This window comes from Aristolochia californica, unplaced genomic scaffold (assembly GCF_029961685.1).
Source record: "Aristolochia californica isolate CCGP_79_NKW_82.1479 unplaced genomic scaffold, dmAriCali1.0.hap1 SCAF_7, whole genome shotgun sequence".
Taxonomy (NCBI): domain Eukaryota; kingdom Viridiplantae; phylum Streptophyta; class Magnoliopsida; order Piperales; family Aristolochiaceae; genus Aristolochia; species Aristolochia californica.
This window is the reverse complement of record NW_027182268.1, coordinates 19,939,001-20,083,179: the sequence shown is the minus strand read 5'-3', so window position 1 is coordinate 20,083,179 and position 144,179 is coordinate 19,939,001.

Below are 144,179 nucleotides of genomic sequence, written 5' to 3'. Positions count from 1 at the left end.
TGCATATCCATTTTTAAAACATGTGTAGAAAAAATCTCCTTCATGTAAAATTCCAAGCTTAATAGGGTTGGACCAATGGAATTTCCCAAACTCTGATAACAAAACTTTTTTGTTCATTTGTGGTGTGTGAATAGATATTTTTTATTTACATTAGTTATTATTTTAAATATTTTCCACACATCAACTATAAAAATTTTATTTTGTTGTGATCTTTTTTGCCTTTTTTGTTTACGGAATGAAGGGGAAGAGAAAACTCAAAGTTCTTATTTAAGAAAAAAGCGTACATCTAAAATGGAAATGCACAATGCACAAATTTAGAGAGAGATATTTCCAAAGAGTGTATGTATGTTTTAGGGATTGTATGCACTTTTTTTGTTTTTATATCTAAGGTTTTGCAATCGTCGGCAAATGGGGGTGGCGGGCGATTTTTAACTGAGTGTTGACTTCAAATCCATAAGTCATTTCTTACAAAAATATAGCCCGTTACGCATGACAAATCACTTTACAATCATCTAAGATTGTTAGCTCAACTTTTTGAATATGTGCAAAATAATGGCTTGTTTGACTCGGGCAAATATCCCACCGCACGTTCACTTGAGAATTTAATGAGCGTTTGTTATTCTCTTTAAAAGCTTTGGATCCATAGGTTATTTGAATCTTTAACATGTTTCTGGCATGCATATCCATTTTTAAAACATGTGTAGAAAAAATCTCCTTCATGTAAAATTCCAAGATATTAGTTTTGGACTAGTGGAATTTCTCAAACTTGGATAACAAAATTTTTGTGTTCATTTGTGGTGTGTGAATTAATTTTCTTCATTTACTTTTTTTTTGTTTTAAACTTTTTCCGTACATCAACTATGAAATTTTCATTTTGCTATGATCTATTTGCCATTTTTGTTTACGGGATGAAGGGAGAGCGAAAAACTCGAAGTTTTGATTTAAGAAAAATGTGTACATCTAAAACGGAAATACACAATGCACATATGTTGAGAGAGATAATTCCAAAGAGTGTCTATAATTTTAAGGGATTGTAAGCACCTTTTCGTTTTTATATCTCAGGTTTTGCAATTGTTGGGAAAAATAGGTTGCGGAGGATTTTTAACTGAGTGTTGAATTGCAATCCATTAGTCATTTCATACAAAAATATAGCCCGTTACGCATGATAAATCACATTACAATCATCTATGATTAATTACGCCAGCCTCTTCCAAATGGGCAAAATAATGGCATGTTTGACTAGGGTAAATATCCCACGCCAAGTTCACTTGAGAATTTAATGAGCGTTTGTTATTCTCTTTAAATGCTTTGCATCCATAGCTCATTTGCATCTTTAACTTGTTTCAAACAAGCATATCCATTTTTAAAACATGTGTGGAAGAAATCTCTTTCTTGCAAAATTCCAAGCTTTTAGGGTTAAACAAGTGGAATTTCCCAAAATTAGATAACAAAACTTTTGTGTTCATTTGTGTTGGGTGAATAAATTTTCTTTATTCATATTTATTATTGTTTTAAATTTTTTCCATACATCAACTATAAAATTTTCATTTTGTTGTAAGCTTTTTGCCTTGTTTGTTTTCGGGAAGAAGGGAGAGCAAAATGTCAAAGTTTTGATTTAAGAAAAAAGTGTACATCCAAAATGGAAAATCACAATGCACAATTGTAGTGAGAGATAATTCCAAAGAGTGTCTGTATATTTTGGGGATTGTAAGCTCTTTTTACTTTTTATATCTCAGGTTTTGCAATCGTCGGGAAAAATTGGTGGCAGTGGATTTTTAACTGAGTGTTGAATTGCAATCCATAAGTCCTATCATACAAAAATATAGCCCGTTACGCTTGATAAATCACATTACAATCCTCTATGATTAATTATGTCAGCTTTTTGCAAATGGGCAAAATAATGGCATGTTTGACTCGTGTAAATATCCCACCGCAAGTTCACTTGAGAATTTAATGAGCGTTTGTTATTCTCTTTAAAAGCTTTGGATCCATAGGTCATTTGAATCTTTAACATGTTTCAAGCATGCATATCCATTTTTAAAACATGTGTAGAAAAAATCTCCTTCTTGTAAAATTCCAAGCTTAATAGGGTTGGACTAATGGAATTTCCCAAACTTGGATAACAAAACTTTTGTGTTCATTTGAGGTGTGTGAATAGATATTTTATATTTACATTAGTTATTATTTTAAATATTTTCCACACATCAACTATAAAATTTTTATTTTGTTGTGATCTTGTTTGCCTTTTTTGTTTACGGGATGAAGGGGGAGCGAAAACTCAAAGTTCTGATTCAAGAAAAAAGTGTACATCTAAAATTGAAAAGCACAATGCACAAATGTAGAGAGAGAAATTTCTAAAGAGTGTCTGTATGTTTTAGGGATCGTATGCACTTTTTTCGTTTTTATATCTAAGGTTTTGCAATCGTCGGGAAATGGGGGAGGCTGGCGATTTTTAACTGAGTGTTGACTTCAAATCCATAAGTCATTTCTTACAAAAATATAGCCCGTTACGCATGACAAATCACTTTACAATCATCTATGATTGTTAGCTCAACGTTTAGAATATGGGCAAAATAATTGCTTGTTTGACTCTGACAAATATCCCACCGCACGTTCACTTGAGAATTTAATGAGCGTTTGTTATTCTATTGAAAAGCTTCAGATCCATAGGTCATTTGAATCTTTAACATGTTTCTGGCATGCATATCCATTTTTAAAACATGTGTAGAAAAATCTTCTTCATGTAAAGTTCCAAGATATTAGTTTTGGACTAGTGGAATTTCCCAAACTTGGATAACAAAAATTTTGTGTTCATTTGTGGTGTGTGAATAAATTTTCTTGATTTAACTTTTTCATTGTTTTAAACTTTTCCCGTACATCAACTATGAAATTTTTATTTTGCTGTGATCTGTTTGCCTTTTTTGTTTACGGGATGAAGGGAGAGCGAAAAACTCGAAGTTTTGATTTAAGAAAAATGTGTACATCTAAAACGGAAATGCACAATGCACATATGTAGAAAGAGATAATTCCAAAGAGTGTCTGTAATTTTTAGGGATTGTAAGCACCTTTTCGTTTTTTTATCTCAAGTTTTGCGATCGTCGGGAAAAATGGGTTGCGGAGGATTTTTAACTGAGTATTGAATTGCAATCCATAAGTCATTTCATACAAAAATATACCCCGTTACGCATGATAAATCACATTACAATCATGTATGATTAATTATGTCAGCTTTTTGTAAATGGGTAAAATAATGGCATGTTTGACTCGGGTAAATATCCCACCGCAAGTTCACTTGAGAATTTAATGAGCGTTTGTTATTCTCTTTAAAAGCTTTGCATCCATAGCTCATTTGGATCTTTAACATGTTTCAAACATGAATATCCATTTTTAAAACATGTGTGGATGAAGTCTCTTTCTTGCAAAATTCCAAAGCTATTAGGGTTAAACTAGTGTAATTTCCCAAAATTGGATAACAAAATTTTTGTGTTCATTTGTGTTGGGTGAATAAATTTTCTTTATTTATATTTGTTATTGTTTTAAATTTTTTCCATACATCAACTATGAAATTTTCATTTTGTTGTAAGCTTTTTGCCTTGTTTGTTTTCGGGATGAAGGGAGAGCGAAGAGTCAAAGTTTTGATTTAAGAAAAAAGTGAACATCCAAAATGGAAAAGAAAATTGCACAATTGTTGGGAGAGAAATTTCCAAAGAGTGTCTGTAATTTTTAGGGATTGTAAGCTCTTTTTTGTTTTTGTATATCATGTTTCGCAATCGTCGGGAAAAATTGGTGGCAGAGGATTTTTAACTGAGTGTTGAATTGCAATCAATAAGAAATTTTTACACAAAAATATAGCCCGTTACGCATGATAAATCACTTTAAAATCATCTATGATTGTTTGATTAAATTTTTGAAAATGGGCAAAATAATGACTTGTTAGACTCGGGCAAATATCCCACCGCAAGTTCACTTGAGAATTTAATGAGCGTTTGTTATTCTCTTTAAAAGATTTCGAACCATAGGTCATTTGAATTTTTAGCATGTCTCAAGAATGCATATCAATTTTTAAAACATGTGTAGAAAAAATCTCCTTCATGTAAAATTCCAAGCTTAATAGGGTTGGACAAATGGAATTTCCCAAACTTGGATAACAAAACTTTTTTGTTCATTTGTGGTGTGTGAATAGATATTTTTTATTTACATTAGTTATTATTTTAAATATTTTCCACACATCAACTATAAAAGTTTTATTTTGTTGTGATCTTTTTTGCCTTTTTTGTTTACGAAATGAAGGGGGAGCGAAAACTCAAAGTTCTTATTTAAGAAAAAAGCGTACATCTAAAATGGAAATGCACAACGCACAAATGTAGAGAGAGATATTTCCAAAGAGTGTCTGTATGTTTTAGGGATCGTATGCAATTATTTTGTTTTTATATCTAAGGTTTTGCAATCGTCGGGAAACGGAGGAGGCGGGCGATTTTTAACTGAGTGTTGACTTCAAATCCATAAGTTATTTCTTACAAAAATATAGCCCGTTACGCATGGCAAATTACTTTACAATCATCTAAGAATGTTAGCGCAACTTTTTGAATATGGGCAAAATAATGGCTTGTTTGACTCGGGAAAATATCCAACCGCACGTTCACTTGAGAATTTAATGAGCGTTTATTATTCTCTTTAAAAGCTTTGGATCCATAGGTCATTTGAATCTTTAACATGTTTCAAGCATGCATATCCATTTTTAAAACATGTGTAGAAAAAATCTCTTTCATGTAAAATTCCAAGCTTAATAGGGTTGGACTAATGGAATTTCCGAAACTTGGATAACAAAACTTTTGTGTTCATTTGTGGTGTGTGAATAGATATTTTTTATTTACATTAGTTATTATTTTAAATATTTTCCACACATCAACTATAAATTTTTTATTTTGTTGTGATCGCTTTTGCCTTTTTTGTTTATGGGATGAAGGGGGAGCGAAAAGTCTTTGTTCTGATTAAAGAAAAAAGTGTACATCTAAAATGGAAATGCACAATGCACAAATGTAGAGAGAGATATTTCCAAAGAGTGTCTGTATGTTTTAGGGATCGTATGCACTTTTTTTGTTTTTATATCTAAGGTTTTGCAATCGTCGGGAAACGGGGGAGGCGGGTGATTTTTAACTGAGTGTTGACTTCAAATCCATAAGTCATTTCTTACAAAAATATAGCCCGTTACGCATGACAAATCACTTTACAATCATCGTTAATTGTTAGCTCAACTTTTTGAATATGGGAAAAATAATGGCTTGTTTGACTCGGGCAAATATCCCACCGCACGTTCACTTGAGAATTTAATGAGCGTTTGTTATTCTCTTTAAAAGCTTTGGATCCATAGGTCATTTGAATCTTTAACATGTTTCTGGCATGCATATCCATTTTTAAAACATGTGTAGAAAAAATCTCCTTCATGTAAAATTCCAAGATATTAGTTTTGGACTAGTGGAATTTCCCAAACTTGGATAACAAAACTTTTGTGTTCATTTGTGGTGTGTTAATAAAATTTTTTCATTTACTTCTTTTATTGTTTTCAACTTTTTCCGTACATCAACTCTGAAATTTTCATTTTGATGTGACCTATTTGCCTTTTTAGTTTACGGGATGAAGGGAGAGCGAAAAACTCGAAGTTTTGATTTAATAAAAATGAGTACTTCTAAAATGGAAATGCACAATGAACATATGTAGAGAGAGATAATTCCAAAGAGTGTCTGTAATTTTTAGGGATTGTAAGTACCTTTTCGTTTTGATATCTCAGGTTTTGCAATCGTCAGGAAAAACGGGTTGCGGAGGATTTTTAACTGAGTGTTGAATTGCAATCCATAAGTCATTTCATAGAAAAATATAGTCCGTTATGCATGATACATCACATTACAATCATCTATGATTAATTATGACAGCTTTTTACAAATGGGCAAAATAATGGAATGTTTGACTCAGGTAAATATCCCACGCCAAGTTCACTTGAGAATTTAATGAGCGTTTGTGATTCTCTTTAAAAGTTTTGCATCCATAGCTTATTTGCATCTTTAACATGTTTACAACCTGCATATCCATTTTTAAAACATGTGTGGACGAAATCTCTTTCTTGCAAAATTCCAAGCTTTTTGGGTTAAACTAGTGGAATTTGTAAAAAATGGATAACAAAACTTTTGTATTCTTTTGTGTTGGGTGAATAAATTTTCTTAATTTATATTTGGTATTGTTTTAAATTTTTTCCATAAATCAACTATAAAATTTTCTTTTTGTTGTAAGTTTTTTGCCTTGCTTGTTTTCGGGATGAAGGCAGAGCGAAAAGCAAAGTTTTGATTTAAGAAAAGAGTGTACATCTAAAATGGAAAAGCACAATGCACAATTGTAGGGAGAGATAATTCCAAAGAGTGTCTATAATTTTTAGGGATTGTAAGCTCTTTTTAGTTTTTATATCTCAGGTTTTGCAATCGTCGGGAAAATTTGGTGGCAGACGATTTTTAACTGAGTGTTGAATTGCAATCCATTAGTCATTTCATACAAAAATATAGCCCGTTACGCATGATAAATCACTTTACAATCATCTATGATTGTTAGATCAAATTTTTTAAAATGGGCAATATAATGAGTTGTTAGACTCGGGTAAATATCCCACTGCACGTTCACTTGAGAATTTAATGAGCGTTTGTTATTCTCTTTAAAAGCTTTGGATCCATAGGTCAATTGAATCTTTAACATGTTTCAAGCATGAATATCCATTTTTAAAACATGTGTAGAAAAAATCTCCTTCATGTAAAATTCCAAGATATTAGTTTTGGACTTGTGGAATTTCCCAAACTTGGATAACAAAACTTTTGTGTTCATTTGTGGTGTGTCAACTATGAAAGTTTTCATTTAATTTTTTTATTGTTTTAAACTTTCTCCGTACATCAACTATGAAATTTTCATTTTGCTGTGATGTATTTGCCGTGTTTGTTTACAGAATGAAGGGAGAGCGAAAAACTCGAAGTTTTGATTTAAGAAAAAAGTGTACATCTAAAATGGAAATACACAATGCACATATGTAGAGAGAGATAATTCCAAAGAGTGTTTGTAATTTTTAGGGATTGTAAGCACCTTTTCGTTTTTATATCTCAGGTTTTGCATTCGTCGGGAAAAATGGGTTGCGGAGGATTTTTAACTGAGTGTTGAATTGCAATCCATAAGTCATTTCATACAAAAATATAGCCCATTACGCATGATAAATCACATTACAATCATCTATGATTAATTATGTTAGCTTTTTCAAATGGGCAAAATAATGGCATGTTTGACTCGGGTAAATATCCCACGCCAAGTTCACTTGAGAATTTAATGAGCGTTTGTTATTCTTTTTAAAAGATTTGCATCCATAGCTCATTTGCATCTTTAACATGTTTCAAACATGCATATCCATTTTTAAAACTTGTGTGGACGAAATCTCTTTCTTGCAAAATTCCAAGCTTTTTGGGTTAAACTAGTGGAATTTGCAAAAAATGGATAACAAAACTTTTGTGTTCATTTGTGTTGGGTGAATAAATTTTCTTAATTTATATTTGGTATTGTTTTAATTTTTTTCCATAAATCAACTATAAAATTTTCTTTTTGTTGTAAGTTTTTTTCCTTGCTTGTTTTTGGGATGAAGGCAGAGCGAAAAGTCAAAGTTTTGATTTAAGAAAAGAGTGTACATCTAAAATGGAAAAGCACAATGTACAATTGTAGGGAGAGATAATTCCAAAGAGTGTCTATAATTTTTAGGGATTGTAAGCTCTTTTTAGTTTTTATATCTTAGGTTTTGCAATCGTCGGGAAAATTTGGTGGCAGACGATTTTTAACTGAGTGTTGAATTGCAATCCATAAGTCATTTCATACAAAAATATAGCCCGTTACGCATGATAAATCACTTTACAATCATCTATGATTGTTACATCAAATTTTTGAAAATGGGCAATATAATGAGTTGTTAGACTCGGGTAAATATCCCACCGCACGTTCACTTGAGAATTTAATGAGCGTTTGTTATTCTCTTTAAAAGCTTTGGATCCATAGGTCAATTGAATCTTTAACATGTTTCAAGCATGAATATCCATTTTTAAAACATGTGTAGAAAAAATCTCCTTCATGTAAAATTCCAAGCTTAATAGGGTTGGACTAATGGAATTTCCCAAACTTGGATAACAAAACTTTTGTGTTCATTTGTGGTGTGTGAATAGATATTTTTTTTTATATTAGTTATTATTTTAAATATTTTCCACACATCAACTATAAAATTTTTATTTTGTTGTGATCTTTTTTGCCTTTTTTCTTAACGGGATGAAGGGGGAGCGAAAACTCAAAGTTCTTATTTAAGAAAAAAGTGTACATCTAAAATGGAAATGCACAATGCACAAATGTAAAGAGAGATATTTCCAAAGAGTGTCTGTATGTTTTAGGGATCGTTTGCACTTTTTTATTTTTATATCTAAGGTTTTGCAATCGTCGGGAAACGGGGGAGGCGGGCGATTTTTAACTGAGTGTTGACTTCAAATCCATAAGTCATTTCTTACAAAAATATAGCCCGTTACGCATGACAAATCACTTTACAATCATTTATGATTGTTAGCTCAACTTTCTGAATATGGGCAAAATAATGGCTCGTTTGACTCGGGCAAATATCCCACAGCACGTTCGCTTGAGAATTTAATGAGCGTTTTTTTTTTTCTCTTTAAAAACTTTGGATCCATAGGTCATTTGAATGTTTAACATGTTTCTTCCATGCATATCCATTTTTAAAACATGTGTAGAAAAAAACTCCTTCATGTAAAATTCCAAGATCTTAGTTTTGGACTAGTGGAATTTCCCAAACTTGGATAACAAAACTTTTGTGTTCATTTGTGGTGTGTGAATAAATTTTCTTCATTTACTTTTTTTATTGTTTTAAACTTTTTCCATACATCAACTATGAAATTTTCATTTTGCTGTGATCTATTTGCCTTTTTTGTTTATGGGTTGGAGGGAGAGCGAAAAACTCAAAATTTTGATTTAAGAAAAATGTGTACATCTAAAACGGAAATGCACAATGCACATATGTAGAGAGAGATAATTCCAAAGAGTGTCTGTAATTTTTTGGGATTGTAAGCACCTTTTCGTTTTTATATCTCAGGTTTTGCAATCGTCGGGAAAAATGGGTTGTGGAGGATTTTTAACTGACTGTTGAATTGCAATCCATAAGTCATTTCATACAAAAATATAGCCCGTTACACATGACAAATCACATTACAATCATCTATGATTAATTATGTCAACTTTTTGCAAATGGGCAAAATAATGGCAAGTTTGACTCTGGTAAATATCCCACCGCAAGTTCACTTCAGAATTTAATGAGCGTTCGTTATTCTCTTTAAAAGCTTTGCATCCATAGATCATTTGCATCTTTAACTTGTTTCAAACATGCATATCCATTTTTAAAACATGTGTGGATGAAATCTCTTTCTTGCAAAAATCCAAGCAATTTGGGTTAAACTAGTGGAATTTCTCAAAATTGGATAACAAAACATTTGTCTTCATTTGTGTTGGGTGCATAAATTTTCTTTATTTATATTTGTTATTGTTTTAAATTTTTTCCAAACATCAACTATAAAATTTTCATTTTGTTGTAAGCTTTTTGGTTTATTTTTTTTAGAGATGAAGGGAGAGCGAAAACTCAAAGTTTTGATTTAAGAAAAGAGTACATCTAAAATGGAAAAGCACAATGCACAATTGTAGGGAGAGATAATTCCAAAGAGTGTCTGTAATTTTTTGGGATTGTAAGCTCTTTTTAGTTTTTATATCTCAAATTTTGTAATCGTCGGGAAAAATTGGTGGCAGAGGATTTTTAACTGAGTGTTGAATTGCAATCCATAAGTCATTTCATACAAAAATACAGCCCGTTACGCTTGATAAATCACTTTACAATCATCTATGATTGTTAGATAATATTTTTGAAAATGGGCAAAATAATGACTTGTTAGACAGGGGTAAATATCCCACCGCACGTTCACTTGAGAATTTAATGTGTGTTAGTTATTCTCTTTAAAAGCTTTGGATCCATAGGTCATTTGAATCTTCAACATGTTTCAAGCATGCATATCCATTTTTAAAACATGTGTAGAAAAATCCTCCTTCATGTAAAATTCCACGCTTAATAGGGTTGGACTAATGGAATTTGCCAAACACAGACAACAAAACTTTTGTGTTCATTTGTGGTGTGTGAATAGATATTTTCTATTTACATTAGTTATTATTTTAAATATTTTTCACACATCAACTATAAATTTTTTATTTTGTTGTGATCTTTTTTGCCTTTTTTGTTTACGGGATGAAGGGGGAGCGAAAACTCAAAGTTCTGATTTAAGAAAAAAGTGTCCATCTAAAATGGAAATGCACAACGCACAAATGTAGAGAGAGATAATTCCAAAGAGTGTCTATATGTTTTAGGGATCGTATGCACTTTTTCGTTTTTATATCTAAGGTTTTGCAATCGTCGGGAAACAGGGGAGGCGGGCAATTTTTAACTGAGTGTTGACTTCAAATCCATAAGTCATTTCTTACAAAAGTATGGCCCGTTACGCATGACAAATCACTTTACAATCATCTATGATTGTTAGCTCAACTTTTTGAAAATGGGAAAAATAATGGCTTGTTTGACTCAGGCAAATATCCCACTGCACGTGCACTTAAGAATTTAATGAGCGTTTGTTATTCTCTTTAAAATCTTTAGATCCAATAAGTCATTTGAATCTTTAACATGTTTCTGGCATGCATATCCATTTTTAAAACATGTGTAGAAAAAATCTCCTTCATGGAAAATTCCAAGATATTAGTTTTGGACCAGAGGAATTTCCCAAACATGGATAACAAAACTTTTGTGTTTATTTGTGGTGTGTGAATAAATTTTCTTCATTTACTTTTTATATTTTTTTAAACTTTTTCCGTACATCAACTAGGAAATTTTCATTTAGTTGTGATCTTTTTGCCTTTTTTGTTTACGGGATGAAGGGAGAGCGAAAAACTCAAAGTTTTGATTAATGAAAAATGTATACATCAAAAACGGAAATGCACAATGCACATATGTAGAGAGAGATAATTCCAAAAAGTGACTGTAATTTTTGGGGATTGTAAACACCTTTTCATTTTTATATCTCAAGTTTTGCAATCGTCGGGAAAAATGGGTTGCGAAGGATTTTTAACTGAGTGTTGAATTGCAATCCATAAGTCATTTCATACAAAAATATTGCCCGTTACGCATGATAAATCACATTACAAACATCTATGATTAATTATGTCACCTTTTTGCAAATGGGCAAAATAATGGCATGTTTGACTCGGGTAAATATCCCATCGCAAGTTCACTTGAGAATTTAATGAGCGTTTGTTATTCTCTTTAAAAGCTTTGCATCCATATCTCATTTGAATCTTTAACAAGTTTCGAACATGCATATCCATTTTTAAAACATATGTGGATGAAATCTCATTCTTGGATAATTCCAAGCTATTAGGGTTAAACTAGTGGAATTTCCCTAAATCTGTTAACAAAAATTTTGTGTTCATTTGTGTTGGGTGAATAAATTTTCTTTATTTATATTTTTTATTGTTTTAAATTTTTTCCATACATCAACTATAAAATTTTCATTTTGTTGTAAACTTTTTGCCTTGTTTGTTTTCAGGATGAAGGGAGAGCGAAAAGTCAAAGTTTTGATTTAAGAAAAAAGTGTACATCTAAATTGGAAAAGCACAATGCACAATTGTAGGGAGAGAAAATTCCAAAGAGTGTCTGTAATTTTTAGGGATTGTAAGCTCTTTTTAGTTTTTATATCTGACATTTTGCAATCGTCGGGAAAAATTGGTGGCATAGGATTTTTAACTGAGTGTTGAATTGCAATCCATAAGTAATTTCATACAAAAATATAGCCCATTATGCATGATAAATCACATTACAATCATCTATGATTAATTATGTCAGCTTTTTGCAAATGGGCAAAATAATGGCATGTTTGACTCGGGTAAATATCCCACCGCAAGTTCACCTAAGAATTTAATGAGCGATTGTTACTCTCTTTAAAATCTTTGCATCCATAGCTCATTTGAATCTTTAACGTTTCAAACATGCATATCTATTTTTAAAACATGTGTGGATGAAATCTCTTTCTTGCAAAATTCCGAGCTATTAGGGTTAAACTAGTGGAATTTCCTAACATTGGATAACAAAACTTTTGTGTTCATTTGCGTTGGGTGAATAAATTTTCTTTATTTATATTTTTTATTGTTTTAAATTTTTTCCATACATCAACTATAAAATTTTCATTTTGTTGTAAGCTTTTTGCCTTGTTTGTTTTCGGGATGAAGGGAGAGCGAAAAGTCAAAGTTTTGATTTAAGAAAAAAGTGTTAATCTAAAATGGAAAAGCACAATGCACAATTGTAGGGAGAGATAATTCCAAAGAGTGTCTGTAATTTTTAGGGATTGTAAGCTCTTTTTAGTTTTTATATCTCAGGGTTAGCAATCATTGGGAAAAATAGGTGGCAGAGGATTTTTAACTGTGTGTTGAATTGCAATCCATAAGTCATTTCATACAAAAAATAGCCCGTTACGCATGGTAAATCACATTACAATCATCTATGATTAATTATGTCAGCTTTTTGCAAATGGGCAAAATAATGGCATGTTTGACTCCGGTAAATATCCCATCGCAAGTTCACTTGAGAATTTAATGAGCGTTTGTTATTCTCTTTACAAGCTTTGCATCCATAGCTCATTTGAATCTTTAACATGTTTCAAACATGCATATCCATTTTTAAAACATGTGTGAATGAAATCTCTTTGTTGCAAAATTCCAAGCCAATAGGGTTAAACTAGTGGAATTTCCAAAAATTGGATAACAAAACTTTTGTGTTCATTTGTGTTGGGTGAATAATTTTTTTTTATTTATATTTGTTATTGTTTTATATTTTTTCCATACATCAACTATAAAATTTTCATTTTGTTGTAAACTTTTTGCCTTGTTTGTTTTCGGGATGAAGGGAGAGCGAAAAACTCGAAGTTTTGATTAAAGAAAAATGCGTAGATCAAAATTGAAAAGCACAATGCACAATTGTAGGGAGAGATAATTCCAAAGAGTGTTTGTAATTTTTAGGGATTGTAAGCACCTTTTCCTTTTTATATCTCAGGTTTTGCAATCATCGAAAAAAATGGGTTGCAGAGGATTTTTAACTGAGTGTTGAATTGCAATCCATAAGTCATTTCATACAAAAATATAGCCCGTTACGCATGATAAATCACATTAAAATCATTTATGATTAATTATGTCAGCTTTTTGCAAATGGGCAAAATAATGGCATGGTTGACTCGGGTAATTATCCCACCACAAGTTCAGTTGAGAATTTAATGAGCGTTTTTTATTCTCTTCAAAAGCTTTGCATCCATAGCTCTTTTGCATCTTTAACATGTTTCAAACATGCATATCCATTTTTAAAACATGTGTAGAAAAAATCTCCTTCATGTAAAATTCAAAGCTTAATCGGATTGGACTAATAGAATTTCCCAAACTTGGATAACAAAACTTTTGTGTTCATTTGTGGTATGTGAATAGATATATTTTATTTACATTAGTTATTATTTGAAATATTTTCCACACATCAACTATAAAATTTTTATTTTGTTGTGATCTTTTTTGCCTTTTTTTTTACACGATGAACGGGGAGCGAAAACTAAATGTTCTGATTTAAGAAAAAAGTGTACATCTAAAATGGAAATGCACAATGCACAAATGTAGAGAGAGATATTTCCAAAGAGTGTCTGTATGTTTTAGAGATCGTATGCACTCTTTCGTTTTTATATCTAAGGTTTGGTGATCGTCGGGAAACGGGGGAAGCGGGCGATTTTTAACTGAGTGTTGAATTGCAATCCATAAGTCATTTCACACCAAAATATAGCCCGTTACGCATGACAAATCACTTTACAATGTTCTGTGATTGTTAGCTCAACTTTTTGAATATGGGCAAAATAATGGCTTGTTTGACTCGGGCAAATATCCCACCGCACATTCACTTGAGAATTTAAAGCGCGTTTGTTATTCTCTTTAAAGGCTTTGGTTCCATAGGTCATTTGGATCTTTAACATGTTTCTGGCACGCATATCCATTTTTAAAACATGTGTAGAAAAAATCCCCTTCATGTAAAATTCCAAGCTTAATGGGGTTGGACTAATGGAATTTCCCAAACTTGGATAACAAAACTTTTGAGTTCATTTGTGGTGTGTGAATAGATATTTTTTATTTGCATTAGTTATTATTTTAAATATTTTCCACACATCAACTATAAAAATTTTATTTTGTTGTGATCTTTTTTGCCTTTTTAATTTACAGGATGAAGGGGGAGCGAAAAAGTCAAAGTTCTGATTTAAGAAAAAAGTGTACATCAAAATGGAAATGCACAATGTAAAAATGTAGAGAGAGATATTTCCAAAGAGTGTCTGTATGTTTTAGGGATCGTATGCACTTTTTTCGTTTTTATATCTAAGGTTTTGCAATCATCAGGAAACGAAGGAGGCGGGCGATTTTTAGCTGAGTGTTGACTTCAAATCCATAAGTTATTTCTTAAAAAAATATAGCCCGTTACGCATGACAAATCACTTTACAATCATCGATGATTGTTAGCTCAACTTTTTGAATATGGGCAAAATAATGGCTTGTTTGACTCGGGCAAATATCCCACTGCACGTTTACTTGAGAATTAAAATAGCGTTTGTTATTCTTTTTAAAAGCTTTGGATCCATAGGTCATTTGAATTTTTAACATGTTTCTGTCATGCATATCCATTTTTAAAACATGTGTAGAAAAAATCTCCTTCATGTAAAATTCCAAGATATTAGTTTTGGACTAGTGGAATTTCCCAAACTTGGATAACAAAACTTTTGTGTTCATTTGTGGTGTGTTAATAAATTTTCTTCATTTAATTTTTTTATTGTCTTAAACTTTTTCCGTACATCAACTCGAAGTTTTGATTTAAGAAAAATGTGTACATCTAGAACGGAAATGCACAATGCACATATGTAGAGAGAGATAATTCCAAAGAGTGTCTGTAATTTTTCGGGATTGTAAACACCTTTTCATTTTTATATCTCAGGTTTTGTAATCGTTGGGAAAATTGGGTTGCGGAGGACTTTTAACTGAGTGTTGAATTGCAATCCATAAGTCATTTCATACAACAATATAGCCCGGTATGCATGAGAAATCACATTACAGTCATCTATGATTAATTATTTCAGCTTTTTGCAAATGGGCAAAATAATGGCATGTTTGACTCGGGTAAATATCCCACCGCAAATTCACTTGAGAATTTAATGAGCGTTTTTTATTCTCTTTAAAATATTTGCATCCATAGATCATTTTCATCTTTAACATGTTTCAAACATGCATATCCATTTTTTAAACATGTGTGGACGAAATCTCTTTCTTGCAAAATTCCAAGCTATTAGGGTTAAACTAGTAGAATTTCCCAAAATTGGATAACAAAACTTTTGTGTTCATTTGTGTTGTGTGAATAAACTTTTTTTATTTATATCTGTTATTTTTTTAAATTTCTTCCATACATCAACTATAAAATTTTCTTTTTGTTGTAAGATTTTTGCCTTGTTTGGTTTCGGCATGAAGGGAGAGCGAAAAGTCAAAGTTTTTATTTAAGAAAGAAAGTGTACATCTAAAATGGAAAAGCACAATGCACAATTGTAGGGAGAGATAATTCCAAAGAGTGTCTGTAATTTTTAGGGATTGTAAGCTCTTTTTAGTTTTTATAACTCAGGTTTTGCAATCGTCGGGAAAAATTGGTGGCAGAGGATTTTTATCTGAGTGTTGAATTGCAATCCATAAGTCATTTCATACAAAAATATAGCCCGTTACACGTGCTAAATCACTTTACAATCATCTATTATTGTTAGACCAAATTTTTGAAAATAGGCAAAATAAATGACATGTTAGACTCGGGTAAATATCCCACCGCACGTTCACTTGAGAATTTAATGAGCGTTTGTTATTCTCTTTAAAAGCTTTGGATCCATAGGTCATTTGAATCTTTAACATGTTTCAAGCATGCATATCCAATTTTAAAACATGTGTAAAAAAAATCTCCTTCATGTAACATTCCAAGCTTAATAGGGTGGGACTAATGGAATTTCCCAAACTTGGATAACAAAATTTATTTGTTCATTTGTGGTGTGTGAATAGATATTTTTTATTTACATTAGTCATTATTTTAAATATTTTCCACACATCAACTATAAAATTTTTATTTTGTTGTGATCTTTTCCGCCTTTTTTGTTTACGAGATGAAGGGGGACCGAAAACTCAAAGTTCTAATTTAAGAAAAAAGTGTACATCTAAAATGGAAATACATAATGCACAAATGTAGAGAGAGATATTTCCAAAGAGTGTTTGTTTGTTTTAGGGATCGTATGCACTTTTTTGTTTTTATATCTAAGGTTTTGCATTCGTCGGGAAACGGGGAAGGCGGGCGATTTTTAACTGAGTGTTGACTTCACATCCATAAGTTATTTCTTACAAAAATATAGCCCGTTACGCCTGACAAATCACTTTACAATCATCTATGATTGTTAGCTCAACTTTTTGAATATGGGCAAAACAATGGCTTTTTGACTCGGACAAATATCCCACCGCACGTTCACTTGAGAATTTAATGAGCGTTTGTTATTCTCTTTAAAAGCTTTGGATCCATAGGTCATTTGAATCTTTAACATGTTTCTGGCATGCATATCCATTTTTAAAACATGTCTAGAAAAAATCTCCTTCATGTAAATTCCAAGATATTAGTTTTGGACTAGTGGAATTTCCCAAACTCGGATAAAAAAACTTTTGTGTTCATTTGTGGTGTGTGAATAAATTTTCTTCATTTACTTTTTTTATTGTTTTAAACTTTTTCCTTACATCAACTATGAAATTTTCATTTTGCTGTGATCTATTTGCCTTTTTTGTTTACGGGATGAAGGGAGAGCGAAAAACTCAAAGTTTGGATTAATGAAAAATGTGTACATAAAAAACGGAAATGCACAATGCACATATGTAGAGAGAGATAATTCCAAAGAGTGTCAGTAATTTTTGGGGATTGTAAGCACCTTTTCATTTTTATATCTCAGGTTTTGTAATCGTCGGGAAAAATGGGTTGCGAAGGATTTTTAACTGTGTGTTGAATTGCAATCCATATGTCTTTTCATACAAAAAAATAGCCCGTTAAGCATGATAAATTACATTACAATCATCTATGATTAATTATGTCAGCTTTTTGCAAATGGGCAAAATAATGGCATGTTTGACTCGGCTAAATATCCCACCACAAGTTCACTTGAGAATTTAATGAGCATTTGTTATTCTCTTTAAAAGCTTTGTATCCATAGCTCATTTGCATCTTTAACATGTTTTAAAAATGCATATCCATTTTTAAAACATGTATGGACGAAATCCCTTTCTTGCAAAATTCCAAGCTATTAGGGTTAAACTGGTGAAATTTCCAGAAATTGGATAACAAAAATTTTGTGTTCATTTGTGTTGGGTGAATAAATTTCCATTATTTATATTTGTTATTGTTTTAAATTTTTTCCATACATCAACTATAAAATTTTCATTTTGTTGTAAGTTTTTTCCCTTGTTTGTTTTCGGGATGAAGAGAGAGCGAAAAGCCAAAGTTTTGATTTAAGAAAAAAGTGTACATCTAAAATGGAAAAGCACAATGTACAATTGTAGGGAGAGATAATTCCAAAGAGTGTCTGTAATTTTTAGGGATTGTAACCTCTTTTTACGTTTTATATCTCAGGTTTTGCAATCGTCGGGAAACGGGGGAGGCGGGCGATTTTTAAGTAAGTGTTGACTTCAAATCCATAAGTCATTTCTTGCAAAAATATAGCCCGTTACGCATGACAAATCACTTTACAATCATCTACGATTGTTAGCTCAACTTTTTGAATATGGGCAAAGTAATGGCTTGTTTGACTCGGCAAATATCCCACCGCACGTTTACTTGAGAATTTAATGAGCGTTTGTTATTCTCTTTAAAAACTTTGGATCCATAGGTCATTTGAATCTTTAACATGTTTCTGGCATGCATATCCATTTTTAAAACATGTGTAGAAAAAACCTCCTTCATGTAAAATTCAGAGATATTAGTTTTGGACTAGTGGAATTTCCCAAACTTGGATAACAAAACTTTTGTGTTCATTTGTGGTGTGTGAATAAATTTTCTTCCTTTACTTTTTTTTTTGTTTTAAACTTTTTCCGTACATCAACTATGAAATTTTTATTTTGCTGTGATCTATTTACCTTTTTTGTTTACGGGATGACGGGAGAGCGAAAAACTCGAAGTTTTGGTTTAAGAAAAATGTGTACATGTAAAATGGAAATGCACAATGCACATACGTAGAGAGAGATAATTCCAAAGAGTGTCTGTAATTTTTAGCGATTGTAAGCACCTTTTCGTTTTTATATCTCAGGTTTTGCAATTGTCGGGAAAAATAGGTTGCGGATGATTTTTAACTGAGTGTTGAATTGCAATCCATAAGTCATTCCATACAAAAATATAGCCCATTATGCATGATAAATCTCATTACAATCATCTATGATTAATTATGTGAGCTTTTTGAAAATGGGCAAAATAATGGCATGTTTGACTCGGGTAAATATCCCACCGCAAGTTCACTTGAGAATTAATGAGCGTTTGTTATTCTCTTTAAAAGCTTTGCATCCATAGCTCATTTACATCTATCACATGTTTCCAGCATGCATATCGTTTTTTAAAACAAGTATGGACGAAATTACTTTCTCGCAAAATTCCAAGCTATTAGGGTTAAACTAGTGGAATTTCCCAAAATTGGTTAACAAAACTTTTGTGTTCATTTGTGTTGGGTGAATAAATTTTCTTTATTTATATTTTTTATTGTTTTAAATTTTTTCCATACATCAACTATAAAATTTTCATTTTGTTGTAAGCTTTTTGCCTTGTTTGTTTTCGGGATGAAGGGAGAGCGAAAAGTCAAAGTTTTGATTTAAGAAAAAAGTGTACATCTAAAATGGAAAAGCACAATGCACAATTTTAGGGAGAGATAATTCCAAAGAGAGTCTATAATTTTTAGGGATTGTAAGCTCTTTTTAGTTTTTATATCTCAGGTTTTACAATCATCGGGAAAAATTGGTGGCAGAGGATTTTTAACTGAGTGTTGAATTGCAATCCATAAGTCATTTCATACAAAAATATAGCCCGTTACGCATGATAAATCACTTTAAAATCATCTATGATTGTTAGATCAAATTTTTGAAAATGGGCAAAATAATGACTTGTTAGACTTGGGTAAATATCCCACCGCACGTTCACTTGAGAATTTAATGAGCGTTTGTTATTCTCTTCAAAAGCTTAGGATCCATAGGTCATTTGAATCTTTAACATGTTTCAAGCTTGCATATCCATTTTTAAAACATGTGTAGATAAAATCTCCTTCATGTAAAATTCCAAGCTTAATAGGGTTGCACTAATGGAATTTCCCAAACTTGGATAACAAAACATTTGTGTTCGTTGGTGGTGTGTGAATAGATATTTTTTATTTGCATTAGTTATTATTTTAAATATTTTCAAAACATCAACTACAAAATTATTATTTTGTTGTGATCTTTTTTGCCTTTTTTGTTTACGGGATGAAGGGGGAGCGAAAACTCAAAGTTCTGATTTAAGAAAAAAGGGTACATCTAAAATGGAAATGCACAACGCACAAATGTAGAGAGAGATATTTCCAAAGAGTGTCTGTATGTTTTAGGGATCGTATGCACTCTTTCGTTTCTATATCTAAGGTTATGCAATCGTCGGGAAACGGGGGAGGCGGGCGATTTTTAACTGAGTGTTGACTTCAAATCCACAAGTCATTTCTTACAAAAATATTGCCCATTACACATGACAAATCACTTTGCAATCATCTATGATTGTTAGCTCAACTTTTTGAATATGGGCAAAATAATGGCTTTTTGACTCGGGCAAATATCCTACCGCACGTTCACTTGATAATTTAATGAGTGTTATTTATTCTCTTTAAAACCTTTGGATTCATAGGTCATTTGAATCTTTAACATGTTTCTGGCATGCATATCCATTTTTAAAACATGTGTAGAAAAAATCTCCTTCATGTAAAATTCCAAGATATTAGTTTTGGACTAGTGGAATTTCCCAAACTTGGATAACAAAACTTTTGTTTTCATTTGTGGTGTGTGAATAAATTTTCTACGTTTACTTTTTTTATTGTTTTAAACTTTTTGCGTACATCAACTGTGAAATTTTCATTTTGCTGTGATCTATTTGCCTTTTTTGTTTACGGGAAGAAGGGAGCGCGAAAAACTCGAAGTTTTGATTTAAGAAAAATGTGTACATCTAAAACGGAAATGCACAATGCACATACGTAGAGAGGGATAATTCCAAAGAGTGTATGTAATTTTTAGGGATTGTAAGCACCGTTTCATTTTTATATCTCAGGTTTTGCAATCATCGGGAAAAATGGGTTGCGGAGGATTTTTAACTGAGTGTTGAATTGCAATCCATAAGTCATATCATACAAAAATATAGCCCGTTACGCATGATAAATCACATTACAATCATCTATGATTAATTATGTGAGCTTTTTGGAAATGGGCAAAATAATGGCATGTTTGACTCGGGTAAATATCCCAGCGCAAGTTCATCTGAGAATTTAATGAACGTTTGTTATTCTCTTTAAAAGCTTTGCATCCATAGCTCATTTGCATCTTTAACATCTTTCACACATGCATATCCATTTTTAAAACATGTGTGGACGAAATCTCTTTCTTGCAAAATTCCAAGCTATTAGGGTTAAACTAGTGGAATTTCCCAAAATTGGATAACAAAACTTTTGTGTTAATTTGTGTTGGGTGAATAAATTTTCTTTATTTATATTTGTTATTGTTTTAAATTTTTTCCATACATCAACTATAAAATTTTCATTTTGTTGTAAGCTTTTTGCCTTGTTTGTTTTCAGGATGATGGGAGAGCGAAAAGTCAAAGTTTTGATTTAAGAAAAAAGTGTACATCTAAAATGGAAAAGCACAATGCACAATTTTAGGGAGAGATAATTCCAAAGAGTGTCTGTAATTTTTAGGGATTGTAAGCTCTTTTTAGTTTTTAGATCTCAGGTTTTGCAATCGTCGGGAAAAATTGGTGGCAGAGGATTTTTAACTGAGTGTTGAATTGCAATCCATAAGTCATTTCATACAAAAATATAGCCCGTTACGCATGATAAATCACTTTAAAGTCATCTATGATTGTTAGATCAAATTTTTGAAAATGGGCAAAATAATGACTTGTTAGACTTGGGTAAATATCCCACCTCACGTTCACTTGAGAATTTAATGAGCATTTGTTATTCTCTTTAAAAGCTTAGGATCCATAGGTCATTTGAATCTTTAACATGTTTCAAACTTGCATATCCATTTTTAAAACATGTGTAGAAAAAATCTCCTTCATGTAAAATTCCAAGCTTAAGAGGGTTGGACTAATGGAATTTCCCAAACTTGGATAACAAAACTTTTGTGTTCATTTGTGGTGTTTGAATAGATATTTTTTATTTACGTTAGTTATTATTTTAAATATTTTCCACACATCAAATATAAAATTTTTATTTTGTTGTGATCTTTTTTGCCTTTTTTGTTTACGGGATGAAGGGGGAGCGAAAACTCAAAGTTCTGATTTAAGAAAAAAGTGTACATCTAAAATGGAAATGCACAATGCACAAATGTAGAGAGAGATATTTCCAAAGAGTGTTTGTATGTTTTAAGGATCGTATGCACTTTTTCGTTTTTATATCTAAGGTTTTGCAATCGTAGGGAAACGGGGGAGGTGGGCGATTTTTATCTGAGTGTTGACTTCAAATCCATAAGTCATTTCTTACAAAAATATAGCCTGTTACGCATGACAAATCACTTTACCTATGATTGTTAGCTCAACTTTTTGAATATGGGTCAAATTATGGCTTGTTTGACTCGGGCAAATATCCCACCGCACGTTCACTTGAGAATTTAATGAGCGATTGTTATTCTCTTTAAAAACTTTGGATCCATAGGTCATTTGAATCTTTAACATGTTTCTGGTACGCATATCCATTTTTAAAACATGTGTAGAAAAAATCTCCTTCATGTAAAATTCCATGATATTAGTTTTGGAATAGTGGAATTTCCCAAACTTGGATAACAAAACTTTTGTGTTCATTTGTGGTGTGTGAATAAATTTTCCTCATTTACTTTTTTTATTGTTTTAAACTTTTTCCGTACATCAGCTATGAAATTTTCATTTTGTTGTGATCTATTTGCCTTTCTTGTTTACGGAATGTAGGGAGAGCGAAAAAATCGAAGTTTTGATTTAAGAAAAATGTGTACATCTAAAATGGAAATGCACAATACACATATGTAGAGAGGGATAATTCCAAAGAGTGTATGTAATTTTTAGGGATTGTAAGCACCTTTTCGTTTTTATATCTCAGGTTTTGCAATCGTCTGCAAAAATGGGTTGCGGAGGATTTTTAACTGAGTGTTGAATTGCAATCCATAAGTCATTTCGTACAAAAATATAGCCCGTTACGCATGATGAATCACATTACAATCATCTATGAATAATTATGTCAGCTTTTTGCAAATGGGCAAAATAATGGCATGTTTGACTCGGGTAAATATCCCATTGCAAGTTCACTTGAGAATTTAATGAGCGTTTGTTATTCTGTTTAAAAGCTTTGCATCCATAGCTCATTTGCATCTTTAACATTTTTCACACATGCATATCCATTTTTAAAACATGTGTGGACGAAATCTCTTTCTTGCAAAATTCCAAGCTATTAGGGTTAAACTAGTGGAATTTCCCAAAATCTGATAACAAAACTTTTGTGTTCATTTGTGTTGGGTGAATAAATTTTCTTTATTTATATTTGTTATTGTTTTATGTTTTTTCCATACATCAACTAAAAAATTTTTGTTTTGTTGTATGGGCTTTTTGCCTTGTTTGTTTTCAGAATGAAGGGAGAGCGAAAAGTCAAAGTTTTGATTTAAGAAAAAAGTGTACTTCTAAAACGGAAAAGCACAATGCACAATTGTAGGGTGAGATAATTCCAATGAGTGTCTGTAATTTTTAGGGATTGTAAGCTCTTTTTAGTTTTTATATCTGAGGTTTTGCAATCGTCGGGAAAAAATTGTGGCAGAGGATTTTTAACTGAGTGTTGAATTGCAATCTATAAGTCATTTCATACAAAAATGTAGCCCGTTACGCATGATAAATCACTTTACAATCATCTATGATTGTTAGATCAAATTTTTGAAAATGGGCAAAATAACGACTTATTAGGCTCGGGTAAATATCTCACCACACGTTCACTTGAGAATTTAATGAGCATTTTTTATTCTCTTTAAAAGCATTGGATCCATAGGTCATTTGAATCTTTAACATGTTTCAAGCATGCATACCATTTTTAAAACATGTGTAGAAAAAATCTCCTTCATGTAAAATTCCAAGCTTAATAGGGTTGGAGTAATGGAATTTCCCAAACTTGGGTAACAAAACTTTTGTGTTCAATTGTGGTGTGCGAATAGATATTTTTTCTTTAAATTAGTTATTATTTTAAATATTTTCCACACATCAACTATAAAATTTTTATTTTGTTGTGATCTTTTTTGCCTTTTTGTTTACGGGATGAAGGGGGAGCGAAAACTCAAAGTTCTGATTTAAAAAAAAAGTGTACATCTAAAATGGAATGCACAATCAACAAATGTAGAGAGGGATATTTCCAAAGAGTGTCTGTATGTTTAAGGGATCGTTTGCACTTTTTCGTTTTTATATCTAAGGTTTTGCAATCGTCGGGAAACGGGGGAGGTGGGCGATTTTTAACTGAGTGTTGACTTCAAATCCATAAGTCAGTTCTTAAAAAAATATTGCCCGTTACCCATGACAAATCACTTTGCAATCATCTTTGATTGTTAGCTCAACTTTTTGAATATGGGCTAAATAATGTCTTGTTTGACTCGGGCAAATATCCCACCGCACGTTCACTCTAGAATTTAATGAGCTTTTGTTATTCTCTTTAAAAGCTTTGGATCCATAGGTCATTTGAATCTTTAACATGTTTCTGGCATGCATATCCATTTTTAAAACATGTCTAGAAAAAATCTCCTTCATGTAAAATTCCAAGATATTAGTTTTGGACTAGTGGAATTTCCCAAACTTGGATAACAAAACTTTTGTGTTCATTTGTGGTGTGTGAATAAATTTTCTTCATTTACTTTTTTTATTGTTTTAAAATTTTTCCGTACTTCAACTATGAAATTTTTATTTTGCTGTGATCTATTTGCCTTTTTTGTTTACGGGATGAAGGGAGAGCGAAAAACTCGAAGTTTTGATTTAATAAAAATGTGTACATCCAAAATGGAAATGCACAATGCACATATGTAGAGAGAGATAATTCCAAAGTGTGTTTGTAATTTTTATCACAGGTTTTGCAATCGTCGGGAAAAATGGGTTGTGAAAGATTTTTAACTGAGTGTTGAATTTCAATCCATAATTCATTTCATACATAAATATAGCCCGTTACGCATGATAAATCACATTACAATCATCTATGATTAATTATGTCAGCTTTTTGCATATGGGCAAAATAATGGCATGTTTGACTCGGGTAAATATCCCACCGCAAGTTCACTTGCGAATTTATTGAGCGTTTGTTATTCTCTTTAAAATTTTTGCATCTATAGCTCATTTGCATCTTTAACATGTTTCAAACATGCATATCCATTTTTAAAACATGTATGGACGAAATCTCTTTCTTGCAAAATTCCAAGCTATTAGGGTTAAACTGGTGGAATTTCTCAAAATTGGATAACAAAACATTTGTGTTCATTTGTGTTGGGTGAATAAATTTCCTTTATTTATATTTGTTATTGGTTTAAATTTTTTCCATGCTTCAACTATAAAATTTTCTTTTTGTTGTAAGTTTTTTGCCTTGTTTGTTTTCGGGATGAAGGGAGAGCGAAAAGCCAAAGTTTTGATTTAAGAAAAAAGTATACATCTAAAATGGAAAAGCACAATGCACAATTGTAGGGAGAGATAATACCAAAGAGTGTCTGTAATTTTTAGGGATTGTAAGCTCTTTTTAGTTTTTATATCTCAGGTTTTGCAATCGTCGGGAAACGGGGGAGGCGGGCGATTATTAACTAAGTGTTGACTTCAAATCCATAAGTCACTTCGATTTTTATAAGTCATTACTTTTTTAATTTATTAAACTTTTTCCATACATCAACTATGAAATTTTCCTTTCGTTGTGATCTATTTGCCTTTTTTGTTTACGGGATGAAGAGAGAGCGAAAAACTCGAAGTTTTGATTGAAGAAAAATGTGTACATCTAAAACGGAAATGCACAATGCACATATGTAGAGAGAGATAATTCCAAAGTGTGTCTATAATTTTTAGGGATTGTCAGCACCTTTTCGTTTTTATATCTCAGTTTTTCCAATCGTCAGGAAAAATGGGTTGCAGAGGATTTTTAACTGAGTGTTGAATTGCAATTCATAAGTCATTTCATACAAAAATATAGCCCGTTACGCATGATAAATTACATTACAATCATCTATGATTAATTATGTCACCTTTTTGCAAATGGGCAAAATAATGGCATGTTTGACTCGGGTAAATATCCCGCCGCAAGTTCAGTTGAGAATTTAATGAGCGTTTGTTATTCTCTTTAAAAGTTTTGCATCCATAACTCATTTGCATCTTTAACATGTTTCAAACATGCATATCCATTTTTAAAACTCGTGTGGAAATGCATATCCATCAACTATAAAATTTTTATTTTGTTGTCATCTCTTTTGCCTTTTTTTTTACGGATGAAGGGGGAGTGAAAACTTAAAGTTCTGATTTAAGAAAAAAGTGTACATCTAAAATGGAAATGCACAATGCACAAATGTAGAGAGAGATATTTCCAAAGGGTGTGTGTATGTTTTAGGGATCGTATGCACTTTTTTGTTTTTATATCGAAGGTTTTGCAATCGTCGGGAAACGGGGGAGCTGGGCGATTTTTAACTGAGTGTTGACTTCAAATCCATAAGTCATTTCTCACAAAAATATACCTCGTTACGCATAACAAATCATTTTACAATCACCTATGATTGTTAGCTCAACTTTTTGAATATGGGCAAAATTATGGCTTGTTTGACTCGGGCAAATATCCCACTGCACGTTCACTTGACAATTGAATGAGCGATTGTTATTCTCTTTAAAATATTTTGATCCATAGGTCATTTGAATCTTTAACATGTTTCTGGCATGCATATCCATTTTTAAAACATGTGTTGAAAAAATCTCATTCACGTAAAATTCCAAGATATTAGTTTTGGACTAGTGGAATTTCCCAAACTTGGATAACAAAACTTTTGTGTTCATTTGTGGTGTGTGAATAAATTTTCTTCAATTACTTTATTTTTTGTTTTAAACTTTTTCTGTACATCAATATTAAAATTTTCATTTTGGTGTGATCCATTTGCCTTTTTTGTTTACGGGATGAAGGGAGAGCGAAAAACTCGAGGTTTTGATTTAAGAAAAATGTGTACATCTAAAATGGAAATGCACAATGCACATATGTAGAGAGGGATAATTCCAAAGAGTGTCTGTAAATTTTAGGGATTGTAAGCACCTTTTCGTTTTTATATCTCAGGTTTTGCAATCGTCGGGAAAAATGGGATGCGGAGGATTTTTAACTAAGTGGTGAATTGCAATCCATAAGTGGTTTCTTAAAAAAATATAGCCCATTACGCATGATAAATCACATTACAATCATCTATGATTAATTATATCAGCATTTTGCAAATGGGCAAAATAATGGCATGTTTCACTCGGGCAAATATCCCACTGCAAGTTCACTTGAGAATTTAAAGAGCGTTTGTTATTTTCTTTAAAAGCTTTGAATCCATAGCTCATTTGCATCTTTAACATGTTTCAAACATGCATATCCATTTTTAAAACATGTGTGGACGAAATCTCTTTCTTGCAAAATTTCAAGCTATTAGGGTTAAACTAGTGGAATTTCCCAAAATTGGATAAAAAAACTTTTGTGTTCATTTGTGTTGGGTGAATAAATTTTCTTTATTTATATTTTTTATTGTTTAAAATTTTTTCCATACATCAACTATAAAATTTTCATTTTGTTGTAACCTTTTTGACTGGTTTGTTTTCGGGATGAAGGGAGAGCGAAAAGTCAAAGTTTTGATTTAAGAAAAAAGTGTTCATCTAAAATGGAAAATCACAATGCACAATTGTAGGGAGAGATAATTCCAAAGAGTGACTGTAGTTTTTAGGGATTGTAAGCTCTTTTTAGTTTTTATATCTCAGGTTTTGCAATCGTCGGGAAAAATTGGTTGCAGAGGATTTTTAACTGAGTGTTGAATTGCAACCCATAAGTCATTTCATACAAAAATATAGCCCGTTACGCATGATAAATCACTTTACAATCATCAATGATTGTTAGATCAAATTTTTGAAAATGGGCAAATTAATGACTTGTTAGACTCGGGTAAATATCCCACCGCACGTTCACTTGAGAATTTAATTAGCGTTTGTTATTCTCTTTAAAATCTTTGGATCCATAGGTCGCTTGAATCTTTGACATGTTTCACGCATGCATATTCATTTTTAAAACATGTGTAGAAAAAATCTCCTTCATGTAAAATTCCAAGCTTAATAGGGTTGGACTAATGGAATTTCCCAAACTTGGATAACAAAACTTTTGTGTTCATTTGTGGTGAGTGAATAGATATTTTTTAATTATATTAGTTATTATTTTAAATATTTTCCACACATCAACTATAAATTTTTTATTTTGTTGTGATCTTTTTTGCCTATTTTTTTACGGGATGAAGGTGGAGCGAAAACTCAAAGTTCTGATTTAAGAAAAAAGTGTACATCTAAAATGGAAATGCACAATGAAAAAATGTAGAGAGTGATATTTCGAAAGAGTGTCTGTATGTTTTTGGGATCGTATGCACTTTTTCGTTTTTATATCTAAGGTTTTGCAATCGTCGGGAAACGGGGCAGGCGGGCGATTTTTAACTGAGTGTTGATTTCAAATCCATAAGTCATTTCTTACAAAAATATAGCCCGTTACGCTTAACAAATCACTTTACAATCATCTATGATTGTTATCTCAACTTTTTGAATATGGGAAAAATAATGGCTTGTGTGACACGGGCAAATATCCCACCGCACGTTCACTTGAGAATATAATGCGTTTGTTATTCTCTTTAAAAGCTTTGGATCCATAGGTCATTTGAATCTTTAACATGTTTCTGGCATGCATATACATTTTTAAAACATGTGTAGAAAAAATCTCCTTCATGTCAAATTCCAAGATATTTGTTTTGGACTAGTGGAATTTCCCAAACTTGGATAACAAAACTTTTGTGTTCATTTGTGGTGTGTGAATAAATTTTGTTCATTTTTTTTATTGTTTTAAACTTTTTCGGTTCATCAACTATGAAATTATAATTTTGCTGTGATCTATTTGCCTTTTTTGTTTACGGGATGAAGGGATAGCAAAAAACTCTAAGTTTTGATTTAAGAAAAATGTGTACATCTAAAACGGAAATGCACAGTGCACATATATAGAGAGGGATAATTCCAAAGAGTGTATGTAATTTTTATGGATTCTAAGCACCTTTTCGATTTTATATCTCAGGTTTTACAATCGTCGGGAAAAATGGGTAGCAGAGGATTTTTAACTGAGTGTTGAATTGCAATCCATAAGTCATTTCATACAAAAATATAGACCATTACGCATGATAAATCACATTACAATCATCTATGATTAATTATGTCAGCTTTTTGAAAATGGGCAAAATAATGGCATGTTTGACACGGGTAAATATCCCACCACATGTTCACTTGAGAATTTAAAGAGCGTTTGTAATTCTCTTTAAAAGCTTTGCATCCATAGCTCATTTGAATCTTTAACATGTTTCAAACATGCATATCCATTTTTAAAATATGTGTGGACGAAATCTCTTTCTTGCAAAATTCCATGCTATTAGGGTGAAACTAGTGGAATTTCCGAAAATTGGATAACAAAAATTTTGTGTTCATTTGTGTTGGGTGAATAAATTTTCTTTATTTATATTTGTTATTGTTTTAAATTTTTTCCATACATAGACTATAAAGTTTTCATTTTTTAGTAAGCCTATTGCCTTGTTTGTTTTCGGGATGAAGGGAGAGTGAAAAGTCGATGTTTTAATTTAAGAAAAAACTGTACATCTAAAATGGAAAAGTACAATGCACAATTGTAGGGAGAGATAATTCGAAAGAGTGTCTGTAATTTTTAGGGATTGTAAGCTCTTTTTAGTTTTTATATCTCAGGTTTTGCAATCGTCGGGAAAAATTGGTGGCAGAGGATTTATAACTGAGTGTTGAATTGCAATCCAAAAGTCATGTCATACAAAAATATAGCCCGTTACACATGATAAATCACTTTACAATCATTTATGATTGTTAGTTCAAATTTTTGAAAATGGGCAAAAAAATGACTTGTTAGACTCGGGTAAATATCCCACCGCACGTTCACTTGAGAATTTAATGGGCGTTTGTTATTCTCGTTAAAAGCTTTTGATCCATAGGTCATTTGAATCTTTAACATATTTCAAGCATGCATATCCATTTTTAAAACATGTGTAGAAAAAATCTCCTTCATGTAAAATTCCAAGCTTAATTGGGTTGGACAAATGGAATTTCCCAAACTTGGATAACAAAACTTTTGTGTTCTTTTGTGGTGTGTGTATAGATATTTTTTATTTATATTATTTTTTATTTTAAATATTTTCCACACATCAACTATAATTTTTTTTTTTTGTTGTGATCTTTTTTGCCTTTTTTGTTTACGGGATGAAGGGGGAGCGAAAACTCAAAGTTCTGATTTAAGAAAAAAGTGTACATCTAAAATGGAAATGCACAATGCAAAAATGTAGAGAGAGATATTTCCAAAGAGTGTCTGTATGTTTTAGGGATCGTATGCACTTTTTAGTTTTTATATCAAAGGTTTTGCAATCGTCGGGAAACGGGGTAGGCGGGCGATGTTTAACTGAGTGTTGACTACAAATCCATAAGTCATTTCTTACAAAAATATAGCCCGTTACGCATGACAAATCACTTTACAATCGTTTATGATTGTTAGCTGAAATTTTTGAATATCGGCAAAATAATGGCTTGTTTGACTCGGGCAAATATCCCACTGCACGTTCACTTGAGAATTTAATGAGCGTTTGTTATTCTCTTGAAAAGCTTTGGATCCATAGGTCATATGAATCTTTAACATGTTTCTGGCATGCATATCCATTTTTAAAACATGTGTAGAAAAAATCTCCTTCATGTAAAATTCCAAGATTTTAGTTTTGGACTAGTAGAATTTCCCAAACTTGGATAACCAAACTTTTGTGTTCATTTGTGGTGTGTGAATAAATTTTCTTCATTTACTTTTTTTATTGTTTTAAACTTTTTCCGTACATCAACTATGAAATTTTCATTTTGCTGTGATCTATTTGCCTTTCTTGTTTACGGGAAGAAGGGAGAGCGAAAAACTCAAACTTTTGATTTAAGAAAAATGTGTACATATAAAACGGAAATGCACAATGCACATATGTAGAGAGGGATAATTCCAAAGAGTGTCTGTAATTTTTAGGGATTGTAAGCACCTTTTTGTTTTTATATCTCAGGTTTTGCAATCGTCGAGAAAAACGGGTTGCAGAGGATTTTTAACTCAGTGTTGAATTGCAATCCATAAGTCTTTTCATTCAAAAATATAAAAGCTTTGCATCCATAGCTCATTTGCATCTTTAACAAGTTTCAAACATGCATATCCATTTTTAAAACATGGGTGGATGAAATCTCTCTCTTGCAAAATTCCAAGCTATTAGGGTTAAACTAGTGGAATTTCCCAAAATTGGATAACAAAACTTTTGTGTTCATTTATGTTGGGTGAATAAATTTTCTTTATTTATATTTGTTATTGTTTTAAATTTTTTCCATACATCAACCATAAAATTTTCATTTTGTTGTAAGTTTGTTGCCTTGTTTTTTTTTCGGGATGAAGGGAGAGCGAAAAGTCAAAGTTTTGATTTAACAAAAAAGTGTACATCTAAAACGGAAAAGCACAATGCACAATTGTAGTGAGAGATAATTCCAAATAGTGTCTGAATATTTTAGGGATTGTAAGCTCTTTTTAGTTTTTATATCTCAGGTTTTACAATCGTCGGGAAAAATTGGTGGCAATGGATTTTTAACTGAGTGTTGAATTGCAAACCATAAGTCATTTCATAAAAAAATATAGACCGTTAAGCATGATAAATCACTTTACAATCATCTATGTTTGTTAGATCAAATTTTTGAAAATGGGCAAAATAATGACTTGTTAGACTCGGGTAAATATCCCACCGCACATTCACTTGAGAATTTAATGAGCGTTTGTTATTCTCTTTAAAAGCTTTGGATCCATAGGTCATTTGAATCTTTAACATGTTTCAAGCATGCATATCCATTTTTAAAACTTGTGTAGAAAAAATCTCCTTCATGTAAAATTCCAAGCTTAATTGGGTTGGACTAATGGAATTTCGCAAACTTGGATAACAAAACATTTGTGTTCATTTGTGGTCTGAGAATAGATATTTTTTATTTACATTAGTTATTATTTTAAATATTTTCCACACATCAACTATAAAAGTTTTAATTTGTTGTGATCTTTTTTGCCATTTTTATTTACGGATGAAGGGGGAGCGAAAACTCAAAGTTCTGATATATGAAAAATGTGTACATCTAAAATGGAAATGCACAATGCACAAATTTAGAGAGAGATATTTCCAAAGAGTGTCTGTATGTTTTAGGGATCGTATGCACTTTTTAGTTTTTATATCTAAGGTTTTGCAATCGTCGGGAAACAAGGGAGGCGGGCGATTTTTAACTGAGTGTTGACTTCAAATCCATAAGTCATTTCTTACAAAAATATAGCCCGTTACGCATGACAAATCACTTTACAATCGTTTATGATTGTTAGCTGAACTTTTTGAATATTGGCAAAATAATGGCTTGTTTGACTCGGGCAAATATCCCACCGCACGTTCACTTGAGAATTTAATGAACGTTTGTTATTCTCTTTAAAAGCTTTATATCCATAAGTCATTTGAATCTTTAACACGTTTCTGGCATGCTTATCCATTTTTAATACATGTGTAGAAAAAATCTCCTTCATGTAAAATTCCAAGATATTAGTTTTGGACTAGTGGAATTTCCCAAAATTGGATAACAAAACTTTTGGGTTCATTTGTTGTGTGTGAATAAATTTTCTTCATTTACTTTTTTTATTGTTTTAAAATTTTTTCGTACATCAACTATGAAATTTTCATTTTGCTGTGATCTATTTGCCTTTTTTGCTTACGGGATGAAGGGAGATCGAAAAACTCGAAGTTTTGATTTAAGAAAAATGTGTACATATAAAACGGAAATGCACAATGCACATATGTAGAGAGGGATAATTCCAAAGAGTTTCTGTAATTTTTAGGGATTGTAAGCACCTTTTTGTTTTTATATCTCAGGTTTTGCAATCGTCGAGAAAAACGGGTTGCAGAGGATTTTTAACTGAGTGTTGAATTGAAATCCATAAGTCTTTTCATTCAAAAATATAACCCCTTACGCATGATAAATCACATTACAATCATCTATGATTAATTATGTCAGCTTTTTGCATATGGGCAAAATAATGGCTTATTTGACTCGGGTAAATATCCCACCGCAAGTTCACTTGAGAATTTAAAGAGCGTTTGTTATTCTCTTTAAAAGCTTTGCATCCATAGCTCCTTTGCATCTTTAACATGTTTCAAACATGCATATCCATCTTTAAAACATGTGTGGATGAAATCTCTTTCTTGGAAAATTCCAAGCTATTAGGGTTAAACTAGTGGAATTTCCCAAAATTGGATAACAAAACTTTATTGTTCATTTGTGTTGGGTGAATAAATTTTCTTTATTTATATTTTTTATTGGTTTATATTTTTTCCATACATATAAAATTTTCATTTTGTTATACGCTTTTTGCCTTGCTTATTTTCGAGATGAAGCGAGAGCGAAAAGTGAAAGTTTTGATTTATGAAAAAAGTGTATATCGAAAATGGAAAAGCACAACGCAAAATTGCAAGGAGAGATAATTCCGAAGAGTGTCTGTAATTTTTAGGGATTGTAAGCTCTTTTTAGTTTTTATATCTCAGGTTTTGAAATCGTCGGGAAAAATTGGTGGCAGGGGATTTTTAACTGAGTGTTGAATTGCAATCCATAAGTCATTTCATACAAAAATAGAGCCCGTTACGCATGAAAAATCACTTTACAATCATCTATGATTAATTATGTCAACTTTTTGCAAATGGGCAAAATAATGGCATGTTTGACTCGGGTAAATATCCCACCGCAAGTTCACTTGAGAATTTAATGAGCGATTGTTATTCTCTTTAAAAGCTTTGAATCCATAGCTCATTTGCATCTTTAACATGTTTCAAAGATGCATATCCATTTTTAAAACATGTGTGGATGAAATCTCTTTCTTGCAAAATTCCAAGCTATTAGGGTTAAACTAGTGGAATTTCCCTAAATTAGATAACAACACTTTTGTATTCATTTGTGTTGGGTGAATAAATTTTCAATATTTATTTATTTTATTGTTTTAAATTTTTTTCGTACATCAACTATAAAATTTTCATTTTGTTGTAAGCTTTTTGCCTTGTTTGTTTTCGGGATGATGGGAGAGTGAAAAGTCACAGTTTTGATTTAAGAAAAAAGTGTACATCTAAAATGGAAAAGCACAATGCACAATTGTAGGGAGAGATAATTCCAAAGAGTGTCTGTAATTTTTAGGGCTTGTAAGCTCTTTTTAGTTTTTATATCTCAGGTTTTGCAATCGTCGGGAAAAATTGGTGGCAGAGGATTTTTAACTGAGTGTTAAATTGCAATCCATAAGTCATTTCATACAAAAATATAGCCCATTACGCCTGATAAATCACTTTAGAATCATCTATGATTGTTAGATCAAATTTTTGAAAATGGGCAAAATAATGACTTGTTAGACTTGGGTAAATATCCCACCACACGTTCACTTGAGAATTTAATGAGTGTTTGTTATTCTCTTTAAAATCTTTGGATCCATAGGTCATTTGAATCTTTAACATGTTTCAAGCATGCATATCCATTTTTAAAACATGTGTAGAAAAAATGTCCTTCATGTAAAATTCCAAGCTTAATAGGTTTGGACAAATGGAATTTCCCAAACTTCGATAACAAAACTTTTGTGTTCATTTGTGGTGTGTGAATAGATATTTTTTATTTACATTAGTTATTATTTTAAATATTTTCCACACATCAACTATAAATTTTTTATTTTGTAGTGATCTTTTTTGCCTTTTTTGTTTACGGGATGAAGGGGGGAGCGAAAACTCAAAGTTCTGATTTATGAACAAAGTGTACATCTAAAATGGAAATGTACAATGCACAAATGTAGAGAGAGATATTTCCAAAGAGTGTCTATATGTTTTAGAGATCGTATGCACACTTTCGTTTTGATATCTAAGGTTTTGCAATCGTCGGGAAACGGGGGAGGCGGGCGATTTTTAACTGAGTGTTGACTTCAAATCCATAAGTCATTTCTAACAAAAATATAGCCCGTTACGCATGACAAATCACTTTACCATCATCTATGATTGTTAGCTCAACTTTTTGAATATGGGCAAAATAATGGCTTGTTTGACTCGGGCAAATATCCCACCGCACGTTCACTTGAGAATTTAATGAGCATTTTTTATTCTCTTTAAAAGATTGGATCCATAGGTCATTTGAATCTTTAACATGTTTCTGGCATGCATATACATTTTTAAAACATGTGTAGAAAAAATCTCCTTCATGTAAAATTCACAGATATTAGTTTTGGACTAGTGGAATTTCCCAAACTTGGATAACAAAAGTTTTGTGTTCATTTGTGGTGTGTGAATAAATTTTCTTCATTTACTTTTTATATTGTTTTAAAATTTTTCCGTATATCAACTGTGAAATTTTCATTTTTCTGTGATCTATTAGCCTTTTTTGTTTACGGGATGCAGGGAGAGCGAAAAACTCGAAGTTTTGATTTAAGAAAAATGTGTACATCTAAAACGGAAATGCACAATGCACATATGTAGAGAGAGATAATTCCAAAGAGTGTCTATAATTTTTAGGGATTGTAAGCACCTTTTCGTGTTTATATCTCAGGTTTTGGAATCGTCGGGAAAAATGGGTTGCGGAGGATTTTTAAATGAGTGTTGAATTGCAATCAATAAGTCATTTCATACAAAAATATAGCCCGTTACGCATGATAAATCACATTACAATCATCTATGATTAATTTTGTTAGCTTTTTGCAAATGGGCAAAATAATTGCGTGTTTGACTCGGGAAAATATCCCACCGCAAGTTCACTTGAGAATTTAATGAGCGTTTGTTATTCTCTTTAAAAGCTTTCCATCCATTGCTCATTTGCATCTTTTACCTGTTTCAAAAATGCCTATCCATTTTTAAAACATGTGAGTATGAAATCTCTTTCTTGCAGAATTCCAAGCTATTGGGTTAAACTAGTGGAATTTCCAAAAATTGGATAACAAAACAATTGTGTTCATTTGTGTTGGGTGAATAAATTTTATTTATTTATATTTTTTATTGTTTTAAATTTTTTCCGTACATCAACTATAAAATTTTCATTTTGTTGTAAGCTTTTTGCCTTGTTTGTTTTCGGGATGAAGGGAGAGCGAAAAGTTAACGTTTTGATTTAAGAAAAAAGTGTACATCTAAAATGGAAAAACACAATGCACAATTTTTGGGAGAGATAATTCCAAAGAGTGTCTGTAATTTTTAGGGATATTAAGCCCTTTTTAGTTTTTATATCTCAGGTTTTGTAATCGTCGGGAAAAATTGGTGGCAGAGGATTTTTAACTGAGTGTTGAATTGCAATCTATACGTTATTTCATACAAAAAAATATCTCATTACGCATGACAAATCACTTTACAATCATCTATGATTGTTAGATCAAATTTTTGAAAATGGGCAAAATAAGGACTTGTTAGACTCGGGTAAATATCCCATCGCACGTTCACTTGGGAATTTAATGAGCGTTTATTATTCACTTTAAAAGCTTTGGATCCATAGGTCTTTTGAATCTTTAACATGTTTCAAGCATGCATATCCATTTTTAAAACATGTGTAGAAAAAATCTCCTTCATTTAAAATTCCAAGCTTAATAGGGTTGGACTAATGGAATTTCCCAAACTTGTATAACAAAAATTTTGTGTTCATTTGTGGTGTGTGAATAGATATTTTTTATTTACATTAGTTATTATTTGAAATATTTTCCACACATCAACTATAAAACTTTTATTTTGTTGTGATCTTTTTTGCCTTTTTTGTTTACGGGATTAAGGGGGAGCGAAAACTCAAAGTTCTGATTTGAGAAAAAAGTGTACATCTAAAAAGGAAATGCACAATGGACAAATGTAGAGAGAGATATTTCTGAAGACTGTCTGTATGTTTTAGGGATCATATGCACTTTTTCATTTTTATATCTAAGGTTTTCCAATTGTCGGGAAACGGGGGAGGCGGGCGATTTTTAACTGGGTGTTGACTTCAAATCCATAAGTCATTTCTTACAAAAAATATAGCCCGTTACGCATGACAAATCACTTTAAAATCACCTATGATTGTTAGCTCAACTTTTTGATTATGGGCAAAATAATGGCTTGTTTGACTCGGGCAAATATCCCACCGCACGTTCACTTGAGAATTTAATGAACGTTTTTTATTCTCTTTAAAAGCTTGGATCCATAGGTCATTTCAATCTATAACATGTTTCTCGCATGAATATCCATTTTTAAAATATTTGTAGAAAAAATCTCCTTCATGTAAAATTCACAGATATTAGTTTTGGACTAGTATTTTTCTCAAACTTGGATAACAAAACTTTTGTGTTCATTTGTGGTGTGTGAATAAATTTTCTTCATTTACTTTTTAAATTGTTTTAAACTTTTTCCATACATCAACTATGAAATTTACATTTTGCTGTGATCTATTAGCCTTTTTTGTTTACGGGATAAAGGGAGAGCGAAAAACTCGAAGTTTTGATTTAAGAAAAATGTGTACATCTAAAATGGAAATGCACAATGCACATACGTAGAGAGAGATAATTCCAAAGAGTGTGTATAATTTTTAGGGATTGTAAGCACCTTTTCGTTTTTATATCTCAGGTTTTCCAATCGTCGGGAAAAATGGGTTGCGGAGGATTTTTAACTGAGTGTTGAATTGCAATCCATAAGTCATTTCATACAAAAATATAGCCCGTTACGCATGATAAATCACATTACAATAATCTATGATGAATTATGTCAGCTTTTTGCAAATGGGCAAAATAATGGCATGTTTGACTCGGGAAAATATCCCACCGCAAGTTCACTTGACAATTTAATGAGCATTTGTTATTCTCTTTAAAAGCTTTCCATCCATTGCTCATTTGCATCTTTTACATGTTTCAAACATGCATATCCATTTTTAAAACATGTGTGGATGAAATCTCTTTCTTGCAAAATTCCAAGCTATTAAGGTTAAACTAGTGGAATTTCCCAAAATTGGAAAACAAAAATTTTGTGTTCATTTGTGTTGGGTGAATAAATATTCTTTATTTATATTTTTTATTGGTTTATATTTTTTCCATACATATAAAATTTTCATTTTGTTATAGGCTTTTGCCTTGTTTGTTTTAGGGATGAAGGGAGAGCGAAAAGTGAAAGTTTTGATTTAAGAAAAAAGTGTACATCTAAAATGGAAAAGCACAACGCAAAATTGCAGGGAGAGATAATTCCAAAGAGTTTCTGTAATTTTTAGGGATTGAAAGCTCTTTTTAGTTTTTATATCTCAGGTTTTGCAATCGTCGGGAAAAATTGGTGGCAGGGGATTTTTAACTGAGTGTTGAATTGCAATCCATATGTCATTTCATAAAAAAATAGAGCCCGTTACGCATGATAAATCACTTTACAATCATCTATGATTAATTATGCCAGCTTTTTGCAAATGGGCAAAATAATGGCATGTTTGACTCGGGTAAATATCCCACCGCAAGTTCACTTGAGAATTTAATGAGCGATTGTTATTCTCTTTAAAAGCTTTGAATCCATAGCTCATTTGTATCTTTAACAAGTTTCAAAGATGCATATCCATTTTTAAAACAAGTGTGGATGAAATCTCTTTCTTGCAAAATTCCAAGCTATTAGGGTTAAACTAGTGGAATTTCCTTAAATTGGATAACAAAACTTTTGTGTTCATTTGTGTTGGGTGAATAAATTTTCATTATTAATTTTTGTATTTGTTTTAAATTTTTTTCGTACATCAACTATAAAATTTTCATTTTGTTGTAAGATTTTTGCCTTGTTTGTTTTCGGGTTGAAGGGAGAGCGAAAAGTCAAAGTTTTGATTTAAGAAAAAAGGGTACATCTAAAATGGAAAAGCACAATGCACAATTGTGGGAAGGGATAATTCCAAAGAGTGTCTATAATTTTTAGGGTTTGTAAGCTCTTTTTAGTTTTTATATCTCAGGTTTTGCAATCGTCGGGAAAAATTGGTGGCAGAGGATTTTTAACTTAGTGTTGAATTGCAATCCATAAGTCATTTCATACAAAAATATAGCCCGTTACGCCTGACAAATCACTTTACAATCATCTATGATTGTTAGATCAAATTTTTGAAAATGGGCACAATAATGACTTGTTCGACTCGGGTAAATATCCCACCGCACGTTCACTTGAGAATTTAATGAGCGTTTGTTTTTCTCTTTAAAAGCTTTGGATCCATAGGTCATTTGAATCTTTAACTTGTTTCAAGCATGCATATCAATTTTTAAAACATGTGTAGAAAAAATCTCCTTTATGTAAAATTCCAAGCTTAATAGGGTTGGACAAATGGAATTTCCCAAACTTGGATAACAAAACTTTTGTGTTCAATTGTGGTGTGTGAATATATATATTTTTTTTATATTAGTTATTATTTTAAATATTTTCCACACATCAACTATAAAATTTTTATTTTTTAGTGATCTTTTTTGCCTTTTTTGTTTACGGGATGAAGGGGGGAGCGAAAACTCAAAGTTCTGATTTAAGAAAAAAGTGTACATCTAAAATGGAAATGCACATTGCAAAAATGTAGAGAGAGATATTTCCAAAGAGTGTCTGTATGTTTTAGAGACCCTATGCACACTTTCGTTTTGATATCTAATGTTTTGCAATCGTCGGGAAACAGGGGAGGCGGGCGATTTTTAACTGAGTGTTGACTTCAAATCCATAAGTCATTTCTTACAAAAATATAGCCCGTTACGCATGACAAATCACTTTACAATCATCTATGATTGTTAGCTCAACTTTTTGAATATGAGTAAAATAATGGCTTGTTTGACTCGGGCAAATATCCCACCGCACGTTCACTTGAGAATTTAATGAGCGTTTTTTAATCTCTTTAAAAGCTTTGATCCATAGGTTATTTGAATCTTTAACATGTTTCTAGAATGCATATCCATTTTTAAAACATGTGTAGAAAAAATCTCCTTCATGTAAAATTCACAGATATTAGTTTTGGACTAGTTGAATTTCCCAAATTTGGACAACAAAACTTTTGTGTTCATTTTGTGGTGTGTGAATAAATTTTCTTTATTTACTTTTATTTGTTTTAAACTTTTTCCGTACGTCAATTACTTTTTCCATACATCAATTTTCTGTGATCTATTAGCCTTTTTTGTTTACGGGATGAAGGGAGAGCGAAAAACTCGAAGTTTATATTTAAGAAAAATTTGTACAATGTAGAGAGAGATAATTCCAAAGAGTGTCCGTAATTTTTAGGGATTGTAAGCACCTTTTCGTTTTTATATCTCAGGATTTGCAATCGTCGGGAAAAATGGGTTGCGGAGGATTTTTAACTGAGTGTTGAATTGGAATCCATAAGTCATTTCATAAAAAAATATAGCCCGTTACACATGATAAATCACATTACAATCATCTATGATTAATTATGTTAGTTTTTTGCAAATGGGAAAAATAATGGCATGTTTGACACGGGAAAATATCCCACCGCAAGTTCACTTGAGAATTTAATTAGCATTTGTTATTCTCTTTAAAAGCTTTCCATCCATTGCTCATTTGCATCTTTTACATGTTTCAAAAATGCATATCCATTTTTAAAACATGTGTGGATGAAATCTCTTTCTTGCAAAATTCCAAGCTATTGGGGTTAAACTAGTGGAATTTCCAAAAATTGGATAACAAAACATTTGTGTTCATTTGTGTTGGGTGAATACATTTTCTTTATTTGTATATTTTATTGTTTTAAATTTTTTCCGTACATCAACTATAAAATTTTCATTTTGTTGTAAGCTTTTTGCCTTGTTTGTTTTCGGGATGAAGGGAGAGCGAAAAGTCAACGTTTTCATTTAAGAAAAAAGTGTACATCTAAAATGGAAAAACACAATGCACAATTGTGGCGAGAGATAATTCCAAAGAGTGTCTGTAATTTTTAGGCATATTAAGCCCTTTTTAGTTTTTATATCTCAGGTTTTGCTATCGTCGGGAAAAATTGGTGGCAGAGGATTTTTAACCGAGTGTTGAATTGCAATCCATAGGTCATTTCATACAAAAAAAATAGCCCGTTACGCATGATAAATCACTTTGCAATCATCTATGATTGTTATATCAAATTTTTGAAAATGGGCAAAATAAGGACTTGTTAGACTCGGGTAAATATCCCACCGCACGTTCACTTGGGAATTGAATGAGCGTTTGTTATTCACTTTAAAAGCTTTGGATCCATAGGTCTTTTGAATCTTTAACATGTTTCAAACATGCACATCCATTTTTAAAACATGTGTAGAAAAAATCTCCTTCATGTAAAATTCCAAGCTTAATAGGGTTGGACTAATGGAATTTCCCAAACTTGGATAACAAAATATTTGTGTTCATTTGTGGTGTGTGAATAGATATTTTTTATTTACATTAGTTATTATTTGAAATATTTTCCAGACATCAACTGTAAAATTTTTATTTCGTTGTGATCTTTTTTGCATTTTTTGTTTATGGGATTAAGGGGGAGCGAAAACTCAAAGTTCTGATTTAAGAAAAGAGTGTACATCTAAAATGGAAATGCATAATGGAAAAATGTAGAGAGAGATATTTTCGAAGACTGTCTGTATGTTTTAGGGATCGTACGCACTTTTTTGTTTTTACATCTATGGTTTTCCAATTGTCGGGAAACGGGGGAGGCGGGCGATTTTTAACTGGGTGTTGACTTCAAATCCATAACTCATTTCTTCCAAAAATATAGCCCGTTACGCATGAAAAATCACTTTACAATCACCTATGATTGTTAGCTCAACTTTTTGAATATGGGCAAAATAATGGCTTGTTTGACTTGGGCAAATATCCCACCGCACGTTCACTTGAGAATTTAATGAGCGTTTGTTATTCTCTTTAAAAGCTTGGATCCATAGGTCATTTGAATCTTTAACATGTTTCTGGCATGCATTTCCATTTTTAAAACATGTGTAAAAAAAATCTCCTTCATGTAAAATTCACAGATATTAGTTTTGGACTAGTGAAATTTCCCAAACTTGCATAAAAAAAATTTTGTGTTCATTTGTGGTGTGTAAATAAATTTTCTTCATTTACTTTTTATATTGTTTTAAACTTTTTCCATAGATCAACTATGAAATTTTCATTTTGCTGTGATCTATTAGCCTTTTTTGTTTACGGGATGAAGGGAGATCGAAAAACTCGAAGTTTTGATTTAAGAAAAATGTGTACATCTAAAAAGGAAATGCACAATGCACATATGTAGAGAGATAATTCCAAAGAGTGTCTGTAATTTTTAGGGATTGTAAGCACCTTTTCATTTTTATATCTCAGGTTTTGCAATCGTCGGGAAAAATGGGTTGCAGAGGATTTTTAACTGAGTGTTGAATTGCAATCCATAAGTCATTTCATACAAAAATATAGCCAGTTACACATGATAAATCACATTACAATCATCAATAATTAATTATGTCGACTTTTTGAAAATGGGCAAAATAATGGCATGTTTGACTCGGGAAAATATCCCACCGCAAATTCACTTGAGAATTTAATGAGCGTTTGTTATTCTCTTTAAAAGCTTTCCATCCATTGCTCATTTTCTTCTTTTACATGTTTCAATCATGCATATCCATTTTTAAAACATGTGTGGATGAAATCTTTTTCTTGCAAAATTCAAAGCTATTAGGGTTAAACTAATGGAATTTCCCAAAATTGGATAACAAAACTTTTGTGTTCATTTGTGTTGGGTGAATAAATTTTCTTTATTTATATTTGTTATTGTTTTAAATTTTTTCCGTACATCAACTATAAAATTTTCATTTTGTTGTAAGCTTTTTGCCTTGTTTGTTTTCGGGATGAAGGGAGAGCGAAAAGTCAAAGTTTTTATTTAAGAAAAAAGTGTACATCTACAATGGAAGAACACAATGCACAATTGCAGGGAGAGATAATTCGAAATAGTGTCTGTAATTTTTAGGGATTGTAAGCTCCTTTTAGTTTTTATATCTCAGGTTTTGCAATCGTCGGGAAAAATAGTGGCAGAGGATATTTAGGTGAGTGTTGAATTGCAATCCATAATTCATTTCATACAAAAATATAGCCCGTTACGCCTGATAAATCACTTGACAATCATCTATGATTGTTAGATCAAATTTTTGAAAATGGGCAAAATAATGACTTGTTAGACTCTAAATATTCCACCGCACGTTCACTTGAGAATTTAATGAGCGTTTGTTATTCTCTTTAAAAGCTTTGGATCCATAGGTCTTTTGAAACTTTAACATGTTTTAAGCACACATATCCGTTTTTAAAACATGTGTAGATAAAATCCCCTTCATGTAAAATTCCAAGCTTAATAGGGTTGGACTAATGGAATTTCCCAAACTTGGATAACAAAAATTTTGTGTTCATTTGTGGTGTGTGAATAGTTATTTTTTATTTACATTAGTTATTATTTTAAATATTTTCCACACATAGACTATAAAATTTTTATTTTGTAGTGATCTTTTTAGCCTTTTTTGTTTACAGGATGAAGGGGGGAGTGAAAACTCAAAGTTCTGATTTAAGAAAAAAGTGTACATCTAAAATGGAAATGCACAATGCACAAATGTAGAGAGAGATATTTCCAAAGAGTGTTTGTATGTTTTAGAGATCGTATGCACACTTTCATTTTTATATCTAAGGTTTTGCAATCGTCGGGAAACGGGGGAAGCAGGCGATTTTTAACTGAGTGTTGACTTCAAATCGATAAGTCATTTCTTACAAAAATATAGCCCGTTACGTATGACAAAACACTTTACAATCATCTATGATTGTTAGCTCAACTTTTTGAACATGGGCAAAATAATGGCTTGTTTGACTCGGGCAAATATCCCACCGCACGTTCACTTGAGAATTTAATGAGCGTTTTTTATTCTCTTTAAAAGCTTGGATCCATAGGTTATTTGAATCTTTAACATGTTTCTGGCATGCATATCCATTTTTAAAACATGTGTAGAAAAAGTCTCCTTCATGTAAAATTCTAAGATATTAGTTTTGGACTAGTGGAATTTCCCAAACTTGAATAACAAAACTTTTGTGTTCATTTGTGGTGTGTGAATAAATTTTCTTCATTTAATTTTTATTTTGTTTTAAACTTTTTCCGTATATCAACTGTGAAATTTTCATTTTGCTGTGATCTATTAGCCTTTTTTGTTTACGGGATGAAGGGAGAGCGAAAAACTCGAAGTTTTGATTTAAGAAAAATGTGTACATCTAAAATGGAAATGCACAATGCACAAATGTAGAGAGAGATAATTTAAAAGAGTGTCTGTAATTTTTTGGGATTGTAAGCACCTTTTCGTTTTTATATCTCAGGTTTTGCGATCGTCGGGAAAAATGGGTTGTAGAGGATTTTTAACTGAGTGTTGAATTGCAATCCATAAGTAATTTCAAACAAACATATAGCCCGTTACACATGATAAATCACATTACAGTCATCTATGATTAATTATGTCAGCTTTTTGCAAATGGGCAAAATAATGGCATGTTTGACTCGGGAAAATATCCCACCGCAAGTTCACTTGAGAATTTAATGAGCGTTTGTTATTCTCTTTAAAACCTTTCTATCCATTGCTCATTTGCATCTTTTACATGTTTCAAACATGCATATCCATTTTTAAAACATTTGTGGATGAAATCTCTTTCTTGCAAAATTCAAAGCTATTAGGGTTAAACTAGTGGAATTTCCCAAAATTGGATAACAAAACTTTTGTGTTCATTTGTGTTGGGTGAATAAATTTTCTTTATTTATAATTGTTATTGTTTTAAATTTTTTCCGTACATCAACTATAAAATTTTCATTTTGTTGTAAGCTTTTTGCCTTGTTTGTTTTCGGGATGAAGGGAGAGCGAAAAGTCAAAGTTTTGATTTAAGAAAAAAGTGTACTTCTACAATGGAAAAACACAATGCACAATTGTAGGGAGAGATAATTCCAAAAAGTGTCTCTAATTTTTAGGGATTGTAAGCCCTTTTTAGTTTTTATATCTCAGGTTTTGCAATCGTCGGGAAAAATTGGTGGCAGAGGATTTTTAACTGAGTGTTGAATTACAATCCATAAGTCATTTCATACAAAAAAATAGCCCGTTACGCATGATAAATCACTTTACAATCATCTATGATTGTTAGATCAAATTTTTGAAAATGGGCAAAATAATGACTTGTTAGACTTGGGTAAATATCCCACCGCATGTTCACTTGGGTATTTAATGAGCGTTTGTTATTCTCTTTAAAAGCATTGGATCCATAGGTCATTTGAATCTTTAACATGTTTCAAGCAAGCATATCCATTTTTAAAACATGTGTAGAAAAAATCTCCTTCATGAAAAATTCCAAGCTTAATAGGGTTGGACAAATGGAATTTCCCAAACTTGGATAACAAAACTTTTGTGTTCATTTGTGGTGTGTGAAGAGATATTTTTTATTTACATTAGTTATTAACTTAAATATTTTCCGCACATCAACTATAAAATTTTTATTTTGTTGTGATCTTTTTTGCCTTTTTTATTTACGGGATTAAGGGGGAGCGAAAACCCAAAGTTCTGATTTAAGAAAAAAGTGTACATCTAAAATGGAAATGCACAATGCACAAATGTAGAGAGAGATATTTCCGAAGAGTGTCTGTATGTTTTAGGGATCGTACGCACTTTTTAGTTTTTATATCTAAGGTTTTCCAATCGTCGGGAAACGGCAGAGGCGGGCGATTTTTAACTGAGTGTTGACTTCAAATCCATAAGTCATTTCTTACAAAAATATAGCCCGTTACGCATGACAAATCACTTTACAATCACCTGCGATTGTTAGATCAACTTTTTGAAAATGGGCAAAATAATGGCTGGTTTGACTCGGGCAAATATCCCACCGCACGTTCACTTGAGAATTTAATGAGCGTTTGTTATTCTCTTTAAAAGCTTTGGATCCATAGGTCATTTGAATCTTTAACATGTTTCAAGCATGCATATCCATTTTTAAAACATGTGTAGAAAAAATCTCCTTCATGTAAAATTCCAAGCTTAATAGGGTTGGACTAATGGAATTTCCCAAACTTGGATAACAAAACTTTTGTGTTCATTTGTGGTGTGTGAATAGATATTTTTTATTTACATTAGTTATTATTTTAAATATTTTCCGCACATCAACTATAAAATTTTTATTTTGTTGTGATCTTTTTTACCTTTTTTGTTTACGTGATGAAGGGGAAGCGAAAACTCAAAGTTCTGATTGAAGAAAAAAGTGTACATCTAAAATGGAAATGCACAATGCATAAATGTAGAGAGAGATATTTCCAAAGAGAGTCAGTATGTTTAAGAGATCGTATGACTTTTTCGTTTTTATATCTAAGGTTTTGTAATCGTCTGGAAACGGGGGAGGCGGGCGATTTTTAACTGAGTGTTGACTTCAAATCCATAAGTCAATTCTTACAAAAATATAGCCCGTTACGCATGATAAATCACTTTACAATCATCTATGATTGTTAGCTCAATGTTTTGAATATGGGCAAAATAATGGCTTGTTTGACTCGGGCAAATATCCCACCGCACGTTCACTTGAGAATTTAATGAGCGTTTATTATTCTCTTTCAAAGCTTTGGATCCATACGTCTTTTGAATCTTTAGCATGCTTCTGGCATGCATATCCATTTTTAAAACATGTGTAGAAAAAATCTCCTTCATGTAAAATTCCAAGAGATTAGTTTTGTGTTCATTTGTGGTGTCTGAATAAATTTTCTTCATTTACTTTTTTTATTGTTTCAAAATTTTTCCGTACATCAACTACAAAATTTTCATTTTGTTGTGATCTATTTGCCTTTTTTATTTACAGGATGAAGGGAGAGCGAAAAACTCGAAGTTTTGATTTATGAAAACTGTATACATCTAAAACGGAAATGCACAATGCACATATGTAGAGAGAGATAATTCCAAAGAGTGTCTGTAATTTTTAGGGATTGTAAGCACCTTTTCGTTTTTGTATCTCAGGTTTTGCAATCGTCAGGAAAAATGGGTTGTGGAGGATTTTTAACTGAGTGTTGAATTGCAATCCATAAGTCATTTCAAACAAAAATATAGCCCGTTACGCATGATAAATCACTTTACAATCATCTATGATTGTTAGATCAAATTTTTGAAATGGACAAAATAATGACTTGTTAGACTCTGGTAAATATCCCACAACACTTTCACTTGAGAATTTAATGAGCGCTTGTTATTTCTTTAAAAGCTTTGGATCCATAGGTCATTTGAATCTTTAACATGTTTCAAGCATGCATATCCATTTTTAAAACATGTGTAGTAAAAATCTCCTTCATGTAAAATTCAAAGCTTAATAGGGTTGGACTAATGGAATTTCCCAAACTTGGATAACAAAATTTTTGTGTTCATTTGTGGTGTGTGAATAGATATTTTTTATTTACATTAGGTATTATTTTAAATATTTTAAACACATCAACTATAAAATTTTTATTTTGTTGTGATCTTTTTTGCCTCTTTTGTTTATGGGATGAAGGGGGAGCGAAAACTCAAAGTTCAGATTTAAGAAAAAGGTGTACATCTAAAATGGAAATGCACAATGCACAAATGTAGAGAGAGATATTTCCAAAGAGTGTCTGTATGTTTTAGGGATCGTAGGCACTTTTTTTGTTTTTATATCTATGGTTTTGCAATCGTCGGGAAACGGGGGAGGCGGGCGATTTTTAACAGAGTGTTTACTTCAAATCCATAAGTCATTTCTTACAAAAATAAAGCCCGTTACGCATGACAAATCACTTTAGAATCATCTATGATTGTTGAATTTGGGCAAAATAATGGCTTGTTTGACTCGGACAAATATCCCATCGCACGTTCACTTGAGAATTTAATGAGCGTTTGTTATTCTCTTTAAAAGCTTCGGATCCATAGGTCATTTGAATCTTTAACATGTTTCTAGCATGCATATCCATTTTTAAAACATGTGTAAAAAAAATCTCCTTCAGGTAAAATTCCAAGATATTTGTTTTGGACTAGTGGAATTTCGCAAACTTGGATAACAAAACTTTTGTGTTCATTTGTGGTGTGTGAATAAATTTTCTTCATTTACTTTTTTTATTGTTTTAAACTTTTTTGGTACATCTACTGTGAAATTTTCATTTTGCAGTGATCTATTTGCCTTTTTTGTTTACGAGATGAAGGGACTGCGAAAAACTCGAAGTTTTGATTTAACAAAAATGTGTACATCTACGACGGAAATGCACAATGCACATATGTAGAGAGAGATAATTCCAAAGAGTGTCTAGAATTTTTAGGCATTGTAAGCACCTTTTTGTTTTTATATCTCAGGTTTTGCAATCGTTGGGGAAAATGGGTTGCGGAGGATTTTTAAATGAGTGTTGAATTGCAATCCATAAGTCATTTCTTAAAAAAATATAGCCCGTTACGCATGATAAATCACATTACAATCATCTATCATTAATTATGTCAGCTTTTCGCAAATGGGCAAAATAATGGCATGTTTGACTCGGGTAAATATCCCACTGCAAGTTCACTTGAGAATTTAATGCGTGTTTGTTATTCTCTTTAAAAGCTTTGCATCACTAGCTCATTTGCGTCTTTAACATGTTTCAAACAAGCATATCCATTTTTAAAACATGTGTGGATGAAATCTCTTTCTTGCAAAATTCCAAGCTATTAGGGTTAAACTAGTGGAATTTCCCAAAATTGGCTAACAAAACTTTTGTGTTCATTTGTGGTGGGTGACTAAATTTTTTTTATTTATATTTTTTATTGTTTTAAAATTTTTCCATACATCAATTATAAAATTTTCATTTTGTTGTAAGTTTTTTGCCTTGTTTGTTTTCGGGATGAAGGGAGAGCGAAAAACTCAAAGTTTTGATTTAAGAAAAATGTGTACATCTAAAATGGTAATGCACAATGCACATATGTAGAGAGAGATAATTCCGAAGAGTGTCTGTAATTTTTATGGATTGTAAGCACCTTTTCATTTTTATATCTCAGGTTTTGCAAACGTCAGGAAAAATGGGTTGCGGAGGATTTTTAACTGAGTGTTGAATTACAATCCATTAGTCATTTCATACAAAAATATAGCGCGTTACGCATGATAAATCACTTTACAATCATCTATGATTGTTAGATCAAATTTTTGAAAATAGGCAAAATAATGACTTGTTAGACTCAGGTAAATATCCCACCGCACGTGCACTTGAGAATTTAAAGAGCGTTTGTTATTCTCTTTAAAAGGTTTGGATGCATCGGTCATTTGAATCTTTAACATGTTTCAAGCATGCATATCCATTTTTAAAACATGTGGAGAAAAAATCTCCTTCATGTAAAATTCCAAGCTTAATAGGGTTGGACTAATGGAATTTCCCAAACTTGGATAACAAAACTTTTGGGTTCATTTGTGGTGAGTGAATAGATATTTTTTATTTACATGAGTTATTATTTTAAATATTTTCCACACATCAACTATAAAATTTTTATTTTGTTGTGATCTTTTTTGCCTTTTTTGTTTACTGGATGAAGGGGGGAGCGAAAACTCAAAGTTCTGATTTAAGAAAAATGTGTACATCTAAAATTGAAATGCACAATGCACAAATGTAGAGAGAGATTTTTCCAAAGAGTGTCTATATGTTTTAGGGATCCTATGCACTTTTTTCGTTTTTTTATCTAAGGTTTTGCAATCGTCGGGAAACGGGGGAGGCGGGCGATTTTTAACTGAGTGTTGACTTCAAATCCATAAGTCATTTCTTACAAAAATATAGCCCATTACGCATGACAAATCACTTTACAATCATCTATGATTGTTAGCTCAACTTTTGAATATGGGCAAAATAATGGCTTGTTTGACTCGGGCAAATATCCCACAGCACGTTCACTTGAGAATTTAATGAGCGTTTGTTATTCTCTTTAAAAGCTTTGGATCCATAGGTCATTTGAATCTTTAACATGTTTTTGGCATGCGTATCCATTTTTAAAACAGGTGTAGAAAAAATCTCCTTCATGTAAAATTCCATGATATTAGTTTTGGACTAGTGGAATTTCCCAAACTTGGATAACAAAACTTTTGTGTTCATTTGTGGTGTGTGAATAGATATTATTTATTTACATTAGTTATTATTTTAAATATTTTAAACACATCAACTATAAAATTTTTATTTTGTTGTGATCTTTTTGGCCTTATTTGTTTACGGGATGAAGGGGGAGCGAAAACTCAAAGTTTTGATTTAAGAAAAATGTGTACATCTAAGACGGAAATGCACAATGCACATATGTAGAGAGAGATAATTCCAAAGAGTGTCTAGAATTTTTAGGCATTGTAAGGACCTTTTTGTTTTTATATCTCAGGTTTTGTTATCGTTGGGGAAAATGGGTTGCGGAGGATTTTTAAATGAGTGTTGAATTGCAATGCATAAGTCATTTCTTAAAAAAATATAGCCCGTTACGCATGATAAATCACATTACAATCATCTATAATTAATTATGTCAGCTTTTCGCAAATGGGCAAAATAATGGCATGTTTGACTCGGGTAAATATCCCACTGCAAGTTCACTTGAGAATTTAATGCGCGTTTGTTATTCTCTTTAAAAGCTTTGCATCACTAGCTCATTTGCGTCTTTAACATGTTTCAAACAAGCATATCCATTTTTAAAACATGTGTGGATGAAATCTCTTTCTTGCAAAATTCCAAGCTATTAGGGTTAAACTAGTGGAATTTCCCAAAATTGGCTAACAAAACTTTTGTGTTCATTTGTGGTGGGTGACTAAATTTTTTTTATTTATATTTTTTATTGTTTTAAATTTTTTCCATACATCAACTATGAAATTTTCATTTTGCTGTGATCAATTTGCCTTTTTTGTTTTCGGGATGAAGGGAGAGCCAAAAACTTAAAGTTTTGATTTAAGAAAAATGTGTACATCTAAAACGGTAATGCACAATGCACATATGTAGAGAGAGATAATTCCGAAGAGTGTCTGTAATTTTTATGGATTGTAAGCACCTTTTCATTTTTATATCTCAGATTTTGCAAACGTCAGGAAAAATGGGTTGCGGAGGATTTTTAACTGAGTGTTGAATTGCAATCCATTAGTCATTTCATACAAAAATATAGCGCGTTACGCATGATAAATCACTTTACAATCATCTATGATTGTTAGATCAAATTTTTGAAAATGGACAAAATAATGACTTGTTAGACTCAGGTAAATATCCCACCGCACGTTCACTTGAGAATTTAAAGAGCGTTTGTTATTCTCTTTAAAAGGTTTGGATGCATCGGTCATTTGAATCTTTAACATGTTTCAAGCATGCATATCCATTTTTAAAACATGTGTAGAAAAAATCTCCTTCATGTAAAATTCCAAGCTTAATAGGGTTGGACTAATGGAATTTCCCAAACTTGGATAACAAAACTTTTGGGTTCATTTGTGGTGAGTGAATAGATATTTTTTATTTACATGAGTTATTATTTTAAATATTTTCCACACATCAACTATAAAATTTTTATTTTGTTGTGATCTTTTTTGCCTTTTTTGTTTACTGGATGAAGGGGGGAGCGAAACTCAAAGTTCTGATTTAAGAAAAATGTGTACATCTAAAATGGAAATGCACAATGCACAAATGTAGAGAGAGATTTTTCCAAAGAGTGTCTGTATGTTTTAGGGATCTTATGCACTTTTTTCGTTTTTTTATCTAAGGTTTTGCAATCGTCGGGAAACGGGGGAGGCGGGCGATTTTTAACTGAGTGTTGACTTCAAATCCATAAGTCATTTCTTACAAAAATATAGCCCATTACGCATGACAAATCACTTTACAATCATCTATGATTGTTAGCTCAACTTTTTGAATATGGGCAAAATAATGGCTTGTTTGACTCGGGCAATTATCCCATAGCACGTTCACTTGAGAATTTAATGAGCGTTTGTTATTCTCTTTAAAAGCTTTGGATCCATAGGTCATTTGAATCTTTAACATGTTTTTGGCATGCATATCCATTTTTAAAACAAGTGTAGAAAAAATCTCCTTCATGTAAAATTCCATGATATTAGTTTTGGACTAGTGGAATTTCCCAAACTTGGATAACAAACCTTTCTTGTTGATTTGTGGTGTGTGAATAAATTTTCTTCATTTACTTTTTTTATTGTTTTAAACTTTTTCCGTACATCAACTATGAAATTTTCATTTTGCTGTGATCTATTTGCCTTTTTTGTTTACGGGATGAAGGGAGAGCGAAAGACGCGAAGTTTGGATTTAAGAAAAATGTGTACATCTAAGACGGAAATTCACAATGCACATATGTAGAGAGAGATAATTCCTAAGAGTGTCTATAATTTTTAGGGATTGTAAGCACCTTTTTGTTTTTATATCTCAGGTTTTGATATCGTCGGGAAAAATGGGTTGTGGAGGATTTTTAACTGAGTGTTCAATTGCAGATCATAAGTCATTTCATACAAAAATATAGTCCGTTACGCATGATAAATCTCATTACAATCATCTATGATAAATTATGTCAGCTTTATGCAAATGGGCAAAACAATGGAATGTTTGACTCGGGTAAATATCCCACCGCAAGTTCACTTGAGAATTTAATGAGCGTTGGTTATTCTCTTTAAAAGCTTTGCATCCATAGCTCATTTGTGTCTTTAACATGTTTCAAACATGCATATCCATTTTTAAAACATGTGTGGATGAAATCTCTTCCTTGCAAATTTCCAAGCTATTAGGGTTAAACTAGTGGATTTTCCCAAAATTGGATAACAAAAATTTTGTGTTTATTTTTTTTGGGTGAATAAATTTTATTTATTTATATTTGTTATTATTTTAAATTTTTTCCATACATCAACTATAAAATTTTCATTTTGTTGTAAGTTTTTTGCCTTGTTTGTTTTTGGGATGAAGGGAGAGCGAAAAGTCAAACTTTTGATTTAAGAAAAGTGTGTACATCTAAAATGGAAATTGACAATGCACAATTGTAGGGAGAGATAATTCCAAAGAGTGTCTGTAATTTTTAGGGATTGTAATCTCTTTTTTGTTTTTATATCTTAGGTTTTGCAATCGTCGGGCAAAATTGGTGGCATAGGATTTTTAACTGAGTGTTGAATTGCAATCCATAAGTCATTTCATACAAAAATATAATCCGTTACGCATGATAAATCACTTTACAATCATCTATGATTGTTAGATCAAATTTTTGAAAATGGGCAAAATAATGACTTGTTAGACTCGGGTAAATATCCCACCGCACGTTCACTTGAGAATTTAATGAGCGTTTGTTATTCTCTTTAACAGCTTTGGATCCATAGGTCATTTGAATCTTTAACATGTTTCAAGCTTGCATATACATTTATAAAACCTGTGTAGAAAAAATCTCCTTCATGTAAAATTCCAAGCTTAATAGGGTTGGACTAATGGAATTTCCCAAACTTGGATAACAAAAATTTTGTGTTCATTTGTTGTGTGTGAATAGATATTTTTTATTTACATTAGTTATTATTTTAAATATTTTCCACACATCAAATATAAAATTTTTATTTTGTTGTGATCTTTTTTGCCTTTTTTGTTTACCGGATGAAGGGGGGAGCGAAAACTCAAAGTTCTGATTTAAGAAAAAAGTGTACATCTAAAATGGAAATGCACAATGTGCAAATGTAGAGAGAGATATTTCCAAAGAGTATCTGTATGTTTTAGGGATCGTATGCACTTTTTTCGTTTCTATATCTAAGGTTTTGCGATCGTCAGGAAACGGGGGAGGCGGGCGATTTTTAACTGAGTGTTGACTTCAAATCCATAAGTCATTTCTTACAAAAATATAGCCCGTTACGCATGAAAAATCACTTTACAATCATCTATGATTGTTAGCTCAACTTTTTGAATCTGGGAAAAATAATGGCTTGTTTGACTCGGGCAAATATCCCACAGCACGTTCACTTGAGAATTTAATGAGCGTTTGTTATTCTCTTTAAAAGCTTTGGATCCATAGGTCATTTGAATCTTTAACATGTTTTTGGCATGCATATCCATTTTTAAAACATGTGTAGAAAAAATCTCCTTCATGTAAAATTCCAAGACATTAGTTTTGGACTAGTGGAATTTCCCAAACTTGGAAAACAAAACTTTTGTGTTCATTTGTGGTGTGTGAATAAATTTTTTTCATTTACCTTTTTTAATTTTTTAAAACTTTTTACGTACATCAACTATGAAATTTTCATTTAGCTATGATCTATTTGCCTTTTTTGTTTACGGGATGAAGGGAGAGCGAAAGACTCGAAGTTTTGATTTAAGAAAAATGTTTACATCTAAAACGGAAATGCACAATGCACATATGTAGAGAGAGATAATTCCAAAGAGTGTCTGGAATTTTTAGGGATTGTAAGCACCTTTTTGTTTTTATATCTCAGGTTTTGCAATCGTCGGGAAAAATGAGTTGCGGAGGATTTTTAACTGAGTGTTGAATTGCAATCCATAAGTCATTTCATACATAAATATTGCCCGTTACGCATGATAAATCACATTAAAATAATCTATGATTAATTATGGCAACTTTTTGCAAATGGGCAAATTAATGGCATGTTTGACTCGGGTAAATATCCCACCGCAAGTTCACCTGAGAATTTAATGAGCGTTTTTTATTCTCTTTAAAAGCTTTGCATCCATAGCTCATTTGCATCTTGAACATGTTTCAAACATGCATATCCATTTTTAAAACATGTGTGGACGAAATCTCTTTCTAGCAAAATTCCAAGATATTAGGGTTAAACTAGTGGAATTTTGAAAAATTGGATAAGAAAACTTTTGTGTTCATTTGTGTTGGGTGAATAAATTTTATTTATTTATTTATTTTATTGTTTTCGGGATGAAAGGGATATTTACCCGCTCATTAATTTCTCAAGTGAACTTGAGGTGGGATATTTACCCGAGTCTAACAAGTGATTATTTTGCCCATTTTCAAAAATTTGATCTAACAATCATAGATGATTGTAAAGTGATTTATCATGCATAACGGGCTATATTTTTGTATGAATTGAGTTATGGATTGCAATTCAACATTCAGTTAAAAATCCTCTGCCACCAATTTTTCCCGACGATTGCAAAACCTGAGATATAAAAACTAAAAAGAGCTTACAATGCCTAAAAATTACAGACACTCTTTGGAATTATCTCTCCCTACAATTGTACATTTTGCTTTTCCATTTTAGATGTATACTCTTTTCTTAAATCAAAACATTGACTTTTCGCTCTCCCTTCATCCCGAAAACAAACAACGCAAAAAGCTTACAACAAAATAAAAATTTTATAGTTGATGAATGGAAAAAATTTAAAATAATAAAAAATTTAAATAAAGAAAATTTATTCACCAAACACTAATGAACAGAAAAGTTTTGTTATCCAGTTTTTGGAAATTCCACTAGTTTAACCCCAATAGCTTGGAATTTTGCAAGAAAGAGATTTCATCCACACATGTTTTAAAAATTGATATGCATGTTTGAAACATGTTAAAGTTGCAAATGAGCTATGGATGCAAAGCTTTTAAAGAGAATAACAAACCCTCATTAAATTCTCAAGTGAACTTGCTGTGGGATATTTACCCAAGTCAAACATGCAATTATTTTGCCCATTTGCAAAAAGCTGACATAATTAATAATAGACGATTGTAAAGTGATTTATCATGCGTATCGGGCTATATTTTTGTATGAAAAAACTTATGGATTGCAATTCAACACTTAGTTAAAAATCCTCCGCAGCCTATTTTCTCGACGATTGCAAAACCTGAGATATAAAAACGAAAAGGTGCTTACAATCCCTAAAAATTACAGAGACTCTTTGGAATTATTTCTCCCTACAATTGTGCATTGTGCTTTTCCATTTTAGATGTACACTTTTTTCTTAATTCAAAACTTTGACTTTTCGCTCTTCCTTCATCCCAAAAACAAACAAGGCAAAAAGCTTACAACAAAATGAAAATTTTATAGTTGATGTATGGAAAAAATTAAAACAATAACAAATATAAATAAAGAAAACTTATTCACCCAACACAAATGAACACAAAAGGTTTGTTATCCAATTTTGGGAAATTCCACATGTTTAACCCTAATAGATTGGAATTTTGAAAGAAAGAGATTTCATCCACACATGTTTTAAAAATGGATATGCATGTTTGAAACAATTTAAAGATGCAAATGAGCTATGGATGCAAAGCTTTTAAAGAGAATAACAAACGCTCATTAAATTCTCAAGTGAACTTGCGGTCGGATATTTACCTGAGTCAAACATGCCATTATTTTGCCTATTTGCAAAAAGCTGACATAATTAATCATAGATAATTGTAATGTGATTTATCATACGTAACGGGCTATATTTTTGTATGAAATGACTTATGGATTGCCATTCAACACACGGTTAATAATCCTCCGCAACCCATTTTTCCCGCCGATTGCAAAACCTGAGATATAAAAACGTAAAGGGGCTTACAATCCCTTAAAATTATGGACACACTTTGGAATTATCTCTTTCTACATATGTGCATTGTGCATTTCCGTTTTAGATGTACTCATTTTTCTTAAATCAAAACATCGAATTTTTCGCTCTCCCTTCATCCCGTAAACAGAAAAAGCAAATAGATCATAGCAAAATGAAAATTTCATAGTTGATGTTCGGAAAAAGTTTAAAACAATAAAAAAAGTAAATGAAGAAAATTTATTCACACACCACAATTGAACACAAAAGTTTTGTTATCCAAGTTTGGGAAATTCCACTAGTCCAAAACTAATATCTTGGAATTTTACATGAAGGAGATATTTTCCACACATGTTTTAAAATTGGATATGCATGCCAGAAACATGTTAAAGATTCAAATGACCTCTGGATCCAAAGCTTTTAAAGAGAATAACAAACGCTCATTAAATTTTCATGTGTAGTGATATTTGCCCGAGTCAAACAAGCCGTTATTTTGCCCATATTCAAAACGTTGAGCTAACAATCATAGATGATTGTAAAGTGATTTGTCATGCGTAACGGGCTATATTTTTGTAAGAAATGACTTATGGATTTGAAGTCCACACTCAGTTAAAAATCGCCCACCTTCCCCGTTTCCCGACGATTGCAAAAACTTAGATATAAAAACGAAAGAAGTGCATACGATCCCTAAAACATACAGACACTCTTTGGAAATATCCCTCTCTACATTTGTGCATTGTGTATTTCCATTTTAGATGTACACTTTTTTCTTAAATCAGAACTTTGACTTTTCGCTTCCCCTTCATCCCGTAAACAAAAAAGGCAAAAAAGATCACAACAAAATAAAATTTTTATAGTTGATGTGTGGAAAATATTTAAAATAATACTAATGTAATAAAAACTATCTATTCACACACCACAAATGAACATAAAAGTTTTGTTATCCAAGTTTGGGAAATTCCATTAGTCCAACCCTATTAAGCTTGGAATTTTACACGAAGGAGATTTTTTCTACTCATGTTTTAATAATGGATATGCATGCTTGAAACATGTTAAAGATTCAAATGACCTATGGATCCAAAGCTTTTAAAGAGAATAACAAACGCTCGTTAAATTCTCAAGTGAACATGCAGTGGGATATTTACCCGAGTCTAAAAAGTCATTATTTTGCCCATTTTCAAAAATTTGATCTAACAAGCATAGACGATTGTAATGTGATTTATCATGCGTAACGGGCTATATTTTTGTATAAAACGACTTATGGATTGCAATTCAACACTCAGTTAAAAATTCTCTGCAACCCATTTTTCCTGACGATTGCAAAACCTGAGATATAAAAACGAAAAGCTGCTTACAATCCCTAAAAATTGCAGACACTCTTTGGAATTATCTCTCCCTACAATTGTGCATTGTGCTTTTCCATTTTAGATGTACACTCTTTTCTTAAATCAAAACTTTTGACTTTTCTCTCTCCTTTCATCCTGAAAACAAACAAGGCAAAAACCTTACAACAAAATGAAAATTTTATAGTTTATGTATGGAAAAAATTTAAAACAATAACAAATATAAATAAAAAAAATTTATTCACCCAACAAAAATGAACACAAAAGTTTTGTTATCCAATTTTGGGAAATTCCACTAGTTTAACCCTAATAGCTTGGAATTTTGCAAGAAAGAGATTTCATCCACACATGTTTTAAAAATGGATATGCATGTTTGAAACATGTTAAAGATGCAAATGAGCTATGGATGCAAAGATTTTAAAGAGAATAACAAACGCTCACTAAATTCTCAAGTGAACTTGCGGTGGGATATTTACCCGAGTCAAACATGCCATTATTTTGCCCATTTGCAAAAAACTGACATAATTAATCATAGATGATTGTAATGTGATTTATCATGCGTAACGGGCTATATTTTTGTATGAAATGACTTATCGATTGCAATTCAACACTCAGTTAAACATCCTCCGCAACCCATTTTTCCCGACGATTGCAAAACCTGAGATATAAAAACGAAAAGGTGCTTACAATCCCTAAAAATTATAGATACTCTTTGGAATTATCTCTCTCAACATATGTGCATTGTGCATATTCATTTTAAATGTACACATTTTTCTTAAATCAAAACTTCGAGTTTTTCGCTTTCCCTTCATCCCGTAAACAAAAAAGGCAAATAGATCACAGCAAAAGGAAAATTTCATAGTTGATGTACGGAAAAAGTTTAAAACAATAAAAAAAGTAAATGAAGAAAATTTATTCACACACCAGAAATGAACACAAAAGTTTTGTTATCCAAATTTGGGAAATTCCACTAGTCCAAAACTAATATCTTCGAATTTTACATGAAGGAGATTTTTTCTACACATGTTTTAAAAATGGATATGCATGCCAGAAACATGTTAAAGATTCAAATGACCAATGGATCCAAAGCTTTTAAAGAGAATAACAAACGCTCATTAAATTCTCAAGTGAACATGCGGTGGGATATTTGCCCGAGTCAAACAAGGCATTATTTTGCCCATATTCAAAAAGTTGAGCAAACAATCATAGATGATTGTAAAGTGATTTGTCATGCGTAACGGGCTATATTTTTGTATGAAATGACTTATGGATTTGAAGTCAACACTCAGTTAAAAATCGCCCGTCTCCCCTGTTTCCCGACGATTGCAAAACCTGAGATATAATCCCTGAAAAAAGTGCATACTATCCCTAAAACATACAGACACTCTTTGGAAATATCACTCTCTACATTTGTGCATTGTGCATTTCTATTTTAGATGTACACTTTTTTCTTCAATCAGAACTTTGAGTTTTCTGTCCCCCCTTCATCCCGTAAACAAAAAAGGCAAAAAAGATCACAGCGAAATAAAAATTTTATAGTTGATGTGTGGAAAATATTTAAAATAATAACTAATGTAAATAAAAAATATCTATTCACACACCACAAATGAACACAAAAGTTTTGTTATCCAAGTTTGGGAAATTCCATTAGTCCAACTCTATTAAGCTTGGAATTTTACATGAAGGAGATTTTTTCAACACATGTTTTAAAAATGGGTATGCATGTTTGAAACATGCTAAAGATTCAAATGACCTATGGATCCAAAACTTTTAAAGAGAGTAACAAAAGCTCATTATATTCTCAACTGAACGTGCGGTGGGATATTTACCCTAGTCTAACAAGTCATTATTTTGCCCATTTTCAAAAATTTGATCTAACAATCATAGATGATTGTAAAGTGATTTATCATGCGTAACGGGCTATATTTTTGTATGAAATGACTTAAGGATCGCAATTCAACACTCAGTTAAAAATCCTCTGCCACCAATTTTTCCCGACTGCAAAACCTGAGATATAAAAACTTAAAAGAGCTTACAATCCCTAAAAATTACAGACACTCTTTGGAATTATCTCTTCCTAAAATTGTGCATTGTGCTTTTCCATTTTAGATGTACACTTTTTTCTTAAATCAAAACTTTGACTTTTCGCTCTCCCTTCATCCCGAAAACAAATAAGGCAAAAAGCTTACAACAAAATGAAAATTTTATAGTTGATGTATGGAAAAAATTTAAAATAATAAATAATATAAATAAAGAAAATTTATTCACCCAACACAAATGAACACAAAAGTTTTGTTATCCAATTTTGGGAAATTCCACTAGTTTAACTCTAATAGCTTGAAATTTTGCATGAAAGTGATTTCATCCAAACATGTTTTAAAAACTGATATGCATGTTTGAAACATGTTAAAGATGCATATGAGCTATGGATGCAAAGCATTTATAGAGAATAACAAACTCTCATTAAATTCTCAAGTGAATTTGAGGTGGGATATTTACCCGAGTCAAACATGCCATTATTTTGCCCATTTGCAAAAAGCTGACATAATTAATCATAGATGATTGTAATGTGATTTATCATGTGTAACAGCCTATATTTTTGTATGAAATGACTTATGGATTGCAATTCAACCCTCAGTTAAAAATCCTCCGCAACCCATTTTTCCCGACGATTGCAAAACCTAAGATATGAAAACGAAAAGGTGCTTACAATCCCTAAAAATTACAAACACTCTTTGGAATTATCCCTCTCTACATATGTGCATTGTGCATTTCCGTTTAAGATGTACACATTTTTCTGAAATAAAAATTCGAGTTTTTCGCTCTCCCTTCATCCCGAAAACAAAAAAGGCAAATAGATCACAGCAAAATGAAAATTTCATAGTTGATGTACGGAAAAGGTTTAAAACAATAAAAAAATTAAAAGAAGAAAATTTATTCACACACCACAAATGAACACAAAAGTTTTGTTATCCAAGTTTTGGAAATTCAACTAGTCCAAAACTAATATCTTGGAATTTTACATGAAGGAGATTTTTTCTACACATGTTTAAAAAATGGATATGCATGCAAGAAACATGTTAAAGATTCAAATCACCTATGGATCCAAAGCTTTTAAAGAGAATAAAAAATGCTCACTAAATTCTCAAGTGAACTTGCGGTGGGATATTTACCTGTGTCAAACATGCCATTATTTTGCCCATTTGCAAAAAGCTGACATAATTAATCATAGGTGATTGTAATGTGATTTATCATGCATAACGGGCTATATTTTTGTATGAAATGACTTATGGATTGCAATTCAACACTCAGTTAAAAATCATGCGCAACCCATTTTTCCCAACGATTGCAAAACCTGAGATATAAAAACGAAAAGGTGCTTACAATCCCTAAAAATTACAGACATTCTTTGGAATTATCTCTCAACATATGTGCATTGTGAATTTCCGTTTTAGATGGACGTATTTTTCTTAAATGGAAACTTCGAGTTTTTCGCTCTCCCTTCATCCCGTAAACAAAAAAGAAAAATAGATCACAGCAAAATGAAAATTTCACAGTTGATGTACGGAAGAAGTATAAAACAATAAAAAAAGTAAATGAAGAAAATTTATTCACACACCACAAATGAACACAAAAGTTTTGTTATCCAAGTTTGGGAATTACCACAAGTCCAAAACTAATATCTTGGAATTTTACATGAAGGAGATTTTTTCTACACATGTTTTAAAAATGGATATGCATGCCAACAAAATGTTAAAGATTCAAATGACCTATGGATCCAAAGCATTTAAAGAGAATAACAAATGCTCATTAAATTCTCAAGTGAACGTGCGGTGGGATATTTGCCCGAGTCAAACAAGCCATTATTTTGCCCATATTCAAAAAGTTGAGCTAACAATCATAGGTGATTGTAAAGTGATTTGTCATGCGTAACGGGCTATATTTTTGTATGAAATGACTTATGGATTTGAAGTCAACACTCAGTTAAAAATCCCCCGCCTCCCCCGTTTCCCGACGATTGGAAAACGTTAGATAAAAAAACGAAAAAGTGCATACGATCCCTAAAACATACAAACACTCTTTGGAAATATCTCTCTCTACATTTTTTCATTATGCATTCCCATTTTAGATGCACACTTTTTTCTTAAATCAGAAGTTTGAGTTTTTGCTCCCCCTTCATCCAGTAAACAAAAAAGGCAAAAAAGATCACAACAAAATAAAAATTTAATAGTTGATGTGTGGAAAATATTTAAAATATAACTAATCTAAATAAAAAATATCTATTCTCACACCACAAATGAAGACAAAATTTTTGTTATCCAAGTTTGGGAAATTCCATGAGTCCAACCCTATTAAGCTTGGAATTTTACATGAAGGAGATTTTTTCTACACATATTTTAAAAATGGATATGCATTCATGAAACATGTTAAAGGTTCAAATGACCAATGGATCCAAAGCTTTTAGAGAGAATAACAAACGCTCATTAAATTCTCAAGTGAACGTGTGGTGGGATATTTACCCGAGTCTAACAAGTCATTATTTTGCCCATTTTCAAAAATTTGATCTAACAATCATAGATGATTGTAAAGTGATTTATCATGCGTAACGGGCTATATTTTTGTATGAAATGACTTGTGGATTGCAATTCAACACTCAGTTAATAGTCCTCTGCCACCAATTATTCCCGACGATTGCAAAACCTGAGATATAAAAACTAAAAAGAGCTTACAATCCCTAAAAAATACAGACACTCTTCGGAATTATCTCCCGCTACAATTGTGCATTGTGCTTTTCCATTTTAGATGTACACTTTTTTATTAAATCAAAACTTTAAATTTTCCCTCTCCTTTCATCCCGAAAACAAACAAGGCAAAAAGCTTACAACAAAATGAAATTTTTATAGTTGATGTATGGAAAAAATTTAAAACAATAACAAATATAAATAAAGAAAATTTATTCACCCAACACAAATGAACACAAAAGTTTTGTTATCCAATTTTTGGAAATTCCACTGGTTTAACCCTAATTGCTTGGAATTTTGAAAGAAAGAGATTTTGATCCACACATGTTTTAAAAATGGATATGCATGTTTGAAATATGTTAAAGACGCAAATGAGCTATGGATGCAAAGCTTTTAAAGAGAAAAACAAATGCTCATTAAATTCTCAACTGAAATTGCGGTGGGATATTTACCCGAGTCTAACAAGTCATTATTTTGCCCATTTTCAAAAATTTGATCTAACAATCATAGATGATTGTAATGTGATTTATCATGCGTAATGGGCTATATTTTTGTATGAAATGACTTGTGGATTGCAATTCAACACTCAGTTAAAAATCCTTTGCCACCAATTTTTCCCGACGATTGCAAAACCTGAGATATAAAAACTAAAAAGAGCTTACAATCCCTAAAAATTACAGACACTCTTCGGAGTTATCTCCCCCTACAATTGTGCATTGTGCTTTTCCATTTTAGATGGACACTATTTTCTTAAATCAAAACTTTAACTTTTCGCTCTCCTTTCATCCCGAAAACAAACAAGGCAAAAAGCTTACAACAAAATGAAATTTTTATAGTTGATGTATGGAAAAATTTAAAACAATAACAAATCTAAATAAAAAAAATTTATTCACCCAACACATATGAACACAAAAGTTTTGTTATCCAAGTTTTGGAAATTCCATTAGTCCATCCCTATTAAGCTTGGAATTTTTCATGAAGGAGATTTTTTCTACACATGTTTTAAAAATGGATATGCATGCTTGAAACATGTTAAAGATTCAAATGACCTATGGATCCAAAGCTTTGAAGCGAATAAAAAATGCTCATTAAATTCTCAAGAGAATGTGTGGTGGGATATTTACCCGAGTCTAACAAGTCATTATGTTGCCCATTTTCAAAAATTAGACATAATTAATCCTAGATGATTGTAATGTGATTTATCATGCGTAACGGGCTATATTTTTGTATGAAATGACTTATGGATTGCAATTCAACACTCAGTTAAAAATTCCCCGGAACCCATTTTTCCCGATGATTGCAAAACCTGAGAAATAAAAAAGAAAAGGTGCTTACAATCCCTAAAAATTACAGACACTCTTTGGAATTATCTCTCTCTACATATGTGCATTGCGCATTTCCGTTTTAGATCTACGCATTTTTCTTAAATCAAAACTTTGAGTTTTTCGCTCTCCCTTCATCCCGTAAACAAAAAAGGCAAATAGATCACAGCAAAATGAAAATTTCATAGTTGATGTACGGAAAAAGTTTAAAACAATAAAAAAATTAAATTAAGAAAATTTATTCACACACCACAAATGAACACAAAAGTTTTGTTATCCAAGTTTGGGAAATTCCACTAGTCCAAAACTAATATCTTGGAATTTTACTTGAAGGAGATTCTTTCTACATATTGTTTAAAATTGGATATGCATGCCAGAAACATGTTAAAGATTCAAATGACCTATGGATCCAAAGCTTTTAAAGAGAATAACGAACGCTCATTAAATTCTCAAGTGCACGTGCGGTGGGATATTTGCCCGGGTCAAACAAGCCATTATTTTGCCCATATTCAAAATGTTGAGCTAACAATCATAGATGATTGTAAGGTGATTAGTCATGCGTAACAGGCAATATTTTTGTAAGAAATGACTTATGGATTTGAAGTCAACACTCAGTTAAAGATCGCCCGCCTCCCCCGTTTCCCGACGATTGCAAAACCTTAGATATAAAAATGAAAGAGTGCATCCAATCCCTAAAACACACACACACTCTTTGGAAATATCTCTCTCTACATTTGTGCATTGTGGATTTCCATTTTAGATGTACACTTTTTTCTTAAATCAAAACTTTGACTTTTCGCTCTCCCTTCATCCCGAAAATAAACAAGGCAAAAAGCTTACAACAAAATGAAAATGTTATAGTTGATGTATGGAAAAAATTTAAAACAATAAAAAATGTAAATAAAGAAAATTTATTCACCCAACAAAAATGAACACAAAAGTTTTGTTATCCAATTTTTGGAAATTCCACTAGTTTAACCCTAATAGCTAGGAATTTTACAAGAAAGAGATTTCATCCACACATGTTTTAAAATGGATATGCATTTTTGAAACATGTTAAAGATGCAAATGAGCTATGGATGCAACACTTTTAAAGAGAATAACAAACGCTCATTAAATTCTCAAGTGAACTTGCGGTGGGATATTTACCCGAGTCAACCATGCCATTATTTTGCCCATTTCCAAAAAGCTGACATAATTAATCATAGATGATTGTAATGTGATTTATCAAGCGTAACGGGCTATATTTTTGTATGAAATGACTTATGGATTTAAATTCAACACTCAGTTAAAAATCCTCCACAACCCATTTTCCCGACGATTGCATAACCCGAGATATAAAAACGAAAAGGTGCTTACAATCCCCAAAAATTAAAGACACTCTTTGGAATAATCTCTCTCTACATATGTGCATTGTGCATTTCCGTTTTAGATGTACACATTTTTCTTAACTCAAAACGTCGAGTTTTTCGCTCTCCCTTCATCACGTAAAAGTAAATGAAGAAAATTTATTCACACACCACAAATGAACACAAAAGTTTTGTTATCCAAGTTTGGGAAATTCCACTAGTCCAAAACATTTATCTTGGCATTATACATGAAGGAGATTTTTTCTACACATGTTTTAAAAATTGATATGCATGCAAGAAACATGTTAAAGATTCAAATGACCTATGGATCCAAAGCTTTTAAATAGAATAACAAATGCTCATTAAATTTTTAAGTGAACGTGCGGCGAGATATTTGCCGGAGTCAAACAAGCCATTATTTTGCCCATATTCAAAAACTTGAGCTAAAAATCATAGGTGATTGTAAAGTGATTTGTCTTCAGTAACGGGCTATATTTTGGTAAGAAATGACTTATGGATTTGAAGTCAACACTCAGTTAAAAATCGCCCTCATCCCCCATTTCTCGACGATTGCAAAACCTTAGATATAAAAACGAAAGTGTGCATACGATCCCTAAAAGATACAGACACTCTTTGGAAATATCTCTCTCTACATTTGTGCATTGTGCATTTCCATTTTAGATGTACACTTTTTTCTTAAATCAGAACTTTGAGTTTTCGCTCCCCCTTCATCCCGTAAACAAAAAAGGCAAAAAAGATTACAACAAAATAAAAAAATTTATAGTTGATCTTAGGAAAATATTTAAAATAATAATTAATGTAAATAAAAAATATCTATCCACACACCACAAATGAACACAAAATTTTTGTTTTCCAAGTTTGGGAAATTCCATTAGTCCAACACTATTAAGCTTGGAATTTTACATGAAGGAGATTTTTTCTACACATGTTTTAAAAATGGATATGCATGCTTGAAACATGTTAAAGATTCAAATGACCTATGGATCCAAAGAATTTAAAGAGAACAACAAACGCTCCTAAAATTCTCAAGTGAACGTGCGGTGGGATATTTACTCGAGTCTAACAAATCATTATTTTGGCCATTTTCAAAAATTTGACATAATTAATCATAGATGATTGTAATGTGATTTATCATGCGTAACGGGATATATTTTGGTATGAAATGACTTATGGATTGCAATTCAACACTCAGTTAAAAATCCTCCGCAACTCATTTTTCCCGACGATAGCTAAACCAGAGATATAAAAACGAAAAGGTGCTTAGAATCCCTAAAAAATACAGACACTCTTTGGAATTATCTCTCTCTACATATGTGCCGTGTGAATTTCCGTTTTAGATGTACACTTTTTTCTTAAATCAAAACTTCGATTTTTTCACTCTCCCTTCATCCCGTAAACAAAAAAGGCAAATAGATCACAGCAAAATGAAAATTTCATAGTTGATGTACGAAAAAAGTTTAAAACAATAAAAAAAGTAAATGAAGAAAATTTATTGACACACCACAAATGAACACAAAAGTTTTGTTATCCAAGTTTGGGAAATTCCACTAGTCCAAAACTAATATCTTGGAATTTTACATGAAGGAGACTTTTTCTACACATGTTTTAAAATTGGATATGCATGCCAGAAACATGTTGAAGATTCAAATGACCTATGGATCCAAAGCTTTTAAAGAGAATAACAAACGCTCATTAAATTCTCAAGTGAACGTGCGATGGGATATTTGCCCGAGTCAAACAAGCCATTAGTTTGCCCATATTCAAAAAGTTGAGCTAACAATCATAGATGACTGTAAAGTGATTTGTCATGCGTAACGGGCTATATTTTTGTAAGAAATGACTTTTGGATTTGAAGTCAACACTTAGTTAAAAATCGCCCGCCTCCCCCGTTTCCCGACGATTGCAAAACCTTAGATATAAAAACGAAAGAGTGCATACGATCCCTAAAACATACAGACACTCTTTTGAAATCTCTCTCTCTACATTTGTGCATTGTGCATTTCGATTTTAAATGTACACTTTTTTCTTAAATCAGAACTTTGAGTTTTCGCTCCCCCTTCATCCCATAAACAAAAAAGGCAAAAAAGATCACAACAAAATAAACATTTTATAGTTGATGCGTGGAAAATATTTAAAATAATAAATAATGTAAATAAAAAATATCTATACACACACCACAAATGAACCCAAAAGTTTTGTTATCCAAGTTTGGGAAATTCCATTAGTCCAACCTTATTAAGCTTGGAATTTTACATGAAGGAGATTTTTTCGGCACATGTTTTAAAAATGGAGATGCATGCTTGAAACATGTTAAATATTCAAATGACCTATGGATCCAAAGCTTTTGAAGAGAATAACAAACACTCATTAAATTCTCAAGTGAACGTGCGGTGGTTATTTACCCTAGTCTAAGAGGTCATTATTTTGCCCATTTTAAAAAATTTGATATAACAATCATAGATGATTGTAAAGTGATTTATCATGCGTAACGGACTATATTTTTGTATGAAATGACTTATGGATTGCAATTCCACACTCAGTTAAAAATCCTCTGCCACCAATTTTTCCCGAGGATTGCAAAACCTGAGATATAAAAACTAAAAAGAGCTTACAATCCCTAAAAATTACAGACACTCTTTGGAATTATCTCTCCCTAAAATTGTGCACTGTTCTTTTCCATTTTAGATTGACACTTTTTTCTTAAATCAAAACTTTGACTTTTCGCTCTCCCGTCATCCCGAAAAAAAACAAGGCAAAAAGCTTACAACAAAATGAAAAATTTATAGTTGATGTATGGAAAAAATTTAAAACAATAACAAATATAAATAAAGAAAATTTATTCACCCAACACATATGAACACAAAAGTTTTGTTATCCAATTTTGGCAAATTCCACTTGTTTAACCCTAATAGCTTGGAATTTTGCAAGAAAGAGATTTCATCCACACATGTTGTAAAAATGGATATGCATGTTTGAAACATGTTAAGGATGAAAATGAGCTATGGATGCAAAGCTTTTAAATAGAATAACAAACGCTCATTAAATTCTCAAGTGAACTTGCGGTGGGATATTTACCCGAGTCAAACATGCCATTATTTTGCCCATTTGCAAAAAGCTGACATAATTAATCATAGATGATTGTAATGTGATTTATCATGCGTAACGGGCTATATTTTTGTATGAAATGACTTATGGATTACAATTCAACACTCAGTTGAAAATCCTCCGCAGCCCATTTTTCTCGATGATTGCAAAACCTGAGATATAAAAACGAAAAGGTGCTTACAATCCTTAAAAATTAAAGACACTCTTCGCAATTATCTCTCTCTACATATGTGCATTGCGCATTTCCATTTTAGATGTACATGTTTTTCTTAAATCAAAACTTTAACTTTTTCCTTCTCCCTTCATCCCGTAAGCAAAAAAGGCAAATAGATCACAGCAAAATGAAAATTTCATAGTTGATGTACGGAAAAAGTTTTAAACAATAAAAAAATTAAATGAAGAAAATTTATTCACACGCCACAAATGATCACAAAAGTTTTGTTATCCATGTTTGGGAAATTCCACTAGTCCAAATCTAATATCTTGGAATTTTATATGAAGGAGATTTTTTCTACACATGTTTTAAAAATGGATATGCGTGCCAGAAACATGTTAAAGATTCAAATGACCTATGGATCCAAAACTTTTAAAGAGAATAACAAACGCTCAATAAATTCTCAAGTGAATGTGCGGTGGGATATTTGCCCGAGTCAAACAAGCCATTATTTTTCCCACATTCAAAACGTTGAGCTAAGAATCATAGATGGTTGTAAAGTGATTTGTCATGCTTAACGGGCTATATTTATGTAAGAAATGACTTATGGATTTGAAGTTAACACTCAGTTAAAAATCGCCAACCTCCGCCGTTTCCCGATGATTGCAAAACCTTAGATATTAAAACAAAAAAGTGCACATGATCCCTAAAACATACAAACACTCTTTTTAAATCTCTCTCTCTACATTTGTGCATTGTGCATTTCGATTTTAGATGTACACTTTTTTCTTAAATCAGAACTTTGAGTTTTCGCTCCCGCTTCATCCCGTAAACAAAAAAGGCAAAAAAGATCACAACAAAATAAAAATTTTATATTTGATGTGTGGAAAATATTTAAAATAATAACTAATGTAAATAAAAAATATCTATTCACACACCACAAATGAACTCAAAAGTTTTGTTCTCCAAGTTTGGGAAATTCCATTAGTCCAACACTATTAAGCGTGGAATTTTACATGAAGGAGTTTTTTTCTACACATGTTTTAAAAATGAATATGCATGCGTGAAACATGTTAAAGATTCAAATGACCTATGGATCCAAAGCTTTTAAAAAGAATAACAAACGCTCATTAAATTCTCAAGTGAACGTGCGGTGGGATATTTACCTGAGTCTAACAAGTCATTATTTTTCCCATTTTCGAAAGTTTGATCTAACAATCATAGATGATTTTAAAGTGATTTATCATGCGTAACGGGCTATATTTTTTTATGTAATGACTTATGGATTGCAATTCAACACTCAGTTAAAAATACTCAGCCACCAATTTTACCCGACCACTGCAAAACCTGAGATATAAGAACTAAAAAGAGCTTACAATCCCTAAAAATTATAGACACTGTTTGAAATTAACTGTCCCTACAATTGTGCAATGTGCTTTTCCATTTTAGATGTACACTTTTTTCTTAAATCAAAATGGTCTTTTCGCTCTTCCTTCATCTCGAAAAAAAACAAGGCAAAAAGCTTACAACAAAATGAAAATTTTAGAGTTGATGTATGGAAAAAAATTTAAAAAATAACAAATATAAATAAAGAAAATTTATTCACCCAACACAAATGAACACAAAAGTTTTGTTATCCAATTTTGGGAAATTCCACTAATTTAACCCTAATCGCCTGGAATTTTGCAAGAAAGAGATTTCGTCCACACATGTTTTAAAAATGGATATGAATGTTTGAAACATGTTAAAGATGCAAATGAGCTATGGATGCAAAGCTTTTAAAGAGAATAACAAACGCTCCTTAAATTCTCAAGTGAACTTGCGGTGGGATATTTACCCGAGTCAAACATGCCATTATTTTGCCCATTTGTAAAAAGCTGACATAATTAATCATAGATGATTGTAATGCGATTTATCATGCGTAACGGGCTATATTTTTGTATGAAATGACTTCTGGATTGCAATTGAACACTCAGTTAAAAATCCTCCGCAACCCATTTTTCCCGACGATTGCAAAACCTGAGATATAAAAACGAAAAAGGTGCTTACAATCCCTAAAAGTTATAGACACTCTTTGGAATTATCTCTCAGTACATATGTGCATTGTGCATTTCTGTTTTAGATGTACACATTTTTATTAAATCAAAACTTCGAGTTTTTCGCTCTCCCTTCTTCCCGTAAACAAAAAAGGCAAATAGATCACAGCAAAATGAAAATTTCATAGTTGATGAACGGAAAAATTTAAAACAATAAAAAAAATTAAATGAAAAAAAATTATTCACACACCACAAATGAACACAAAAGTTTTGTTATCCAAGTTTGGGAAATTCCACTAGTCCAAAACTAATATCTTGGAATTTTATATGAAGGAGATTTTTCCTACACATGTTTTAAAAATCGATATGCATGCCAGAAACATGTTAAAAATTCAAATGACCTAAGGATCCAAAGCTTTTAAAGAGAATAACAAACGCTCATTAAATTCTCAAGTGAACATGCGGTGGGATATTTGCCCGAGTCAAACAAGCCATTATTTTGCCCATTTTCAAAAAGTTGAGTTAACAATCATTGGTGATTGTAAAGTGATTTGTCATGCGTAACGGGCTATATTTTTTTAAGAAATGAATTATGGATTTGAAGTCAATACTCAGTTAAAAATCGCCGCCTCCCCCGTTTCCCGACGATTGCAAAACCTTAGATATAAAAATGAAAGAGTGCATACGATCCCTAAAACATACAGACACTCTTTGGAAATATCTCTCTCTACATTTGTGTATTGTGCATTTCCATTTTAGATGTACACTTTTTTCTTCAATCAGAACTTTGAGTTTTCGCTCCCCCTTCATCCCGTAAACAAAAAAGGCAAAAAAGATGACAACAAAATTAAATTTTTATAGTTGATATGTGGAAAATATTTAAAATAATAACTAATGTAACTAAAAAATATCTATTCACACACCACAAATGAACACAAAAGTTTTGTTATCCAAGTTTGGGAAATTCCACTAGTCCAAAACTAATATCTTGGAATTTAGCATAAAGGTGATTTTTGCTACACATGTTTTAAAAATCGATATGCATGCCAGAAACATGTTAAAGATTCAAATGTCCTATGCATCCAATGGTTTTAAAAAGAATAACAAACGCTTATTAAATTCTCAAGTGAACGTGCGGTGGGATATTTGCCCGGGTCAAACAAGCCATTATTTTGCCCATATTCAAAAAGTTGAGCTAACAATTATAGATGATTGTAAAGTGATTTGTCATGCGTAACGGGCTATATTTTTTTAAGAAATGAATTATGGATTTGAAGTCAATACTCAGTTAAAAATCGCCCGCCTCCCCCGTTTCCTGACAATTGCAAAACGTTAGATATAAAAATGAAAGAGTGCATACGATCCCTAAAACATACAGACACTCTTTGGAAATATCTCTCTCTACATTTGTGCATTGTGCATTTCCATTTTAGATGTACACTTTTTTCTTAAATCAGAACTTTGAGTTTTTGCTCCCCCTTCATCCCATAAACAAAAAAGGCAAAAAAGATGACAACAAAATTAAATTTTTATAGTTGATGTGTGGAAAATATTTAAAATAATAACTAATGTAACTAAAAAATATCTATTCACCCACCACAAATGAACACAAAAGTTTTGTTATCCAAGTTTGGGAAATTCCACTAGTCCAACCCTATTAAGCTTGGAATTTTACATGGAGGAGATTTTTTCTACACATGTTTTAAAAATGGATATGCATGCCAGAAACATGTTAAAGATTCTAATGACCTATGGATCCAATGCTTTTAAAGAGAATAACAAACGCTCATTAAATTCTCAAGTAAACGTGCGGTGGGATATTTGCCAGAGTCAAACAAGCCATTATTTTGCCCATATTCAAAATATTGAGCTAACAATCATAGATGATTGTAAAGTGATTGGTCATGCGTAACGGGCTATGTTTTTTGTAAGAAATGACTTATGGATTTGAAGTCAACACTCAGTTAGAAATCGCCCGCCTCCCCCGGTTCTCCACGATTGCAAAACCTTAGATATAAAAAAACAAAAGTGCATACGATTCCTAAAACATACAGACACTCTTTGGAAATCTCTCTCTCTACATTTGTTCATTGTGCATTTCCATTTTAGATGAACACTTTTTTCTTAAATCAGAACTTTGAGTTTTCGCTCCCCCTTCATCCCGTAAAAAAAAAAAAAGGCAAAAAAGATCACAACAAAATAAAAATTTTATAGTTGATGTGTGGAAAATATTTAAAATAATAACTAATGTAAATAAAAAATATCTATTGACACACCACAAATGAACACAAAAGTTTTGTTATCCAAGTTTGGGAAATTCCATTAGTCCAACCCTATTAAGCTTGGAATTTTACATCTAGGAGATTTTTTCTACACATGTTTTAAAAATGGATATGCATGCTTGAAACAAGTTAAAAATTGAAATGACCTATGGATCGAAAGCTTTTAAAGCGAATAACAAACGCTCATTAAATTCTCAAGTGAACATGAGTGGGATATTTACCCGAGTCTAACAACTCATTATTTTGCCCATTTTCAAAAATTTGATCTAACAATCATTCATGATTGTAAAGTGATTGATCATGCGTAACGGGCTATATTTTTGTATGAAATGACTTATGTATTGCAATTCAACACTCAGTTAAAAGTCCTATGCCACCAATTTTTCCCGACGATTGCAAAACCTGAGATATAAAATCTAAAAAGAGCTTACAATCCCTAAAAAATACAGACACTCTTTGGAATTATCTGTCCCTACAATTGTGCATTGTGCTTTTCTATTTTACATGTACACTTTTTTCTTAAATCAAATTTTTGACTTTTCGCTCTCCCTTCATCCCGAAAACAAACAAGGCAAAAAGCTTACAACAAAATGAAAGTTTTATAGTTGATGTATGGAAAAAATTTAAAACAATAAAAAATAAAATTAAAGAAAATTTATTCACCCAACACAAATGTACACAAAAGTTTAGTTATCCAATTTTGGGAAATTCCACTAGTTTAACACTAATAGCTTAGAATTTTGCAAGAAAGAGATTTCGTCCACACATGTTTTAAAAAGGGATATGCATGTTTGAAACATGTTAAAGATTCAAATGAGCTATGGATGCAAAACTTTTATAGAGAATAACAAACACTCATTAAATTCTCAAGTGAACTTGCGGTGGGATATTTACCCGAGTCAAACAAGCCTTTATTTTGCCCATTTGCAAAAAGCTGAAATAATTAATCATAGATGATTGTAATTTGATTTATCATGCGTAACAGGCTATATTTTTGTATGAAATGTCTTATGGATTGCAATTCAACACTCAGTTAAAAATCCTCCGCAGCCCATTTTTCCCGACGATTGCAAAACCTGAAATATAAAAACGAAAAGGTGCTTACAATCCCGAAAAATTACAAACACTCTTTGGAATTATCTCTCTCTACATATGTGCATTGTGCATTTCCGTTTTTGATGTACACATTTTTCTTAAATCAAAACTCCGTGTTTTGCGCCCTCCCTTCATCCCGTAAACAAAAAAGGCAAATAGATCACAGCAAAACGAAAATTTCATAGTTGATGTACGGAAAAAGTTTAAAACAATAAAAAAAGTAAATGAAGAAAATTTATTCACACACCACAAATGAACACAAAAGTTTTGTTATCCAAGTTTGGGAAATTCTACTAGTTCAAAACTAATATCTTGAAATTTTACATGAAGGAGATTTTTTCTACACATGTTTTAAAAAATGATATGCATGCCAGAAATATGTTAAAGATTCAAATGACCTATGGATCCAAAACTTTTAAAGAGAATAACGAACGCTCATTAAATTCTCAAGTGAACGTGCGGTGGGATATTTGCCCGAGTCAAACAAGCCATTATTTTGCCCATATTCAAAACGTTGAGCTAACAATCATATATGATTGTAAAGTCATTTGTCATGCGTAACGGGCTATATTTTTGTAAGAAATGACTTATGGATTTGAAGTCAACACTCAGTTAAAAATCGCCCGCATCCCTGTTTCCCGACGATTGCATAACCTTAAATATTAAAATGAAAACGTGCATACGAACCCTAAAACATACAGACAATCTTTGGAAATCTCTCTATCTACATTTGTGCATTGTGCATTTCCATTTTAGATGTACACTTTTTTCTTAAATCAGAACTTTGAGTTTTCGCTCCCCCTTCATCCAGTAAACAAAAAAGGCAAAAAAGATCAGAACAAAATAAAATGTTTATAGTTGATGTGTGGAAAATATTAAAAATAATAACTAATGTAAATAAAAAATAGCTATTCACACACCACAAATGAACACAAAAGTTTTGTTATCCAAGTTTGGGAAATTCCATTAGTCCAACCCTATTAAGCTTGGAATTTTACATGAAGGAGATTTTTTCTACACATGTTTTAAAATTGGATATGCATGCTTGAAACATGTTAAAAATTCAAATGACCTATGGATCCAAAGCTTTTAAAGAGAATAACAAACGCTCATTAAATTCTCAAGTGAACGTGCGGTGGGATATTTACCGGAGTCTAACAAGTCGTTATTTTACCCATTTTCAAAAATTTGATCTAACAATCATAGATGATTGCAAAGTGATTTATCATGCGTAACGGGCTATATTTTTGTATGAAATGACTTATGGATTGCAATTCAACACTCTGTTAAAAATCCTCTGCCACCAATTTTTCCCGACGATTGCAAAACTTGAGATATAAAATCTAAAAAGAGCTTACAATCCCTAAAAATTATAGACACACTTTGGAATTATCTTTCCCTGCAATTGTTCATTGTGCTTTTCCATTTTAGATGTACACTTTTTTCTTAAATCAAAACTTTGACTTTTCGCTCTCCCTTCATCCCGAAAACAAACAAGGCAAAAAGATTACAACAAAATAAAAATTTTATAGTTGTATGTATGGAAAAAATTTAAAACAATAACAAATATAAATAAAGATAATTTATTCACCCAACACCAATGAACACAAGAGTTTTGTTATCCAATTTTGGGAAATTCCACTAGTTTAACCCTAATAGCTTGGAGTTTTGCAAGAAAGAGATTTCGTCCACATATGTTTTAAAAATGGATATGCATGTTTGAAACATGTTCAAGACGAAAATGAGTTATGGATGCAAAGCTTATAAAGAGAATAACAAACGCTCATTGAATTCTCAAGTGAACTTGCAGTGGGATATTTACTCGAGTCAAACATGCTATTATTTTGCCCATTTGCAAAAAGCTGACATAATTAATCATAGATTATTGTAATCTGATTTATCATGCGTAACAGGCTATATTTTTGTATGAAATGACTTATGGATTGCAATTCAACACTCGGTTAAAAATCCTCCGCAACCCATTTTTCCCGATGATTGCAAAACCTGAGATATAAAAACGAAAAGGTGCTTACAATCATTAAATATTACAGAGACTCTTTGGAATTATCTCTCTCTAAATATGTGCATTGTGCATCTCCGTTTTAGATGTACACATTTTTCTTAAATCAAAACTTTGAGTTTTTCTCTCTCCCTTCATCCCGTAAACAAAAAAGGCAAATAGATCACAGCAAAATGAAAATTTCATAGTTGATGTACGGAAAAAGTTTAAAAAAATAAAAAAAGTAAATGAAGAAAATTTATTCACACACCACAAATGAACACAAAAGTTTTGTTATCCAAGTTTGAGAAATTCCACTAGTCCAAAACTATTATCTTGGAATTTTACATGAAGGAGATTTTTTCTACACATGTTTAAAAATGGATATGCATGCCAGAAACATGTTAAAGATTCAAATGACCTATGGATCCGAAGCTTTTAAAGAGAATAACAAACGCTCATTAAATTCTCAAGTGAACGTGCGGTGGGATATTTGCCAGAGTCAAACAAGTCATTATTTTGCCCATATTCAAAACGTTGAGCTAACAATTATAGATGATTGTAAAGTGATTTGTCATGCGTGACGGGCTATATTTTTCTAAGAAATGACTTATGGATTTGAAGTCAACACTTAGTTAAAAATCGCCCGCCTCCCCCGTTTCCCGACGATTGCAAAACCTTAGATATAAAAACGAAAAAAGAGCATACGATCTCTCAAACATACTGACTCTGTTTGGAAATATCTGTCTCTACATTTATGCATTGTGCATTTCCATTTTAGATGTACACTTTTTTCTTAAATCAGAACTTTCAGTTTTCGCTCCCCCTTCATCCCGTAAACAAAAAAGGAAAAAAGATCACAACAAAATAAAAATTTTATAGTTGATGTGTGGAAAATATTTAAAATAATAACTAATGTAAATAAAAAATATCTATTGACACACCACAAATGAACACAAAAGTTTTGTTATCCAAGTAGTGGAAATTCCATTAGTCCAACCCTATTAAGCTCGGAATTTTACACAAAGGAGATTTTTTCTACACATGTTTTAAAAATGGATATGCATGCTTGAAACATGTTAAATATTCAAATGACCTATGGATCCAAAGCTTTTAAAGAGAATAACAAACGCTCATTTAATTCTCAAGTGAATGTGTGGCGAGTCTAACAAGTCATTATTTTTCCCATTTTCAAAAATTCGATCTAACAATCATAGATGATTGTGAAGTGATTTATCATGCGTAACGGGCTATATTTTTGTATGAAATGACTTATGGATTGGAATTCAACACTCAGTTAAAAATCCTCTGCCACCAATTTTTCCCGACGATTTCAAAACCTGAGATATAAAAACTACAAAGATCTTACAATCCCTAAAAATTACAGCCACTCTTTGGGATTATCTCTCCCTTCAATTGTGCATTGTGCTTTTCCATTTTAGATGTACCTTGTTTTCTTAAATCAAACGTTTGACTTTTTTCTCTCCCTTCATCCCTAAAACAAACAAGGCAAAAAGCTTACAACAAAATGAAAATTTTATAGTTGATGTATGGAAAAACTTTAAAACAATAACAAATATAAATGAATAAAATTTATTCACCCAAAAAAAATGAACACAAAAGTTTTGTTATCCAATTTTGGGAAATTCCACTAGTTTAACCCTAATAGCTTGGAATTTTGCAAGAAAGAGATTTCGTCCACACATGTTTTAAAAATGGATATGCATGTTTGAAACATGTTAAGATGCAAATGAACTATGGATGCAAAGCTTTTAATGAGAATAACAAACGCTCATTAAATTCTCAAGTGAACTTGGCGTAGGATATTTACCCGAGTCAAACATGCCATTATTTTGCCCATTTGCAAAAGGCTGACATAATTAATCATAGATGATTGTAATGTGATTTGTCATGCGTAACGGGCTATATTTTTGTATGAAATGACTTATGGATTGCAATTCAACACTCAGTTAAAAATCCTTCGCAACCCATTTTCCCCGACGATTGCAAAACCTGAGATATAAAAACGAAAAGGTGCTTACAATCCCTAAAAATTACAGACACTCTTTGGAATTATCTCTCTCTACATATGTGCATTGTGCATTTCTGTTTTAGGTGTACACATTTTTCTTAAATCAAAACTTTGAGTTTTTCGCTCTCCCTTCATCCAGTAAACAAAAAAGCCAAATAGATCACAGCAAAATGAAAATTTCAAAGTTGATGTACGGAAAAAGTTTATAACTATAAAAACAGTAAATGAAGAAAATTTATTCACAAACCACAAATGAACACAAAAGTTTTGTTATCCAAGTTTGGGAAATTCCACTAGTCCAAAACTAATATCTTGGAATTTTACATGATGGAGATTTTTTCTACACATGTTTTAAAAATGGATATCCATGCCAGAAACATGTTAAAGATTCAAATGACCTATGGATCCAAAGCTTTTAAAGAGAATAACAAACTCTCATTAAATTATCAAGTGAACGTGCGGTGGGATATTTGCACGAGTCAAACAAGCAATTATTTTGCCCATATTCAAAAAGTTGAGCTAACAATCATAGGTGATTGTAAAGTGATTGTCATGCGTAACGGGGTATATTTTTTTTTGTAACAAATGACTTATGGATTTGAAGTCAACACTCAATTAAAAATCGCCCGCCTCCTCCGTTTCCCGACGATTGCAAAACCTTAGATATAAAAATGAAAGAGTGCATACGATCCCAAAAACATACAGACACACTTTGGAAATATCTCTCTCTATATTTGTGCATTGTGCATTTCCATTTTAGATGTACACTTTTTTCTTTCATCTGAACTTTGAGTTTTCGCTCCCCCCTTCATCCCGTAAACAAAAAAAGCAAAAAAGATCACAACAAAATAAAAAATTTGTAATTGATGTGTGGAAAATATTTAAAATAATAACTAATGTAAATAAAAAATATCTATTCACACACCACAAATGAACACAAAATTTTGTTATCCAAGTTTGGGAAATTCCATTAGTCCAACCCTATTAAGCTTGGAATTTTACATGAAGGAGATTTTTTCTACACATGTTTTAAAAATGGATATGCATGCTTGAAACATGTTCAAGATTCAAATGACCTATGGATCCAAAGCTTTTAAAGAGAATAACAAACGCTCATTAAATTCTCAAGTGAACGTGCGGTGGGATATTTAACCGAGTCTAATAAGTCATTATTTTGCCCATTTTCAAAAATTTGATCTAACGATTATAGACGATTGTAAAGTGATTTATCATGCGTAACAAGCTATATTTTTGTATGAAATGACTTATGGATTGCAATTCAACACTCAGTTAAAAATCCTCTACCACCAATTTTTCCCGACGATTGCAAAACCTGAGATATAAAAACTAAAAAGAGCTTACAATCCCTAAAAATTATAGACACTCTTTGGAATTATCTCTCCCTACAATTGTGCATTGTGCTTTTCCACTTTAGATGAACACTTTTTTCTTAAATCAAAACTTTGACTTTTCGCTCTCCCTTCATCCCTAATACAAACAAGGCAAAAAGCTTACAACAAAATGAAAATTTTATTGTTGAAGTATGGAAAAAATTTAAAACAATAACAAATATAAGTTAATAAAATTTATTCACCCAACACAAATTAACACAAAAGTTTTGTTATCCAATTTTGGGAAATTCCACTAGTTTAACTCTAATAGCTTGGAATTTTGCAAGAAAGAGATTTCATCCACACATGTTTTAAAAATGGATATGCATGTTTGAAACATGTTAAAGATGCAAATGAAATATGGATGCAAAGCTTTTAAAGAGAATAACAAATGCTCATTAAATTCTCAAGTGAACTTGCGGTGGGATATTTACCCGAGTCAAACATGCCATTATTTTGCCCATTTGCAAAAAGCTGACATAATTATACCTAGATGATTTAATGTGATTTATCATGCGTAACGGGCTATATTTTTGTATGAAATGACTTATGGATTCCAATTCAACACTCAGTTAAAAATTCTCCGCAACCCATTTTTCCTGACGATTGCAAAACCTAAGATATAAAAACGAAAAGGTGCATACAATCCCTAAAATTTACAGACACTCTTTGGAATTATCTCTATCTACATATGTGCATTGTGCATTTTCCTTTTAGATGTACACATTTTTCTTAAATCAAAACTTCGAGTTTTTCGCACTCCCTTCATCCCGTAAACAAAAAAAGCAAATAGATAACAACAAAATGAAAATTTCATAGTTGATGTACCAAAAAAGTTTAAAACTATAAAAAAAGTAAATGAAGAAAATTTATTCACACACCACAAATGAACACAAAAGTTTTGTTATCCAAGTTTGGGAAATTCCACTAGTCCAAAACTAATATCTTGGAATTTTACATGATAGAGATTTTTTCTACACATGTTTTAAAAATGGATATGCATGCCAGAAACATGTTAAAGATTCAAATGACCTATGGATCCAAAGCTTTTAAAGAGAATAACAAACGCTCATTAAATTCTCAAGTGAACGTGCGGTGGGATATTTGCCCGAGTCAAACAAACCATTATTTTGCCCATATTCAAAACGTTGAGCTAAGACTCATAGATGATTGTAAAGTGATTTGTCATGCGTAACGGGATATATTTTTCTAAGAAATGACTTCTGGATTTGAAGTCAACACTCAGTTAAAAATCGCCCGCCTCCTCCGTTTCCCGACGATTGCAAAACCTTAGTTATAAAAACGAAAAAGTGCATATGATCCCTAAAACATACAAACACTCTTTGGAAATATCTCTCTCTACATTTGTGCATTGTGCATTTCATTTTTAGATGTACACTTTTTTCTTAAATCAGAACTTTGAGTTTTCGCTCCCCCTTGATCCCGTAAAAAAAAAAGGCAAAAAAGATCGCAACAAAATAAAAATTTTATAGTTGATGTATGGAAAATATTTAAAATAAAAACTAATGTAAATAAAAAATATCTATTCACACACCACAAATGAACACAAAAGTTTTGTAATCCAAGTTTGGGAAATTCCATTAGTCCAACCCTATTAAGCTTGGAAAATATTTAAAATAAAAACTAATGTAAATAAAAAATATCTATTCACACACCACAAATGAACACAAAAGTTTTGTAATCCAAGTTTGGGAAATTCCATTAGTCGAACCCTATTAAGCTTCGAATTTTACATGAAGGAGATTTTTTCTACACATGTTTTAAAAATGGATATGCATGCTTGAAACATGTTGAAGACTCAAATGACCTATGGATCCAAAGCTTTTAAAGAGAATAACAAACGCTCATTAAATTCTCAAGTGAACGTGCGGTGGGATATTTACTCGAGTCTAACAAGTGATTATTTTGCCTATTTTCAAAAATTTCATCTAACACTCATAGATGATTGAAAGTGATTTATCATGTGTAACGGGCTATATTTTTGTATGAAATGACTTATGGATTGCAATTCAACACTTAGTCAAAAATCCTCTGCCACCAATTTTTCCCGACGATTGCAAAACCTGAGATATAAAAATCAAAAAGAGCTTACAATCCCTAAAAATTACAGCCACTCTTTGGAACTCTCTCTCCCTACAATTGTGCAGTGTGCTTTTCCATTTTCGATGTACACTTTTTTCTAAAATCAAGACTTTGACTTTTCGCTCTCCCTTCATCCCGAAAACAAACAAGGCGAAAAGCTTACAACAAAATGCAAATTTTATAGTTGAAGTATGGAAAAAATTTTAAACAATAACAAATATAAATAATAAATATTTATTCACCCATCACAAATGAACAAAAAAGTTTTGTTATCCAATTTTTGGAAATTCCACTAGTTTAACCCATATAGCTTGGAATTTTGCAAGAAAGAGATTTCATCCACACAAGTTTTAAAAATGGATATGCATGTTTGAAACATGTTAAAGATGAAAATGAGCTATGGATGCAAAGAATTTAAAGAGAAAAACAAACACTCATTAAATTCTCAAGTGAACAAGCGGTGGGATATTTACCCAAGTCAAACATGCCATTATTTTGCCCATTTCTTAAAAGCTGCGATAATTAATCATAGATGATTTTAATGTGATTTATCATGCGTAACGGGCTATATTTTTGTATGAAATGACTTATGGATTGCAATTCAACACTCAGTTAAAAATCCACTGCAACCCATTTTTCCCGACGATTGCGAAACCTGAGATATAAAAACGAAAAGGTGCTTACAGACACTCTTTGGAATTATATCGCTCTAGATATGTGCATTGTGCATTTCCGTTTTGGATGTACGCATTTTTCTTAAATCAAAACTTTGAGTTTTTCGCTCTCCCTTCATCCCGTAAACAAAAAAGGCAAATAGATCACAGCAAAATGAAAATTTCATAGTTGATGGACGGAAAAAGTTCAAAATATTAAAAAAGAAAATGAAGAAAATTTATTCACAGACCACAAATGAACACAAAAGTTTTGTTATCCAACTTTGGGAAATTCCATTAGTCCAACCCTATTAAGCTTGGAATTTTACATGAAGGAGATTTTTTCTACACATGTTTTAAAAATGGATATGCATGCTTGAAATTTTTTCAAGATTCAAATGGCCTACGGATCCAAAGCTTTTAAAGAGAATAACAAACGCTCATTAAATTCTCAAGTGAACGTGCGGTGGGATATTTACCCGAGTCTAACAAGTCATTATTTTGGCCATTTTCAAAAATTTAATCTAACAATCATAGATGATTGTAAAGTGATTTATCATGCGTAATGGGCTACATTTTTGTATTAAATGACTTATGGATTGCAATTCAACACTCAGTTAAAAATCCTCTACCACCAATTTTTCACGACGATTGCAAAACTTGAGATATAAAAATTAAAAGAGCTTACAATCCCTAAAAATTACAGACACTCTGTCGAATTATCTCTCCCTAAAATTGTGCATTGTGCTTTTCCATTTGAGATGTACACTTTTTTCTTAAATCAAAACTTTGTCTTTTCGCTCTCCCTTCATCCAGAAAATAAACAAGGCAAAAAGCTTACAACAAAATGAAAATTTTTTAGCTGATGTATGGATAAAATTTAAAAAAATAACAAATATAAAAAAAGAAAATTTATTCACCCAACACAAATGAACACAAAAGTTTTGTTATCCAATTTTGAGAAATTCCACTAGTTTAACCCTTATAGCTTGGAATTTTGCAACAAAGAGATTTCATCCACACATGTTTTAAAAATGGATATGCATGTTTGAAACATGTTAAGGATGCAAATGAGCTATGGATGCAAAGCTTTTAAAGAGAATAACAAATGCTCATTAAATTCTCAAGTGAACTAGCGGTGGGATATTTACCCGAATCAAACATGCCATTATTTTGCCCATTTGCAAAAAGCTGACATAATTAAGCGTAGATGATTGTAATGTGATTTATCATGTGTAACGGGCTATATTTTTGTACAAAATGACTTATGTATTGCAATTCAACCCTCAGTTAAAAATCCTCCCCAACCCATTTTTCCCGACGATTGCAAAACCTGAGATATAAAAACAAAAGGCGCTTACAATCTCTAAAAATTACAGACAATCTTTGGAATTATCTCTCTTTACATATGTGCATTGTGCACTTCCGTTTTAAAAGTACACAATTTTCTTAAATCAAAACTTCGAGTTTTTCGCTCTCCCTTCATCCCGTAAACAAAAAAGGCAAATAGAATACAGCAAAATGAAAATTTCATAGTTGATGTACGGAAAAAGTTTAAAACAATAAAAAAAGTAAATGAAGAAAATTTATTCACACACCACAAATGAACACAAAAGTTTTGTTATCCAAGTTTGGGAAATTCCACTAGTCCAAAACTAATATCTTGGAATTTTACATGAAGGAGATTTTTTCTACACATGTTTTAAAAATGGATATGCATGCCAGAAACATGTTAAAGATTCAAATGATCTATGGATCCAAAGCTTTTAAAGAGAATAACAAACGCTCATTAAATTCTCAAGTGAATGTGCGGTGGGATATTTGCCCGAGTCAAACAAGCCATTATTTTGCCCATATTCAAAAAGTTGAGCTAACAATCATAGATGATTGTAAATTGATTTGTCATGCGTAATGGGCTATATTTTTTTTAAGAAATTACTTATGGATTTGAAGTCAACACTCAGTTAAAAATCGCCCGCCTCCTCCGTTTCCCGACGATTGCAAAACCTTAGTTATAAAAACGAAAAAGTGCATATGATCCCTAAAACATACAGACACTCTTTGGAAATATCTCTCTCTACATTTGTGCATTGTGCGTTTCATTTTTAGATGTACACTTTTTTCTTAAATCAGAACTTGAGTTTTCGCTCCCCCTTGATCCCGTAAACAAAAAAGGCAAAAAAGATCGCAACAAAATAAAAATTTTATAGTTGATGTATGGAAAATATTTAAAATAAAAACTAATGTAAATAAAAAATATCTATTCACACACCACAAATGAACACAAAAGTTTTGTAATCCAAGTTTGGGAAATTCCATTAGTCCAACCCTATTAAGCTTGGAAAATATTTAAAATAAAAACTAATGTAAATAAAAAATATCTATTCACACACCACAAATGAACACAAAAGTTTTGTAATCCAAGTTTGGGAAATTCCATTAGTCGAACCCTATTAAGCTTCGAATTTTACATGAAGGAGATTTTTTCTACACATGTTTTAAAAATGGATATGCATGCTTGAAACATGTTGAAGACTCAAATGACCTATGGATCCAAAGCTTTTAAAGAGAATAACAAACGCTCATTAAATTCTCAAGTGAACGTGCGGTGGGATATTTACTCGAGTCTAACAAGTAATTATTTTGCCTATTTTCAAAAATTTCATCTAACACTCATAGATGATTGAAAGTGATTTATCATGCGTAACGGGCTATATTTTTGTATGAAATGACTTATGGATTGCAATTCAACACTTAGTCAAAAATCCTCTGCCACCAATTTTTCCCGACGATTGCAAAACCTGAGATATAAAAATCAAAAAGAGCTTACAATCCCGAAAAATTACAGCCACTCTTTGGAACTCTCTCTCCCTACAATTGTGCAGTGTGCTTTTCCATTTTCGATGTACACTTTTTTCTAAAATCAAGACTTTGACTTTTCGCTCTCCCTTCATCCCGAAAACAAACAAGGCGAAAAGCTTACAACAAAATGAAAATTTTATAGTTGAAATATGGAAAAAATTTTAAACAATAACAAATATAAATAATAAATATTTATTCACCCATCACAAATGAACACAAAAGTTTTGCTATCCAATTTTTGGAAATTCCACTAGTTTAACCCAAATAGCTTGGAATTTTGCAAGAAAGAGATTTCATCCACACAAGTTTTAAAAATGGATATGCATGTTTGAAACATGTTAAAGATGAAAATGGGCTATGGATGCAAAGCATTTAAAGAGAAAAACAAACACTCATTAAATTCTCAAGTGAACAAGCGGTGGGATATTTACCCAAGTCAAACATGCCATTATTTTGCCCATTTCTTAAAAGCTGCGATAATTAATCATAGATGATTTTAATGTGATTTATCATGCGTAACGGGCTATATTTTTGTATGAAATGACTTATGGATTGCAATTCAACACTCAGTTAAAAATCCACTGCAACCCATTTTTCCCGACGATTGCGAAACCTGAGATATAAAAACGAAAAGGTGCTTACAATCCCTAAAAATTACAGACACTCTTTGGAATTATATCGCTCTAGATATGTGCATTGTGCATTTCCGTTTTGGATGTACGCATTTTTCTTAAATCAAAACTTCGAGTTTTTCGCTCTCCCTTCTTCCCGTAAACAAAAAAGGCAAATAGATCACAGCAAAATGAAAATTTCATAGTTGATGGACGGAAAAAGTTCAAAATATTAAAAAAGAAAATGAAGAAAATTTATTCACACACCACAAATGAACACAAAAGTTTTGTTATCCAACTTTGGGAAATTCCATTAGTCCAACCCTATTAAGCTTGGAATTTTACATGAAGGAGATTTTTTCTACACATGTTTTAAAAATGGATATGCATGCTTGAAATTTTTTCAAGATTCAAATGGCCTACGGATCCAAAGCTTTTAAAGAGAATAACAAACGCTCATTAAATTCTCAAGTGAACGTGCGGTGGGATATTTACCCGAGTCTAACAAGTCATTATTTTGGCCATTTTCAAAAATTTAATCTAACAATCATAGATGATTGTAAAGTGATTTATCATGCGTAACGGGCTATATTTTTGTATGAAATGACTTATGGATTGCAATTCAACACTCAGTTAAAAATCCTCTACCACCAATTTTTCACGACGATTGCAAAACTTGAGATATAAAAATTAAAAGAGCTTACAATCCCTAAAAATTACAGACACTCTGTCGAATTATCTCTCCCTAAAATTGTGCATTGTGCTTTTCCATTTGAGATGTACACTTTTTTCTTAAATCAAAACTTTGTCTTTTCGCTCTCCCTTCATCCAGAAAATAAACAAGGCAAAAAGCTTACAACAAAATGAAACTTTTTTAGCTGATGTATGGATAAAATTTAAAAAAATAACAAATATAAAAAAAGAAAATTTATTCACCCAACACAAATGAACACAAAAGTTTTGTTATCCAATTTTGAGAAATTCCACTAGTTTAACCCTTATAGCTTGGAATTTTGCAACAAAGAGATTTCATCCACACATGTTTTAAAAATGGATATGCATGTTTGAAACATGTTAAGGATGCAAATGAGCTATGGATGCAAAGCTTTTAAAGAGAATAACAAATGCTCATTAAATTCTCAAGTGAACTAGCGGTAGGATATTTACCCGAATCAAACATGCCATTATTTTGCCCATTTGCAAAAAGCTGACATAATTAAGCGTAGATGATTGTAATGTGATTTATCATGCGTAATGGGCTATATTTTTGTACAAAATGACTTATGTATTGCAATTCAACACTCAGTTAAAAATCCTCCCCAACCCATTTTTCCCGACGATTGCAAAACCTGAGCTATAAAAACAAAAGGCGCTTACAATCTCTAAAAATTACAGATAATCTTTGGAATTATCTCTCTTTACATATGTGCATTGTACATTTCCGTTTTAAATGTACACAATTTTCTTAAATCAAAACTTCGAGGTTTTCGCTCTCCCTTCATCCCGTAAACAAAAAAGGCAAATAGAATACAGCAAAATGAAAATTTCATAGTTGATGTACGGAAAAAGTTTAAAACAATAAAAAAAGTAAATGAAGAAAATTTATTCACACACCACAAATGAACACAAAAGTTTTGTTATCCAAGTTTGGGAAATTCCACTAGTCCAAAACTAATATCTTGGAATTTTACATGAAGGAGATTTTTTCTACACATGTTTTAAAAATGGATATGCATGCCAGAAACATGTTAAAGATTCAAATGATCTATGGATCCAAAGCTTTTAAAGAGAATAACAAACGCTCATTAAATTCTCAAGTGAATGTGCGGTGGGATATTTGCCCGAGTCAAACAAGCCATTATTTTGCCCATTATCAAAAAGTTGAGCTAACAATCATAGATGATTGTAAATTGATTTGTCATGCGTAATGGGCTATATTTTTTTTAAGAAATTACTTATGGATTTGAAGTCAACACTCAGTTAAAAATCGCCCGCCTCCTCCGTTTCCCGACGATTGCAAAACCATAGATATAAAAGTGAAAGAGTGCATCCGATCCCTAAAACATACAGACACACTTTGGAAATATCTCTCTCTACATTTGTGCATTGTGTATTTCCATTTTAGATGTACACTTTTTTCTTTAATCTGAACTTTGAGTTTTTGCTCCCCCCATCATCCCGCAAACAAAAAAGGCAGAAAAGATCACAACAAAATAAAAATTTTATAGTTGATGTGTGGAAAATATTTAAAATAATAACTAATGTAAATAAAAAATGTCTATTCACACACCACAAATGAACACAAAAGTTTTGTTATCCAAGTTTATGAAATTCCATTAGTCCAACCCTATTAAGCTCGGAATTTTACATGAAGGAGATTTTTTCTACACATGTTTTAAAAATGGATATGCATGCCAAAAACATGTTAAAGATTCAAATGACCTATGGATCCAAATCTTTTAAAGAAAATAACAAACGCTCATTAAATTCTCAAGTGAACGTGTGGTGGGATATTTGCCCGAGTCAAACAAGCCATTATTTTGCCCATATTCAAAACGTTGAGCTAACAATCATAGATGATTGTAAAGTGATTTGTCATGCGTAACGGGCTATATTTTTGTAAGAAATGACTTTTGGATTTGAAGTCAACACTCAGTTAAAAATCGTCCGCCTCCCCCGTTTCCCGATGATTCCAAAACCTTAGATATAAAAACGAAAGAGTGCATACGATCCCTAAAATATACAGACACACTTTGGAAATATCTCTCTCTAAATTTGTGCATTGTGCATTTCCTTTTTAGATGTACACTTTTTTCTTTCATCTGAACTTTGAGTTTTCGCTCCCCCCTTCATCCCGTAAACAAAAAAAGCAAAAAAGATCACAAAAAAATAAAATATTTGTAGTTGATGTGTGGAAAATATTTAAAATAATAACTAATTTAAATAAAAAATATCTATTCACACACCACAAATGAACACAAAAGTTTTGTTATCCAAGTTTGGGAAATTCCATTAGGCCAACCCTATTAAGCTTGGAATTTTACATGAAGGAGATTTTTTCTACACAAGTTTTAAAAATGGATATGCATGCTTGAAACATGTTAAAGATTCAAATTACCTATGGATCCAAAGCTTTTAAAGAGAATAACAAACGCTCATTAAATTCTCAAGTCAACGTGCGGTGGGATATTTACCCGAGTCTAACAAGTCATTATTTTGCCCATTTTCAAAAATTTGATCTAACAATCATAGATGATTGTAAAGTGATTTATCATGCGTAACGGGCTATATTTTTGTATGAAATGACTTATGGATAGCAATTCAACACTCAGTTAAAAATCTACTGCCACCAATTTTTCCCGACGATTGCAAAACCTGAGATATAAAAACTAAAAATAGCTTACAATCCCTAAAAATTACAGACACTCTTTGGAATTATCTCTCCCTAGAATTGTGCATTGTGCTTTTCCATTTTAGATGTACACTTTTTTCTTAAATCAAAAGTTTGACTTTTCGCTCTCCCTTCAATCCGAAAACGAACAAGGCAAAAAGCTTACAACAAAATGAAATTTTATAGTTGATGTATGAAAAAAATTTAAAAAAATAACAAATATATATATAGAAAATTTATTCACCCAACACAAATGAACACAAAAGTTTTTTTATCCAATTTTGGGAAATTCCACTAGTTTAACCCTAATTGGTTGGAATTTTGCAAGAAAGAGATTTCATCCACACATGTTTTAAAAATGGATATGCATGTTTGAAACATGTTAAAGATGCAAGTGAGCTATGGATGCAAAGCTTTTAAAGAGAATAACAAACGCTCATTAAATTCTCAAGTGAACATGCGGTGGGATATTTACCAGAGTCAAACACCCCATTATTTTGCCCATTTGCAAAAAGCTGACATAATTAATCATAGATGATTGTAATGTGAATTATCATGCGTAACGGGCCATATTTTTGTATGAAATGACTTATGGATTGCAATTCAACACTCAGTTAAAAATCCTCCGCAACCCATTTTTCCTGACGATTGCAAAACCTGAGATATGAAAACGAAAACGTGCTTAAAATCTCTAAAAATTACAGACACTCATTGGAATTATCTCTCTCTAGATATGTGCATTGTGCATTTCCGTTTTAGATGTATACATTTTTCTTCATTCAAAACTTCGAGTTATTCGCTCTCCCTTCATCCCTTAAACAAAAAAGGCAAATAGATCTCAGCAAAATGAAAATTTCATAGTTGATGTACGGAAAAAGTTTAAAACAATAAAAAAAGTAAATGAAGAAAATTTATTCACACACCACAAATGAACACAAAAGTTTTGTTATCCAAGTTTGGGAAATTCCACTAGTCCAAAACTAATATCTTGGAATTTTACATAAAGGAGATCTTTTCTACTCGTGTTTTAAAAATGGATATGCATGCCAGAAACATGTTAAAGATTCAAATGACCTATGGATCCAAAGCTTTTAAAGAGAATAATAAACGCTCACTAAATTCTCAAGTGAACATGCGGTGGGATATTTACCCGAGTCTAACAAGTCATTATTTTGCCCATTTTCAAAAATTTGATCTAACAATCATAGCTTATTGTAAAGTGATTTATCATGTGTAACGGGCTATATTTTTGTATGAAATGACTTTTAGATTGCAATTCAACACTCAGTTAAAAATCCTCTGCCACCAATTTTTCCCGACGATTGCATAACCTGAGATATAAAAACTAAAAAGAGCTTACAATCCCAAAAAAATACAGAAACTCTTTGGAATTATCTCTCCCTACAATTGTGCATTGTGCTTTTCCATTTTAGATGTACACTTTTTTCTTAAATCAAAACTTTGACTTTTCGCTCTCCCTTCATTCCGAAAACAAACAAGCCAAAAAACTTACAGCAAAATGAAAATTTTATAGTTGATGTATGGAAAAAATTTTAAAAAATAACAAATATAAATAAATAAAATTTATTCACCCAACACAAATGAACACAAAAGTTTTTTTATCCAATTTTTGGAAATTCCATTAGTTTAACCCTAATAGCTAAGAATTTTGCAAGAAAGAGATTTCATCCACACATGTTTTAAAAATGGATATGCATGTTTGAAATATGTTAAAGATGCAATTGAGTTATGGATGCAAAGCTTTTAAAGAGAATAACAAACGCTCATTTAATTCTCAGTGAACTTGCAATGGGATATTTACCCGAGTCGAACTTGCCATTATTTTGCCCTTTTGCAAAAAGCTGACAAAATTAATCATAGATGATTGTAATGTGATTTATCATGCGTAACAGGCTATATTTTTGTTGGAAATGACTTATGGATTGCAATTCAACACTCAGTTAAAAATCCTACGCAACCCATTTTTCCCGACGAATGCAAAACCTAAGATATAAAAACGTAAAAGGTGCTTACAATCTCTAAAAGTTACAGACACTCTTTGGAATTATCTCTCTCTACATATGTCCATTGTGCATTTCCGTTTTAGATGTACACATTTTTCTTAAATAAAAACTTCGAGTTTTTCGCTCTCCCTTCATCCCGTAAAAAAAAAATGGCAAATAGATTACAGTAAAATGAAAATTTCATAGTTAATGTACGAAAAAATTTTAAAACAATAAAAAAAGTAAATGAAGAAAATTTATTCACACACCAAAAATGAACACAAAAATTTTGTTATCCAAGTTTGGGAAATTCCACTAGTCCAAAACTAATATCATGGAATTTTACATGAAGGAGTTTTTTTCTACACATGTTTTAAAAATGGATATGCATGCCAGAAACATGTTAAAGATTCAAATGACCTATTGATCCAAAGCTTTTAAAGAGAATAACAAACGCTCATTAAATTCTCAAGTGAACGTGCGGTGGGATATTTGCCCGAGTCAAACAAGCCATTATTTTGCCCATATTCAAAACGTTGAGCTAACAATCATAGATGATTGTAAAGTGATTCGTCATGTGTAACGGGCTATATTTTTGTAAGAAATGACTTATGGATTTGAAGTCAACACTCAGTTAAAAATCGCTCGCCTCCCTCGTTTCCTGACGATTGCAAAACCTTAGATATCAAAACGAAAAGGTGCATACGATCTCCAAAACATACTGACCTTCTTTGGAAATATCTCTCTCTACATTTGTGCATTGTGCATTTCCATTTTAGATGTACACTTTTTTCTTAGATCCGAACTTTGAGTTTTCGCTCCCCCGTTCATCCCGTAAACAAAAAAGGCACAAAAGATCATAACAAAATAAAATTTTTATAGATGATGTGTGGAAAATATTTAAAATAATAACTAATGTAAATAAAAAATATCTATTCACACACCACAAATGAACACAAAAGTTTTGTTATCCAAGTTTGTGATATGTCATTAGTCCAACCCTATTAAGCTTGGAATTTTACATGAAGGAGATTTTTTCTATACATGTTTTAAAAATGGATATGCATGCTTGAAACATGTTAAAGATTCAAATGACCTATGGATCCAAACCTTTGAAAGAGAATAACAAACTCTCATTAAATTCTCAAGTGAACGTGCGGTGGGATATTTACCCGAGTCTAACAAGTTATTATTTTGCCCATTTTCAAAAATTTGTTATAACAATCATAGATGATTGTAAAGTGATTTATCCTGCGTAACGGGCTATATTTTTGTATGAAATGACTTATGGATTGCAATTCAACACTCAGTTAAAAATCCTCTGCTACCAATTTTTCTCGACGATTGCAAAACCTGAGATATAAAAACTAAAAAGAGCTTACAATCCCTAAAAATTGCATACACTCTTTGGAATAAGCTCTCCCTACAATTGTGCATTATGCTTTTCCACTTTAGATGTACACTCTTTTCATAAATCAAAACTTTGACTTTTCGTTCTCCCCTCATCCCGAAAAAAAACAAGGCAAAAAGATTACAACAAAATGAAATTTTATAGTTGATGTATGGAAAAAATTTAAAAAAATAACAAATATAAATAAAGAAAATTTATTCACCCAACACAAATGAACACAAAAGTTTAGTTATCCAATTTTTTGAAATTCCACTAGTTTAACCAAAATAGCTTGGAATTTTGCAAGAAAGAGATTTCATCCACACATGTTTTAAAAATGGATACGCATGTTTGAAACATGTTAAAGATGCAAATGAACTATGCATGCAAAGCTTTTAAAGAGAATAACAAACGCTCATTAAATTCTCAAGTGAACTTTCGGTGGGATATTAACCCGAGTCAAACATGCCATTATTTAGCCCATTTGCGAAAAGCTGACATAATTAATCATAGATGATTGTAATGTGATTGATCATGCGTAACGGGCTATATTTTTGTATGAAATGACTTATGGATTGCAATTCAACACTCGGTTAAAAATCCTCCGCAACCCAATTTTCCCGACGATCGCAAAACCTGAGATATAAAAACGAAAAGGTGCTTACAATCACTAAATATTACAGACACTCTTTGGAATTATCTCTCTCTACCTATGTGCATTGTGCATTTCCATTTTAGATGTACACATTTTTCTTAAATCAAAACTTTGAGTTTTTCTCTCTCCCTTCATCACGTAAACAAAAAAGGCAAATAGATCACAGCAAAATGAAAATTTCATAGTTGATGTACGGAAAAAGTTTAAAACAATAAAAAAAATAATTGAAAATAATTTATTCACACACCACAAATGAATACAAAAGTTTTGTTATCCAAGTTTGTGATATGTCATTAGTCCAACCCTATTAAGCTTGGAATTTTACATAAAGGAGATTTTTTCTACACATGTTTTAAAAATGGATATGCATGCAGAAACATGTTAAAGTTTCAAATGACCTATGGATCCAAAGCTTTTAAAGAGAATAACAAACGCTAATTAAATTCTCAAGTGAACGTGCGGTGGGATATTTACCCGAGTCTAACAAGTCATTATTTTGCCCATTTTCAAAAATTTGATCTACCAATCATAGATGATTGTAAAGTGATTTATCATGAATAACGGGCTATATTTTTGTATGAAATGACTTATGGATTGCAATTCAACACTCAGTTAAAAATCCTATGCCGCCAATTTTTCCCGATGATTGCAAAACCTGAGATATAAAAACTAAAAAGAGCATAAAATCCCTAAACATTACAGACACTCTTTGGAATTATCTCTCCCTACAATTGTGCATTGTGCTTTTCCATTTTAGATGTACATTCTTTTCTTAAATCAAAAGTTTGACTTTTCGCTCTCCCTTTATTCCGAAAAAAAACAAGGCAAAAAGCTTTCAACAAAAAGAAAATTTAATAGTTGATGTATGGAAAAAATTTTAAAAAATAACAAATATAAATAAAGAAAAATTATTCACCCAACACAAATGAACACAAAAGTTTTTTATCCAATTTCTGGAAATTCCACTAGTTTAACCCTAATTGCTTGGAATTTTGCAAGAAAGAGATTTCATCCACACATGTTTTAAAAATGGATATGCATGTTTGAAACATGTTAAAGATGCAAATGAGCTATGTATGCAAAGCTTTTAAAGAGAATAACAAACACTCATTAAATTCTCAAGTGAACTTGCGGTGGGATATTTACTCGAGTCAAACTTGCCAATATTTTGCCCATTTGCAAAAAGCTGACATAATTAATCATAGATGATTGTAATGTGATTTATCATGCGTAACGGGCTATATTTTTGTATGAAATGACTTATGGATTGCAATTCAACACTCAGTTAAAAATCCTCCGCAACCCATTTTTCTGGATGATTGCAAAACCGGAGATATAAAAACGAAAAAGGTGCGTACAATACCTAAAAATTACAGACACTCTTTGGAATTATCTCTCTCTACATATGTGCATTGTGCATTTCCCTTTTAGATGTACACATTTTTCTTCATTCAAAACTTCGAGTTTTTCGCTCTCCTTTCATCCCGTAAACAAAAAAGGCAAATAGATCACAGCAAAATGAAAATTTCATAGTTTATGTACGGAAAAAGTTTAAAACAATAAAAAAATTAAATTAAGAAAATTTATTCACACACCACAAAGGAACACAAAGGTTTTTTTTATCCATGTTTGGGAAATTCCACTAGTCCAAAACTAATATCTTGGAATTTTACATCAAGGAGATTTTTTCTACACATGTTTCAAAAATGGATATGCATGCCAGAAACATGTTAAAGATTCAAATGACTTGTGGAACCAAAGCTTTTAAAGAGAATAACAAACGCTCATTAAATTCTCAAGTGAACGTGCGGTGGGATATTTGCCTGAGTCAAACAAGCTATTATTTTGCCCATATTCAAAAAGTTGAGCTAACAATCATAGATGATTGTAAAATGATTTGTTATGCGTAATGGGCTATATTTTTGTAAGAAATGACTTATGGATTTGAAGTTAACACTCAGTTAAAAATCGCCCGCCTCCCCCGTTTCCCGACGATTGCAAAACCTTAGATATAAAAACGAAAGAGTGCATACGATCCCTAAAACATACAGACACTCTTAGGAAATATCTCTCTCTACATTTGTGCATTGTGCACTTCCTTTTTAGATGTACGCTTTTTTCTTAAATCAGAACTTTGAGTTTTTGCTCCCCCTTCATCCCGAAAACAAACAAGGCAAAAAGCTTACAACAAAATTAAAATTTTATCATTGATGTATGGAAAAAATTTAAAACAATAACAAATATAAATAAAGAAAATTTATTCACCCAACACAAATGAACACAAAAGTTTTGTTATCCAAATTTTTGGAAATTCCAATAGTTTAACCCTAATAGCTAGGAATTTTGCAAGAAAGAGATTTCATCCACTCATGTTTTAAAAATGGATCTGCATGTTTGAAACATGTTAAAGATGCAAATGAGCTATGGATGCAAATCATTTAAAGAGAATTACAAACGCTCATTCAATTCTCAAGTGAACTTGCGGTGGGATATTTACCTGAGTCAAACAAGCCATTATTTTGCCCATTTGCAAAAAGCTGACATAATTAATCATAGATTATTGTAATGTGATTTATCATGCGTAATGGGCTATATTTTTGTATGAAATGATTTATAGATTGCAATTCAACACTTAGTTAAAAATCCTCCGCAACCCATTTTTCCCGACGATTGCAAAACCTGAGATATAAAAACGAAAAGGTGCTTGCAATCCCTAAAAATTACAGACACTTTTTTGAATAATCTCTCTCTACATATGTGCATTGTGAATTTCCATTTTAGATGTACACATTTTTCTTAAATCAAAACTTTGAGTTTTTCTCTCTCCCTTCATCCCGTAAACAAAAAAAGGCAAATAGGTCACAGAAAAAAAAAATTTCATAGTTGAAGTTTAAAAAAATAAAAAAAGTAAATGAACAAAATTTATTCACACACCACAAATGAACACAAAAGTTTTGTTATCCAAGTTTGGGAAATTCCACTAGTCCAAAACTAATATCTTGGAATTTTATAATAAGGAGATTTTTTCTACACATGTTTTTAAAATGGAAATGCATGCCAGCAACATGTTAAAGATTCAAATGACCTATGGATCCAAAGATTTTAAAGAGAATAACAAACGCTCATTAAATTCTCAAGTGAACGTGAGGTGGGATATTTGCCCGAGTCAAACAAGCCATTATTTTGCCCATATTCAAAAAGTTGAGCTAACAATCATAGATGATTGTAAAGTGATTTGTCATGCGTATCGGGCTATATTTTTGTAAGAAATGACTTATGGATTTGAAGTCAACACTCAGTTAAAAATCGCCAGCCTCCCCCGTTCCCGACGATTACAAAACCTTAGATATAAAAATGAAAGAGTGCATACGATCCCTAAAACATACAGCCACTCTTTGGAAATATCTCTCTCTAAATTTGTGCATTGTGCATTTCCATTTTAGATGTACACTTTTTTCTTAAATCAGAACTTTGAGTTTTCGCTCTCCCTTCATCCCGTAAACAAAAAAGTCAAAAAAGATCACAAAAAAATAAAAATTTTATAGTTGATGTGTGGAAAATATTTAAAATAATAACTAATGTAAATAAAAAATATCTATTCACACACCACAAATGAAAACAAAAGTTTTGTTAGCCAAGTTTGGGAAATTCCATTAGTCCAACCCTATTAAGCTTGGAATTTTACATGAAGTAGATTTTTTCTACACATGTTTTAAAAATGGATATGCATGCTTGAAACATGTTAAAGATTCAAATGACCTATGGATCCAAAGCTTTTAAAGAGAATAACAAACGCTCATTAAATTCTTAAGTGAACGTGCGGTGGGATATTTACCCGAGTCTAACAAGTCATTATTTTTCCCATTTTCAAATATTTGATGTAACAACAATAGATGATTGTAAAGTGATTTGTCATGCGTAACGGGCTATATTTTTGTATGAAATGACTTATGGAATGCAATTCAACACTTAGTTAAAAATCCTCAGCCACCAATTTTTCCCGACGATTGCAAAACCTGAGATATAAAAACTAAAAAGAGTTTACAATCCCTAAAAATTGCAGATACTCTTAGGAATTATTTCTCCCTACAATTGTGCATTGTGCTTTTCCATTTTAGATGTACACTTTTTTCTTAAATCAAAACTTTGACTTTTTGCTCTCCCTTCATCCCGAAAACAAATAAGGCAAAAAGCTTACAACAAAATGAAAATTTTATAGTTGATGTATGGAAAAAATTTAAAACAATAAAAAATATAAATAACGAAAAGTTTGGAAATTCTACTAGTTTAACCCTAATAGCTTGGAATTTTGCAAGAAAGAGATTTCGTCGACACATGTTTTAAAAATGGATATGCATGTTTGAAACATGTTAAAGATGCAAATGAGCTATGGATGCAAAGCTTTTAAAGAGAATAACAAACGCTCATTAAATTTTCAAGTGAACTTGCGGTGGGATATTTACCTGAGTCAAACATGCCATTATTTTGCCATTTGCGAAAAGCTGACATAATTAATCATAGGTGATTGTAATGTGATTTATCACGCGTAACGGGATATATTTTTGTATGAAATGACTTATGGATTGCAATTCAACACTCAGTTAAAAAGCCTCCGCAACCCATTTTTCCCGACGATTGCAAAACCTGAGATACAAAACCGAAAAGGTGCTTACAATCCCTAAAAAATTACAGACAATCTTTGGAATTATCTCTCTCTACATATGTGCATTGTGCATTTCCGTTTTAGATGTACACATTTTTGTTAAATCAAAACTTCTAGTTTTTCTCTCTCCCTTCATCCCGTAAACAAAAAAGGCAAATAGATCACAGCAAAATGAAAATTTCATAGTTGATGTACGGAAAAAGTTTAAAACAATAAAAAAATTAAATGAAGAAAATTTATTCACACACCACAAATGAACACAAAAGTTTTGTTATCCAAGTTTGGGAAATTCCACTAGTCCAAAACTAATATCTTGGAATTCTACATGAAGGAGATTTTTTCTACACATGTTTTAAAAATGGATATGCATGCCAGAAACATGTTAAAGATTCAAATGACCTATGGATCCGAAGCTTTTAAAGAGAATAACAAACGCTCATTAAATTCTCAAGTGAACGTGCGGTGGGATATTTGCCCGAGTCAAACAAGCCATTATTTTGCCCATATTCAAAACGTTGAGCTAACAATCATAGATGATTGTAAAGTGATTTGTCATGCGTGACGGGCTATATTTTTCTAAGAAATGACTTATGGATTTGAAGTCAACACTCAGTTAAAAATCGCCCGCCTCCCCCATTTCCCACGATTGCAAAACCTTAGATATAAAAACGAAAAAAGAGCATACGATCTCTCAAACATACTGGCTCTGTTTGGAAATATCTCTCTCTACATTTATGCATTGTGCATTTCCATTTTAGATGTACACTTTTTTCTTAAATCAGAACTTTGAGTTTTCACTCCCCCTTCATCCCGTAAACAAAAAAGGAAAAAAGATAACAACAAAATAAAAATTTTATAGTTGATGTGTGGAAAATATTTAAAATAATAACTAATGTAAATAAAAAATATCTATTGACACACCACAAATGAACACAAAAGTTTTGTTATCCAAGTTTGGGAAATTCCATTAGTCCAACCCTATTAAGCTAGGAATTTTACACGAAGGAGATTTTTTCTACACATGTTTTAAAAATGGAAATGCATGCTTGAAACATGTTAACTATTCAAATGACCTATGGATCCAAACCTTTTAAAGAGAATAACAAACGCTCATTTAATTCTCAAGTGAATGTGTGGCGAGTCTAACAAGTCATTATTTTTCCCATTTTCAAAAATTTTATCTAACAATCATATATGATTGTGAAGTGATTTATCATGCGTAATGGGCTATATTTTTGTATGAAATGACTTATAGATTGGAATTCAACACTCAGATAAAAATCCTCTGCCACCAATTTTTCCCGACGATTTCAAAACCTGAGATATAAAAACTACAAAGAGCTTACAATCCCTAAAAATTACAGCCACTCTTTGGGATTATCTCTCCCTTCAATTGTGCATTGTGCTTTTCCATTTTAGATGTACCCTTTTTTCTTAAATCAAAAGTTTGACTTTTTGCTCTCCCTTCATCCCTAAAACAAACATGGCAAAAAGCTTACAACAAAATGAAAATTTTATAGTTGATGTATGGAAAAACTTTAAAACAATAACAAATATAAATGAATAAAATTTATTCACCAAAAAAAAATGAACACAAAAGTTTTGTTATCCAATTTTGGGAAATTCCACTAGTTTAACCCTAATAGCTTGGAATTTTGCAAGAAAGAGATTTCGTCCACACATATTTTAAAAATGGATATGCATGTTTGAAACATGTTAAAGATGCAAAAGAACTATGGATGCAAAGCTTTTAAAGAGAATAACAAACGCTCATTAAATTCTCAAGTGAACTTGGCGTAGGATATTTACCCGAGTCAAACATGCCATTATTTTGCCCATTTGCAAAAGGCTGACATAATTAATCATAGATGATTGTAATGTGATTTGTCATGCATAACGGGCTATATTTTTGTATGAAATGACTTATGGATTGCAATTCAACACTCAGTTAAAAATCCTTCGCAACCCATTTTCCCCGACGATTTCAAAACCTGAGATATAATAACGAAAAGGTGCTTACAATCCCTTAAAATTACAGACACTCTTTGGAATTATCTCTCTCTACATATGTGCATTGTGCATTTCCGTTTTAGATGTACACATTTTTCTTAAATCTAAACTTCGACTTTTTTCCTCTCCCTTCATCTCGTAAACAAAAAAGGCAAATAGATCACAGCAAAATGAAAATTTCATCGTTGATGTACGGAAAAAGTTTAAAACTATAAAAAAAGTAAATGAAGAAAATTTATTCACAAACCACAAATGAACACAAAGGTTTTGTTATCCAAGTTTGGGAAATTCCACTAGTCCAAAACTAATATCTTGGAATTTTACGTGATGGAGATTTTTTCTACACATGTTTTAAAAATGGATATCCATGCCAGAAACATGTTAAAGATTCAAATGACCTATGGATCCAAAGCTTTTAAAGAGAATAACAAACTCTCATTAAATTATCAAGTGAACGTGCGGTGGGATATTTGCACGAGTCAAACAAGCAATTATTTTGCCCATATTCAAAAAGTTGAGCTAACAATCTTAGGTGATTGTAAAGTGATTGTCATGCGTAACGGGCTATATTTTTTTTGTAAGAAATGACTTATGGATTTGAAGTCAACACTCAATTAAAAATCGCCCGCCTCCTCCGTTTCCCGACAATTGCAAAACCTTAGATATAAAAACGAAAGAGTGCATACGATCCCTAAAACATACAGACACACTTTGGAATTATCTCTCTCTATATTTGTGCATTGTGCATTTCCATTTTAGATGTACACTTTTTTCTTTCATCTGAACTTTGAGTTTTCGCTCCCCCCTTCATCCCGTAAACAAAAAAAGCAAAAAAGATCACAACAAAATAAAATATTTGTAGTTGATGTGTGGAAAATATTTAAAATAATAACTAATGTAAATAAAAAATATCTATTCACACACCACAAATGAACACAAAAGTTTTGTTATCCAAGTTTGGGAAATTCCATTAGGCCAACCCTATTAAGCTTGGAATTTTACATGAAGGAGATTTTTTCTACACAAGTTTTAAAAATGGATATGCATGCCTGAAACATGTTAAAGATTCAAATGACCTATGGATCCAAAGCTTTTAAAGAGAATAATAAACGTTCATTAAATTCTCAAGTGAATGTGCGGTGGGATATTTACCCGAGTCTAACAAGTCATTATTTTGCCCATTTTCAAAAATTTGATCTAACAATCATAGATGATTGTAAAGTGATTTATTATGCATAACGGGCTATATTTTTGTATGAAATGACTTATGGATTGCAATTCAACACTCAGTTAAAAATCCTCTACCACCAATTTTTCCCGACGATTGCAAAACCTGAGATATAAAAACTTAAAAGAGCTTACAATCCCTAAAAATTATAGACACTCTTTGGAATTATCTCTCCCTACAATTGTGCATTGTGCTTTTCCACTTTAGATGAACACTTTTTTATTAAATCAAAACTATGACTTTTCGCTCTCCCTTCATCCCTAAAACAAACAAGGCAAAAAACTTACAAAAAAATGAAAATTTTATTGTTGAAGTATGGAAAAAATTTAAAACAATAACAAATATAAATGAATAAAATTTATTCACCCAACACAAATGAACACAAAAGTTTTGTTATCCAATTTTGGGAAATTCCACTAGTTTAACCCTAATAGCGTGGAATTTTGCAAGAAAGAGATTTCATCCACACATGTTTTAAAAATGGATATGCATGTTGGAAACATGTTAAAGATCCAAATGAGCTATGGATGCAAATCTTTTAAAGAGAATAACAAACGCTCATTAAATTCTCAAGTGAACTTGCGGTGGGATATTTACCCGAGTCAAACATGCCATTATTTTGCCCATTTGCAAAAAGCTGACATAATTATTCCTAGATGATTTAATGTGATTTATCATGCGTAATGGGCTATATTTTTGTATGAAATGACTTATGGATTGCAATTCAACTCTCAGTTAAAAATTCTCCGCAACCCATTTTTCCCGACGATAGCAAAACCTGAGATATAAAAACGAAAAGGTGCTTACAATCCCTAAAATTTACAGACACTCTTTGGAATTATCTCTCTCTACATATGTGCATTGTGCATTTTCCTTTTATTTGTACACATTTTTCTTAAATCAACACTTCGAGTTTTTCGCTCTCCCTTCATCCCGTAAACAAAAAAGGCAAATAGATAACAACAAAATGAAAATGAAGAAAATTTATTCACACACCACAAATGAACACAAAAGTTTTGTTATCCAAGTTTGGGAAATTCCACTAGTCCAAAACTAATATCTTGGAATTTTACATGATAGAGATTTTTTCTACACATGTTTTAAAAATGGATATGCATGCCAGAAACATGTTAAAGATTCAAAAGACCTATGGATCTAAAGCTTTTAAAGAGAATAACTAACGCTCATTAAATTCTCAAGTGAACGTGCGATGGGCTATTTGCCCGAGTCAATCAAACCATTATTTTGCCCATATTCAAAATGTTGAGCTAACAATCATAGATGATTGTAAAGTGATTTGTCATGCGTAACGGGCTATATTTTTCTAAGAAATGACTTATGGATTTGAAGTCAACACTCAGTTAAAAATTGACCGCGTCCTCCGTCTCCCGTCCATTGCAAAACCTTAGTTATAAAAACGAAAAAGTGCATACGATCCCGAAAACATACAGACACTCTTTGGAAATATCTCTCTCTACATTTGTGCATTGTGCATTTCCATTTTAGATGTACACTTTTTTCTTTCATCTGAACTTTGAGTTTTCGCTCCTCCCCTCATCCCGTAAACAAAAAAAGCAAAAAAGATCGTAACAAAATAAAAAATTTGTAGTAGATGTGTGGAAAATATTTAAAATAATAACAAATGTAAATAAAAAATATCTATTCACACACCACAAATGAACACAAAAGTTTTGTTATCCAAGTTTGGGAAATTCCATTAGTCCAACCCTATTAAGCTTGGAATTTTACATGAAGGAGATTTTTTCTGCACATGTTTTAAAAATGGATATGCATGCTTGGAACATGTTAAAGATTTAAATGACCTATGGATCCAAATCTTTTAAAGAGAATAACAAACGCTCATTAAATTCTCAAGTGAACGTGCGGTGGGATATTTGCCCGAGTCAAACAAGTCATTATTTTGTCCATTTTCAAAAATTTGATCTAACAATCATAGATGATTGTAAAGTGATTTGTCATGCGTAACGGGCTATATTTTTGTATAAAATGACTTATGGATTGCAATTCAACACTCAGTTAAAAATCCACTGCCACCAATTTTTCCCGACGATTGCAAAACCTGAGATATAAAAAATAAAAAGAGCTTACAATCCCTAAAAATTATAGACACTCTTTGGAATTATCTCTCCCTACAATTGTGCATTGTGCTTTTCCATTTTAGATGTACACTTTTTTCTTAAATCAAAAGTTTGATTTTTCGCTCTCCCTTCAATCCGAAAACAAACAAGGCAAAAAGCTTACAACAAAATGAAAATTTTATAGTTGATGTATGAAAGAAATTTAAAAAAATAACAAATATATATATAGAAAATTTATTCTCCCAACACAAATGAACACAAAAGTTTTTTTATCCAATTTTGGGAAATTCCAGTAGTTTAACCCTAATTGGTTGGAATTTTGCAAGAAAGAGATTTCATCCACACATGTTTTAAAAATGGATATGCATGTTTGAAACATGTTAAAGATGCAAGTGAGCTATGGATGCAAAGCTTTTAAAGAGAATAACAAATGCTCATTAAATTCTCAAGTGAACATGCGGTGGCATATTTACCCGAGTCAAACTTGCCATTATTTTGCCCATTTGCAAAAAGCTGATATAATTAATCATAGATGATTGTAATGTGATTTATCATGCGTAACGGGCCATATTTTTGTATGAAATGACTTATGGATTGCAATTCAACACTCAGTTAAAAATCCTCCGCAACCCATTTTTCCTGACGATAGCAAAACCTGAGATATAAAAACGAAAAGGTGCTTACAATCCCTAAAATTTATAGACACTCTTTGGAATTATCTCTCTCTACATATGTGCATTGTGCATTTTCCTTTTATTTGTACACATTTTTCTTAAATCAACACTTCGAGTTTTTCGCTCTCCCTTCATCCCGTAAACAAAAAAGGCAAATAGATAACAACAAAATGAAAATTTCATAGTTGATGTACGGAAAAAGTTTAAAACAATAAAAAAAGTAAATGAAGAAAATTTATTCACACACCACAAATGAACACAAAAGTTTTGTTGTCCAAGTTTGGGAAATTCCACTAGTCCAAAACTAATATCTTGGAATTTTACATGAAGGAGATCTTTTCTACTCGTGTTTTAAAAATGGATATGCATGCCAGAAACATGTTAAAGATTCAAATGACCTATGGATTCAAATATTTTAAAGAGAATAATAAACGCTCATTAAATTCTCAAGTGAACATGCGTTGGGATATTTACCTGAGTCTAACAAGTCATTATTTTGCCCATTTTCAAAAAATTGATCTAACAATCATAACTGATTGTAAAGTGATTTATCATGTGTAACGGGCTATATTTTTGTATGAAATGACTTTTAGATTGCAATTCAACACTCAGTTAAAAATCCTCTGCCACCAATTTTTCCCGACGATTGCATAACCTGAGATATAAAAACTAAAAAGATCTTACAATCCCTAAAAAATACAGACACTCTTTGGAATTATCTCTCCCTACAATTGTGCATTGTGCTTTTCCATTTTAGATGTACACTTTTTTCTTAAATCAAAACTTTGACTTTTCGCTCTCCCTTCATTCCGAAAACAAACAAGCCAAAAAACTTACAGCAAAATGAAAATTTTATAGTTGATGTATGGAAAAAATTTTAAAAAATAACAAATATAAATAAATAAAATTTATTCACCCAACACAAATGAACACAAAAGTTTTTTTATCCAATTTTTGGAAATTCCACTAGTTTAACCCTAATAGCTTAGAATTTTGCAAGAAAGAGATTTCATCCTCACATGTTTTAAAAATGGATATGCATGTTTGAAATATGTTAAAGATGCAATTGAGTTATGGATGCAAAGCTTTTAAAGAGAATAACAAACGCTCATTTAATTCTCAGTGAACTTGCAGTGGGATATTTACCCGAGTCAAACTTGCCTTTATTTTGCCCTTTTTCAAAAAGCTGACAAAATTAATCATAGATGATTGTAATGTGATTTATCATGCGTAACGGGCTATATTTTTGTTGGAAATGACTTATGGATTGCAATTCAACACTCAGTTAAAAATCCTGCGCAACCCATTTTTCCCGACGAATGCAAAACCTCAGATATAAAAACGAAAAGGTGCTTACAATCTCTAAAAATTACAGACACTCTTTGGAATTATCTCTCTCTACATATGTCCATTGTGCATTTCCGTTTTAGATGTACACATTTTTCTTAAATAAAAACTTCGAGTTTTTCGCTCTCCCTTCATCCCGTAAACAAAAAAGGCAAATAGATTACAGCAAAATGAAAATTTCATAGTTGATGTACGGAAAAAGTTTAAAACAATAAAAAAAGTAAATGAAGAAAATTTATTCACACACCACAAATGAACACAAAATTTTTGTTATCCAAGTTTGGGAAATTCCACTAGTCCAAACCTAATATCATGGAATTTTACATGAAGGAGTTTTTTTCTACACATGTTTTAAAAATGGATATGCATGCCAGAAACATGTTAAAGATTCAAATGACCTATGGATCCAAAGCTTTTAAAGAGAATAACAAACGCTCATTAAATTCTCCAGTGAACGTGCGGTGGGATATTTGCCCGAGTCAAACAAGCCATTATTTTGCCCATATTCAAAACGTTGAGCTAACAATCATAGATGATTGTAAAGTGATTCGTCATGTGTAACGGGCTATATTTTTGTAAGAAATGACTTATGGATTTGAAGTCAACACTCAGTTAAAAATCGCTCGCCTCCCTCGTTTTCTGACTATTGCAAAACCTTAGATATCAAAACGAAAAAGGTGCATACGATCCCCAAAACATACAGACCTTCTTTGGAAATATCTCTCTCTACATTTGTGCATTGTGCATTTCCATTTTAGATGTACACTTTTTTCTTAGATCAGAACTTTGAGTTTTCGCTCCCCCGTTCATCCCGTAAACAAAAAAGGCAAAAAAGATCACAAAAAAATAAAAAAATTGTAGATGATGTGTGGAAAATATTTAAAATAATAACTAATGTAAATAAAAAATATCTATTCACACACCACAAATGAACACAAAAGTTTTGTTATCCAAGTTTGTGACATGTCATTTGTCCAACCCTATTCAGCTTGGAATTTTACATGAAGGAGATTTTTTCTATACATGTTTTAAAAATGGATATGCATGCTTGAAACATGTTAAAGATTCAAATGACCTATGGATACAAACCTTTTAAAGAGAATAACAAACGCTCATTAAATTCTCAAGTGAACGTGCGGTGGGATATTTACCCGAGTCTAACAAGTTATTATTTTGCCCATTTTCAAAAATTTGTTATAACAATCATAGATGATTGTAAAGTGATTTATCATGCGTAACAGGCTATATTTTTGTATGAAATGACTTATGGATTGCAATTCAACACTCAGTTAAAAATCCTCTGCCACCAATTTTTCTCGACGATTGCAAAACCTGAGATATAAAAATTAAAAAGAGCTTACAATCCCTAAAAATTTCATACACTCTTTGGAATAAGCTCTCCCTACAATTGTGCATTATGCTTTTCCACTTTAGATGTACACTCTTTTCTTAAATCAACACTTTGACTTTTCGCTCTCCCCTCATCCCGAAAACAAACAAGGCAAAAAGATTACAACAAAATGAAATTTTATAGTTGATGTATGGAAAAAATTTAAAAAAATAACAAATATAAATAAAGAAAATTTATTCACCCAACACAAATGAACACAAAAGTTTAGTTATCCAATTTTGGGAAATTCCACTAGTTTAACCAAAATAGCTTGGAATTTTGCAAGAAAGAGATTTCATCCACACATGTTTTAAAAATGGATATGCATGTTTGAAACATGTTAAAGATGCAAATGAACTATGGATGCAAAGCTTTTAAAAAGAATAACAAACGCTCATTAAATTCTCAAGTGAACGTTCGGTGGCATATTAACCCGAGTCAAACATGCCATTATTTTCCCCATTTGGGAAAAGCTGACATAATTAATCATAGATGATTTTAATGTGATTGATCATGCGTAACGGGCTATATTTTTGTATGAAATGACTTATGGATCGCAATTCAACACTCGGTTAAAAATCCTCCGCAACCCAATTTTCCCGATGATTGCAAAACCTGAGATATAAAAATGAAAAGGTGCTTACAATCACTAAATATTACAGACACTGTTTGGAATTATCTCGCTCTACATATGTGCATTGTGCATTTCCGTTTTAGATGTACACATTTTTCTTAAATCAAAACTTTGAGTTTTTCTCTCTCCCTTCATCACGTAAACAAAAAAGGCAAATAGATCACAGCAAAATGAAAATTTCATAGTTGATGTACGGAAAAAGTTTAAAAAAATAAAAAAAAAATTGAAGAGAAATTATTCACACACCACAAATAAATACAAAAGTTTTGTTACCCAAGTTTGGGAAATTCCACTAGTCCAAAACTAATTTTTTGGAATTTTACATGAAGGAAATTTTTTCTACACATGTTTTAAAAATGGATATGCATGCCAGAAACATGTTAAAGTTTCAAATGACCTATGGATCCAAAGCTTTTAAAGAGAATAACAAACGCTCATTAAATTGGCAAGTGAACGTGCGGTGGGATATTTACCCGAGTCTAACAAGTCATTATTTTGCCCATTTTCAAAAATTTGATCTAACAATCATAGATGATTGTAAAGTGATTTATCATGAATAACGGGCTATATTTTTGTATGAAATGACTTATGGATTGCAATTCAACACTCAGTTAAAAATCCTATGCCACCAATTTTTCCCGACGATTGCAAAACCTGAGATATAAAAACTAAAAAGAGCATACAATCCCTAAACATTACAGACACTCTTTGGAATTATCTCTCCCTACAATTGTGCATTGTGCTTTTCCATTTTTGATGTACATTCTTTTCTTAAATCAAAAGTTTGACTTTTCGCTCTCCCTTCATTCCGAAAAAAAACAAGGCAAAAAGCTTTCAGCAAAATGAAAATTTTATAGTTGATGTCTGGAAAAATTTTTAAAAAATAACAAATATAAATAAAGAAAATTTATTCACCCAACACAAATGAACACAAAAGTTTTTTTATCCAATTTCTGGAAATTCCACTAGTTTAACCCTAATTGCTTGGAATTTTGCAAGAAAGAGATTTCATCCACACTTGTTTTAAAAATGGATATGCATGTTTGAAACATGTTAAAGATGCAAATGAGCTATGGATGCAAAGCTTTTAAAGAGAATAACAAACACTCATTAAATTCTCAAGTGAACTTGCGGTGGGATATTTACTCGAGTCAAACTTGCAAATATTTTGCCCATTTGCAAAAAGCTGACATAATTAATCATAGATGATTGTAATGTGATTTATCATGCGTAACGGGCTATATTTTTGTATGAAATGACTTATGGATTGCAATTCAACACTCAGTTAAAAATCCTCCGCAACCCATTTTTCCGGATGATTGCAAAACCTGAGATATAAAAACGAAAAGGTGCTTACAATCTCTAAAAATTACAGACACTCTTTGGAATTATCTCTCTCTACATATGTGCATTGTGCATTTCCATTTTAGATGTACACATTTTTCTTAAATCAAAATTTTGAGTTTTTCGCTCTCCCTTCATCCCGTAAACAAAAAAGGCAAATAGATCTCAGCAAAATGAAAATTTCATAGTTGATATACGGAAAAAGTTCAAAACAATAAAAAAAATAATTGAAGAAATTTTATTCACACACCACAAATGAACAGAAAAGTTTTGTTATCCAAGTTTGGGAAATTCCACTAGTCCAAAACTAATATCTTGGAATTTTAGATGAAGGAGATTTTTTCTACACATGTTTTAAAAATGGATATGCATGCCAGAAACATGTTAAAGATTCAAATGACCTATGGATCCAAAGCTTTTAAAGAGAATAACAAACGCTCATTAAATTCTCAAGTGAACGTGCGGTGGGATATTTGCCCGAGTCAAACAAGCCATTATTTTGCCCATATTCAAAAAGTTGAGCTAACAATCATAGACGAATATAAAGTGATTTGTCATGCGTAACGGGGTATATTTTTGTAAGATATGACTTATGGATTTGAAGTCAACACTCAAGTAAAAATGGCCTGCCTCCCCCGTTTCCCGACGATTGCAAAACCTTAGATATAAAAACGAAAGAGTGCATACGATCCCTAAAACGTACAGACACTCCTTGGAAATATCTCTCTCTACATTTGTGCATTGTGCATTTCCATTTTAGATGTAGACTTTTTTTCTTAAACCAGAACTTTGAGTTTTCGCTCCCCCCTTCATCCCGTAATGAATAAAGGCAAAAAAGATCACAACAAAATAAAAATTTTATAGTTGATGTGTGGAAAATATTTTAAATAGTAACTAATGTAAATAATATATATCTATTCACACACCACAAATGAACACAAAAGTTTTGTTATCCAAGTTTGGGAAATTCCATTAGTCCAACCCTATTAAGCTTGGAATTTTACATGAAGGACATTTTTTCTATACATGTTTTAAAAATGGATATGCATGCTTGAAACATGTTAAAGATCCAAATGACCTATGGATCCAAAGCTTTTAAAGAGAATAACAAACGCTCATTAAATTCTCAAGTGAACCTGCGGTGGGATATTTACCCGAGTCTAACAAGTCATTATTTTGCCCATTTTCAAAAATTTGATCTAACAATCAGAGATGATTGTAAAGTGATTTATCATGCGTAACTGGCTATATTTTTGTATGAAATGACTTATGGATGGGAATTCACCACTCAGTTAAAAATCCTCTGCCACCAATTTTTCCCGATGATTGCAAAACCTAAGATATAAAAACTAAAAAGAGCTTAAAATCCCTAAAAATTTCAAACACTCTTTGGAAGTATCTCTCCCCACAATTGTGCATTGTGCTTTTCCATTTTAGATGTACACTTTTTTCTTAAATCAAAACTTTGACTTTTCGCTCTCCCTTCATCCAAAAAACAAACAAGGCGAAAAGCTTACAACAAAATTAAAATTTTATATGTATGGAAAACATTTAAAACTATAAAATATATAAATAAAGAAAATTTATTCACCCAACACAAATGAACACCAAAGTTTTGTTATCCAATTTTGGTAAATTCCACGAGTTTAACCCTAATAGCTTGGAATTTTGCAAAAAGCTGACATAATTGACCATATATGATTGTAATGTGATTTATCATGCGTAACGGGCAATATTTTTGTATGAAATGACTTATGGATTGCAATTAAACACTCAGTTAAAAATCCTCCGCAACCCATTTTTCTCGACGATTGCAAAACCTGAAATATAAAAACGAAAAAGGTGCGTACAATACCTAAAAATTACAGACACTCTTTGGAAATATCTCTCTCTACATTTGTGCATTGTCCATTTCCATTTTAGATCTACACTTTTTTCTTAAATAAGAACTTTGAGTTTTCGCTCCCCCTTCATCCCGTAAACAAAAAAGGCAAAAAAGATCACAACAAAATAATAATTTAATAGTTGATGTGCGGAAAATATTAAAAATAATAACTAATGTAAATAGAAAATATCTATTCACACACCACAAATGAACACAAAAGTTTTGTCATCGAAGTTTGGGAAATTCCATTAGTCCAATCCTATTAAGCTTGGAATTTTACATGAAGGAGATTTTTTTTACACATGTTTTAAAAAAGGATATGCAAGCTTGAAACATGTTAAAGATTCAAATGACCTATGGATCCAAAGCTTTTAAAGAAAATAACAAACGCTCATTAAATTCTCAAGTGAACGTGCGGTGGGATATTTACCCTAGTCTAACAAGTCATTATTTTGCCCATTTTCAAAATTTTGATCTAACAATCATAGATGATTGTAAAGTGATTTATATTGCGTAACAAGCTATATTTTTGTATGAAATGACTTATGGATTGCAATTCAACACTCAGTTAAAAATTCTATGCCACCAATTTTGCCCGACGATTGCAAAACCTGAGATATAAAAACTAAAAAGAGCTTGCAATCCCTAAAAATTACACACACTCTTTGGAATTATCTCTCCCTACAATTGTGCATTGTGCTTTTCCATTTTAGATATACACACTTTTCTTAAATCAAAACTTTGACTTTTCGCTCTCCCTTCATCCCGAAAATAAACAAGGCAAAAAGCTTACAACAAAATGAAAATTTTATAGTTGATGTATGGAAAAAATTAAAACAATAACAAATATAAATAAAGAAAATTTATTCACCCAACACAAATGAACACAAAAGTTTTGTTATCCAATTTTGGGAAATTCCACTAGTTTAACCCAAATAGCTTTGAAATTTGCAAGAAAGAGATTTCATCTACACATGTTTTAAAAATGGATATGCATGTTTGAAACATGTTAAAGACGCAAATGAGCTATGGATGCAAAGCTTTTAAATAGAATAACAAACGCTCATTAAATTCTCAAGTGAACTTGTGGTGGGATATTTACCCGAGTCAAACACGCCATTATTTTGCCCATTTGCAAAAAGCTGACATAATTAAGCATAGATGATTGTAATGTTATTTATCATGCGTAACGGGCTATATTTTTGTATGAAATGACTTATGGATTGCAATTCAACACTCAGTTAAAAATCCTCCGCAACCCATTTTTCCCGACGATTGCAAAACCTGAGATATAAAAACGAAAAGGTGCTTACAATCCCTAAAAATTACAGACACTCTTTGGAATTATCTCTCTCTACATATGTGCATTGTGGATTTCCATTTTAGATGTACACATTTTTCTTAAATCAAAACTTCGAGTCTTTCGCTCACCCTTCATCACGTAAACAAAAAAGGCAAATAGATGACAACAAAATGAAATTTCAGACTTGATTTACTGAAAAAGTATAAAAGATTAAAAAAAGTAAATGAAGAAAATTTATTCACACACCACAAATGAACAAGGAAGGTTTGTTATCCAAGTTTGGGAAATTCCACTAGTCCAAAACTAATATCTTGGAATTTTACATGATGAGATTTTTTCAACACTTGTTTTAAAAATGGATATGCATGCCAGAAACATGTTAAAGATTCAAATGACCTATGGATCCAATGCTTTTAAAGAGAATAACAAACGCTCATTAAATTCTCAAGTGAACGTGCTATGGGATATTTGCCCGAGTCAAACAAGCCATTATTTTGCCCATATTCAAAAAGTTGAGCTAACAATCATAGATGATTGTAAAGTGATTTGTCATGCGTAACCGGCTATATTTTTGTAAGAAATGACTTATGGATTTGAAGTCAACACTCAGTTAAAAATTGCCCACCTCCGCCTTTTCCCGACGATTGCAAAACCTTAGATATAAAAACGAAAAAAGTGCATACTATCCCTAAAACATACAGACACTCTATGGAAAAATCTCTCTCTAAATTTGTGCATTGTGCATTTCCATTTTAGATGTACACTTTTTTCTTAAATCAGAAGTTTGAGTTTATGCTCCCCCCTTCATCCCGTAAACAAAAAAGGCAAAAAAGATCACAACAAAATAAAAATTTTATAGTTGATGTGTGGAAAATATTTAAAATAATAACTCATGTAAATAAAAAATATCTATTCACACACCACAAATGAACACAAAAGTTTTGTTATCCAAGTTTGGGAAATTCCATTAGTCCAACCCTATTAAGCTTGAAATTTTACATGAAGGAGATTTTTTCTGCACATGTTTTAAAAATGGATATGCATGCTTGAAACATGTTAAAGATTCAAATGACATATGGATCCAAAGCTTTTAAAGAGAATTACAAACGCTCATTAAATTCTCAAGTGAACGTGCGGCGGGATATTTACCCAAGTCTAACAAGTCATTATTTTGGCCATTTTCAAAAATTTGATCTAACAATCATAAATGATTGTAAAGTGATTTATCATGCGTAACGGGCTATATTTTTGTATGAAATAACTTATGGTTTGCAATTCAACACTCAGTTAAAAATCCTCTACCGCCAATTTTGCCCGACGATTGCAAAACCGGAGATATAAAAACTAAAAAGAACTTACAGTCCCTAAAAATTACAGACACTCTTTGGAATTATTTTTCCCTACAATTGTGCATTGTGCTTTTCCATTTTAGATGTACACACTTTTCTTAAATCAAAATTTTGATTTTTCGCTCTCCTTTCATCCCAAAAACAAACAAGGCAAAAAGCTTAGAACAAAATGAAAATTTTATAGTTGATGTATGGAAAAAATTAAAACAATAACAAATATAAATGAAGAAAATTTATTCACCCAACACAAATGAACACAAAAGTTTTTTTATCCAATTTTGGGAAATTCCACTAGTTTAACCCTAATAGCTTGGAATTTTGCAAGAAAGAGATTTCATCCACACATGTTTTAAAAATGGATATGCATGTTTGAAACATGTTAAGGATGCAAATGAGCTATGGATGCAAAGCTTTTAAAGAGAAAAAAAATGCTCATTAAATTCTCAAGTGAACTAGTGGTGGGATATTTACCCGAGTCAAACATGCCATTATTTTGCCCATTTGCAAAAAGCTGACAAAATTAATCGTAGATGATTGTAATGTGATTTATCATGCGTAACGGGCTATATTTTTGTATGAAATGACTTACGGATTGCAATTCAACACTCAGTTAAAAATCCACCGCAACCCATTTATCCCAACGATTGCAAAAACTGAGATATAAAAATTAAAAGACGCTTACAATCCCTACAAATTACAGACACTCTTTGGAATTATCTCTCCCTACATATGTGCACTGTGCATTTCCGTTTTAGATGTACACATTTTTCTTAAATCAAAACTTCTAGTTTTTCACTCTCCCTTCATCCCGTAAACAAAAAAGGCAAATAGATCACCACAAAATGAAAATTTCATAGTTGATGTACGGAAAAATTTTAAAACAATTAAAAAATGTAAATGAAGAAAATTTATTCACACACCACAAATGTACACAAAAGTTTTGTTATACAAGTTTGGGAAATTCCACTAGTCGAAAACTAATATCTTGGAATTTTACATGAAGGAGATTTTTTCTACACATGTTTTAAAAAAGGATATGCATCCCAGAAACATGTTAATGATTCAAATGACCTATGGATCCAAAGCTTTTAAAGAGAATAACAAACGCTCATTAAATTCTCAAGTGAACGTGTGGTGGGATATTTGCCCGAGTCAAACAACCTATTATTATGCCCATATTCAAAACGTTGAGCTAACAATCATAGATGATTGTAAAGTGATTTGTCATGCGTAACGGGCTATATTTTTGTAAGAAATGACTTATGGATTTGAAGTCAAGACTCAGTTAAAAATCGCTGGCCTCCCCCGTTTCCCGACAATTGCAAAACCTTAGATATAAAAACGAAAAGAGTGCATACGATCCCTAAAACATACAGACACTCTTTGGAAATATCTCTCTCTACATTTGTGTATTCTGCATTTCCATTTTAGATGTACACTTTTAAATTACAGACACTCTTTAGAATTATCTCTCCCTACAATTGTGCATTGTACTTTCCCATTTTAGATGTACACTTTTTTCTTAAATCAAAACTTTGACTTTTCACTCTCCCTTCATCCCGAAAACAAACAAGGCAAAAAGCTTACAACAAAATGAAAATTTTATAGTTGACGTATGGAAAAAAATTAAAACAATAAAAAATATAAATAAAGAAAATTTATTCACCCAACACAAATGAACACAAAAGTTTTGTTATACAATTTTGGGAAATTCCACTAGTTTAACCCAAATAGCTTGGAATTTTGCAAGAAAGAGATTTCATCCGCTCATGTTTTAAAAATGGATATGCCTGTTTGAAACAAGTTAAAGATGCAAATGAGCTATGGATGCAAAGCTTTTAAAGGGAATAACAAACACTCATTAAATTCTCAAGTGAACTTGCGGTGGGATATTTACCTGAGTCAAACATGCCATTATTTTGCCCATTTGCAAAAAGTTGACATAATTAATCATAGATGATTGTAATGTGATTTATCATGCATAACGGGCTATATTTTTTTATGAAATGACTTATGGATTGCAATTCAACACTCAATTAAAATTCCTCTGCAACCCATTTTTCCCGACGATTGCAAAACCTGAGACATAAAAATGAAAAGGTGCTTACAATCCCTAAAAATTACAGACAGTCTTTGGAATTATCTCTCTCTACAAATGTGCATTGTGCATTTCCTTTTTAGATGTACACATTTTTCTTCAATCAAAACTTCGAGTTTTTCGCTCTCCCTTCATCCCGTAAACAAAAAAGGTAAATAGATCACAACAAAATGAAAATTTCATAGTTAATGTACGGAAAAAGTTTAAAACAAGAAAAAAAGTAAATGAAGAAAATTTATTCACACACCACAAATGAACACAAAAGTTTTGTTATCCAAGTTTGGGAAATTCCACTAGTCCAAAACTAATATCTTGGAATTTTACATGCAGGAGATTTTTTCTACACATGTTTTAAAAATGGATATGCATGCCAGAAATATGTTAAAGATTCAAATGACCTATGGATCCAAAGCTTTTAAAGAGAATAACAAACGCTCATTAAATTCTCAAGTGAACGTGCGGTGGGATATTTGCTAGAGTCAAACAAGCCATTATTTTGCCCATATTCAAAAAGTTGAGCTAACAATCATAGATGATTGTAGAGTGATTTATCATGCGTAACGGGCTATATTTTTGTATGAAATGACTTATGGATTGCAATTCAACATTCAGTTAAAAATCCTCTGCCACCAATTTTTCCCGACGATTGCAAAACCTGAGATATAAAAATTAAAAAGAGCTTGCAATCCCTAAAAATTACAGACACTCTTTGGAATTATCTCTCCCTAAAATTTTGCATTGTGCTTTTCCATTTTAGATGTACACTTTTTTCTTAAATCAAAACTTTGACTTTTCGCTCTCCCTTCATCTCGAAAACAAACAAGGCAAAAAGATTACAACAAAATGAAAATTTTATAGTCGATGTATGGAAAAATTTTAAAACAATAACAAATATAAATAAAGAAAATTTATTCACCCAACACAAATGAACACAAAAGTTTTCTTATCCAATTTTGGAAAATTCCACTAGTTTAACCCTAATAGCTATGAATTTTGCAAGAAAGAGAATTAATCCACACATGTTTTAAAAATGGATATGCGTGTTTGATACATGTTAAAGATGCAAATGAGCTATGGACGCAAAGCTTTTAAAGAGAATAACAAACGCTCATTAAATTCTCAAGTGAACTTGCGGTGGGATATTTACCCGAGTCAAACATGCAATTATTTTTCCCATTAACAAAAAACTTACGTAATTAATCATAGATGATTGTAATGTGATTTATCATGCGTAACGGGCTATATTTTTGTATGAAATGACTTCTGGATTGCTATTCAACACTCAGTTAAAAATCCTCCTCAACCCATTTTTCCCGACGATTGCAAAACCAGAGATATAAAAACGAAAAGGTGCTTACAATCCCTAAAAATTACCGGCACTCTTTGGAATTATCTCTCTCTACATATGTGCATTGTTCATTTTCGTTTTAGATGTACACATTTTTCTTAAATCAAAACTTCGAGTTTTTTGCTCTCCCTTCACCCCGTAAACAAAAAAGGCAAATAGATCACAGCAAAATGAAAATTTCATAGTTGATGTACAAAAAACAAATTAAAACAATAAAAAATGTAAATCAAGAAAATTTATTCACACACCACAAATGAACACAAAAGTTTTGTTATCCAACTTTGGGAAATTCCACTAGTCCAAAACTAATATCTTGGAATTTTACATGAAGGAGATTTTTTCTACACATGTTTTAAAAATGGATATGCATGCCAGAAACATGTTAAAGATTCAAATGACCTATGGATCCAAAGCTTTTAAAGAGAATAACAAACGCTCATTAAATTCTCAAGTGAACGTGCTGTGGGATATTAGCCCGAGTCAAACAAGCCATTATTTTGCCCATATTCAAAAAGTTGAGCTAACAATCATAGATGATTGTAAATTGATTTTTCATGCACAACGGGGTATATTTTTGTAAGAAATGACTTATGGATTTGAAGTCAACACTCAGTTAAAAATCGACCGCCTCCCCCGTTTCCCGACGATTTCAAAACCTTAGATATAAAAACGAAAGAGTGCATACGATCCCTAAAACATACAGATACTCTTTGGAAATATCTCTCTCTACATTTTTGCATTATGTATTTCAATTTTAGATGTAAACTTTTTTCTTAAATTTGAACTTTGAGTTTTCGTTCCCCCTTCATCCCGTAAACAAAAAAGGCAAAAAAGATCACAACAAAATAAAAATTTTATAGCTCATGTGTGGAAAATAATTAAAATAATAACTAATATAAATAAAAAATATCTATTCACACACCACAAACGAACACAAAAGTTTTGTTATCCAAGTTTTGGGAAATTCCATTAGTCCTACCCTATTAAGCGTGGAATTTTACATGAAGGAGATTTTTTCTACACATGTTTTAAAAATGGATATGCATGCTTGAAACATGTTAAAGATTCTAATGACCTATGGATCCAAAGCTTTTAAAGAGAATAACAAATGCTCCTTAAATTCTCAAGTGAATGTGCGGGGGGATATTTACCCGAGTCTAACAAGTCATTATTTTGCCCATTTTCAAAAATTTGATCAAACAATCATAGATGATTGTAAAGTGATTTATCATGCGTAACGGGCTATATTTTTGTTTGAACTGACTTATGGATTGCAATTCAACACTTAGTTAAAAATCCTCTGCCACCAATTTTTCCCGACGTTTGCAAAACCTGAGATATAAAAACTAAAAAGAGCTTACAATCCTAAAAATTACAGACACTCTTTGGAATTATCTCACTCTACAATTGTACATTGTGCTCTTCCATTTTAGATGTACACTTTTTTCTTAACTCAAAACTATGACTTTTCGCTCTCCCTTCATCCTGAAAACTAAAAGGCAAAAAAGCTTACAACAAAATGAAATTTTTTTAGTTGATGTATGGAAAAAATTTAAAACAATAACAAATATAAAGAAATAAAATTTATTCACCCAACACAAATGAACACAAAATTTTTGTTATCCAATTTTGGGAAATTCGACTAGTTTAACCTTAATAGCTTGGAATTTTGCAAGAAAGAGATTTCATCCACTCATGTTTTAAAAATGGATATGCATGTTTGAAACATGTTAAAGATGCAAATGAGCTATGGATTCAAAGCTTTTAAAGAGACATACAAACGCTCATTAAATTCTCAAGTGAACTTGCGGTGGGATATTTACCCGAGTCAAACAAGCCATTATTTTGCCCATTTGCAAAAAACTGACATAATTAATCTTAGATGATTGTAATGTGATTTATCAAGCGTAACGGGCTGTATTTTTGTATGAAATGACTTATGGATTGCAATTCAACACTCAGTTCAAAATCCTCTGCAACCCATTTTTCCCGACAATTGCTAAACCTGAGATATAAAAACAAAAAGGTGCTTACAATCCCAAAAAATTACAGAAACTCTTTGGAATTATCTCCCTCTACATATGTGCATTGTGCATTTCCGTTTTAGATGTACACATTTTTCTTCAATCAAAACTTCGAGTTTTTCGCTCTCCCTTCAACCCGTAAACAAAAAAGGCAAATAGATCACAACAAAATGAAAAATTCATAGTTGATGTACAGAAAAAGTTTAAAACAATAAAAAAAGTAAATAAAGAAAATTTATTCACACACCACAAATGAACACAAAATTTTTGTTATCCATGTTTGGGAAATTCCATTAGTCCAACCCTATTAAGCTTGGAATTTTACATGAAGGAAATTTTTCTACACATGTTTTAAAAATGGATATGCATGCTTGAAACATGTTAAAGATTCAAATGACCTATGGATACAAAGCTTTTAAAGAGAATAACAAACGCTCATTAAATTCTCAAGTCAACGTGCGGTGGGATATTTACGTGAGTCTAACAAGTCATTATTTTGCCCATTTTCAAAAATTTGATCTAACAATCATCGATGATTGTCAAGTGATTTATCATGCGAACAGGCTATATTTTTGTATGAAATCACTTATGGTTTGCAATTCAACACTCAGTTAAAAATCCGCTGCCACATATTTTTCCCGACGATTGAAAACCTGAGATATAAAAACTAAAAAGAGTTTACAATCCCTAAAAATTACAGACACTCTTTGGAATTATCTCTCCCTACAATTGTGTATTGTACTTTTCCATTTTAGATGTACACTTTTTTCTTAAATCAAAACTTTGACTTTACGCTCTCCCTTCATCCCGAAAACAAACAAGGCAAAAACTTACAACAAAATGAAAATTTTATAGTTGACGTATGGAAAAAATTTAAAACAATAACAAATATAAGGAAAGAAAATTGATTCACCCAACACAAATGAACACAAAAGTTTTGTTATACAATTTTGGGAAATTCCACAAGTTTAACCCAAATAGCTTGGAATTTTGTAAGAAAGAGATTTCATCCACACATGTTTTAAAAATGGATATGCCTGTTTGAAACATCTTAAAGATGCAAATGAGCTATGGATGCAAAGCTTTTAAAGAGAATAAGAAACGCTCATTAAATTCTCAAGTGAACTTGCGGTGGGATATTTACCTGAGTCAAACATGCCATTATTTTGCCCATTTGCATAAAACTGACATAATTAATCATAGATGATTGTAATGTGATTTATCATACGTAACGGGCTATATTTTTGTATGAAATTACTTATGGATTGCAATTCAACACTCAGTTAAAAATCCTCCTAAACCCATTTTTCCCGACGATTGCAAAACCCCAGATATAAAAATGAAAAGGTGCTTACAATCCCTAAAAATTACAGGCACTCTTTGGAATTATCTCTCTCTACATATGTGCATTGTTCATTTCCGTTTTAGATGTACACATTTTTCTTAAATCAAAACTTCGAGTTTTTCGCTCTCCCTTCAGCCCGTAAACAAAAAAGGCAAATAGATCACAGCAAAATGAAAATTTCATAGCTGATGTACGGAGAAAGTTTAAAACAATAAAAAAAGTAAATGAAGAAAATTTATTTACACACCACAAATGAACACAAAAGTTTTGGTATCCATGTTTGGGAAATTCCACTAGTCCAAAACTAATATCTTGGAATTTTACTTGAAGGAGATTTTTTCTACACATGTTTTAAAGATGGATATGCATGCCAGAAACATGTTAAGGATTCAAATGACCTATGGATCCAAAGCTTTTAAAGAGAATAACAGACGCTCATTAAATTCTCTAGTGAACGTGCGGTGGGATATTTACCTGAGTCTAACAAGTCATTGTTTTGCCCATTTTCAAAAATTTGATCTAACAATCATAGATGATTGTAAAGTGATTTATCATGCGTAACGGGCTATATTTTTGTATTAAATGACTTATGGATTGCAATTCAACACTCAGTTAAAAATCTGCTGCCACCCATTTTTCCCGACGATTGAAAACCTGAGATATAAAAACTAAAAAGAGTTTAAAATCCCTAAAAATTACAGACACTCTTTGGAATTATCTCTCCCTACAATTGTGTATTGTACTTTTCCATCTTAGATGTACACTTTTTTCTTAAATCAAAACTTTGATTTTTCGCTCTCCCTTCATCCCGAAAACAAACAAGGCAAAAACTTACAACAAAATGAAAATTTTATAGTGGACGTATGGAAAAAATTTAAAACAATAACAAATATAAGGAAATAAAATTTATTCACCCAAAACAAATGAACACAAAAGTTTTGTTATACAATTTTGGGAAATTCCACAAGTTTAACCCAAATAGCTTGGAATTTTGCAAGAAAGAGATTTCATCCACACATGTTTTAAAAATGGATATGCCTGTTTGAAACATCTTAAAGATGCAAATGAGCTATGGATGCAAAGCTTTTAAAGAGAATAACAAACGCTCATTAAATTCTCAAGTGAACTTGCGGTGGGATATTTACCTGAGTCAAACATGCCATTATTTTGCCCATTTGCAAAAAACTGACATAATTAATCATAGATGATTGTAATGTTATTTATCATGCGTAACGGGCTATATTTTTGTATGAAATTACTTATGGATTGCAATTCAACACTCAGTTAAAAATCCTCCTAAACCCATTTTTCCCGACGATTGCAAAACCTGAGATATAAAAACGAAAAGGTGCTTACAATCCCTAAAAATTACAGGCACTCTTTGGAATTATCTCTCTCTACATATGTGCATTGTTCATTTCCGTTTTAGATGTACACATTTTTCTTAAATCAAAACTTCGAGTTTTTCGCTCTCCCTTCAGCCCATAAACAAAAAAGGCAAATAGATCACAGCAAAATGAAAATTTCATAGCTGATGTACGGAGAAAGTTTAAAACAATAAAAAAAGTAAATGAAGAAAATTTATTTACACACCACAAATGAACACAAAAGTTTTGGTATCCATGTTTGGGAAATTCCACTAGTCCAAAACTAATATCTTGGATTTTTACTTGAAGGAGATTTTTTCTACACATGTTTTAAAGATGGATATGCATGCCAGAAACATGTTAAAGATTCAAATGACCTATGGATCCAAAGCTTTTAAAGAGATTAACAGACGCTCATTAAATTCTCAAGTGAACGTGCGGTGGGATATTTACCTGAGTCTAACATGTCATTATTTTGCCCATTTTCAAAAATTTGATCTAACAATCATAGATGATTGTAAAGTGATTTATCATGCGTAACGGGCTATATTTTTGTATGAAATGACTTGTGGATTGCAATTCAACACTCAGTTAAAAATCCGCTGCCACCCATTTTTCCCGACGACTGAAAACCTGAGATATAAAAACTAAAAAGAGTTTAAAATCCCTAAAAATTATAGACACTCTTTGGAATTATCTCTCCCTACAATTGTGTATTGTACTTTTCCATTTCAGATGTACACTTTTTTCTTAAATCAAAAATTTGAGTTTTCGCTCTCCCTTCATCCCGAAAACAAACAAGGTAAAAACTTACAATAAAATGAAAATTTTATAGTTGACGTATGGAAGAATTTAAAACAATAACAAATATAAGGAAAGAAAATTTATTCACCCAACACAAATGAACACAAAAGTTTTGTTATACAATTTTGGGAAATTCCACAAGTTTAACCCAAATAGCTTGGACTTTTGCAAGAAAGAGATTTCATCCACACATGTTTTAAAAATGGATATGCCTGTTTGAAACATCTTAAAGATGCAAATGAGCTATGGATGCAAAGCTTTTAAAGAGAATAACAAACGCTCATTAAATTCTCAAGTGAACTTGCGGTGGGATACTTACCTGAGTCAAACATGCCATTATTTTGCCCATTTGCCAAAAACTGACATAATTAATCATAGATGATTGTAATGTGATTTATCATGCGTAATGGGCTATATTTTTGTATGAAATTACTTATGGATTGCAATTCAACACTCAGTTAAAAATCCTCCTAAACCCATTTTTCCCGACGATTGCAAAACCTGAGATATAAAAGCAAAAAGGTGCTTACAATCCCTAAAAATTACAAGCACTCTTTGGAATTATCTCTCTCTACATATGTGCATTGTTCATTTCCATTTTAGATGTACACATTTTTCTTAAATCAAAACTTCGAGTTTTTCGCTCTCCCTTCAGCCCGTAAACAAAAAAGGCAAATAGATCACAGCAAAATGAAAATTTCATAGCTGATGTACGGAGAAAGTTTAAAACAATAAAAAAAGTAAATGAAGAAAATTTATTTACACAGCACAAATGAACACAAAAGTTTTGGTATCCATGTTTGGGAAATTCCACTAGTCCAAAAATAATATCTTGGAATTTTACTTGAAGGAGATTTTTTCTACACATGTTTTAAAGATGGATATGCATGCCAGAAACATGTTAAAGATTCAAATGACCTATGGATCCAAAGCTTTTAAAGAGAATAACAGACGCTCATTAAATTCTCAAGTGAACGTGCAGTGGGATATTTACCTGAGTCTAACAAGTCATTATTTTGCCCATTTTCAAAAATTTGATCTAACAATCATAGATGATTGTAAAGTGATTTATCATGCGTAACGGGCTATATTTTTGTATGAAATCACTTATGGATTGCAATTCAACACTCAGTTAAAAATCCGCTGCCACCCATTTTCCCGACGATTGAAAACCTGAGATATAAAAACTAAAAAGAGTTTAAAATCCCTAAAAATTACAGACACTCTTTGGAATTATCTCTCCCTACAATTGTGTATTGTACTTTTCCATTTTAGATGTACACTTTTTTCTTAAATCAAAACTTTGACTTTTCGCTCTCCCTTCATCCCGAAAACAAACAAGGCAAAAACTTACAACAAAACGAAAATTTTATAGTTGACGTATAGAAAAAATTTAAAACAATAACAAATATAAGGAAAGAAAATTTATTCACCCAACACAAATGAACACAAAAGTTTTGTTATACAATTTTGGGAAATTCCACAAGTTTAACCCAAATAGCTTGGAATTTTACAAGAAAGAGATTTCATCCACACATGTTTTAAAAATGGATATGCCTGTTTGAAACATCTTAAAGATGCAAATGAGCTATGGATGCAAAGCTTTTAAAGAGAATAACAAACGCTCATTAAATTCTCAAGTGAACTTGCGGTGGGATATTTACCTGAGTCAAACATGCCATTATTTTGCCCATTTGCAAAAAACGGACATAACTAATCATAGATGATTGTAATGTGATTTATCATGCGTAACGGGCTATATTTTTGTAAGAAATTACTTATGGATTGCAATTCAACACTCAGTTAAAAATCCTCCTAAACCCATTTTTCCCGACGATTGCAAAACCTGAGATATAAAAACGAAAAGGTGCTTAAAATCCCTAAAAATTACAGGCACTCTTTTGAATTATCTCTCTCTACATATGTGCATTGTTCATTTCCGTTTTAGATGTACACATTTTTCTTAAATCAAAACTTCGAGTTTTTCGCTCTCGCTTCAGCCCGTAAACGAAAACGGCAAATAGATCACAGCAAAATGAAAATTTCATAGCTGATGTACGGAGAAAGTTTAAAACAATAAAAAAATTAAATGAAGAAAATTTATTTACACACCACAAATGAACACAAAAGTTTTGGTATCCATGTTTGGGAAATTCCACTAGTCCAAAACTAATATCTTGGAATTTTACTTGAAGGAGATTTTTTCTACACATGTTTTAAAGATGGATATGCATGCCAGAAACATGTTAAAGATTCAAATGACCTATGGATCCAAAGCTTTTAAAGAGAATAACAGGCGCTCATTAAATTCTCAAGTGAACGTGCGGTGGGATATTTACCTGAGTCTAACAAGTCATTATTTTGCCCATTTTCAAAAATTTGATATAAAAATCATAGATGATTGTAAAATGATTTATCATGCGTAACGGGCTATATTTTTGTATGAAATGACTTATGGATTGCAATTCAACACTCAGTTAAAAATCCGCTGCCACCCATTTTTCCCGACGATTGAAAACCTGAGATATAAAAACTAAAAAGAGTTTAAAATCCCTAAAAATTACAGACAATCTTTGGAATTATCTCTCCCTACAATTGTGTATTGTACTTTTCCATTTTAGATGAACACTTTTTTCTTAAATCAAAACTTTGACTTTTCGCTCTCCCTTCATCCCGAAAACAAACAAGGCAAAAACTTACCACAAAACGAAAATTTTATAGTTGACGTATGGAAAAAATTTAAAACAATAACAAATATAAGGAAAGAAAATTTATTCACCCAACACAAATGAACACAAAAGTTTTGTTATACAATTTTGGGAAATTCCACAAGTCTAACCCAAATAGCTTCGAATTTTGCAAGAAAGAGATTTCATCCACACATGTTTTAAAAATGGATATGCCTGTTTGAAACATCTTAAAGATGCAAATGAGCTATGGATGCAAAGCTTTTAAAGAGAATAACAAACGCTCATTAAATTCTCAAGTGAACTTGCGGTGGGATATTTACCTGAGTCAAACATGCCATTATTTTGCCCATTTGCATAAAACTGACATAATTAATCATAGATGATTGTAATGTGATTTATCAGACGTAATGGGCTATATTTTTGTATGAAATTACTTATGGATTGCAATTCAACACTCAGTTAAAAATCCTCCTAAACCCATTTTTCCCGACGATTGCAAAACCTGAGATATAAAAATGAAAAGGTGCTTACAATCCCTAAAAATTACAGGCACTCTTTGGAATTATCTCTCTCTACATATGTGCATTGTTCATTTCCGTTTTAGATGTACACATTTTTCTTAAATCAAAACTTCGAGTTTTTCGCTCTCCCTTCAGCCCGTAAACAAAAAAGGCAAATAGATCACAGCAAAATGAAAATTTCATAGCTGATGTACGGAGAAAGTTTAAAACAATAAAAAAAGTAAATGAGGAAAATTTATTTACACACCACAAATGAACACAAAAGTTTTGGTATCCATGTTTGGGAAATTCCACTAGTCCAAAACTAATATCTTGGAATTTTACTTGAAGGAGATTTTTTCTACACATGTTTTAAAGATGGATACGCATGCCAGAAACATGTTAAAGATTCAAATGACCTATGGATCCAAAGCTTTTAAAGAGAATAACAGACGCTCATTAAATTCTCAAGTGAACGTGCGGTGGGATATTTACCTGAGTCTAACAAGTCATTATTTTGCCCATTTTCAAAAATTTGATCTAACAATCATAGATGATTGTAAAGTGATTTATCATGTGTAACGGGCTATATTTTTGTATGAAATGACTTATGGATTGCAATTCAACACTCAGTTAAAAATCTGCTGCCACCCATTTTTCCCGACGATTGAAAACCTGAGATATAAAAACTAAAAAGAGTTTAAAATCCCTAAAAATTACAGACACTCTTTGGAATTATCTCTCCCTACACTTGTGTATTGTACTTTTCCATTTTAGATGTACACTTTTTTCTTAAATCAAAACTTTGACTTTTCGCTCTCCCTTCATCCCGAAAACAAACAAGGCAAAAACTTACAACAAAATGAAAATTTTATAGTGGACGTATGGAAAAAATTTAAAACAATAACAAATATAAGGAAATAAAATTTATTCACCCAAAACAAATGAACACAAAAGTTTTGTTATACAATTTTGGGAAATTCCACAAGTTTAACCCAAATAGCTTGGAATTATGCAAGAAAGAGATTTCATCCACACATGTTTTAAAAATGGATATGCCTGTTTGAAACATCTTAAAGATGCAAATGAGCTATGGATGCAAAGCTTTTAAAGAGAATAACAAACGCTCATTAAATTCTCAAGTGAACTTGCGGTGGGATATTTACCTGAGTCAAACATGCCATTATTTTTCCCATTTGCAAAAAACGGACATAATTAATCATAGATGATTGTAATGTGATTTATCATGCGTAGCGGGCTATATTTTTGTAAGAAATTACTTATGGATTGCAATTCAACACTCAGTTAAAAATCCTCCTAAACCCATTTTTCCCGACGATTGCAAAACCTGAGATATAAAAACGAAAAGGTGCTTACAATCCCTAAAAATTATAGGCACTCTTTGGAATTATCTCTCTCTACATATGTGCATTGTTCATTTCCGTTTTAGATGTACACATTTTTCTTAAATCAAAACTTCGAGTTTTTCGCTCTCGCTTCAGCCCGTAAACGAAAACGGCAAATAGATCACAGCAAAATGAAAATTTCATAGCTGATGTACGGAGAAAGTTTAAAACAATAAAAAAATTAAATGAAGAAAATTTATTTACACACCACAAATGAACACAAAAGTTTTGGTATCCATGTTTGGGAAATTCCACTAGTCCAAAACTAATATCTTGGAATTTTTCTTGAAGGAGATTTTTTCTACACATGTTTTAAAGATGGATATGCATGCCAGAAACATGTTAAAGATTCAAATGACCTATGGATCCAAAGCTTTTAAAGAGAATAACAGGCGCTCATTAAATTCTCAAGTGAACGTGCGGTGGGATATTTACCTGAGTCTAACAAGTCATTATTTTGCCCATTTTCAAAAATTTGATATAACAATCATAGATGATTGTAAAATGATTTATCATGCGTAACAGGCTATATTTTTGTATGAAATGACTTATGGATTGCAATTCAACACTCAGTTAAAAATCCGCTGCCACCCATTTTTCCCGACGATTGAAAACCTGAGATATAAAAACTAAAAAGAGTTTAAAATCCCTAAAAATTACAGACAATCTTTGGAATTATCTCTCCCTACAATTGTGTATTGTACTTTTCCATTTTAGATTAACACTTTTTTCTTAAATCAAAACTTTGACTTTTCGCTCTCCCTTCATCCCGAAAACAAACAAGGCAAAAACTTACAACAAAACTAAAATTTTATAGTTGACGTATGGAAAAAATTTAAAACAATAACAAATATAGGGAAAGAAAATTTATTCACCCAACACAAATGAACACAAAAGTTTTGTTATACAATTTTGGGAAATTCCACAAGTCTAACCCAAATAGCTTCGAATTTTGCAAGAAAGAGATTTCATCCACACATGTTTTAAAAATGGATATGCCTGTTTGAAACATCTTAAAGATGCAAATGAGCTATGGATGCAAAGCTTTTAAAGAGAATAACAAACGCTCATTAAATTCTCAAGTGAACTTGCGGTGGGATATTTACCTGAGTCAAACATGCCATTATTTTACCCATTTGCATAAAACTGACATAATTAATCATAGATGATTGTAATGTGATTTATCAGACGTAACGGGCTATATTTTTGTATGAAATTACTTATGGATTGCAATTCAACACTCAGTTAAAAATCCTCCTAAACCCATTTTTCCCGACGATTGCAAAACCTGAGATATAAAAACGAAAAGGTGCTTACAATCCCTAAAAATTACAGGCACTCTTTGGAATTATCTCTCTCTACATATGTGCATTGTTCATTTCCGTTTTAGATGTACACATTTTTCTTAAATCAAAACTTCGAGTTTTTCGCTCTCCCTTCAGCCCGTAAACAAAAAAGGCAAATAGATCACAGCAAAATGAAAATTTCATAGCTGATGTATGGAGAAAGTTTAAAACAATAAAAAAAGTAAATGAAGAAAATTTATTTACACACCACAAATGAACACAAAAGTTTTGGTATCCATGTTTGGGAAATTCCACTAGTCCAAAACTAATATCTTGGAATTTTACTTGAAGGAGATTTTTTCTACACATGTTTTAAAGATGGATATGCATGCCAGAAACATGTTAAAGATTCAAATGACCTATGGATCCAAAGCTTTTAAAGAGAATAACAGATGCTCATTAAATTCTCAAGTGAACGTGCGGTGGGATATTTACCTGAGTCTAACAAGTCATTATTTTGCCCATTTTCAAAAATTTGATCTAACAATCATAGATGATTGTACAGTGATTTATCATGCGTAACGGGCTATATTTTTGTATGAAATGACTTATGGATTGCAATTCAACACTCAGTTAAAAATCTGCTGCCACCCATTTTTCCCGACGATTGAAAACCTGAGATATAAAAACTAAAAAGAGTTTAAAATCCCTAAAAATTACAGACACTCTTTGGAATTATCTCTCCCTACAATTGTGTATTGTACTTTTCCATTTTAGATGTACACTTTTTTCTTAAATCAAAACTTTGACTTTTCGCTCTCCCATCATCCCGAAAACAAACAAGGCAAAAACTTACAACAAAATGAAAATTTTATAGTGGACGTTTGGAAAAAATTTAAAACAATAACAAATATAAGGAAATAAAATTTATTCACCCAAAACAAATGAACACAAAAGTTTTGTTATACAATTTTGGGAAATTCCACAAGTTTAACCCAAATAGCTTGGAATTATGCAAGAAAGAGATTTCATCCACACATGTTTTAAAAATGGATATGCCTGTTTGAAACATCTTAAAGATGCAAATGAGCTATGGATGCAAAGCTTTTAAAGAGAATAACAAACGCTCATTAAATTCTCAAGTGAACTTGCGGTGGGATATTTACCTGAGTCAAACATGCCATTATTTTGCCCATTTGCAAAAAACTGACATAATTAATCATAGATGATTGTAATGTTATTTATCATGCGTAACGGGCTATATTTTTGTATGAAATTACTTATGGATTGCAATTCAACACTCAGTTAAAAATCCTCCTAAACCCATTTTTCCCGACGATTGCAAAACCTGAGATATAAAAACGAAAAGGTGCTTACAATCCCTAAAAATTACAGGCACTCTTTGGAATTATCTCTCTCTACATATGTGCATTGTTCATTTCCATTTTAGATGTACACATTTTTCTTAAATCAAAACTTCAAGTTTTTCGCTCTCCCCTCAGCCCGTAAACAAAAAAGGCAAATAGATCACAGCAAAATGAAAATTTCATAGCTGTTGTACGGAGAAAGTTTAAAACAATAAAGAAAGTAAATGAAGAAAATTTATTTACACACCACAAATGAACACAAAAGTTTTGGTATCCATGTTTGGGAAATTCCACTAGTCCAAAACTAATATCTTGGAATTTTACTTGAAAGAGATTTTTTCTACACATGTTTTAAAGATGGATATGCATGCCAGAAACATGTTAAAGATTCAAATGACCTATGGATCCAAAGCTTTTAAAGAGAATAACAGACGCTCATTAAATTCTCAAGTGAACGTGCAGTGGGATATTTACCTGAGTCTAACAAGTCATTATTTTGCCTTTTTCAAAAATTTGATCTAACAATCATAGATGATTGTAAAGTGATTTATCATGCGTAACGGGCTATATTTTTGTATGAAATGACTTATGGATTGCAATTCAACACTCAGTTAAAAATCTGCTGCCACCCATTTTTCCCGACGATTGAAAACCTGAGATATAAAAACTAAAAAGAGTTTAAAATCCCTAAAAATTACAGACACTCTTTGAAATTATCTCTCCCTACAATTGTGTATTGTACTTTTCCATTTTAGATGTACACTTTTTTCTTAAATCAAAACTTTGGCTTTTCGCTCTCCCTTCATCCCGAAAACAAACAAGGCAAAAACTTACAACAAAATGAAAATTTTATAGTTGACGTATGGAAAAAATTTAAAACAATAACAAATATAAGGAAAGAAAATTTATTCACCCAACACAAATGAACACAAAAGTTTTGTTATACAATTTTGGGAAATTCCACAAGTTTAACCCAAATAGCTTGGAATTTTGCAAGAAAGAGATTTCATCCACACATGTTTTAAAAATGGATATGCCTGTTTGAAACATCTTAAAGATGCAAATGAGCTATGGATGCAAAGCTTTTAAAGAGAATAGCAAACGCTCATTAAATTCTCAAGTGAACTTGCGGTGGGATATTTACCTGAGTCAAACATACCATTATTTTGCCCATTTGCAAAAAACGGACATAATTAATCATAGACGATTGTAATGTGATTTATCATGCGTAGCGGGCTATATTTTTGTATGAAATTACTTATGGATTGCAATTCAACACTCAGTTAAAAATCCTCCTAAACCCATTTTTCCCGACGATTGCAAAACCTGACATATAAAAACGAAAAGGTGCTTACAATCCCTAAAAATTACAGGCACTCTTTGGAATTATCTCTCTCTACATATGTGCATTGTTCATTTCCGTTTTAGATGTACACATTTTTCTTAAATCAAAACTTCGAGTTTTTCGCTCTCCCTTTAGCCCGTAAACAAAAAAGGCAAATAGATCACAGCAAAATGAAAATTTCATAGCTGATGTACGGAGAAAGTTTAAAACAATAAAAAAAGTAAATGAAGAAAATTTATTTACACACTACAAATGAACACAAAAGTTTTGGTATCCTTGTTTGGGAAATTCCACTAGTCCAAAACTAATATCTTGGAATTTTACATGAAGGAGATTTTTTCTGCACATGTTTTAAAGATGGATATGCATGCCAGAAACATGTTAAAGGTTGAAATGACCTATGGATCAAAAGCTTTTAAAGAGAATAACAGACGCTCATTAAATTCTGAAGTGAACATGCGGAGGGATATTTACCTGAGTCTAACAAGTCATTATTTTGCCCATTTTCAAAAATTTTATCTAACAATCATAGATGATTGTAAAGTGATTTATCATGCGTAACGGGCTATATTTTTGTATGAAATGACTTATGGATTGCAATTCAACACTCAGTTAAAAATCCTCTGCCACCAATTTTTCCCGACGATTGAAAACCTGAGATATAAAAACTAAAAAGAGTTTACAATCCCTAAAAATTACAGACACTCTTTGGAATTATCTCTCCCTACAATTGTGCATTGTGCTTTTCCATTTTAGATGTACACTTTTTTCTTAAATCAAAACTTTGACTTTTCGCTCTCCCTTCATCTCGAAAACAAACAAGACAAAAAGCTTACAACAAAATGAAAATTTTATAGTCGATGTATGGAAAAAATTTAAAACAATAACAAATATAAATAAAGAAAATTTATTCACCCAACACAAATGAACACAAAAGTTTTCTTATCCAATTTTGGGAAATTCCACTAGTTTAACCCTAATAGCTTTGAATTTTGCAAGAAAGAGAATTAATCCACACATGTTTTAAAATTGGATATGTGTGTTTGATACATGTTAAAGATACAAATGAGCTATGGATGCAAAGCTTTTAAAGAGAATAACAAACGCTCATTAAATTCTCAAGTGAACTTGCGGTGGGATATTTACCTGAGTCAAACCTGCCATTATCTTTCCCGTTAAGAAAAAGCTTACATAATTAATCATAGATGATTGTAATGTGATTTATCATGCGTAAAGGGCTATATTTTTGTATGAAATGACTTATGAATTGCTATTCAACACTCAGTTAAAAATCCTCCTCAACCCATTTTTCCAGACGATTGCAAAACCTGAGATATAAAAACGAAAAGGTGTTTACAATCCCTAAAAATTACAGGCACTCTTTGGAATTATCTCTCTCAACATATGTGCATTGTTCATTTCCATTTTAGATGTACACATTTTTCTTGAATCAAAACTTCGAGTTTTTTACTCCCCCTTCACCCCGTAAACAAAAAAGGCAAATAAATCATAGCAAAATGAAAATTTCATTGTTGATGTGCAAAAATAGTTTAAAACAATAAAAAAAGTAAATGAAGAAAATTAATTCACACACCACAAATGAACACAAAAGTTTTGTTATCCAACTTTGGGAAATTCCACTTGTCCAAAATTAATATCTTGGAATTTTACATGAAGGAGATTTTTTCAATACATGTTTTAAAAATGGATATGCATGGCAAAAACTTGTTAAAGATTCAAATGTCCTATGGATCCAAAGCTTTTAAAGAGAATAACAAACGCTCATTCTCAAGTGAACGTGCGGTGGGATATTTGCCCGAGTCAAACAAGCCATTATTTTCCTCATATTCAAAAAGTTGAGCTAACAATCATAGATGATTGTAAACTGATTTGTCATGCGTAACGGGCTATATTTTTGTAAGAAATGACTTATGGATTTGAAGTCAACACTCAGTTAAAAATCGCCCGCCTCCCCCATTTCCCGACGATTGCAAAGCCTTAGATATAAAAACGAAAGAGTGCATACGATCCCTAAAACATACAGACACTTTTTGGAAATATCTCTCTCTACACTTGTGCATTGTGTATTTCCATTTTAGATGTACACTTTTTTCTTAAATCAGAACTTTGAGTTTTCGCTCCCCCTTCATCCCGTAAACAAAAAAGGAAAAAAAGATCACAACAAAATGAAAATTTCATAGTTGATGTGTGGAAAATATTTAAAATAATAACTAATGTAAATAATAATATCTATTCACACACCACAAATGAACACAAAAGTTTTGTTATCCAAGTTTGGGAAATTCCATTAGTCCAACCCTATTAAGCTTGGAATTTTACATGAAGGAGAATTTTTCTACACATGTTTTAAAAATGGATATGCATGTTTGAAACATGTTAAAGATTCAAATGACCTATGCATCCTAAGCTTTTAAAGATAATAACAAATGCTCATTAAATTCTCAAGTGAACGTGCGGTGGGATATTTACCCGAGTCTAACAAGTCATTAGTTTGCCCATTTTCAAAAATTTGATCTAACAATCATAGATGATTGTAAATTGATTTATCATGTGTAACGGGCTATATTTTTGTATGAAATGACTTATGGATTGCAATTCAACACTCAGTTAAAAATCCTCTGCCACCAATTTTTCCCGACGATTGCAAAACCTGAGATATAAAAACTAAAAAGAGCTTACAATCCCTAAAAATTACAGACACTCTTTGGAATTATCTCTCCCTACAATTTTGCACTGTGCTATTCCATTTTAGATGTACACTTTTTTCTTAAATCAAAATTTTGACTTTTCGTTCTCCCTACATCCTGAGAACAAACAAGGCGAAAAGTTTACAAAAAAATGAAAATTTTATAGTTGATGTTTGGAAAAAAATTAAAATAATATCAAATATAAATAAAAAAAATTTATTCACCCAACACTAATGAATACGAAAGTTTTGTTATCCACTTTTTGGAAATTCCACCAGTTTAACCCTAATAGCTTAGAATTTTGCAAGAAAGAGATTTTAAAGAGAATAACAAACGCTCATTAAATTCTCAAGTAAACTTGCGATGGGAGATTTACCCGAGTCAAACACGCCATTATATTGCCCATTTGCAAAAAGCTTACATAATTAATCATAGATGATTGTAATGTGATTTATCATGCGTAACGGGCTATATTTTTGTATGAAATGACTTATGGATTGCAATTCAACACTCAGTTAAAAATCCTCTGCCACCAATTTTTCCCGACGATTGCAAAACCTGAGATATAAAAACTAAAAAGAGCTTACAATCCCTAAAAATTACAGACACTCTTTGGAATTATCTCTCCCTACAATTTTGCACTGTGCTATTCCATTTTAGATGTACACTTTTTTCTTAAATCAAAATTTTGACTTTTCGTGCTCCCTACATCCTGAGAACAAACAAGGCGAAAAGTTTACAACAAAATGAAAATTTTATAGTTGATGTTTGGAAAAAAATTAAAATAATATCAAATATAAATAAAAAAAATTTATTCACCCAACACTAATGAATACGAAAGTTTTGTTATCCACTTTTTGGAAATTCCACTAGTTTAACCCTAATAGCTTAGAATTTTGCAAGAAAGAGATTTTAAAGAGAATAACAAACGCTCATTAAATTCTCAAGTAAACTTGCGATGGGAGATTTACCCGAGTCAAACACGCCATTATATTGCCCATTTGCAAAAAGCTTACATAATTAATCATAGATGATTGTAATGTGATTTATCATGCGTAACGGGCTATATTTTTGTATGAAATGACTTATGGATTGCAATTCAACACTCAGTTAAAAATCCTCCGCAACCCATTTTTCCCGACGATTGCAAAACCTGAGATATAAAATCGAAAAGGTGCTTACAATCCCTAAAAATTACAGACACTCTTTGGAATTATCTCTCACTACATATGTGCATTTTGCATTTCCATTTTAGATGTACACATTTTTCTTAAATCAAAACTTCGAGTTTTTCCCTCTCCCTTCATCCCGTAAACAAAAAAGGCTAATAGATCACAGTAAAATGAAAATTTCATAGTTGATGTACGGAAAAAGTTTAAAAAAATAAAAAAATTTAATGAAGAAAATTTATTCACACACCACAAATGAACACAAAAGTTTTGTTATCAAAGTTTTGGAAATTCCACTAGTGCAAAACTAATATCTTGGAATTTTACATGAAGGAGATTTTTTTTGCACATGTTTTAAAAATGGATATGAATGCCAGAAACTTGTTAAAGATTCAAATGACCTATGGATCCAAAGCTTTTAAAGAGAATAACAAATGCTCACTAAATTCTCAAGTGAACGTGCGGTGGGATATTTGCCCGAGTCAAACAAGCCATTATTTTGCCCATATTCAAAAAGTTGAGCTAACAATCATAGGTGATTGTAAAGTGATTTGACATGCGTAACGGGCTATATTTTTGTAAGAAATGACTTATGGATTTGGAGTCAACACTCAGTTAAAAATCGCCCGCCTCCCCCGTTTCCCGACGATTGCAAAACCTTAGATATAAAAAGGAAAGAGTGCATACGATCCGTAAAACATATAGACACTCTTTGGAAATATCTCTCTCTACATTTTTGCATTGTGAATTTCCATTATAGATGTACACTTTTTTCTTAAATCAGAACTTTGAGTTTTCGCTCCCCCCTTTATCCCGTAAACAAAAAATGCAAAAAAGATCACAACAAAATAAAAAATTTTATAGTTGATGTGTGGAAAATATTTAAAATAATAACCAATGTACATAAAAAAATATTTATTCCCACACCACAAATGAACACAAAAGTTTTGTTATCCAAGTTTGGGAAATTCCATTAGTACAACCCTATTAAGCTTGAAATTTTACATGAAGGAGATTTTTTCTACACATGTTTTAAAAATGGATATGCGTGCTTGAAACATGTTAAAGATTCAAATGACCTATGGATCCAAAGCTTTTAAAAAGAATATCAAATGCTCATTAAATTCTCAAGTGAACGTGCGGCGGGATATTTCCCGAGTTTAACAAGTCATTATTTTGCCCATTTTAAAAAATTTTAGCTAACAATCATAGATGATTGTAAAGAGATTTATCATGCGTAACGGGCTATATTTTGGTATGAAATGAGTTATGGATTGCTATTCAACACTCAGTTAAAAATCCTCTACCACCATTTTTTCCCGATGATTGCAAAAACTGAGATATAAAAACTAAAAAGAGCTTACAATCCCTAAAAATTACGGACACTCTTTGGAATTATCTCTCCCTATAATTGTGCATTGTGCTTTTCCATTTTAGATGTACACTTTTTTCTTAAATCAAAACTTTGACTTTTCGCTCTCCCTTCATCCCGAAAACAAACAAGGCAAAAAGCTTACTACAAAATGAAAATTTTATAGCTGATGTATGGAAAAAATTTAAAACAATGACAAATATAAATAAAAAAATTTATTCACCTAACGCAAATGCACACAAAAGTTTTGTTATCCAATTTTGGGAAATTCCACTATTTTAACCCTAATAGCTTGGAATTTTGCAAGAAAGCGATTTCATCCACACATGTTTTAAAAATGGATATGCATGTTTGAAACATGTTAAAGATGTAAATGAGCTATGGATGCAAAGCTTTTAAAGAGAATAACAAACGCTCATTAAATTCTCAAGTGAACTTGCGGTGATATTTACTCGAGTCAAAGATGCCATTATTTTGCCCATTTGCAAAAAGCTGACATAATTAATCATAGATGATTCTAATGTGATTTATGATGCGTAATGGGCTATATTTTTGTATGAAATGACTTATGGATAGCAATTCAAGACTCAGTTAAAAATCCTCCGCAACCCATTTTTCCTGACGATTGCAAAACCTGAGATATAAAAACGAAAAGGTGCTTACAATCCCTAAAAATTGCAGCCACTCTTTGGAATTATCTATCTCTACATATGTGCATTTTGCATTTCCATTTTAGATGTACACATTTTTCTTAAATCAAAACTTCGAGTTTTTCGCTCTCCCTTCATCCCGCACACAAAAATTTCATAGTTGATGTACAGAAAATGTTTAAAAAAATAAAAAAATTAAATGAAGAAAATTTATTCACACACCACAAATGAACACAGAAGTTTTGTTATCCAAGTATGGGAAATTCTACTAGTTCAAAACTAATATCTTGGAATTTTACATGAAGGAGATTTTTTCTACACATGTTTTAAAAATGGATATGCATTCCAGAAACATGTGTTAAAGATTCAAATGACCTATGGATCCAAAACTTTTAAAGAGAATAACAAACGCTCATTAAATTCCCAAGTGAACGTGCGGTGGGATATTTGCCCGAGTCAAACAAGCCATTATTTTGCCCATATTCAAAAAGTTGAGCTAACATTCATAGATGATTGCAAAGTAATTATTCATGCGTAACGGGCTATATTTTTGTAAGAAATGACTTATGGATTTGAAGTCAACACTCTTTTAACAATCGCCTGCCTCCCCTGTTTCCCGACGATTGCAAAACCGTTAGATATGAAAACGAAAAAGTGCATACGATCCCTAAAACATACAGACACTCTTTGGAAACATCTCTCTCTACATTTGTGCATTGTGCATTTCCATTTTAGATGTACACTTTTTCCTTAAATCAGAACTTTGAGTTTTCGCTACCCCTTCATCCCGTAAACAAAAAAGGTAGAAAAGATCACAACAAAATGAAAATTTTATAGTTGATGTGTGGAAAATATTTAAAATAATAACTAATGTAAATAAAAAATATCTATTCACACACCAGAAATGAACACAAAAGTTTTGTTATCCAAGTTTGGGAAATTCCACTAGTTCAACCCTAATAGCTTGGAATTTTGCAAGAAAGAGATTTCATCCACACATGTTTAAAAATGGATATGCATGTTTGAAACATGTTAAAGAATCAAATGAGCTATGGATGCAAAGCTTTAAAAGAGAATAACAAACGCTCATTAAATTCTCAAGTGAACTTGCGGTCGGATATTTACCCGAGTCAAACATGCCATTATTTTGCCCATTTGCAAAAAGCTGACATAATTAATCATAGATGATTGTAATGTGATTTATCATGCGTAACGGGCTATATTTTTGTATGAAATGACTTATGGATTGCAATTCAACAGTCAGTTAAAAATCCTCCGCAACCCATTTTTCCCGACAATTGCAAAACCAGAGATACAAAAACGAAAAGGTGCTTACAAACCCTAAAAATTACAAGCACTCTTTGGAATTATCTCTCTCTACATATGTGCATTGTGCATTTCCGTTTTAGATTTACACATTTTTCTTAAATCAAAACTTCGAGTTTTTCGCTCTCCCTTCAACCCGTAAACAAAAAAGACAAATAGATCACAGCAAAATGAAAATTTCATAGTTGATGTACGAAAAAAGTTTAAAACAATAAAAAAAGTTAATGAAGAAAATTTATTCGCACACCACAAATGAACACAAAAGTTTTATTATCCAAGTTTGGGAAATTTCACCAGTCCAAAACTAATATCTTTGAATTTAATATCGAGGAGATTTTTTCTACATATGTTTTAAAAATGGATATGCATGCCAGAAACATGTGTTAATGATTCAAATGGCATATGGATCCAAACCTTTTAAAGAGAATAACAAACGCACATTAAATTCTCAAGTGAACGTGTGGTGGGATATTTGCCCGAGTCAAACAAGCCCTTATTTTGCCCATACTCAAAAAGTTGAGCTAACAATCATAGATGATTGTAAAGTGATTTTTCATGCGTAACGGGCTATATTTTTGTAAGAAATGACTTATGGATTTGAAGTCGACACTCAGTTAAAAATCGCCCGCCTCCCCCGTTTCCCGATGATTGCAAAACCTTAGATATAAAAACGAAAAACTGCACACGATCCCTAAAACATACAGACACTCTTTGGAAATATCTCTCTCTACATTTGTCCAATGTGCATTTCCATTTTAGATGTACACTTTTTCTTAAATCAGAAGTTTGAGTTTTCGCTTCCCCTTCATCCCGTAAACAAAACAGGTAGAAAAGATCACAACAAAATAAAAATTTTATAGTTGATGTGTGGAAAATATTTAAAATAATAACTAATGTAAATAAAAAATATCCATTCACACACCACAAATGAACACAAAAGTTTTGTTATCCAAGTTTGGGAAATTCCATTAGTCCAACCCTGTTAAGCCTGGAATTTTACATGAAGGATATTTTTTCTACACATGTTTTAAAAATGGATATGCATGCTTGAAACATGTTAAAGATTCAAATGACCTATGAATCCAAAGCTTTTAAAGAGAATAAAAAACGCTCATTAAAATCTCAAGTGAACGTGCGGTGGGATATTTACCCGAGTCTAACAAGTCATTATTTTGCCCATTTTAGAAAATTTGATCTAACAATCATAGATGATTGTAAAGTGATTTTTCATGCGAAACGAGCTATATTTTTGTACGAAATTACTTATGGATTGCAATTCAACACTCAATTAAAAATCCTCTGCCACCAATTTTTCCCGACGATTGCAAAACCTGAGCTATAAAAACTAAAAAGAGCTTAAAATCCTTAAAAACTACAGACACTCTTTGGAATTATCGCTCCCTACAATTGTGCATTGTGCTTTTCCAATTTATATGTACATTTTTTTGTTAAATCAAAACTTTGACTTTTCGCTCTCCCTTCATCCCGAAAACAACCATGGCCAAAAAGCTTACAACAAAATGAAAATTTTATAGTTGATGTATAGAAAAAATTTAAAACAATAACAAATAAAAATAAAAAAATTTATTCACCCAACACAAATGAACCCAAAAGTTTTGTTATCCAATTTTGAGAAATTCCACTAGTTTAACCCTAATAGGTTGGAATTTTGCAAGAAAGAGATTTCATCCACACATGTTTTAAAAAGGGATATGCATGTTTGAAACATGTTAAGGATGCAAATGAGCTATGGATGCAAAGCTTTTAAAGAGAATAACAAACGCTCATTAAATTCTCAAGAGAACTTGCGGTGGGATATTTACCCGAGTCAAACATGCCATTATTTTGCCCATTTGCAAAATGCTGACATAATTAATCATAGATGATTGTAATGTGATTTATCATGCATAACGGGCTATATTTTTGTATGAAATGACTTATGGATTGCAATTCAACACTCAGTTAAAAGTCCTCTGCAACCCATTTTTCCCAACGATTGCAAAACCTGAGATATAAAAACGAAAAGGTGCTTACAATCCCTAAAAATTACAGACACTCTTTGGAATTATCTCTCTCTACATATGTGCATTGTGCATTTCCGTTTTAGATGTACACGTTTTTATTAAATCAAAACTTCGAGTTTTTCGCTCTCCCTTCATCCCGTAAACAAAAAAGGCAAATAGATAACAGCAAAATGAAAATTTCATACTTGATGTACGGAAAAAGTTTAAAACAAAAAAAAAAGAAAATGAAGAAAATTTATTCACACACCACAAATGAACATAAAAGTTTTGTTATCCAAGTTTGGGAAATTTCACTAGTCCAAAACTAATATCTTGGAATTTTACATGAAGGAGATTTTTTCTACACATGTTTTAAAAATGGATATGCATGCCAGAAACATGTGTTAAAGATTCAAATGACCTATGGATCCAAAGCTTTTAAAGAGAATAACAAACGCTCATTAAAATCTCAAGTGAACGTGCGGTGGGATATTTCCCCAAGTCAAACAAGCCATTATTTTGCCCATATTCAAAAAGTTGAGCTAACAATCATAGATGATTGTTAAGTGATTTGTCATGCGTAACGGGCTATATTTTTGTAAGAAATTACTTATGGATTTGAGGTCAACACTCAGTTAAAAATCGCCCGCCTCCCCCTTTTCCCGACCATTGCAAAACCTTAGATATAAAAACGAAAAAGTGCATACGATCCCTAAAACATACAGACACTCTTTTGAAATATCTTTCTACATTTGTGCATTGTGCATTTCATTTTAGATGTACACTTTTTTCTTAAATCAGAACTTTGAGTTTTCGCTACCGCTTCATCCCGTAAACAAAAAAGGCAGAAAAGATCACAACAAAATAAAAATTTTATAGTCGATGTGTGGAAAATATTTAAAACAATATCTACTATCAATAAAAAATATCTATTCACACACGTCAAATGAACACAAAAGGTTTGTTATCCAAGTTTGGGAAATTCCATTAGTCCAACCCTATTAAGCTTGGAATTTTACATGAAGGAGATTTTTTCTGCACATGTTTTAAAAATGGATATGCATGCTTGAAACATGTTATAGATTCAAATGACCTATGGATCCAAAGCTTTTAAAGAGAATAACAAACGCTCATTAAATTCTCAAGTGAACGTGCGGTGGGATATTTACTCGAGTCTAACAAGTCATTATTTTACCCATTTTCAAAAATTTGATCTAACAATCATAGATGACTGTAAAGTGATTTATCATGCGTAACGGGCTATATTTTTGTATGAAATGACTTATGGATTGCAATTCAACACTCAGTTAAAAATCCTTTGCCACCAATTTTTCCCGACTATTGCAAAACCTGAGATATGAAAACGAAAAAGAGCTTACAATCCCTAAAAATTACAGACACTCTTTGGAATTATCTCTCCCTACAATTGTGCATTGTGTTTTTCCATTTTAGATATACACTTTTTTCTTAAATCAAAACTTTGACTTTTCGCTCTCCCTTCATCCTGAAAACAAACAAGGCGAAAAGCTTACAACAAAATGAAAATTTTATAGTTGATGTTTGGAAAAAAATTAAAACAATATCAAATATAATTAAAAAAAATTTATTCGCCCAACACTAATGAACACAAAAGTTTTGTTATCCAAGTTTGGGAAATTCCACTAGTTTAACCCAAATATCTGGGAATTTTGCAAGAAAGAGATTTCATCCACACATGTTTTAAAAATAGATATGTGTGTTTGAAACATGTTAAATATGCAAATGAGCTATGGATGCAAATATTTTAAAGAGAATAACAAACGCTCATTAAATTCTCAAGTCAACTTGCGGTGGGAGATTTACCCGAGTCAAACATGCCATTATTGTGCCCATTTGCAAAAAGCTGACATAATTAATCATAGATGATTGTAATGTGATTTATCATGCGGCACGGGCTATATTTTTGTATGCAATGACTTATGGATTGCAATTCAACACTCAGTTAAAAATCCTTCGCAACCCATTTTTCCCGACGATTGCAAAACCTGAGATATAAAAATGAAAAGGTGCTTACAATCCATAAAAATTACAGGCACACTTTTGAATTATCTCTCTCTACATATGTGCATTGTGCATTTTTGTTTTAAATGTACACATTTTTCTTAAATCAAAACTTCGAGTTTTTTGCTCTCCCTTCATTCTGTAAACAAAAAAGGCAAATAGATCACTGCAAAATGGAAATTTCATAGTTGATGTACGGAAGAAGTATAAAACACTCAAAAAAGTAAATTAAGAAAATTTATTCACACAACACAAATGAACGAAAAAGTTTTGTTATCCAAGTTTGGGAAATTCCACTAGTCCAAAACTAATATCTTGGAATTTTTACATGAAGGAAATTTTTTCTAAACATGTTTTAAAAATGGATATCCATGCCAGAAACATGTTAAAGATTCAAATGACCTATGGATCCAAAGCTTTTAAAGAGAATAACAAACGCTCATTAAATTCTCAAGTGAACGTGCGATGGGATATTTACCCGAGTCAAACAAGCCATTATGTTGCCCATATTCAAAAAGTTGAGCTAACAATCATAGATGATTGTAAAGTGATTTGTCATTCATAACGGGCTATATTTTTGTAAGAAATGACTTATGGATTTGAAGTCAACACTCAGTTAAAAATCACCCGCCTCCCCCGTTTCCCGACAATTGCAAAACCTTAGATATAAAAATGAAAAAGTGCATACGATCCCAAAAACATAGACACTCTTTGGAAATATCTCTCTCTACATTTGTGCATTGTGCATTTCCATTTTAGATGTACACTTTATTCTTAAATCAGAACTTTGAGTTTTCGCTCCCCCTTCATCCCGTAAACAAAAACGGAAGAAAAGATCACAACAAAATAAAAATTTTATAGTGGATGTGTGGAAAATATTTAAAATAAAATCTAATGTAAATAAAAAATATCTATTCACACACCACAAATGAACACAAAAGTTTTGTTCTCCAAGTTTGGGAAATTCCATTAGTCCAACCCTATTAAGCTTGGAATTTTACATGAAGGAGATTTTTTCTACACATGTTTTAAAAATGGATATGCATGCTTGAAACATGTTAAAGATTCAAATGACCTATGGATCAAAAACTTTTAAAGAGAATAACAAACGCTCATTAAATTATCAAATGAACCTGCGGTGGGATATTTACCCGAGTCTAACAAGTCATTAGTTTACCCATTTTCAAAAATTTGATCTAACAATCGTAGGTGATTGTAAAGTCATTTATCATGCGTAACGGGCTATATTTTTCTATGAAATGGCTTATGGATTGCAATTCAACACTCAGTTAAAAATCCTCTGCCACCAATTTTTCCCGACGATTGAAAACCTGAGATATAAAAACTAAAAAGAGCTTACTATCCCTAAAAATTACAGACACTCTTTGGAATTATCTCTCCCTACAATTGTGCTTTGTGTTTTTCCATTTTAGATGTACACTTTTTTCTTAAATCAAAACTTTGACTTTTCGCTCTCCCTTCATCCCAAAAACAAACAAGGCAAAAAGCTTACAACAGAATGAAAATTTTATAGTTGATGTATGGAAACAATTTAAAACAATAACAAATATCAATAAAGAAAATTTATTCACCCAACACAAATGAACACAAAAGTTTTGTTATCCAATTTTGGGCAATTCCACTAGTTTAACCCTAATAGCTTGGAATTTTACAAGAAAGAGATTTCATCCACACATGTTTTAAAAATGGATATGCATGTTTGAAACATGTTAAAGATGCAAATGAGCTATGGATGCAAAGCATTTAAAGTGAATAACAAACGCTCATTAAATTCTCAAGTGAAGTTGCGGTGGGATATTTACCCGAGTCAAACATGCGATTATTTTGCCCATTTGCAAAAGCCTGACATAATTAATCATAGATGATTGTAATGTGATTTATCATGCGGAACGGGCTATATTTTTGTATGAAATGATTTATGGATTGCAATTCAACACTCAGTTAAAAATCCTCCGCAACCCATTTTTCCCAAGGATTGGAAAACCTGAGATATAAAGACCGAAAAGGTGCTTACAATCCCTAAAAATTACAGACACTCTTTGGAATTATCTCTCACTACATATGTGCATTTTTTATTTCCATTTTAGATGTATACATTTTTCTTAAATCAAAACTTCGAGTTTTTCCCTCTCCCTTCATCCCGTAAACAAAAAAGGCAAATATATCACAGCCAAATGAAAATTTCATAGTTGATGTACGGAAAAAGTTTAAAACAATAAAAAAAGTAAATGAAGAAAATTTATTCACACACCACAAAGAACACAAAAGTTTTGTTATCAAAGTTTGGGAAATTCCACTAGTCCAAAACTAATATCTTGGAATTTTACATGAAGATGATTTTTTCTAAACATGTTTTAAAAATGGATATGAATGCCAGAAACTTGTTAAAGATTCAAATGACCTATGGATCCAAAGCTTTTAAAGAGAATAACAAACGCTCACTAAATTCTCAAGTGAACGTGCGGTGGGATATTTGCCCGAGTCAAACAAGCCATTATTTTGCCCATATTCAAAAAGTTGAGCTAACAATCATAGGTGATTGTAAAGTGATTTGACATGCGTAACGGGCTATATTTTTGTAAGAAATGACTTATGGATTTGAAGTCAACACTCAG